Consider the following 142,682-nt stretch of genomic DNA (forward strand, 5'->3'; position numbering starts at 1 on the left):
GGGGTAACTTTAACTAATAAACTGTACTAATTGGCCCAACCAAAAATTCTAGAAAAAAATTAGTAGATAGGTATATGAGTCTAGATTCAGGGAAAATTTACGGATCTTTATTTCGAGTTTTGTAACTCGAGATATGATTTTTCTTGTGACTGTGACGCAAGTAGCTTAAAAGCTGTGAATGTAGAAACAATAATCCAAAGTTCTAAAAATGTTAAACTAAGCTTAGTAACACCTCATACTCGACTCCGGTGATGGTCTCGGGCGTGGGGGCGTTACAATATGACTCGTTCGACATCAAAGGTGCTCGTAGCTTGGAGGCAATGGTGCAAACTCATCTTGCTAGTGGAACACCATATATTGAGTTATATTTACAATTTGCATCGCCAAATGATACATTTGCGGCTGCTGGTCGAGAGGAATACACGACCACTGCCCGACACTCTTTTAGTGGGTTACATAACACGGAACCGCCAGTTTTTGGTAGCAGTATGGAATACACAACCCCTGCACAGCACTCTGTTAGTGGATGGGACATGCACCTAGGTGGGTCGATATTTGATGCTGGAAATACGTACTGGGGAACGGCATCAACTTATAGTGCTTGGCAATCTACATTCAATTGGGGACGTTATGAAACGCCCAGAAGAAGGGATGATGTACTCCCCATGGCGTCCACTGGTGAGGGGACCTCATACGTCGTAGATGATGGTGGGTTAGATGATGAGTCCGATGTGGATCCACCTCGAGAGCCCGGCCGCGATGGTACAGAAGTTGGATTGTTTTCTGAACCGGAGCCTATTCCAACTGAACCTGAAGATGTTGAAGAGGGCTCAGATAAAGAAGAAGATCCACGATTCAGGGCATACTCGCCTCCAACCCACATGCATAATGTTGATCTATCTGCAGATGATACATTGGAGTTTCCAGATCTACCACACAGAACACGTGATCATACAAGTACGTTATTGGATTTGAGTGAATTTGAAGTTGGTAAGGAGTTTTCCAATAAGGATAGTTTTCTTGGTGCATTGAAATAACATAGCATCAATAACGGTGTTAACTACCACGTGGTTAAATCTAAATCCGATAAGTTTGAGGCGAAGTGTGCAGTGCAAGACGGAAGTTGTTCATGGAAAATCTACGCCTCGTTGAGGAAAAGGACAGGGTTATAGGAGATAAAAAAAGTATAAAGGTCCACATACATGTGCTGCAGGTACAGTATTTAAGGTTTTTGAATAATACTGTTATTATGTAATATTACATTATTTAACGTACTTCGTTGACAAGTATTTCACAAGATCATCCCAAGATGGATTCAGCTATGTTAGTGTAACAGCCTAATTTTTAGTGGTGTCGGAACAGTGATTCAAGATCACTAAATTCGACAAATGAGTAGGAAATATTATTAATTTAATGAGTATAAGTTAAATGTGAAGTTAGGAAAAATTTTGAAATAGTGAAATGTACAAAATATATATATTAAAATAATTAGAATTGAAAACGAGGTATCGAGACCTCGAAAATTTTAAATCGAACGATAAATATTTTTATAAATATTTATGGAGTGTTAATACTCGTCAAGAAATTTTAAAGTACTGATAGCTAATTGAACAAAAATGTCTAAATTGTATCAAATGCAAAATTGTGAGAAATGATTAAATAGCTTAAATGATAAAAGAAAGAGGGTTTAAAAGGCAAATAGACCCAAGGTCTATTTGGGCTGGACGGCAAGAGCATAAAATCACTAAGAAAATAAGGGCAAAATTGGAAAATTGCAAAATTTACTTAATAAAGCTAGGACTAAAGTGGAATTATCTAGATTTCTCTTTATTTTTCTGCATTCTCATCAGCAAAAACACCATGGAAGAGTTCCCTTAAGCTGGTTTTTCATATTTTTACTGCAAGTAAGTTCAATTCTTGATTATTTCTTGAAATTTTTGTGTTTTTGTGACTTTTACAACTAGGTCCATTTGTTGAATTCATTAGTTCTTGATTCTATGAAAGAAATTGAAAGTTTCTATGAATATGTGATGGAAGTATATGATGATTTGATATAGAATTAGAGCTTTAAATTGTTTATGCTGATTTTATTGAAAGAATTTAATAGAAAGTGAATGTTTAGGACCTAAATTGTAAAAGTGGTTGAAGTTAGAGTTTTATGTGGAAATTCTAAATTTCAATAGTTATGAAATAACTTATAATGTCTAGGAAAAGTATTAATTGAAAAAATTAGTTTAATTGAAGGGTTAATTAAGTAAGGACTGAATTGTATGAACTGTGAAATTTGGGGCAAAATGAAAATCAACATTTTACACTAAAATAGTTTTGGACAGTAGCAATAGTCTAACTTTGAAAAATCTCCAAAAATTTTAGAAATATAATTAGAGGATGAATAAAATATGAAATTAAAGCTTATTGAGTCTAGTTTCTTATAGAAGAAAATGTGTAAGCAATGGAATTGTAAATCATGAGATATAATAAGTTTTGTGAGACAATGTCAGAATAATTTCGGGTTCCTCTGTACTGACTTTGGAAAATCATAAAAAATTGGAAAAAAATAATTAAGGGATTAAATTTATATTTTTAAAATCCTTAAAGAGTTTATTTTCAATAGAAATAAGCGGTAACACCATTCAAATCTCGTACGATGAGATAATTAATTCTTAATGAAGAAGGGTCGGAACTATCAGATAGCAGAATAGGGGCAACTTTAAAGAATAAACTGTACTTATTGGCTAAACCAAAAATTCTGAAAATTTTATGGTAATAATATAAGTAAGTCTAGTTTCAGGAAAAATTAGCGGATCTTAATTTCGAGTTCTGTAGCTTAAGATATAAATAATTTAGTGACTATAACGCAAATGGACAGTTTTGAATATACATAAGTAAATAGTGAAATGTTGTAAGCGACCGATTGCTCCGTGGATGCCAAGTATTTAAGCGTCTCTTCTGGAGCTTTAAGCAATGGCAAGACGCATTTGCATATTGTAAGCCATTGGTACAAATTGACGGTACCTTTATGTACAGTAGATATACCCATCGGCTATTGCTAGCAATCGCACAGGATGGTAGTGGAAGAATCTTTCCAATTGCGTTTGCAATAACACCGGGGGAGTCAGCTGATGACTGAGATTTCTTTCTTTCTAGGTTAAGGATGCATGTTTTCCCCCAACCTGATATATGCATTATATCGGATCGAGGCACCGGGATACTAGTTGCAATTGAGCGACAGGGAAGCCTATAGCATCGCACACACCATCGGTATTGCCTAAGGCACATTGCTTCCAACTACTACAGGCAATATCCATCTAAAGGTGAACGACGGCAAGTGGCCAACATGGGTATTAAACTTTATCTCTATTAATATAATTTCGTTTGAATATTGAATTTATTTTAAATGAAAAAGTGGTATGTAATTTTCGCTATCAACTTATATTGGCAGGGTATGAGATAAGCAAGGACCGTTTTTATGAGATATTGGCAGTTTTCCATTCAATTAACGAAGAGGGCCATGACTACCTATATACCTTTCGAACAGTGGACACAAGCATACGACGGCGGCTTACAATATGATCACATGACCTCAAACTTGGCCGAATGTATAAATTCCATTCTGAAAGGAACACGTCATTTACCGATAACATCAGTTGTGCGAAAGACATATTTTCATTTAGCGGCACTATTTCCGAAACGAGCAGCGAGTTATGTAGGCCAAATGCAGGGAGGCCATGTATGGTGCGCAAAGGTATTGCAAGAAATTAACAAGGCGAAGGCACGGGCGAACACTATGCACACAGTGTGTCACGATTGAGACAACTTATGGTTTCGTGTGACAGAGTTTGACAAACCGCACCAAGGTATTACTGGCGGGCAATATCGTGTACACTTAAGAAATAGGACTTGCGATTGTGGGAGGTTTGACGCACTTCGTTATCCATGCACTCATGTAATTGTAGCTTGTCAAAATCTTCGTCTGGATCCAATGAGCTATGTCGACGACGTGTACAAATTGGAATACATGTACAACGTGTGGAGACACATATTCCCACCGGTCCCAGATGAGCATAAGTGGCCCTCTGTATCGCTTGCTCCGTTTAAGCTGTTACCGGATAGAGAGTTACAGCGTAAACCAAAGGGTCGGCCTTGCTCGACTAGAATATGCAACAATATGGATATCCGAGAAACAACCAATCAACAGAAGTTATGTGGATGGTGTAGGAACCCAGGCCATACAAGTAGATCATGTCCAAATCGCAATAGTTGATAGTTGTTGTAATTGTCAATATGTTGTATTATTTATATTTTATTACATGAAATAATATAAAAATATTTAAAATGTTGCTTTATTTAAAATAATTTTCATTTTATTAAAAATATAAAAATAAATTATAATTACTTTATTTAAAACAACCTTTTATCTAATTACATGAAATAATATAAAAATATTCAAAATGTTGCCTTATTTAAAATAATTTTCATTTTATTAAAAATATAAAAGTAAATTACAATTACTTTATTTAAAACAACATTTTATCTAATTACATGAAATAATATAAAAAGATTCAAAATGCTTGTACAAATATATTAAAATAAAAATCAATGTCCGTGCCGGTGGGATTTAGTGTCACGTGGAGGTCGTCGACGGTTACGCGTTGGATTCCTCCTTTGTCCAGTTTCTGACGAGGGTTGTGCTTGCTCCGGCGAGGACTCTGGTTGTGGGTGTTGGGAGGATGACCCGCATTGATAGAATAGTAACTGTGGAGGTGTTTGCATCATTAATGGTGGATGAGTTTGAAACCCATAAGGTGATGGGGATTGGTAAAAAAGAATAGCTCCCCGACGGCCCCTCTTGTGAACCCTCGTGCGACGGCTGCCTATAGATCAACGGTCCACTCGGAGTAATCGGAAATGGAGATGAACCGGGCCATGCATTCCAACCTGCCATAGGACTAAAAAAAGGAAACATATAAGGGCTAGGATACATAAAAGGGCTAGGATACGTACCTGACATCATTTGAAGAGGCTGTGTTGTGGGTGTCGACGGTTGAACTGTTGGGCTCGGTGACTGTGTAGGTCCTGTTGCTGGGCCGAGTGATTGTGTGGGCACTGTTGATGGGCCTGCGTCGTCGTCTCTTCTTCTAGGATTTAAAGGGCCACGTCGTTCCCTTTGGACACGCAATTGCCGCTGCCTCTCCTCTTCTGACAGTAAATATGGCTTGTAATGGGTCCTAAACCATGGCATGTATTCCGGCACGCACGCCAACTCTGGAACGATGATCGGTTCCCGAGTAGGTATATAATCATACCGATCTTCCCACGTTTGGATATAGTGTGACCAGAATCTCGGCCAATCTGTATGCAATTGCCGTAAGTCGATTTTGTGATGATCATCCAACACCTCAGGTGCCACAGGAATTGATTGTCGGAATCCAAATTGTCGTAATACTCTGTTTGATTGGTGCATCTCCACAATAGCAAAGTTGACCAATGGGACCTTCACGTGCCAAGCGTTCGGATTTTGCAAGTATTCATCCGGAATTACTGCCCGAATTGCCGGATCCTTATATGGTGTCCATTGAAACTATATAAAAATGATGGAAATATTAGTTAAATAAAAAATACTAAATACTAAATACGAATCCACTATTTTATTATGTATGTATATATATATTTTTAATACTTACTTGTGCTTCCGATCGTTGATCTAATAGAAGCCGTATATCTTCAAGACAGGTAGGTAATCGAGCATAACTTGCCGAATGGTTCCATCTAATTAAATAAATTTTTAGCATACGATTATATTTTAAATCTACGTAATAATTGTAAAATCTAATATAAAATTTACCTCGTTATGAGTGGGAATGTATATGGGTGGTCCACTTGAGGACGTAAAAATGGAAAGCGAAACCGTGCCCATGATTGCAGTAGTGATAGACAACCTCCGATTTTCGTTTTATTCGGTCGCGTAGCCCCGCACATCTCCCGGTACAGTGTTGCCAACACGGCAGACCCCCAAGTAAATTCACCAGCTGCTCTAAAATCAACGAGTTTCAGCAGCCATCTCAGATGTACAATGTTTCGTGACAAGTCCAGCATCAGATAACCTCCAATTATTTGAAGAATGTATGCTCGAACATATTGAATTTTTTCTAGTTCGGTAGAATCATCATCCAGCTCCGGAAATGTGTCTCGTAACCAGCCCATCTCGATCCGACCTCTGTTAATATTGTCCAGAATAGCACCTAAAAGCTCGTAGCATACTGCTCCCCAATCAGCAGAATGAACAGACCCAGTGACTGCGTCCCCGTCCACCGGCAACCCTAATTGCAAATGCACGTCTTCCAAAGTGATAGTGCACTCTCCACATGGAAGATGAAATGTGTGCGTCTAGGGTCTCCACCTTTCTATCAACGCACTAATAAGTTTCGGGTCCAACTTGCACCCCCGGCCTATCATCACCACGTGCCAAAAACCCGCTTCCCGTAGGTAATCCTCTATCAACGGTGATGGAGGACCAGTCATGTTACGGATATAGCATTGCAATATCCGATTTACAGACTTTTATAAGAAATAATAAAATAAAAATTATTTAAATTTGCATAAATGACAGAAATCTTAAATAATATTTAAATATTAAATTTAACACTTACCATTTGCATTTGTTCAACGGATATATGTTTATCATTGAAGCGAATTAGTTCTCCGACCATCAACGGATATATGTTTATCATTGAAGCGAATTAGTTCTCCGACCATTGCTAACATGATCAAATTTTTTTATTTTAAAAAATAAATCTAGAAAAAATAAAATTAGAGCTTTTTTGGAAAAAATTAACGAGAGTTTTGAGAGGAATTTAAGAGAAATTTGAGAGATTTGAGAGGAATTTGAGAGAATATTGAAAGATTGAAGATTGAAAGGATTTAAGTGTGAAAAAAATTAAAGAGGTGGGGGGGTTTTATAGTTTTTTTTTGGACCGTTGGGGGGTTACCAACGGTCAAAAAAGTAGCCGTTGCTACTGTTCAAACACGGGGAAAGCGCTTCCTTAAGGAAGTGTTTTCCTGCTTTTTCCCCTGACAACGCACTGACATGGACGCGTTTTGTAAAAACTGGCCCATTCCGGTTAATAATTTCTGACATGGCCCATTTCGGTAAATTTAAAAAAAAAACGGGGCTTTTATTAGTAATTTGCCCATGAGTTTCGCTTTTATTTCACTCTTGCTAACTTCCCGCGAAGGTAAAAATATTAAATATGTTAATACTTACGTTATATTTGAAATTGATCTTTTCGGTTAAAAAAAATATTTATTTGTATAATTAAAAATTAACGTAATTGACCAAATAATTAGTCAATTACATGTAGCGTGCCATATTTGTCCCACACTGATGTAATAGACCAGTTTTTAACAACAGAAATAGATGAAATTTGTAACAGAATAATTAATTTATTCTTTGATCTAATATAAATAGATTAATTTATTCATATTTTTAGTAGATAAGACAAAATATAATTTTAACTCTTAATAAAAAAGCTTATGATATTTTTACTACTAAAAGCAATAGTGGATTTAGGGGATTTGTATGTGCTTTACCCTTTAAAATAAAAACTTTTTTATTAGGCTTTTTATAATTTATAAAATTTTAAATTAATAATAATAAAATTATATTTAAACCCTAAAAATTATCAAAAATTAATTTAATTATTTAAAATTTTAAAAATAAAGACTATTAAAATAATAAAATTAACATTTTATTACTATAAAAATATATAATTTAATTTAGACTCTTAATTTTTTTTTTAACCTCGCTAAAAGTAAATTTTTTTTATTAAATTTAAAATGTACAAAAACTGAAAGGACTTAAGAGTATTTTTCAGCCATTAGAAAAATGTGAGGGGACAGGACATTTTTTTATTTAATCGTATAACCAAAAATAAGTTGTTGTTTTTCTCTTTAATTGTTGAATTAGGTGAAAGGGATATGGATATTCCAAATGCTTTGGAATTATACCAAGTGTCATAAATCAATGTGATTCCAGTCGTCCACTTCGGCTCGGCTTTGTGGCTGTGCTTTTGAAGCTATTTTGGAAGGCTTCCTTTATCTTTTCTTTTCGCTAAAAAAGTATTTTTAAAAGAATAGATTAGATTTGTTGTATATTTTAAGAAAAACAATAATAAAAAGAAATCGATACCTTCAGCTTTCTTTATAATAACTTATTCATTTAAAATTTACCTGTTATAGAGGAGTAGTTATTATATAGGAGGATAATTGCTGTACAATTACTATAAGATCTATATTATATTGTGAACTTTCGTTAAATAAAAAATAAGAATTATATTCAAGAAAAAAAAAGTAGAATCAAATCAATAAAATTAAAAAATATATGAAAGTGCATGTATTATTACATTCATGCATCTTTTATTTTACATGATTTTGCATGATTAATTGTAAAATTAATAAATCTAACAAGTTTAATTAATCAATAATTTATCAAATTAAATTAATTAACCATTCTTAACTAGTGAAGTAAAAAGAGGAAGAAGACGATGATTGAACGGGGAAAAAATGAGTGAAGGTTGGTGAATAGTTTCAATTTTGAAGATAGTTAGGAATCTAAAAGGAGAAATGTGTACATGAGTCAATATGGATTGTTTGCATAGCCCTTTTATGGTAGAGAACAAGTTTAGCCACGTGTCTTGAGGTTATCAACATGAATGTTTGATTTTATATCATTGGCAGTAAAAGTAATGTTACGTTTTATCCTAAGACGTTTTAGAATGACTAGTAATTGATGCTCCTTTCTAAAGTTCACCGAATTGATGTTCGCAAACTAACCCCAGTTTTGCAGTGAGAGATACGTGTTTAGCTCTCTATAAATACGCTTTGAGGTTCTTGAAGAATACTGTAAGGTCCGCAAGACTCACTACACAAGGTATAACAACCATAAGTTACTAAATTCAAGTAATCAATTTATAAGTTTACGATGTTTTAAATTCATAGTAGAATTTAATTAGGGAACTTAATATTTTATTGGTTTGATATATTTAACTACCACTCATTGATTATTTTCTTTTCATAAATTATGATTAATAGTTTTCTTCAAATGAATTTTTAATAATTTTGTCGAAATAATATTTTAATTAATAAATGATAATTAATAAGTTTACTTCTATGAAATATTATTTAAAATTTTAAAATATTAAAGGTGTTGAAGATTAAAAAATTGTTTAAAAAATGGTTAAATTGAATATTAGACAATTGGGGAGTGATTAAAACTCAAAAATATTCCATTTAGGTTTAACAATGGGGCAAGGCATTATTTTTAAAATTTAGAGATTTCATTTAATATAAAAGTGTTTATGGGTTAGGTTGAGTTTGGTTTGAGTAGAGTTACTCTATGGTTTAATAAATTATGTTTGTTTAAGTTCAACTCAACTTGAAATATAAAATTTAAATTTTGCTCAAGTATACTTAAATTTGTAAATGGTTAATTTAAGCTCATTTTAAGTTTATCCATATTCTAAAAATATGTTATGATATTTTTAGTTTGATATGTAATAATTTTTTATATTTTTATTTCATTAAAGTTTTAAACATAGATAAATTAACATATTTTTTAATGCTTACATTGTAATGGAAAATATTATTTTAAAATTAAATTTTATTTGTTATAAATTATATAATATATAAAAATACAATAAAATAAAATATTTTAATACTAAAAACGGGTTGGGTTGGAATCAACTCAGACAATAATTTTTTTTATCAAACTCAAAAATTAAATTTAATATTATTGTCCTAATAATATAGAGAAAATTGATTGTATGATAAATTGGAATGGTCAAACATTGTGATTCATTAAACAATGTAATTCCACTTTCGCCAGAAACCTTTATTCAGCCGCTTTTTACTTATAAAATTTTGATTTAAATTGAGACAACCATGGATATAAAAATAGAATACTTAAATTTATTAATTTAGTTGTTTTGGCCATCAAACGGAATGGTTAAATTTATTTGATAATTCATTTAATTAGTAAAAAAATGAATTTAATCCTTATTACTCGATTATTTACCTCTGAAATAAATAAAAACTCTCAGTGTTAATTAAATAAAAAAATTATATGAAATCTTAGAAAGAAAATTACAAATTACATCTATCGAAACTTATATTAAAATTTCAAAATGAATTCAAAACCTTAATAAGCTGTGTGTCTCGTTTTCACCGTCGCACAAATTCTAGCTCCTGTGAGTTCCAATTTCGAAGTGCCAACCTTAGGCTTTACGCGGCTTCGGCTTATAGCGGCAACTAAAAGCCGAAAACTCACACAGGAAAAAGGCCAGGTGTCAGTACTTCACTCGTTTATAGAATTAAATAATCCGAAAGAATACTGAGAAAATATTTAAAGAAAGTAAAAAAGTAACCTCTCTTCTCTTCCGAAAGGAATATATAAAACCCAAAATATTTATTAAATAGAAAAAGAAACCGACGGATATTCTCACCACTTCCCTCCGAATATTCTTCATTTTCAGTTATATTTACCCTTCTTCTCCCTCCCCCACCCCCTTCCTCCCGTTATCAGTCTCACCCTCGTTTCGTTCTCTCATTTTTCTCACTTACCGAGCACAGAGTTTTTTTCCATGAAATTCGGGAAGAGCCTTAGTAGCCAGATCGAGGAGACGTTGCCTGAATGGCGGGACAAGTTCCTTTCATATAAGGAGCTTAAGAAAAAAGTTAAGCTCATTCAACGTAACTCCGGTGAGAGACCGAATAAACGGCTTAGGCTGGATCAAAATTCTGGAGACGTTGTCTATGCTGGAGATAATGTCGGCGACGGAGATGGTATGTCGAGAGAGGAGACCGATTTTCTTAATCTGTTGGAAGATGAGCTCGAGAAATTCAACACGTTTTTCATTGAGAAAGAGGAAGAATACATCATTAGATTGAAGGTAATTTCAACTCTGATTTGATTTCCATCTGTTTGATTGATTTGTAAGAAAATTTCTCTTCTTTTCTTTCTCCTTTCCCGGTTCACAAGTAGGGATGTAAGATTTATTAACAGAGCCAAGACAAAACGACGTTTTGTTTAAATAATAGCAGATTTTCTTTCTTTTCTTTTGAAATTCTTTTTCCTTTGTCCGTAACGAGTCCGTTAAACTGTGTAAAACTTTTCTTGCTTGTCAAACTTGCGTGATAATTTCTTCCACAACCATTGCACATATATTACAGAATTGTTGAAAGTCATTTTTCTTGTAATGTATACTTGAAATGTAATTTAATTATAATTATTTACTTGCTTGGAATTCGTTGGCTTACTGGAATAGAATATTTGAGGGATTAAGATTAGAAAGAATACTGTAAAACTTATTTGATTTAGTGAAGATTTGGTTACTTCGATTGCGATGTAAAGATTCCAAAGTTCCAGACGCAATGCTTTTTAATTTTATTCGTTGTGTAAAGTTTGTGCTTATTTGATGAGTCATTTCGGTTGGAGATGCAGGACTTACAAGACAACGTGGCAAAAGCAAAGGATTCTGATGAAACGATGATAAAGATAAGGAAGGATATAGTGGACTTCCATGGCGAGATGGTTTTATTAGAAAATTATAGCGCCCTTAATTACACAGGTACTTATGCTTTTCTTATTCCCTACCTCTCTACTTTATTTAATCAAATAAATATTTGCCACTTGCCTTGTTTCAATGATTTACATAATTGATAGAACACCATTTTAGCCGGCCGAATGAGTTGTTTAGGAAAATTATTATTACGTATTATAGCAACTTGCAAGCTCCTGTTCTAGGGAAAATGACTTTATTCCATGATCAAAAAGGAAAAAAGAATTATTTTATCCTCCATGCTTTTCCTTTTGACATCAATATATTCTGCCAGACTACTTATCCACATCCATTCTTCAATTAAACATTAAATGTTCACCATTTCTTTAAATGGCCCCGTTTCAGTGTAGTGGGAGCATTTGCTACAGCATGTGCTGCCACTATTATAGATTTATGCCAGTCTAGTTCTGAATTTCATTTCTCCCAACGTTTATATGGGAAAACCTTTGGTGATGGTTTGTAATTCGCAAAAGGAGTTATGCTGATCATATTTGTTCTATTTGACACAATACTTAAAATTTCTCATAGTTTCTTTTTAATTCATAAATAGAAGAATAATATGATTCAGCGTACTTAAACCTATGTTCTCTTGCATTGATAATATTGCCCATATCAATCGAGCTATGACTAAATCGACCACCCTAGTTAAAATTTGAAATTTAGTTTTCTTATTTATTCTATTTTTAAAATTTAAAAATGTAAGTTCAATTGTTAATCATATTAAAATTCTTTTATTAAATTTACATTCGTTATTATAATTTTTTTGTTATATGGTTACAAAGTGATTTTTTTTAAAAATTTAATAGAAAATTTTTAACGGTTTTAACTATTAGATTTGAATTTTGTTATATGAAGAATATAGATATTAAATTTATGAAAATAAAAATGGAGTAAATTTTAAATGTATAGGATTATAAAAGAACTTGAAGCATATATTAACTATAAGTTTGTAATTTTGTAAAGGAACAAGACTATAATCGAAATAAACTAGTTATTTATTGGCAACATTTGAATTATTTCTTAATGTATCAAGGGATAAATCATTAACACATTATGCAATGAACAGGATTGGCGAAAATACTCAAGAAGTACGACAAAAGAACTGGTGCATTGATCCGCTCGCCTTTCATTCAAAGGGTGTTGCAACAACCCTTCTACGCCACGGACTTGCTTTACAAGCTGGTGAAAGAGTGCGAGGCGATGCTGGAACACGTCTTCCCCAAGAAAGAAAAACCGGATTCAATTGAAGCAAAGAATGTGGAGAGCTTATACATGAAAAGCACAATATCAGCATTGCGGGCATTGAAGGAAATCCGTAGTGGAAGCTCAACTGTTAGCGTTTTCTCATTGCCTCCACTGCAAAGTAACGGATTGGAGGAGACATGGAAAATGATTCCCGTTCTCGAACAAGCAGCCAAGTAGGTGAATTTGTGGTTAAAAATTATAACCTTATATTTTTGGGTCTTTACTTTTTAACTTCTCTAAATTTTCACACGCTTTTATAATGCAAGTCTTAGATACTAGTACTAACAAATGTAAATCCTATATTAATTGAAGGCACGGTTTGGTATAATCATCAATTATTGTTGAAATGTTTATACACTAGTGAGACGCTTATTCTTACGAGAGCTACATTAGGAACTTGTTATTTCTTTATCATTTTAAGTTCCAATTGGATGGAAAATATTAACAACTCGGTTAAGATCGACAAAATGTGATCAAACATTTCGATAAAAAAAGTTATGCCATATTCGAAGGAAAAATATTTGAGAAATCAAAAATTGATTTGAATTGAAGTAATTAGACGTTTTATGAAATATATAATAAAATATTGCTATTATTTATATTGAACTTAATTGTTTTTTTATTTAATTTGTAATTTAATATAATTTTTATTTGTACAGTGAATATTATTTTAAAGGTTATTATTCTATCCACTGGTACAGGAGTTTTTAACTCTATAATTTAATATAATTTTTATATGTACAATGAATAAATATAACGTGTTTGTTTTAATATGATTTTATTTTTTTAATATTTGTTTAGTACAAATTACAGTATTTTTAACTCCAATAATTTTCTAAAAAATAACTTAAATTTTTATATAAAAAGTATTTTTTAAATATTATATAAAATTTATTAATTATTTTTTATTTACTCGAAGTTATTATTAAAAATCGAAAATTAAATTGATTCAAAATTTTCTATTAAACCCAACTCATCCTTACAAGGAACAAAAGGGAATCGATTCGATTTAAAGTCAAACCTAAATCCTACCCAATTTACAAACTCAATTACAAAATCAGACCCAAAACTAAGCCCAAATAATAAAAACCCTAGCCCAATACAACTAAACTTATTTAAAAAAAAAAACAGACAAAACCCTAACCACCTTGCCTCCCACTTGCACCTATTCCACCACCTTGCCTCTCATTTACACCTACACTATCAAATGGAGAAGAGACATAGAATGATAAGAAATGTATGTAAGATGGCTATAAAAGCAAAACCAAAAGTCCATTGTAAGAAAAAAAAAAGAGGAGGAAAGAATTGTATTTTTGAAAGGGTTTTTTTTGATAAAAAAAAAGAGAAGAATGTAAAAACAAAAGGTTTGCAAGCAAATCTGAAATAAAAAAAGCGAGTATTGAAGAAGAAAAGATTCAAACGCGTTAAGGTTTTTATTTCTTTTTTCCTTTTATTTTCACTTTTTTTGTACATATAAACATTTTTCTTTTTTTTTCTTTCAAAATAGTATACATATATTTAGATATAAAAATAAAAAAGAAAACAAAAAATAATACATTTTTTAAATTCCGGTGGCCGGCAATGGCGGCAAAGACGGCGGACGGCGCCGGTCCGGCGCCTGGGTACTGATCGGACCATGGCCGGAATGGGGAAAGAGGAAAAGAGTTGAGAGCTTTGTTTTATTTTTTTGTTTTTACTATTATTTATATTATTATTATTTCTCATGTATATATTATTATTTATATTATTATTATATTATATATACCCTCTCCATATTTATTTATATTATTACTATCATTATTGTTACTTCTATTGTTTTTTATTTCAGACCACTATTATTATATATATGTATTATTGTTTGTATTATTATTATTATCACCCCTATTGTTATTACTTTACTTTTGTATTCTAATATGTTATTAATATTACTCATATTTTCATTATTTTTACTATTACTATTATTATATATTAGTGTATATTTTTATGTATATATATATTTATATATAGTATTGTTTTTTTATTACTTTAATTTAATATTTTTATTATATTTGCTTTTTATATTTCTATATTTATTATTATTATATAGTAGTGTGTATTTTTATTATATACATATATATTTTTATATATAGTATTATTATTTACTTTACTTTAATATCATTATTATTATCATTATATCCAACCCAATAATAATTCTTTCGTAAAAGTAATATTCCGTATTTGGTAATTCGAGACAATCGTGCCCTAACTTATTGAGTTTCGATTTTTCTCCTTTAACCTAAATAACGGAATACTCTTTTAAATCGCGACATGAGTTTTGAAAAATGCTTATTATCGGAGATACGAGGTGTTGTGTCCTAACTTACAGGGTATGACATTTTGTTACCTCGAAATAAGATTTTTGCAAGTAAAGACAATATTCGGTGTTCAGAAATTCGAGGAAACGTGCCCTAACTTACTAGGTTTCGATTTTCCTCGTTCACATTAACTAACTGAATAACCTTTTGAAATACACGAATTTTTTATATAAAAGGCAAGCTCACTCTCGAAAATTCAAGATGCCGTGTCCTAATTTACTGGATGTGACATTTTATATTGTGAGACGAGAAGGTCTTTAACATTTGAGCATTTTCTTTACAAAGAGGGATCTTATTTTAAATTCTTTCAAGTTTTCAAATTTTCGACACTAAGACACTAATTAATCAACTAGGTACAAATTTTGGGCGTATCGAGGGTGCTAATCCTTCCTCGTGCATAACCGACTCCCGAACTCATTTTCTGATTTTTGTAGACTAAAAATTATCATTTTAGTAAATCTTAACTTTTATTAAAATGATTAATTTAAGGTGATCCGATCACATTTTATCAAAAAAGATTGGTGGCGACTCCTCTATTCGTTTTCATTTCTAAAAATCTAAGTCGATTTCCGTTTTTTTAAAAAAAAATGGTTTATAACAAAATCCTTAACTAAAATTCAAACACAGGCAACACATTTGAGATTTGTACAATCAAACAAATCTTTTATAAATTAAAAATTGTCCAACAATTCATCTTAGAGGGGTATTTGGGAGGGTAACCCTCTTTCGCCGTATCTATTTATTCTTTGTGCTGAGGGATTTAGTTTTCTGCTTTGGCAAGCAGAGGCTCGGGGAACTGTGCATTGTTTTGCAGTGTGTGGGCCATCAGTTTCTCATCTTTGACTTGTCGACGACAGTTTCTTCTTTTTTAGGGACCCTCAGGAGGAAAGTCGGGCGGTGCGTCATATTCTTTAAACTTACGAGCAGGCTTCAGGGCAGGCTATCAATTATAAAAAAATCTGGACTTATGTTTAGTACTAATACTTCGGTGGCGGATGAGCAGTGTGTTCATTTTGAGCTAGGGATGGACTCCCTTCTTTTATATGGGTCGTATCTAGGTTTTCCGTCACTAATTGGTAAGAATAAAAAATAGATTTTTAGCTTTTTGAAGTAGCGTCTCGGTAAACGAATTCATTCTTGGAAGAACCAACTCCTTCCGCGGCCAGGCAAGGAAGTGGTTTTTAAAACCGTTGCCTAGGCACTTCTTGTTTATTGCATCAGTGTCTTTACACTTCCTGTTGGCATGTGTCATTAACTGCAAAGAATGATGAACTCTTTTTGGTAGGGGTCGGGGTCTTCGAATGGGCAAGGTGTGCTTGAGCCTCTTGGGATTGTCTATTTTTCCAGGGAAGTTTGGTGGTTTGGAACCTCCACTGCTTTAATATGGCCATGTTGGGGAAACAAGGTTGGCGGCTTTTGTCGAATTTGGATACTCTTCTATATCATGCATTCAAAGCTAAATATTTTCCTGATTGTGGTTTGCTTGAAACCGTAGAAGGTGGTAACCCTTTGTTTATTTGGAGGAGTGTTTATCATGCTAAGCAATTACTACTACAAGGGACTCGATGGCGGCTTGGGATGAGGTGTAATATTAAAGTTTTTAAGAATCCTTGGATTCCGAATGACAGAAATTTCTTTGTAGATTTTGCTCCTTTACTGGGTATGAAAGATTTGTGTTAAGGACCTTTTTTCAACTAGTGGTGATAGTTGGGATGAGGGCTTGGTTAAGAGTTTGTTGGCCCTTCGGATGTTCGGTAAGTTTTGGCCATTCCAATTGCCCATGTTAGTCTGGATGATTGTCTTATTTGGCATTTTAGTCGCAAGGGTATATAAGAGTTAAAGTCGGGTTATTTTGTTGTGACTAATACTTTGTCTTCCATCATGAATGAAGTGCTTTTGAAGTGGGTGACAATTGGGTGGTTCTGGCTCGAGGGTCGTTGAAGTGCAATATCGATGCTGCTATGTCCTCACCACATGGTCTTGTCCGTTTGCTATTGTTTTGTGCGATGGCTTGGGCTAGTTTACTCGAGGGTGTTTGGGTGGTTATGGACTAAGGGGGAGTCGCATATGGCCGAGTTGCTGGCTGTGCGTGAGGCCCTTTCTTGGTTGCGTGAAGAAGGCTACGATAATGTTGAACCTGAAGCCGATTGTAAGGAGGTGTTTGTGGCACTTTGTTCTTCATTATCATCACATCTTTCGGAATTTGGTGTTATAATTCAAGATTGTCAATATTTTTGCGAGTTTTTCATCGCTTGTTCTTCAAATGGGCATATCCTAATAATTATTACAATAGTAAGGATATCAACTAAACTTAATTGATGAAATTTAAAAAACAGAAAGGTCAAATTCTTATAAATAAAAATAAAAATATAATTGTAACGGTACCAACTAAACTTAATTGATGAAATTTAAAAAATAAAGAGATCAAATTCTTATAAATAAAAATAAAAAGAAAAATATAGAGGCTAAACTTCAAATTTGTGAAGCTACAGGGTCTTATGACATAATAAACCCAAAAATTATTCCGTTGCCGGGACTTGAACCCGGGTCTCTCGGGTGAGAGCCGAGTATCCTAACCACCTAGACTACAACGGATTTATGACAAATCCTACTTTTAATTTTATATATTTATTTTTGAACGAAAATGAACCTCTGCTCTTAGAAATTAGTATGTCAACCATTTATTACAGGCAGTGGCCCTGTTTATGTTTTCTCAAAAAACAAATATGCAAATGTAAGAACATCAACATCCATGTAATAGATAATTTTTAGCGAAGTTTAATAATTAATTTTTTCACTTAATTAAATCATTATTCATCGGATTCTGTAATGTTTAATCCATTTTAAAGTTTCATAATAATATATCACTAAATTCTACAATAAACTATTAAAACCACTAATTAAACTGATATCATATACCAAGTGTAATCATGTCCATCCACACATATAAATCACTCATTATATAATACCAAATTATTATTTTATCTAAAAAACGACAAATATGGCTTCTATATCACAAAATGTACATTAATTTTCATTTACCAAGAATATTTTGCAAAGTATATATTAGTCATTTTTTCTTTTACTCGCTCATCATTAAACAAAATAATGAATTGCGTACACAATGATACATAATCCTAAATTCTAATATTAAACTTTATGAATCATATCAGTGTGAATGTGAAGAAAAACATAAACAATTCAAAAAGACAGGAACATATACTTAATCCCTCAATTTTCAACTTGAACAAGAAAAACGCGTTGAGGAATAAAGGGTAAAAGCACCCAAGGATAAGAAATGCCTCTTACGTTATCATTTGCCATTTCTTGTAGCATAATTAATATGTACTTATATCCACGTATTATCGCATTAATCATTTCAATGCACTACTATTATAAACGGTCCTACACATTCCACTACAAAGATGGTGAAGAGTAGCCCATATTTGGACGAAAAGACAGGCCAATAATGCAATATAAGCAAAACCCATTATCCATATGTATTTATAAATGCTGGTGCTCTGAACCTGGTTGGCTAATTATGATTTGGTTCTTTGTTTAGGAGCAGTTGTGAAAATGGGAGCTTTTTGGTTGGTTTTTATGGTAAACATAGTGATGGTTTCGTTAGTTCAGGGCCAGGGATCAGGTTTGCAGAATGGGTTTTATTCATCTTCGTGTCCAAAGGCTGAAGCTGTTGTAAGGTCTACTGTTGAATCACACTTCAACAAAGATCCTACTATTGCTGCTGCCTTGCTTAGGCTTCATTTCCATGATTGCTTCGTTCAGGTTGCTCTGCTCTTCTCATTGAATTCTTGTATTGGAACTGATTAAATGGTGGATCAGATGATTTTTCATGCAGGGTTGCGATGGCTCGGTGCTGATCTCCGGCTCTTCTGCCGAGAGAAGCGCGTTGCCGAACCTTGGATTACGAGGATTCGAAGTCATTGATGATGCAAAAGCACAACTGGAATCTTTATGCCCTGGAATCGTCTCGTGTGCTGATTTATTAGCACTGGCAGCTCGGGATACCGTCGACTTGGTAACATTCCTGCGCCCGCACACGTACACACATAGACATGACTTTAATTCAAAATACAGTGATCTCATTAATATGTTTCCATGTCAGAGTGATGGTCCAAGTTGGACTGTTCCAACCGGAAGAAGGGATGGCAGGGTATCTTCGTCATCTCAAACCTCGAGTTACCGTCTCCACTAGAGTCCATTGCTGTTCAAAGGCAAAAATTTGCTGCAAAAGGCCTCAACGATCATGATCTTGTAACCTTAGTAGGTATACATATATATGTATATACATGTATATATAAATAATACACCATCGCCCTCTAAAATTCCAATGGTTCAATTACATGTTATGTTTACATGGCAGGGGCACATACCATAGGACAAACGGATTGCTTGTTCTTCCGGTACCGCCTATACAACTTCACAACAACCGGAAGTGCTGATCCGACGATTAACCAATCTTTCTTAACACCACTACAATCTCTTTGTCCGAGAAATAGTGACGGCTCAAAAAAGGTTGGACTAGATATAGGTAGCGAGACGAAGTTTGATGTGAGCTTCTTCAAAAACGTCCGTGACGGGAAAGGAGTGTTGGAATCGGACCAGAGGCTTTGGGGAGATGATGGCACGCGTAGGGTAGTGGAAAACTATGCAGGGAACGTAAGAGGATTGTTGGGGTTAAGGTTTGATTATGAGTTCCGTAAAGCGATGATAAAGATGAGTAGCATTGAGGTGAAAACTGGTTCCGATGGAGAGATTAGGAAGACATGTTCAAAGATCAATACGTGAATGTAGATAAATTGGTTAGCAGTAACAGAACGTAGTATTAGAATCTGAAACAAAAAATAACCGTCGCCTGAGAGATTCGAACTCTCGCGGGATGAACCCAGGTACTTAGCAGGCACACGCCTTAACCACTCGGCCAAAGCGACTTGGATGTCAAAATCTGTCCTTCCAATTTAACTATTGGTAATGCAGGAAGTGGATTTGCCATGGAATGTTTCATGTTTGTTTAAGATATTCATAGTAGAAGTGTTTGTCTGTTCGCCTTACAGCAAAAAAACTTGGTTTAAGGTTGTCTTTAACTCAGACTTGTTTATTTAGAATTGGATGTATAGATTATGTCCTTTTTTTTTGGAGAAAAAAATAACGCTAAATTAATTACATAATAATATTTAAGTAAAAGAAACACCTATATTAATAAAGGTGAGAGCCATCAAGAGAGGGACATCAAGGGTTTGTAAGTTGTCTTTTTTTATCAAGGCTTGCTTAGCTAAGCAATACGTAACTTGATTTTGTTCCCTCAGTATATAATGTAGAAACCATTGATTTTCCTGAGATAAAATATTATGAATTTGCCTAATCAAAGCTGAATTTGAAGCAGTAGAAGAGTTTTCAAGGATAGTTTTAACAACTTTCAAACTGTCAGATTGAATGATGACTTGATCGTAACCACTTTGTTGAACAAGTTTGAGACCCTAAAAAATACCTCAGAGTTCCTCATCAAAGGCCGAACATTTACGAAGAAACCGGTGATATCCAACAATCCAATTTCCATCCTTATCACGAACAATGCCCCAGTTACAGTAAATCCAAAATCCAATTATACTGCCCCATCTATGCTAAGATAGACCCGTTCCCTAGTGATATGTGCTTCGAAAGAGCGTTCAAGGCAGCCAATAAGAACTTCTCAAGACGAAGAGAAAAAACAAATCGCCAAAAAAATAACATTATTTTTAAGTTTTTGAATTGGTATATTATTCTTTTAATAATATTATTTGCATTTCACAAAAAAAAAAGACCACTTCAATCATTTGTTTTACTATTTATTATTTACTAGTAAATTGATATACATTTTTTTATGAAAAATGAAATGATGAACATAAATCTATTTATAACATTATAAAAATTAAATATCAAATTATATTAAATTAAAATATAAAAAAATTAATTCTAACCTTTTAAGTTGTACTTAAACCAGATAAGTTTCATACTTCTTATTTATTAATATTGAAAGAGATGAAATTTTTTAAGGGTTTGAGAATAGTGAAAATCCGAACTTGAATAAAAAATTAGGTAATTATTTAAAAATAAATTAGGTAATTTTTTAAAAATAAATAGTTCTTGTTAGGGGATGTCTAAGATTTGAATCTAAGATTAAGAATCAACTAACAATTTGAATTAAGACAAATCTTTTATCACTATATTAGAAAAAATATTTGGTACATTATTAAGGGAGTTTTTAAACTTCAAAGTCAGGGGTTGACAAGTGTTCTACAAAATATAATAAATTATTAAAAATATATATTTAAAAAACATATGTCAATTTTTAAGATTACTCATGAATAAAAGAAGGTACACTGTTAATGTACCAAACACATGTCGATTTTGAGAATTGTTTGGTAGAAAAAAATGAAAATGAAAGAATATGTAATGACTTATTTAGTCCTCTAACTTTACAAAAAATTCATTTTAGCTTTTTATTTATTGTTTTACCTTTTTTAGTTATTAAACTTACTTTTTTATTATCAAATCATGCCAAAATGGATGGTAAAATTAAGGGATAAATACTGAAATTATACATAAACTATGGTTTAATGTGCAATTGTATACGTGAACTTTGATTTTGTGCAATTTTATATATTAAATTTTGATTTGATCAAATTCTTGTAAATTGTTAACACAATTATTGATATAGCATCATTTTATGTTTATATATTGCATGCCTAAATAATTATATTTATCCAAAATAAAAAAGTAAAAGTATTTATTTCTTTAAATATGCATGATTAAATCAAAAATAATGTTTTAAGTATACATTTAAACCACAATTAGAGTTTCACGTGTATAATTACGCTAAAATAAAGTTCATGTATACAATTGCACATTAAATTAGAGTTCATGTATAATTTTGAGATTTATCCCCAAAATTAATGTTTTTTAACTTTGTTGATATGACATACACTTAGATTGCCATGTAAATGACACGTCAGTATTTAGTTAACTTTTTAAAATTTTAAAATTTCAAAAACTATATAAATTTTATTTTTAAAAATTAAAATTATTAAAAAGTATAAAATTATAAAAAATCATTTTTTAAATTAAAAAATTAATTAAATGTTAACATGTTATCCACGTGTATGCCACGTCAATAAAGTTAACAAATGTTAAAAATATTAGTAATTCTTCAAAAAATAACATAACGGTACAAAATTCACCCTCCACCATTTAGATTGTATTTTTGCACCAGAAAATACTAGTGTCGCTCATCTCTCTCCCTCCACCCTTAAAAAATATTTTTTTATACTGGTATCGCCCATCTCTCCCCCTCCACCTTTAAAAAACTATTTAAAAAAAACACATAATTTGTAATGATGTTTCAATTATTGTGTCAGAAAAAATCATAGTGTCGCTCATCTCTCTCCCTCCACCCTTTGAAACTGTTTCAAACACTTTATTTTGGTAAATAATGGTACTGGCATACCATTTCAATATTTAAATTTTTAATTTGTATTATACAGGTAAAAAAGCCTAATTTGGTCAATGAACTATTTAAAAATTTTTATTCAAGTCATTGGGTTGTTAAAGTTTTTTTAAAAGTTTCGCCGGTGAGCTCTAACAGATGATTTGACGATTGATATGGTGGATCAATACCCATCAATGAGTAGAATAAGATATCTTAAATCCACATCGATTTGAAGGTCAGTGTTGGAATTTGAAGAAAAAAGTTGTTTGAATTTTGGCTCACAGTTTGATGATGTCCAAAATTGTTTCAAAAAAAAAAAACTAAACTGTAGAATTGAAATGAAATCTTTCTATTGGTGAAGGGAATGGGAACATAAAAAAACCAAGTAGTATTAATTTTAACAGTCTAGTGACTTAAATGAAAACTTATGAATAGTTCAGTGATCAAATTGTAATTTTTTTAAAGTTAAGTGACCAAAATAAAAATTAACCCATGATTTAGTGTCTAATGGTGTAGTTTACTCTTAATAAAATATGATTAATAGATTTTTTATGTAAAATTTAAACATTTTATTAAAATAGTATCTTAACTATAACTTATAATTTTAGGGATTAATATCCAAAATTACCACTATACTTTAAATGGAAATTAAAAATTACTACTATACTTTACTTTGATTGATATTTGTCACCGTTCTTATGGATTAGAGAGGAATTTACCATTAAACTTTAACTTTATATTAAATTTTGTGGATTTACTTTTATTTGATTGAAATTTACTACTAAAGTTAATTTTTTTATTAATTATTTAATTTTAAATTAAAATATTTTAAAATAAAAAATTTAATAAAAATATTATTTTCATATTTTACTTCAATATTTAACAATAATAAATTAACTAATATAATATAATATTAAAATTAAATAAAAATGATTATTTTATAAAATAAACTTATTTTTTCTTTTATATTATATGTATTTTTATTTTTCAAGTTTTTATTTCATTAAATAAAAAATATAATTTAGTTTAATAATTTTTAATATATATGTTAAATTATTATTAATTATTAAAATAAAATATTTAAAAGAATTTAATTAAAAAAATCAAAGTTAGTGGAAAATTTTAATAAAATTTAAAGTTTAGTGATAAAATTCAATCACATAGAGTTAAATGATAGATTTACTTATAATTTCAAAATATAATGGAAAATATCAATGAAAACAAATTATAGTGATAAATTTCAATATTCACTTATAATATGATGACAAATTTAAAGTTTAACCTTAATTTTTATAACTAATTCTACTAAAATTTGTAAGAATAAATTGTTATTAAAAAGTATTTTAAAAAATATTTTAAAATTTATTAAAAAAATATTTGATGCATCGTGGAGGTATAAAGTTAATACTCCATCAATAAATAATAAGATGACACGTTATCACTAGTATAAAACAAAAAAAATTAAAGGGCTTAAAAATAAATATAAATAATTTTATAATTATTAAACATAAATAAACATAAAAGTTTCGAAACTCTAAACTTAGAAATCAAAATTACAAACTTAAAAAGAAAAATAAAATAATGATAATTAATATTTAATAAAATTATTTATATTTATTTTTAATTCCTTAATATTTTTATTTTACATGCATAATTATGCATAAAATATATTAATATATATTTTAGCTTTTTCTGTAGGCAATAGCAGCATGGTCCAATGAGATAGCATTGGCCGACTGAAGTCCCAATGGTCGGGAAACAACCCATACCCTTGCGGTCACCCTCATCGACTCTCTATATATAGTCTAGAACAATCGCTTTAGCTTCAAGGCAAGTACTTGAACTGTCGATAACTCTAGCCTTTTTAATCTTTTATGTACTACTGAAAACTCTCTCCTTTTCTTCTTTTTCCATACAAGCGAGTGATCTCTCTTTCAATGGAGTCTCTGACCCTAATTTCACAATCCCGCTCTCTTTCTATAAACCCAAACCTTAGGATCCTTTCATCTCCCAATATCTCCTCCACTTTTATCCCCAAGGATGTCCCATATTTCAAAACTCAGTTTCTTAAACTTCCCGGCATTGCTACTAGGAACGTTATCGTATCGGCCGCGACGACTGAGAAGCCCTGGAGGAGGTACACTGGAGGAGAGGCTAAAGGGTTTGTGGATGAGTTGAGGTTGGCGGCTATGAAACTGCACACGAGACAACAGGCACAGGAAGGAGAAATGGAAGCCAAGGCCCCCGAAGAACAGCGTGTAGAGGAATGGGAACCTACTCTTGATGGCTACTTGAAGTTCCTTGTGGATATCAAAGTGGTTTATGATACGCTTGAACAGATTATTGAAAAGCCTTCTTTTCCTAGCTGTAAGTAAAGTTTGCTATTTGACCCATTTTAGGCCTCATTTGAAACTTTGATGTATATGTATGTATATGTGACAGTGTTAAGTGATATTGAATGCATGGGGTGTGGTGCAGATGGTGAATTCAGAAACACTGGATTGGAGAGGTCTGAAAAGTTGGCGAAGGATTTAAAGTGGTTCGAAGAGAAAGGGTATGGAATTCCAAAGGCATCATCTCCTGGTGTTGCTTATGCCAAATATCTTGAACAATTATCTGAGAAGGACCCTCAGGCATTTATATGCCATTTCTACAACATTTATTTTGCCAACACAGCCGGTGGTAGGATCATTGCCAAGAAGGTATAAACTAAAAGTTATATAGCTACAAATGGGTACAAACTATAATGCCAGCACGTGCTTTTTTATCTTCTGCCTCTTTCATTTCCAATTTGGTCGGCTCATAGATGATAGATCTAAAAAGTTCACATTTCCGATTCAATCACCTGTTCACCTATAATTTATATTTTATAGGAATAAGATCTTAAAAATATTCCTTACACGTCATATAAGAATATGATCTCTGTATCAGGTAGCTGAGAAGATTCTCGACAGCAGGGAATTGGAGTTCTATAAATGGGATGGTGAACTTTCGCAACTATTACAAAATGTAAGGGATAAGCTGAATAAAGTTGCTGAGGTAAAATTTTCAGTTTTTCCCCTTGTATTTTCTTCCCAATTTTTAACAGTAAATCTTATGCCTAACACCTTTTATGTCCATCTATGATGATTCAGAACTGGAGTAGAGAAGACAAGAACCGTTGTTTGGGAGAAACTGAGATATCTTTCAAGTTTTATAGAGAGATCGTTCGACTCATGTTGTCCTAGAGCTGGGTAGCTAGGGTTGGTTCCTAACTGCCTGCTTGTTGTCGTGCTATTGTGTTAGTCCAAGCCGCAACCCTAAGGATCTCATGTTTACTGAATAAGACCGTGTCCTTCAAAAACACAAGTCGACACGTTACGATTGGAATAAATTTACTAGGATGGAATTTCTTACTTGATTGTTTCGGTTTCCTTGGAAGTTTTGATTATTCAATTCATGATCACATTATATGCTACGTCACGAGTGAAGCAAAGATACTATTCATCTATCCAAGAAACAAAACAAAGTTACTAAAGAAGCAATTTTCAGTTTTTACATCAGTCATGAATTGTGTTCATAAATCCACAGCTCATATGACTAGGGAATTTTGTTTAGAAGGCATAAAATTTTTAACTAAATACTTAAAATGTTTAAAATAGCAAATTCTGGAAGGGGGACAAAGGCCCGTGGTTACGCCCCTGAATCTCGCTTTTGCCTCATGCAATGCAACAAAACATACAACAATCGTATCAAAGGGTGATTGTTAACCCAAAGCCGGCTCCCTTCAACTCTTCTGCTTTGTTTCCCTCTTGAAATTGATTTTGTCTTCTTCTCGAAAGTCAATTTTTCTTTTTCAATTCACTAGTAGTGGTTTTTTTAAAGAATTTTCCACACATGTTTGGAAAAAAGGTTTTTTGAAAAATTTTGGAGATCATTTCTTATAAAAAGATATCAAATTTTATAGTAAATTGCATGCGCATGTTAGTGATTCGTATTTAACAATTTTTAATCTTTTACTCCATGTATTTTTGGTATTGGTTTGTGTTCCCATATATCTCTTTCGTTAGAAAACAACCCAACTTTCTTCATCTTTTGATAGATGGTAAGACAACCCAGCTACTTTTTAAATTTGTTTTTCTGCTCGTTTTCTTTACCAAATTGGTACAGGTGGAAGGTTTTTATTTTTTGATCAAAAGGTGAAAGTGAAACCAACAGTTTATATCAACAGTTTATATCGAATTTATTTTAGCCAAGCAAATTCACTTGAAAAGTGAGAGGATTTGAAGAAAAATATAAATTTAAAAAATGGGTTAGGAAAAAAAAATCCATTTAGAAAAGAGCCGAGCCTCAGGTAAGGTTTTTTGGCTCGAGCCCGGCCCAAATTTATAGAAAAAAATCGGTTGTTTTGCTATTATTTAATTATTATATTACTATCATTTAACTCTTATTTTATTATTAATTTTATTACTATTTTAGAGACATTTACTTATTAAGTTGCACATGTTTTAATGTTATTTAAGAATAAAGTCTTTTTTAAATTTATTTTTAATTTGATGAGAAACATTTATTTTAATATTTTTAGTATTTTTTGATGTATTATGTTTTTAAAAAGAATTTATATAAAAATACTATATTTTTTTAATACGGGCGGCGGAATTGGACCCGAGTTTTAAGATTTTTATTCGAGCCGGGTTTAGGAAAAATTTTAGGCCTATTTTTTAGTCGAGCCGAGCCAAGCCCAGGCCTCTCAAACAAACCAAAAATTTTATTAGAGCCCGACCCAACCTATAGATACGTCTAATTTGTTCAGATAAGAAAAATATTTTCCAATTATATATTATATTATTTTTTTACTAGCATGAAAACATTTTAAACTAATTTTTTTTAATTTAATAAAATTTCACATCATCATTTTTTACATGATTTAACAAAAAATAATGTCATCTAGATAACATTATTAGTAACACATGAAAATTGAATCGAAATTAAAATTTTATGTATATAATTATACTTAACTAAAGTTTGTATATAAGATTTTATATTTATCTCTATTTATAAATTTTATTTTATCATTTACAATGCTTCACATGAGCATAATTTTTTCAGTAATTTGATAAAAGACATTATGTTTAATAATTAAATTAAGGAAAATATTTAATACGTTATCAGTGAAATTTAAAAATTTTACCATCAAGGTTGGGGTAATAACAAGTGTAGATAAAATATGGTAAATTTATTTATATATATATATATAAGAAATGAAATATATGACAAATTTATAATTTTACTTGTGAAGTTAAAAAAAGTGAATTATACCAAATAATCACTTATTAAATTAACGGTTTTAGTAATGAAATGATAAATAAATTTAGAATAAAATAAAAAAATCTGAAAAATGTTTCTAATTTAAAATTAGTATCATAATTTGAGGAGTTTGGTAAAATTAACCTTCAGTAAAAAGTATCAAGTATAAAAATCGAATTTAAAATTTAAACTAAATACTTTGTAATTTTACATTATTTTTTTATTCAGTCAAAAAGTTCGAATGAATATGATATTCTTTTAATTTCATCTATAAATTAAAAAAAGCCTTCCAGTAAGTAATCATAATTTCATGAAAAAAAAGGAGTGAGTTTTTATAATAAAAATAATAAGAATTAAAATATTATCAACCCTTAGATTAAAATGAATATTCTTAAACCATAGATTTATTACTTATCCTATCTCAATAAAATAAAACATGATTTTTTTTATAGAAAATGACAACATTAAGCGATTAGATTAGATAAAACTATAATCAAGAGGAAATAGACATATTGCGATCTCTTCCCAATAAGTTCATGACCGAAGCCAGTGGGGATATAAATAAATGTATCAAAGAACTACTTGTATCGGCAGATTTTGTCATGTGATCAGCAATACTATTAAGAATTCTCGGGATATGTTAGATACAAATCTCTCATTTCAAATGCAAAGCTTGAAGTAACAACTGCAGTTCGAAACCCCTTATTCCAAATTAAGAATAATTCTTCTAACATTGCTCTTGTTTTAACTTTAAAAACTCACTTGTTATCAAAACCATAAAAATTATCCATTTTCAATAAAATAAAATATGAATGTTCTTAAACCATAGATTTATCACTTACCCTATCTCAATAAAATAAAATATGAATATTTTTAAAGCATAGACTTATCACATATCCTATCTCAATAAAATAAAATATGAATATTTGTAAACCATAGATTTATCACTTATTCTATCTCAATAAAATAAAATAAAATAAATAATGATATAAAATTTTGGAATAACTCAATATCTATTTTTTTTTCTTTACAGATCTGAAAAAGAAAACGTTTATGTGACTGTTTTAGTTTTTATTTTTTATTTTTAATTTTTCTACTTTTGGGATTAATAATATAAATCTATAATTTAAAAATATTCATGGATTAATAATTATAAAAATTTTGGCTAAAAGTAAAAAAAATTGGCCAAGACAATTATAGCTCGTTAACTCCAATCTTACATTTGTTTAATAATTTTGAATCCATTAAAGATGATATGAACGTAAAGAAACAAGTGAATTTAGGACGGCACCAGGCGTTCAGATTTGTCAGAATTCAGACAAAGAATCTTTAATTTTACTGGGAGCATTACAGTTCCCATTTTGATTTTTGGCCCTTTCCTTGCTTAGTATCCATCGAGAGAAGCTGTTTTTCTCCTTATCGGCTCAAATATAATATTCTGCGGTTCTATTTAATTCGAAAAATGGGTCCCGAACTTTTTTGTATTGGTACACTTCTAAACAAATGTTGGTGTCCGCAAATATTTAACTAATGGTAGCTGCCATATCCATTTTCACTTGATTCCATCATAGAGTTCCAAAAAAACTCTAGGCTCCGGCATGGATGTCGTTAACAGGTACATTACAATCAACAACCACATCAATATTGCGCCACAAGATTCTGATTTCGAGCTCAAGGCTTCTCCTCTTTCTCTGTCGCTAGACCCTGCCTCCAATGTAGTCATTGTTAAAAATCTCTACGTTTCAATCGACCCTTACCAGTTAAACCGCATGAAAAGCTTTAGCGCTTCCCAAAAGACTTCAGATTTCGCAGTTGCCATCGTTCCCGGTGAGGTAATTCGTCAAACATGTTCCTTCAGCTAAAAGACTTTGTGTAATCTATATATCTATGACAGAGTTTGAAGACTGCGGACTCTTACACAGGCTATTGATACTTATGGTGTGGGCAAGGTTGTGGCTTCTACGAACCCTGAATTTGATAAGGGTGACATTGTTGTTGGCCTCCTTAACTGGGGAGAGTTCACCGTTATCAAAGCCGGTGGCATGTTGAACAAGCTCAACCCCATGGGCTTTCCTTTGTCTTACCATGTTGGAATTTTGGGTAAACCACAAATTCATTTTTCTCATGATTGGTGTAGAGAGATGCATAAAGGCTGAACATTTTCATACACTTGTTACAGGATTCAGTGGACTGACAGCTTATGCTGGGTTGTTCGAGATATGTAAGCCCAAGAAAGGGGAGAAAGTGTTTGTTTCTGCTGCTTTGGGATCAGTAGGGAACTTGGTTGGTCAATTTGCAAAATTGTCTGGCTGCTATGTGGTTGGATGTGCTGGCAGTAAAGAAAAGGTCAGCTTAACTAATATATATATATGTCCATCATTCGTAGTTTAATTGTTGGTTTGAAAAGAATCTTAACATAATTTAACATGTTTATACCAAATCTTGTCAGGTAGCGTTGCTTAAAGAAAAGCTTGGCTTTGATGATGCTTTCAACTACAGGGAAGAAACTGATTTGAACTCAACTCTCAAAAGGTATTAAAATATATGTCCATTTGGAAAGCTAAGCTATTATATAATTAACGGCACTTGCATTCAATTCTATAGGTATTTTCCTAATGGGATTGACATATATTTTGACAATGTGGGGGGAGAGATGCAAGAAGTAGCAGTGAGTAACATGAACATCAATGGTAGGATAGCTGTTTGTGGGGTGATTTCGGAGTATTTGGATTCCGAAAAACGAGCTGCACCGAGTATGATCGAGGTTATATACAAGAGAATCAAGATCCAGGGGTTTCTGGCTGGTGATTACTTGAATATTTTTGGAGATTTCCTTTCAACAACTTGTGATCGCCTTCGCACTGGGAAAATTCAGCCATTGGAAGACATCTCGGATGGGGTTGAAAGCATCCCCTCTGCTTTTATCAGTCTCTATAGAGGCCAAAACATTGGGAAGAAAATTGTTAAAATCGCAGAAGAGTGAATGGGAGGAAGACTACTTCTAGTTTGGCTGCTATATTCCTCTCTATTACATTTTTAGCGAACTGTATCCTTATTTTTCCATGAAATTAGCATGCATGTGGGTAGCGAAGCAATAAACTAACCTTGGTCTCACCAATTGGCCTATGAGCTGAGATAGGTCATTACTGGTCTAGGTTTCCATTTTATTCATTTATCTTTTGCTATAGTGATAACTGGGGCAAGACAAAAAATTTTACTTTGATGGGCCGAGATAAAATTAAAAAAGTTAAATGGGTTAAAGCTAATTTTTGCTAATTTTTTTGTGCTAATATGACTTAAATTAAATTACTAATTTATCAAAGGGGACCAAAAATATAAATTATCCACTTAATTAAAAAGCTAAAAGATATTAAATTCAAGAGGGCCTTAAAAGCTAATTATGCTATTCAATTAAGGGGAACCAAGGCTTCTGCGTGTCCCCAACTATGCCTCTTAAGTGATAAAGTAGATTGTGCTCTTAAATATAACAATGGTAAACTCCACATGAAAAATTTACTTAATTCCAGAAAAAAAGATCATAACTTGAAAACCAAATTAAAAAAACCTGAAACAAATATGTATTTTTTTTTATTTTTGTAGAAGTTAAGTTTTGAATGAAATTATGTTTAATTATAGTTTTTTCGCAATTCAATTTTTTATATCACTTTTTTTATAATAACTATTATGATTCTATTGGGTTAAATATTTGTCTGTATCAAATTATAGAGCAAAAATCTTAAGTTTAAAATATGTTTTAACCTCCTGTACACTTTGAAATTTAATTTTCCTACTTTTATTTTTAAGAATTTATTCCCTCAAATTTTCAAATTTAAAAATTTAAATCTAGTTGTTACCACCGTTTAAATTCTTCTATTAAATTCTTTGCGTCACATTTTAAAATTAAAAAAATAAATTTGGTAGTCATGTATAATAAAAATAATGCTAAAACTACTAATTAGAATTTTTTTTTCTTGAAAACATCCATTCAAATTTGTCATTATAAAATAATTTTTTTGTTGAAATAGGGTTCATAAGAAAAGTTGGCGTAAGCATTTTTTATTAAATAATTAAAATAGTAGCTATTTAGACTAACTAATGACTTAAAAAAAATAGAGGAGCCAATTTATGTTAAAATTTAAAGAATATGGATTAAATTACAAATTTCAGCACAATTCAGGTGTCAAAATTGAAATTTGACCATTGTTGTAACACCCCTACCCGTATCCATTGCCGGAATAGGTACGAGGCGTTACCGGAGTTTATTGAACATTTTCAAATAATTCTGAGTCATTTATTATTCATATTTTGAAAATAATCATAACATCTCTCTATTGGGCCCTTGAAGCCCCAAACATACATTAAAAACCAACTGGAATTAAATCGGGATCATAAAAAATTTCGCAAAATCTTAAATATTTTCATCTAAGTACTTATCATTTCAATGTTTCTTATAATTAAACATGTTACCATTCAATCAATAGCTTGACACTTGCCTAAGCGTCAAACAACATCATTGTTAGTATACTTGCACATATTTCATATAAATTCAACATTGATATACTTATTTTCTCGTCATGCTTGAGTTTAATAATTGTCTTTACTTACATAATTTCCTTGTATCAACATATCAAAGATAATCATATATGTACATGTTATGAAACATATCATTCTCTTATCGTTTCTTCATAAGTATATATCAATCATTTCATTATATCAATATTTCATGCTCCATCATTTCCATTTATTTTATGTATATTTGTTCCGGTAAAGTTTATATCAAACTTAACATAAATTATATTCCATGTACTTATTCTTATTTCGTTTATCTATCTTCATAATTATTTCATACAACTATTTTGTACATACATTTCCATATGACCAATTCTTGTAAACATTTCACACAACCATTTCATAAAACCATTCGTCATCTGATACATATTACCTGAATATCAATTGTTTAATAGATGTCATCGCGTCTCCCATCCACGGTCTTATTTATCTTTGACATGATGCCATAGTGTCTTTCAACCATGGTCTTGTTCATTTCATGTTACATTGCCATGGTATCTTTCAACCATGGTCTTACACATTTTATATCCTGTTGCCATGGTATCTTTCAACCATGGTCTTACACATTTCATATCATGTTGCCATGGTATCTTTCAACCATGGTCTTACACATTTCATATCCTGTTGCCATGGTATCTTTCAACCATGGTCTTACACATTTTATATCATGTTGCCATGGTGTCTTTCAACCATGGTCTTACACATTTCATTTCAGAAAGCACAACCATGGTCTTACACATTTCATTTCAGAAAGCACACTCCCGCGAACCTCATCCTTACAGCGGGATTACCAGTCCAGACTAAATCCCCTGTAATATAAACTCATAGAATATTTTCGGGATTACTAGTCCAGGCTAAATCCCCTGCAACGACAATTACTCTAATGAGCTTGGATCTGAATTACCAGTCCAGGCTAAATTCAGACCCTAATTTGGATTACCCATCCGGGCTAAATCCATTTTACACGTATTCTTCGGGAGGGCTATATCAGAATAGGATCACCCGTCCGGGCTAGATCCTTTTTACCGTCAATTCCTTTTCCAATGATCCATCGAATTCCATTCCATTCAACCGGGATTTATTTTCAATTTATATCGAGTATTATCAATATTTCATCAATTATCATGAATTGAACATTCAAATCATATTTTCATCACAAAACCACATATTTCAAGTATTTAAAATACAATTCAAATGACACAAACTTACCTCATTGCTTGTTTGTGTTTATAATTTCATTAATCCGATATCTTTTCTTTTCCACGATCAAGTCTCGTATTTCAGTCGTCCGGATCTTTATAAATAAATTTGATCATCATTTTCGTTCATTTCATATTCTAATGCATTTAATTAATGCTCTAGGAAAAATTACCATTTTGCCCCTAAACTTTTAATTAATGACGATTTCATCCTTAGGGTCAGGAAAATAAAATTCTTGCAATTTAATCCTTATTTCCAGCTATCATTCTCATACATATTGATAACAGTCCATGAATTCTATAAAATATCAGAATTTTCCATAATTTCAACTCTTTTCAATTTAATCCCTAAAACATGTTTTCCCCCGATCTTGAACTAAATTAATAATTTCATTCAATTTTATAATTTAAATAAATAAAATAATCCATTTCATGCAATTTGGTCATTTTTGATATTTTTACAAAATTGCCTATAAAGTTTTACTTTTATTCAATTTAGTCCCTAAGCCTAAAATATGCAAATTAGCCATACTAGATGAATATTCATACATATTTTTCCTCATCCTCCTCTCCACTCCACATCCTTAATGTATATACACACTTGTAAGTAACATTATCTATAATTTTTATTATTTACTTTTATAAATATTCAAGCTGTTTATTTGCGCCATAATCACTAAATTATTTATATCTGGAGATATAGAACTTCAAATTAAGATCCGCTAATTTTCCCTGAAACTAGACTCATATATATTGTTTCCATAAAATTTTCAGAATTTTTGGTTTAGCCAATAAGTACAGTTTATTCTTTAAAGTCACCCTTATTCTGATGTCTGACAGTTGTGACCCTTATTCACTAAAAATTAATTATCTCCTCATACAGAATTCAAATGATGTTCCCGTTTGTTTCTATTGAAAATAGACTCATTCAGGATTATAAATATACAAATTTAAGTCCATAATTATTTTTATCCAATTTTTTATGATTTTACAAAGTCAGAATAGGGGAACCCGAAATCATTCTGACCTTGTCTCACAAAATTCATCATATCTCATGATTTACAATTCCATTGCTTACAACATTTCTCTACAAGAAACTAGAATTAATAATATTTAATTTCATATTTTATTCATCCTATAATTAGATTTATAAAATTTTTATGATTTTTCAAAATTAAACTACTGCTGCTGTCCAAAACTATTTTAGTGCAAGATATTAATTACCATGTTATAACACCCTTATTTTCTTTTTCTACACCATTTCTCATCACTTTCTCTTATTTTCTCTTCACTAACATATCAAGAATATAGGACCTTATGTAAGAAAACTCTACTATTACATTATTTCCATACTTTGTCAATAATAACAAACTTAAAAACATATTGAAATCTTGATGTACTTACCTTGTTCTATTGATACTAATCTTTAACTTGATTTTCTCTCTCCTCCAGCTTCTATTTCTTGAATCCAACTTGATATTCTAACTCCTCATGGTCTCCTTAACATTTTTCTCTCTTAGTAGCTATGGAAATTCTTTTGATTTCTAGGTGAAAATGGTAAATTTTTGGTGAAAGGACCAAATTGTAAAGAAAGAAAACTTCTTTTCTACTTCGTCTCTCTCACGTTGGTTTGCATGGGAAAGAAAAGATGATGATTCTTCATCTTTCTTTCCTTATATATACTAAATAAAATAATAATAAAATAATAAAATATCATTTAAAAATCAATTTAAAATATTAATAAACTAATATTTATTTAATTTATCTAAAATATCTCCAACATCATCATTGTCTCTAGATTTCTCTCTCTTTCAATTGATCATTTTGCCCTTAGTGATCTTTAAAAATTCCATTCTTGAGTCATCACTTAATTTGGTAAAATTACAATTTAGTCCCTCATAATTCTTCACCTATTTAATTTGGTCCTAATTCATCAATTTTCCTTGGTTTCTAGATCATTCCACCCTTAAAATATTTGCACTATTAGTCCTTCAACTTTTCATATTTACATTTTAATCCTTCAAATTTTGAGTATTTACTCTTGGGCCACAAAACTTTTCTCACTTTTACAATTTAGTCTTTTCTTAAATCAGTATATCATAATATACTTCCCAGTGACATAACTCAATTTTTCCTCTTCTTGTCACTTTATTTCCTTATTTTACTATATTAAAGATAATATCTTCCTGTAGAAATTTTCAGGGTGTTACAATTGTCTTATAAAATAAAATAAAAAGCAAATATACCACGTGTCAATCTATAAGATCTTTGTGCATTCAAATTATATATAAAAAAGTTTATGATATTAACTATTTAGATTAACTGATAAAATTATAAAAATCTAAGGATCAAATTATATTAGAAATTAAAGTATAGAGAATTAGAGATTAAAATCTTAAATTTAAGCATAATAGAGAGATCAAAATTAAAATTTAATCATTTTTATAAAAAAAAAAAGGGAAAGGTGATGAACAACAATACGGAGGTAAAAGTAGTATAGAGGCTTTTGTACTTAGAGTTATATTGCATTTTGTTTGTTCTACTCAAATTAGTCTCTATACATTAGATTAAAGAGCAAATTGTTTTTGTTTAATAAAAATTTCATCAATTCGTACTATTAAAAACTGGTGAGGTTAATAAAATAACTAAACAATGACACTTGTCATGCCACGTATATCTTATGCTGACATATAGTGACCAATTTTGAACAATAGAAATTGATGAAATTTTTAACAGAAGAACCAATTTGCTCTTTAATTTAATGTACATAGACTAATTTACTAATTTTTTAAGTACAGAGGACAAAATACAATCTAACTCCTAATACAATAACTTCTTTAATACTTTTACCCAATATAAAAATTATTTTATATATAAGTATATAGATATAAAATATTTGTTTAAGTTTTTTAAAGTCACATTTTCCTCATTTTACCAAAAAAGAAAAATCACATTTTCTCAAACACTTCTTTTTTATGGATACAAACTTCCTTTGAAGGAACCTTATTGTATCAAATGAAGACAGCAATAAGCCTGCGTTGAGATGAAACCGTCATATAAAGTAAGGCACACTAATAACCCCACCACCATACATAAATATAACTCAAATCATGCAGGGTAAACGTGATACGATAAGAAGGTCTCTAGAATTTTTAAGATTTCAGTCTAAATTGTAGTTATTTTAGTAGTATTGGATGTAATTGTAATTTTTTTTTATATTTTAGTTGTTGGAATAATTTGAAAAAAAATATGACAAAAAGAAAATATTTATAAATAATTCAACTTCATCAATTAAAACATAGTTTTTCCACAATTTTACTTAATTAAACAACAATGGTAGCTATAACTTCAAACCAAAAAGAATAAAGATATATATGCATTTATCTTCACGCCACCATCTGTCACTGCCTTAATGGTATCTATGCTGACCTTTACAAATTTGAGAGATACTTTATAACATATTGTTATGGGTCAATTTTCCTCAAAAGTTCTTCTATTATATGGATTTAATCAAATTAGTCCTGTAATATTAAAAAGAATTGAATAATGTCAATTTGGGATAGAGTTAGCATTTATTATTTTAAAAATATAAATTATTATTTCACAGAGTTAATATTTTTAAAGTTTTATGGTTTTGTAAATGAAAATTTTTGTTTAGAATTAAACTGCAATTGAAAAAGATAAATTTCAACATGTTTTTTTTTTATAGTAAATGTTAATTCTATTGGAATTTGGACTTATTTGATTTTTTAATGGTACAAAGTTCAAATTGATCCATTTAATAAAAAATGGACTAATTTGATCTAGTCTCTATAATAAAGGAAACTCCCAATATTAGTATTTAAGATCATCAATCAATAAATAAAGAAATAAAGTTATATTTTGGCATTCAACGTTTACATCTTTTATCAATTTTATCCTTTTTTTTCTTTAAATTAAATTTAATTCTTAACTTTTTAAAAAGAGTAAAATTTGATCATCAACGTTCCAGAAATAGTCGAATTATTTTTTTCAAAAAAAAATACGAACTAAAACGTTAAATGTTTAAACATTATAGCCCGCATAACAATTCACATATACTCCAATCTATTTTTAAAATTTTGAATTTATTTTATTTTTTAAATTATTTATTAGTATAGAATATAAGACAAATAATATAAACATTATTAAAAAAATAATTGTATTCAAAAAATCAATTTAAAATTAAAAATAAAGATTAAATTAAGAAAATAAATATAAAGGTTTAACAAGAAACCGAAAAAAAATACCAAGATATCATGAAATGGAGAGGAGAAAGGAATGAGATGTGTGAGTGGCATGGAAAAAGAAAATACAGCCCGTTTAACACTTTTGTCGCCGCGATAGTTGTGTTTGCAACTGCGTTTCCTTCACTATACCTTTCGACTTTTTCTTATTTGTTGCAGTCCAAAAGTGAGGGTGATGGTTGAAGACTCAACGTGGCGTTCTTACAATGCATTTTAGCCTCCCAACGATTGCGGGGTTCAGACTCCACCAGGAGCCAAACATGGTTTGAAGATGTAGACATTGACCCAAATGTGGTGAATCTTAAGTTACTTTCTTTGTGCCGTGGGAAAGTTTTGCTTGAAAAACAACAGACCCGGGCAGGTTGCTACCACTATTTCACACCCTTCCCTTTGAAACAATAAACCTTAGCGACTTTTCCTAAATACACTTTCCATTTCTTTCTTTTTATTTTTCATACTACTAAATATACTTAAATTAATTCCTTTTTATGATAGCAATTAACAACTTAACAAGAAACTGGCCACAGGAAAAAAAATTACTCATAAAATTATGTTAATTATCTTATATATTTCGGTGAATTTCTACAAATATCATAAATATATTATTTAAAATTTAATTAAAACAATGCATAATATATATATAAAATGTTAAATAAATGATATGTGTTTTTTGAGTATTAGTTAAAGACACGTGACAATATATATGATCAAAGTTGTATTACAAGACTAGCATAGTTAAATAACTAGTTTATTATCTCGTGCAATATATGACTTCAGCATTATGTATTACTTAAAATATATTTTATTTATTTATTTAAAATTATTATAAAAATTGTAACTTTTTGACAAAGTAAAATAATATAATTCTTTATTTTAGATTTGAAAAGTAAAAATAATATAAATATATCACATATAGAACATTTTCTTTTGATTAAAAGGTTACATTTAACGAGATTAAAAGAAATTTATATATTAATTGAGGTGGATTATATTCTTACTTTGAGTCATTAGTGTAATTTTTTGAATTTTTCGTTTTAAGCTATTTTTTTCTACCAAAATAAAAAAGAAATTCACACATTAAATGTTGATGTCATATAAATATAGTGTTACTTGTCAAACATTAAAAATATTTACATTTAAAATAATTACTTACCATTTTTAATATATTTTAATTTAAATAAAATACTAGAAAATTATGTCCTTAATTGCACAAAATGAAATTTAAAATTATTATTACCAAAATATGAAAATATAATACTAATAATAATCCAATGTGCTATATAATCATGAATAGTTGAATACACCAAACCTTATTGAAAACAAACCTAAACTCGAAGTTCCCTAATTAACGCCTTAAAACCCCCCCATATTCCCATATTTAAAGCCGATCAAAATCACCACCCTTGCAACACCAACAAAATTCTCTTCCCTTAACCCCATATTTCCGGCGCCAAAAATCCACAAGCAACCACCATGGGAGCCGCCACCGACGCCCCCACAACCTCCGCATCATCCACCACCACCCTCTCCCCTTCCATTATCAAAAAAATCGTCCTCTCTTACACATATGTAGCCATATGGATTTTCCTTTCTTTCACCGTCATAGTTTACAACAAATACATCCTCGATCAAAAGCTTTACAATTGGCCATACCCCATCTCTCTAACTCTCATCCATATGGGCTTTTGTTCCTCCATAGCTGCTCTCCTTGTCCGTGTCTTCCATGTTGTCGACCTCCCTACTTCCATGTCACCCCGTCTTTACCTCTCCTCTGTTGTTCCCATCGGAGCCCTTTATTCACTTTCCCTTTGGCTGTCCAACTCGGCCTATATCTATCTCTCTGTTTCCTTCATCCAAATGCTCAAAGCCCTTATGCCGGTTGCTGTTTACTCCATTGGTGTTCTCTTTCGTAAAGATTCTTTTAAATCTTCAACCATGGGTAACATGCTCGCTATTTCATTTGGGGTTGCCATTGCCGCTTACGGAGAAGCCAAATTCGATACTTGGGGTGTTTTGTTACAGCTTGGGGCTGTTGCCTTTGAAGCTACGAGGTTGGTTTTAATCCAAATCCTTCTTACTTCAAAAGGAATCAGCCTTAACCCGATTACTTCGCTTTATTACGTTGCTCCTTGTTGTTTCGTTTTCTTGCTTATTCCCTGGATTACAGTGGAACTGCCTATACTTAAAGAAAACTCAACTTTCCATTTCGATTACTTCATCTTTGGGACCAACTCTTTTTGCGCTTTCGCTTTGAACCTGGCGGTGTTTTTGTTGGTCGGGAAGACCTCGGCGCTGACGATGAACGTTGCGGGTGTCGTCAAAGACTGGTTGCTGATAGCTTTTTCGTGGTCGGTGATTAAAGATACGGTGACTCTAGTTAATTTGTTTGGTTATGGGCTAGCGTTTTTGGGGGTTGCTTATTATAATCATTCAAAGTTGAAAGCGCTTAGAGAGAAGGAAGCAGCAGAGAGGAAAGATGAAGAGGGTGATGATGAAGAAAGTGGCAGATTGTTGGATCAAAGAGAAGAGGATGTGATTACGAGAAGAAATGAATCAGAGGGATAATTTTGATTTGCTATTTTAACCTTTAGATGATGATACGATTAAACTAGAAAGAGATTATAGAGGTATTTTAGTTTCTTTTCTCTGCTTGCTCTGTTTATGGTTATTATTGTGAATGGCGCCGACTGCCATCACATGTTGTAGATCATAATTTAGATAAAAACGAATTATTCTAGTATCTCACTAATTTTACTTATCGTCGTGGATCTATAGACTTTATTTCCATTTATTGGATTGAATAAACTATGTTCAGCGCCAGTCTTCTATTTTGTGCTCAAATGTTATGTTCAGATCAATAACATATCACTTTCAAATTCTTGGCGAAAATATTGCTGGAAAATTGTTGATTGCTGGTTTACTTGTGCAAAACAAGGCATTAACAAACAGCACTTATCGTCAGCAGAATTGCCATTAACAATGGTTTCCATATCTGTAGGGTAGATTTTGGTTTCCTTGGCTTGTACCAAACATCACAAACAAGATACAGTACAAAGTTTATCTAAACTACTGGCAAAGAAATCAAGCGACAGTGTTGTGAGGAAGAGAGCAGAGCACATGGCTTTCATTCCTTTGGGAAGCTAATGCATGGCACGGAATTGATAGTGGAGCAGAGGCACCAGAAGCATTACAAGTTTCTGGGGGACCGTAAGAGCATTTTGTTTCAATACAACTTTGAATGTCATACTGACCTAGCCCATGACTTTGATCAATAGTAGGGCAATAACAGTTACTGGCGGTGGTTGCTGGACCAAATGGCATTCTCATTATAGCACTGACCCAGTAGATGTTTTCAGCTCAAATCTTTAAATGGTTTTAAGGTTTGAAATTTTGGCATATTAACAGCTTGGTCATATTCATATGATGAAGTGACGTTCTCATAATAACAGCTTGGTCCAATTTGATAGTAATGCCCAAGGCATCACTTTGCCAAATAACCAATCAAATTGCATCGCTATGTGCATTCTTATCGTTTTCTTCTACGCTTTTTTTGTTGAGCTCGTAGAGTAATTCCAATGGCTCAAACAGGATCCTCTTCAGCATATTCTGCCGGTTAGTTTAGTTTCGAGGTATTTTCTTCTCTCATAGTTCACTGACAGCGGCAGATCCAGTTGTCATTAAATTACAAAGCTGGCGGTTTCAACTCCATTAGATAATAGGTTAACACATCACAGTAACTGACGTTTTTTATACCCCACAAGGCTACCTAAATAAACAACAAAAAACTTGGTTGAGCGTTGTTGGAATATCAAAAGGAATCTATAACCCGTATACCCAAATTGAAATTACAAAATACCCTGTTGCTGAATACCAAAAAATCTAGTTCCTGGACACTGGCTCAAGGATCTAGAGCCTATACAAAAAAGATATCTTTGTGGGCTTATCAGACAACAGCATTTACAAATGGATACATGTACATGAAGGGAACAAGTTGTTAGCATCAAGAGTTACCTTTTCGCAAGTTGTTGCATCATGTCTCTGGCCTCACTTAGCTGATCCACATGGCAAACTTCTAAGGCTCGTAAGTTTGCCATGGGAGGCATTGGCATCTGCATTTCAGCCAGGTGTTCTCTTAACGAGTTGACTGCATTAGAATCCATCACTTTAGCAACCACAGTCTGCCAAGTGACAAAAACCTCATTCAACCAAGTCTTTCAACATAAACTAGAGAATATCTTTTACCCACGACACTGAAGCCATGTAAATATACTATGTTAGACCAATAAACTCACCCACGATGTATTGACGCATGCATTGAAGATTATGGATACCAGGACGTCAAAATCTTCATCCAAGCCAGTTAGTGCCCTTCCTGAACCGACAGTAACAGTGAAATCTTGATCAAAAGGATCAGAAGTTGATCTAGTGCTTTTCACAGTTATCCTTTCATGCTCCTCTACAATTCTTTGAAGATGATACATGGTAGAGGTCCTGGCAGTGTTCTGCAGCCTCAGCAATGTTGCCGCTCTTTCAGCATTAGCCCAGCAACACCAAGAAGATGACCCATCATCTACACGAGCAAGCAGGAAGATTATTAGTTAAGTATATCTTAAGGAGGCACAAAATCAAGTAAAAACCTACTAACAGGTATCTGGTCACTGCCAACCACTGATTTTGGCAGCTGATGCATAGAACTTAAAATATTCTTTTCACATTATTGAACAGTTAAGGAGAAGAGGAGGCAGAAGCAAGTACCTTAAGAGAACAATCATCCAAAAAACAGTTTTGGTTGAACAAAAACATGCTTTCAGATATATAGCTTAACTCATGCACTGCATATCTATCCTGGTATTAGCAAATCTCAAAACACGCAATAATGAAATTTAATAGAAGCTAGTAAAACTTGAAATGCACACAAGGGAGCCACAAGAAAGATTAAATTCTAGGAGAAAGAAAGGACTGAGCACATTGGACATGCTGTTCTTACCACCAAGTTTGATCTTTAGGAACCTCTAACACAAAGCTTAACCTAGTAAAGTTTGAAGTAGCAATGCTAGCTAAAATAATATATAACATGAACAAAATAGCAATTAAGATATTGTGTAGGCTATAGGAAGGCTAAAAAATATACAAATCCATCACATTCCATCAATAATCTCTTAAACAATGAGTAACTCACCCAATATAAAGCAAGCAAGTGGAATGTCAACACTATGAGGTCTGGTGTAAGTATTTGATTTTATGTTATCACATTTCCGGTTGCTCTTCTCTAGAACCAGGACATGAACAGCAACAACCTGTCAAAATGTTGAACAAATAGAGCGTTATGAGCATTGACTACCGTATTTATGACCAATGACCAACAATAAGTTAAAAAACTAGGAGGCACATTTAACAGGCTTTAAAAGGAAACTTGAAACCTACTCTGCAGCGGAACTGATTTAGATTGCAATCTGAGCTGTGTGCTTCATTGACAGCCCTGATTGAATTTATCTCCACGCTAGATTCGGATGTTAACATGAATTCACTTGGGACCCTGGACACCCAAGACATACCAATTACATCACTTCATGTCAAATAAAGAATGATTCAAGAGTATGAATAATCAAAAGATCAGAAAAACCACATTGATGGCAATATTCAGCTAGCCATATTTTGAAACTACATTCATATAAACTGAATAAATTCCAAAAATAGCCCTTTTTATCATCCTATAGAGCATAGTCTATTCTGAAGAATCAAATGCATGTTCTCAGTTCAGTGGATGCTTCCCCCTCTAATGTTTATGACAAATTCAATATAAAATTTCTATAATCAGAGAGCACTTACACATAAATCAAACCAAAATAATAGTAGTAACCTTTATCATAACTCATTAACATCTGCCAGTTAATTACATTCACATAATACCATATTTATCCTCAAGAACATTTTTATCAATAAAGAACATAAATATGGCAACAAATTAAAGGATCAATTTGATTGTTGGAAGAGTTGAGTATGTTTATTGATCATCAAAAATCAACAGGCAAATTTGAACGTTAAGAAAAGAGGGAATAAGGACCAAAGAAAACAGGAAAGAACCAAATGGACTTCAGTCTCCAAATTTAAGTAACATGTGAAAGACAGACATCACAAAGAGATCCTAGAACAGTGTAGGATTGAAGCAGAAGCAACAAAGTAGTTGGAGTTTAAAGTTCATACTGAAGTTCAAGAATTCGATGGAAAGTTGCATTTATGCCAGACCCAAACCCAGTAGGGAACTGATGTTGGTCAACAGATCCAAAAATCTTCACCTAAAACAATAATATTTTGAAATAAGGTAACTCATAAATTCTCCAGGTAATGAAGAAAAAGAGAGGAACAGGAATTCTAATAGGCATTTACGGTTTGATTAGCCACTGAAACATGAACGCAACAATTTTTTGTTCTATCACAAAACCCATATCGATAAAGATCACCATAGTCTTCACGACTTGAACACATGTCAGAAGAACCTTGGTCAAAACCGTGGACAGCTATTATATCTCCACGCAGAGAGGAAAAATTTCCGGCAGGAAAGAGGAAACTAGAATCAAGCAAACCAGAATTCTCATCTGGGTTTGCATCCATTGTGGTCTCAATGCCCGATGAAAGACTAGAGTTCTCTAGATTTGCACCTGGTGCATTATGGCCATTTCCAAGTTCCTTTGCATCCATCTCCAAAACACCTGTTAAACTTGAAGGGACATGAAGATGAACATCTGAAACTGAACAATCACTGGCAATGTCCAGCACTTGATCCTTTGTAAAGACTTCATTACATAGAGAAGAATCATGCAATGATTTATCACTAGCAAGAACCTTAGAGGAGAATGAAAGTCTTCGCAAATATGTTCCAGAAGTCATAGGTACTTTAACACCAATTACATCAGCATCCTCAATATTACAGAGAGAATCTTCAATATGGTGCTTCATTAAGTAAAAACAATCAATCTGCAACAACTGAAATTGAATGAAAATGAACAAAACAAATCCATTTTCTATGCGCAAAATTCATGTTCAAAACATCCATCATTTATGCATTGTGTGAATAACAGAAAAAGGGGGAAAGTAGGAAATTAAGAATACCTGATACTTCAAATCACTTTCAGATGTGAACTCCAGGAAAATCTTCTTCGCACTACCTTTACAAGCTTTAACCCTTGCATTGGCCTTCATTCTACACATGGTCCCTGCACTTGTATAGATGAAATTATTAACACCTCGTATGGTAGCCAAGCATGGACTTTCATGAGAAAAACTTGTTCTCAGACAACTAGGATCCCCACAAGTTTCCCTTAAAGACGAAGTGCCTTTTTCCAAACATGCACTGCAAAAATTGTCCTCGAATCCTGGACTCAACTGACTAGATCCACTATCAGTCTTCTGCCTCTTACCAGAAGAATGATCTGTGTGGTTACCAACAGTACAACCTCTCAAAACATTTCCCTGATGCACACTTCCATCTTTTCCAGCTAGAAACAAATACCAGGGTAAGACTCCGGCCTCAGCAAACACAGATCTTACTAATTTCTTTGAATGACATGGCGGATGGAATTTGCGTCTGATGCGGATAAGATGGAATTTTCCACTACTGATTTCATTCAGTTCATCCCTGGAATCTACAGATGGATAAATGAGACGATTTCTGCATGTTGCATTACATAAATGAAAGTAGACAAATATTTTTAGGTTTGGTTTTCTTGCCAACGGGAAAGCCCGGAAGAGACTTCCAGGCAATAATGGGTCAATAGTTGATAACCCTGAATGGACCGACTCAGGCATGCCATCCACAATTACACAATAATCAATCACCTGAAAATTTAAAAAGAATGGAGTGACTGGTGGTGCATAAACCCTCTTACACAGCATTATGCAGCTCAAGACAAGATGATAAAGAGAATGCCAAAGTATAATCAATAAATATGACCTCAAATATACTATTAGGATCCCAAAATGATGGAAGGTCTGGTATAACAACATCAATGCTATCAGTCATGTCAACCAATTGCAATCTTCCAGAAGACAGAGATATCTGTAGAGTTGAGATAGAACCATGATCAGATAATGATAGCTAATATCCCACAAAAAAAAAAACAAGACTTAAGAGCACATATAAATCCCTAGTTTCAATAGCAAAAAGAGGAGAGATATAAAAGGAAAATATTTACCATTCATAATTCTTTGTTAACTAGCCTAAAATTCTTCCCAGAAGTTGTAAATTTGGAGAAATAAAATTAACCGTTCTAGTTTTCTTTTTCTTTTTAATTTCCAAAAAGAGTCCCTTAGCATCATATATAGAACACAAATAAAAGATCACGCTGTAATTAGTTGCAGTAATTCCATCCTAATTACTTGGTTATGATTAACAAATGAAGCAAGATTTAATTGAACTTTAAACCAATTGTCATTTGCCACCTTTTCCCTTTACTTTATTTGCAACTTAAATTGGTAAATGCATGTTGCAAGAAAATACTAAAAATGGCAAATACTCAAACATGCGTACTATAGCTTTACCACCACATCAAAAATCAAAATCCTAGTTAACTTTTTTTTTTTTTTAATCTTGTAAGATAATTTTTTAATAAAACAGCTACTGCATTTGGTTCTCCTTTCCTCCTCTATGAAGAACTAGAACCTTCATAGCAACTTAATTTGTATCACACCATTCGTACCTTCAGTATTCACTTAGAACTAAATGGCCTCACTTGCCTGCATATGTACATACAAGCTAAATTACTAACCTTTAAAGTTCCTACTAAAATGATACCCAAATCTTCACTCTGAAAAGCCTTCCTTATTGATTGTTGATAATATCTGCCCCCACATGACACAGGAAGGATATTATCTGATGGTAGTAGTTCCTTTATCCAAAAATTCTCACAATGATGGATGAAATTAGAGATTGGTACCACCTAAAAATAAGCACAAGACATTAAAAGTGATGGCTAACAAGAAAACCAAACTAGCAAAAGTATTAATCAATTAGACACTTGAAAAGTTTAAGTATGCTAATTCACATGTATTCCAACAAAAAGCAGGGCCAGGACTTACCAACTTCAGATTGCCATGATATGGTTCAGTAGTAGAGCAACATGATTCATTTTTATTGAATTCCATTACCACACTATGCTGCCAACACAAATTCATGACAAGATCATAATGGACTGACCAACATAGAAATTTAAGCACAATATCAATAGGAATTTACTGATTTACCTGTGCTTGAATCACTGATGAAGGCAAATGTGAATTAGCAAACATTTGAACCAGTCCTTTCTAAAAATACCTCAAAAATATCCAAGGTTAGATCCGCAGAAACAAATATTTTGATTGCTGGAAGAAAAAAGTAGACTTTTCATAAAACTAGAACTCCATGCCAATCAAAAAAATCTCACAAGAAGGAAAGCAAGTTAATTACATGTGTTGATCCCAAAATCTTCTTTGTGGATAAGATCCCGGAAAACTTTCTTTGGAAACATGAAACAAGAAGTAGGACCCTGAAATCCAAAAACTATATTAAGCAAATAATATAGAGAATTATGCACCTTGAACCAATCAAACCATGAATATCTCTAGAAAGCTTTCCATACCATAGTCTTGTAGAAAAAGCTAACGTCTCAATGAAGTTCCCCAACTGGCTTTTTGACTGCGACATTATAAGACACCTGCAGCATATAGTTGAATTACATTTCACGCATGTCAGTCATTCTTTCAGGCCCTAAGCACGTCAATTACCTTCATGAAACCATCCATTGTTGAACTGGTAGAGCCAACATATAAATGAGTCCACCAATTACTAATATGACATGGAATTCAAATTCAGTTTCCATAGAAATTCCAAAAAGAAATAAAACTGTAATTATATAGCATTGCTAAAAGTGAATAAAGGCAATATCGAATAATAAGTTTTGGAATGAGCTATACCTTGTCTTTAATGGTGAGAATGATTTTACTATGATGCTGGTCCTGGAGCAAGCCCCAAGAACGAGAAACTTTGCCCAAGAAAATTTTGGAACCACAAAGTGCACATTTTTAATCAAAATCTGCTCATAACAAACATACAAATGGTTAAAAATAAACACTCAACAAGCAGAAGATTATGTAATAAAACAATAAATGAAAAAAATGAATGTCTTACTCACATCAGCACCAATCCTAAGACCATGAGGTGGCATGAGTGACTGATTTGTTAGTAAAAGCCATGCTTCGTTGTCCAGTTCAACAACCATTCCTTGCATATAAACATTTTTTACAGTGCCTTTATAAGAACCACATACATCCTTTCTCTTTACTTTCTTCAATAATTGAGGCAGATGGAGAACAGAGTTCTCTGCAGTAACAAACATCAATTCAGACCCTCCTTTCCCCATGAAAACCAACTTCATCCTCAAACCAGAAATAGTAACAACGTTCCCGATGAGCTTCGTCAGCACGGGATGCCAACACCAAGAAGGCCCACAAAAATACACAAAAACCGGTTCAGTAAAAGAATGACGAGCTGATTTTCCATATAAAACCCCGACAGCCTCTGTAGAACGACACAATTGGCATTCACAAGTGATAATCCTCACATGAAAACCTCGAAGATTCATTGATTTACTAGAGCTTGAGTCGTTAACTGAACAGGGAACAACAAAAACAGGACTAACTGCTCCTATTATCCCGTGAATCTGATAGGACTTAGACTTGCTAGTGCTAGGTACAGATTCGATTAAATTAGAAACTAACGGGAATGAATCTATCATCAAGCTTGAACATCGACTGAGCCCGCAACTCGAATCCGGTAAGTCCCATTTAACAATTTCCAACAATCCACCGGAAAGATGATCAGAAATAATGAAATTCCAGGTAAGAACGTCGATTTTCTTACCAATTATGCGAACATCAAGCCCGGTGAAATCGCAACAAACGGCCACTGAATCGTCTGAAAATTCAAGGCAGTTGTTGTGCGGACATTTTATTGTAAGGGTAGGAAGTCTTAGGGTTCCGACGATAACAGCCGGGTAATCGAACTGAGGCAGAGGTTTAAGGACCCGGTAAGGGTCTGAAGTGGAAGGGCCAGGTGGCGATTGAGGGTTTTGATCGGAGATGATCGAAGGGCCGGGAGTTGAAGACCCAGTGTGGGGACAACCGTAGCGGAGTAGATCGGAGACAGTTATCGTCTTCACGTTTTCCATTTGGATAAGATTTTCATATGAATGCTTGAAGACGATTTCGGACAGTGAACAAAACAGCAACTCAGAGTTTATGTTCTACTATTTTTAAAGGAATCACCAAAGCAAATGAGCGGTAAAGAGCCTTTTCCCGCCAAGTCAGTTTTCAACAAAACAGCAACTCAGAGTTTATGTTCTGCTGTTTCGACCCGATTCCTCGTGAAAATGGGTTGGAGTATTAGCAGGCAAGTCTCGAAAGGGAGCGAAAGAGAAGGTTGATTTTTTCTTTTAACAATGAGAAGCGAAGGGTTGATAGTCGCAGACTCAGAAATTTTCTTTTGAGCAACCACAGGATAATAGTAAAATTGTAATTTTATTACTTTAATAATTTATATTTTTATAATTTTATCCTATTAATGTAGTAAATTAAGCTAAAGTTTTTAAGTAAAGAAATAAAATATGTAATGGTTTTCTTTAAGCTACATTAAAGTGTTAGAGTAAGGAATTAAAATATGAAATATTATTGTAATTTTAATGAAATGATATTAGATTATCTTTAATCAAATTATCTATATAATATTTATCTAACACATCCATGCCATAACTAATGGGAAATTAGCAAAAGAAGACCAAACGAGTTCATATTTTATTGTATTTAAGGATAATTTTTTGTTAGATTCAAATGCTTGTCACGTCTTTATCTTGAGACATTATCTCACAAAATACTTTAATTCTTAATTTTGTTCAAAACAAAATATTCCGTAAAAAAAATGTATACAAAAAATGTATACAAATCAATACATATATCGCAATGTGTTCAAAGGCAAAACCAGTTGATGGCATTGCCCCAGCTCCCTAAAATGTAAATTTATTCTTTTAGTTCTTAAAATTTTTAAAAATTTTAAATTAATAAAAGTAAAATTGTACTTTAACCCCTTAAAATTATAAAAATTTAATTTAATCCTTTATAAATTATAAAGATATAAACTATAAAAAATTAAAATTTTATCCGGCTCCTCCTAATAATTTATTCTAACTTCGCCCCTGAATGTGTTGTGAATATATATATATTGCCTTTCGAAAAAATTAATATTTATTTCCATGCCAATTCACAAAACTATGTGTAACTCAGCTCATGGATGAAAACAGAATAAAGAAACTATAACATTTTTTGACTATGGGATTATTTCAATTCACTTTTACCTCTCGAAAGAGATTCATCTGCACGAAAGTTCTTCCATCTCTAACTTAAATAGAAATAGAAATGGGCCCATCAGATATACCCAGCCAAGGGAATATATTAATCAGTTACTATTGTCAAATTTGATTCACAAAAAGGGCAAACAAAATGAAAACGTGAGCGGCAGGATTCGAACCTGCGCGGGCAGAGCCCACATGATTTCTAATCATGCCCGATAACCACTCCGGCACGCCCACTGAGATGTTAGGTTTCAGCTTAGTTTATTTATTTATTCATACCTCACAATAAACACTAATCGAAGTGAACAACTTTAAATCAAATTATAAATTACAATAGATCATGAGACAATGTCAAGTATAGAACATGAATCCGATTTTACCACTAGCAATATATGTTTAATTTCCTGATGAAGGCTACACTTACAACTCCTCACCTTTGCATCAACAAACTGCTTGATTCTGTGATGGAATTATAAATGTTTATTGCCGGGAACATTAAATAAGGCTTTTTGGCTTCTGTATGAGAGCTTCGAAGTCAAAACCTTAATTCCACTCTAAATATACTATGAATCAGTCGTTCTTCACATGAACATAGAACATTACAGAGTAAGCCTTAAAACTTAAAGGAAGACCAAAATGAAAACAAGCGTTAACTTCCCAGAAATGAAAATACATATATAGCCTAAACATTTCATGTGTCTGTCACTAGGCCCTGGGAGGATACTCGAATGAAAGGGAAAAAGGTACCTTGGCAGAGGCTTATCTGGTTTCCACTTCATGTGCCTAAACACTCACTTATAGCATGGATGGCTATTTTGAACAGGCAACCGACAAGAGACAGGTTAGTTGCTTGTGGTCTTAACATTGATAGTAGTTGCCTTCTATGTTCCTCCGCTACTGAAACAAGAGACCACATCTGTTTTGATCGTGAGTTCTCCCGAAGGCTTTGGGGACTGACTTTGGTTCTATTTGGTATTAGAAGATCTATTGGGACTTGGGTCCAAGAGTTGAATTGGGCTATGGCTTACTTGAAATGTAACTCGCTCATAGTTCGCATTCTCAAACTTGTATGGACTGCACTTATACATATCATTTGGTGTGAGCGAAACGGCAGACTCTTCGGCAAACCTTCTAATCCGGTGGAGGTCTTGCTTTCAAGAATTCAAGAAGTGGTGAGAATCCGGCTGAATGGTAAACAGATTAATAGGATGGACACCATTAACCAACAGTTTTGCTTGAATCGGGGCTTATCCAGTATAGGAATTTATAGTTTTGTTTTCTTTTATAGGCTTTGTATAATTTCTTGTTGATTGATGTTCATGTAGCAGGTTCTGTTTATTGGGTAATAAATTCTTTACTTATCCAAAAAACGAAGTCCTGAAAAAAAACAGATCCACTGAGTTTGAGTTAATCAACGTTTATCCAAATTGTGTTACATTTTGCTGGATTGATCCATGCCATAACCAATTGGAAATTAGTGAAAGAAGGCCGAATGGTTCATGCGTGTTGTTTAAAAGGTAACATTTTGTCAGAACCAATTGTTAGCTACAACCTTACCACCGTGTAAGCTAATTTTGAGTTGACACGAGACTATTAAGATTTTTGAGGAACTCGAATTCAGAGTCGAACGCTTTAGTTTCAGGCTATTTTCAAAATGGGATGGACATTTTGATCAGCAGTTAAGGAATATAATCCAGAACGGTGCACATATAAGAGTGTGTTGATCGCAATCGGCTCTGGTGAACATACATCTCTTAAAGCCATTGGGGAATTCGGAAGTAACCATTAGAAAACCTTAATCCAGTTTTGAAATCTTAAAACGGCGAATTAATCAGTATTTTTGGAGTAATTATCCAAGTATGCAAGCAACTTCAAACAACACATACCCCAAAAAAAAGATGTTAAAGAGTTACCAAAAAAGCAAAAGGCAAATTTAACCAACGAAATCATAAAGCTTCCAACTGTTTTCTATCAATTAACATGAACATTTGCTGAGAAAGCAAAACGTACAAATGATGAAAAGCTTAGATCTCCAGCTTTAGACGCTACCCAGCCGAAAATCAAACTCTAAGCTCTCTCTCCTCTAATCCTCCTAGCAAGTTGAATATCCTTGGGCATGATTGTAACCCTCTTAGCGTGAATTGCACAGAGATTGGTATCCTCGAACAGTCCAACAAGATAAGCCTCGGCAGCTTCTTGAAGAGCGGCAACAGCGCTACTCTGGAACCTCAAATCAGTCTTGAAATCTTGAGCGATTTCTCTCACCAACCTTTGGAATGGAAGTTTCCTGATCAAAAGCTCGGTGCTCTTCTGGTACTTCCTGATTTCTCTCAGAGCAACAGTTCCGGGCCTAAAACGATGAGGCTTCTTCACTCCTCCGGTTGCCGGAGCCGACTTCCGAGCCGCCTTCGTGGCCAGTTGCTTACGTGGAGCTTTACCACCGGTTGATTTCCTTGCTGTTTGCTTGGTACGAGCCATTGGGTTGATTGACGGTGAACAGATAGAATTCGGATTGAAAGAACGCGAAGGAAATTCGTAGAGTTCTTTGACGAGGTGACGGTGAAACATTGGAGGGGATATATATAGAAGGTACTTTGGAAGGAGAGGGAATGAATGTTACTAAATATTTTAAAATAGAAGGGAAATGTGGACGGTGGATCGGATGGCTTATCAACGATGGATAATTTGTTAAAGTTGTGATCCATGTGCGGAGCAAAATGACCAATAGAATTCGTTCATTTAAGCGCCAATTTTTCCAAGTTTGGGTTCTTTTCAAATTTTTTTTGGCATTTTGAGAGAAGATCTAGACCGTTTATGGATTAGATTATCAACGGATCAAATGTAATGAAACCAGCGAGGATTTGATAGCTATCCGTGGGATATGCAAGCAGCCGATGGCATTTAACTTATCACAGTTCACTGAATTTAGCGGCACTTTTGCTCCACCAAAATAGAATAAGGTTGGAATGTAACAGCTATTTGATAGTAATAGAGTACGTTGTTTGGTATTATTTGGTTGGTTGAAATAATAGTCTTATTCTTTAATTATAAATTATTATTTTATACATTTAAATTAATTATATTTAATACAAATATATAAATTAAATGAATAAAAATTATATAGAGAATTTGATGATAATTAAAATATATTAATATTGGATTTTTTTTTCTTAAATGTAATTGAAAATATTATTTGTAAGGTATTAAAAACAATATTGGTTGAAATATGATTTCTTTAATTTAACTAAATCTTCTTTTTTCAAAAGCAATCGTGAGTCTCAATTCTCTCTTTTCTCATTCAAACTCAAAAATATAAATTATTTGCAATTATTTTCACTACTACACTATTATCAATTACTCCAAAACAATACTAAATTAACCCATAAATTTCACTCAAACCTAGTTTTTTATTGTCTCGATTAAATTTTCTAAAAACATGAGAAAAATATAAATCTACAAAGTCAACTCACAACAATCTCTTATATTTTTCTCCATCCTCAAAGGCACCAAACACCTCTCTTTTATATATGTTCATCTCTCCTTGTTCTTTTCATTGCAGTCAAATTTGGAGTTTGAAATCTCACTTAAAACTCAAATTTTGAAGAGATAAAAAGTTTATCTCATTCATTTTTCTGTTTTTGATAAGTTTCTTCTGCCCATATGCTATGAAAATTTGGTTTAGGTTTTTTTTTAGATAATTGATTTGTTTATGGATAATTTGGGGGAAAAGAACACTTATTTCAAGTTGTCATTGCATAGTTATTCAAAGGTAGCCGTGAAAAATAACCGTGGAATGACAGTATTGCTTAGTCTCATAATAATCATTCGGCTGAATCATTGCTAAACTAACCAAACACTAGCACATCTATAGTGGGTTGAATAGTTAAGTCATTTTGTTGAACTAAAATGGCATAAAATATGTTTAATCTGGACTAAAACTGGTCGGTATACCAATTCAAAAAATGTGATTAAATTAGGTGGATCAAGAATCTCTATAGATCAATTGAATGAACTAAAAATTTGATTGAACCGATTTTTTTATATTTTTAAATTTTTAATAATTTTTTAATTGAACTGATCAAACTATTCAGATTAACATACCAATAAAATGATTAGTTCAACCACTAATCTAATTCTAAAAACATTGTTTGATTTACTAGCCTATTTTTATTTTTTTTGTGTATTAAAAGAAGAGGGCCAACCCAAATAGTAACGTAACTAGTGTGATTCAAACCCAAACCACACCTGGGGCAATAAACACTCTGACCATTAGGTCAACACACAGGATATTCTCTAAAAAAAACTAATTTGTAAATATACAAATTTAGTATTTTAAATAAAGTAGATATCAAAGTCTATTTAATCGAGGAATTAGCAAAACTTTCTAATATTTATATTTTTATTGAAACTTTAACCACGATTGACAAATAATTTAATAAGAAAAAAAAACGCCATGGTAGGATGAGTTTGATTGCATTTTGCTTTTATTAAAAATAGACAAATTAATTATTATAAATTATATCAAAGAGTAAATTGATTATCTTATTAAAAAATTCACCCATTAAACGAGAGTTACATACAAGTATATTTAGACAATTGTCTTCTTATTAAGTGTCGGTAGGATGAGTTATAGATTTTTGTAGATGTATATGCTAATATGTACTTCTTAAATAATATGTTTTCTTGTTACGTCTGTTCAATTGATATAAACACGTACACATAGTACGTTAAGTCAAAATTAAATTTTTATTTATAATTAAAATGAGTTGGACACTTGATGATAGAATACGGAGGTGCGGAATTTGATGAGTTTTGAAATAATATAAGATAAAATTGAAACAAATTTCGCCATGTTATGAGTATTTGTCCATTATGGGTCATCGTTGCATACATAGCATAGCAAGCAGAGAGCACAATGTGAAAGGCGTGGTCATTGTCTCTGCTACCAGCATCTATCACCAATGAGGGAAGTCTCAAAGAAATTGCTCCATCACCATAAGCATAGCATAGAAAAATAGAACGGAGCCACTAGAGCTGAGCTAAATCATTGTAGATAAAAGTAACTAATTATGCACTTCAGTTAAACACATTGCAGTAGGCGTTTCAAAAGGGAAAACTTTTTCTTCGACTCACCTTGTCATACATATTCAATAAATTTTGTTTATCATTTAATTATTATATAATTAACAAATATTATTATTTGTGGATGTCAACAATTTTTAGTTTAGTCGTAAGAAAATTTCACAAGTAATTTTATCTTTCACCTCCAATTGTCTAAAAAAATATTATACCAAAAAAGAAAAATTCAGAGCATAGGTTTTCAATATATGCAATTTATATCATATGGACAAACATCCTAAACAGAAATTAGAGGAACATCGAAATGACCTCAATGGAAGCCATTTAAGCACCCATCTGAAACTTCTGCAACAAATCAGAGGATTAATTTTTTTATATTAAAAATAAAGTGATCAAAGTTAAAAAATCTGAAAAATATAGGAATTCTTCTCATAAATTAAATCCTAGCCATCCATTACATGTTTAATAAATAAGAAAAACAACAAAACAACAAGATATAGCATTAACAAAAAATGCTCCTGCGAGACAATGTTGAATCCAGTAGAGCCCTTATCCCCCTTTCCATGCTCAAAGTTAAAACTTTGAAACTGAGTCGTTGCTTCGAATTCGGCATCATAAAAACCATTATAAAACCCATTGCCTCCTCCGCCACTATATGCGAAAGCTGATCTCTCTTCATAAACAGGTTCATATGATCGAACAAGATCATAAGTTTTCCTTCTTTCTTCATTGCTTAGGCACTGAAACGCTTCGGAAATAATCATAAACGCTTCCTCAGCCCCAGGAGCTTTGTTCTTATCAGGGTGAACTTTCAAAGACAGTTTTCGGTATGCTTTTCGAACATCTTCAACGCTACATGTTTTCTCTAACCCCAGGATTTCATAATAATCTTTTTTCTCCTTGACTTGTTTGACGAGCATGATTTGCTCATCGGTGTAGGCAGGCACTGATAAGAAACTGTCGATGGGTAGTGTTGGGTCGAGGCGACGGGCTTTTCTTAGGAAGCTGAGCGCACGGGCTCGGTCTCTGGCGTTCAACGCTTCTTTCCCGAGTTTCAAGCTTTTCAACGCTTCAGCTTTGTTTGCATCCATAATTATTTATTTATTTATCAGCAAGAGTGAATTTGAAGGTGAAACAATATTGGTCAAAAAATCTTGACCCAGAAGAAGTGGAGAGTGAAAAAAGAGAAACGAAAAATGTTTTGGAAAGGAATTTTAAGCTACCATAAATCTTCCTTACTTTATGCAAATTAAGGTAATAAAAAGTTATGTCATTTAATAATATTTAAAAAGTAAATAAAATTTATGATTTGGTTTCACTAAAAAAAATGAAGAAGGAAAATATACGGAGGCTTCTGAAAATTAGACTATTAGCTTGTAGGATGGGGCATGCATTGCTATCAATAATTCAAGTGATGCTAAAATCTCTAATATGGTCGTGTCTTATAATCCACGATGTCAAAAATGGCTTGTATTGACTGGCTTCAACATGGTACGCAGTTGACAGACAATGTGAGGCTTTTTTTATAGTCTTGTTATGACAACTTTTGTTTTTTTGTAGAAAAGACTGAGTCAACGTACTTGAAGAAGACTAAAGAAAACTACAGGGGAACCACTTCTGAAATGTCGTGATTTAAGATACTCCATACGGCATATAGAGACATAGAGATAGGCGGCTTATGATCAAAATTTTATATCCTTGTTAAGCTTTGCCTTATGGTGAGCAGCCTAATTATAAAGCTGATTAACGTCAACCAGATCAGCCTCTTAATGCAGCCGCAACAAATCCGAGATATGCTTCACCAGGCTTAGGCCTCCTCCAACTTCATTAGCGTTGGTATGTAGCCGGACCACCACCTCACTGTCCCATTCCAAGCGCACTCTTCTGAACCCCATGTCCCATGTCAGTCGGAGCCCATCTCAAATGCTCCAAATCTATGCCCGGATCACGAGCATATCCGTTATCGACCTTCCCAGAACAAAGCTAACTTGCGATGGAGAAATAATCTGGGCTTAATTTTCTTTATTCTATTCACGGTGGCCTTAGTAACAACTTTATTAAGAACAGAGCAAAAGTTAATATTTTTTTAATTTATAATTTAATAAGTTAGAGTATTTCAACATGTTGGTTTACATTATGTACTGAGGGTGTCTAATAATGTTATTAAATTTAAATTTTTTACACAATTATGATAGATCTAATCCTAATTTTTTAAGTATAACAAATATCGTTTAGCAAAATAAAAACACTAATAAAATATATTTTATATTAAGATCTACTTTTTATACTTGAAAGTAATTTAATTTTAATTAAACAAATTAACAATAAATTATTTCTAATTCATAAATCATAGTAAAAAAAACCATTACATATTTTATTTTGCTTATCTTTAACAAAAACTATTTTAGGGAGGAAAAAGTAGTGACAATGGGCTCTATATTGGGCTAGAGCCGATGAAGTGGATGGTTCGGTTTCCAATTGAAGTTGTTTGCTACGCGCTATTCTCAACTGGTTCTGCTTTGCCCTTTCGCCGTTAGGTTTTAATTTTTGAAAAGCGAAACCAAAACGAAGCTTAGAACTTGGAACCACACAACAAATGGAGATGGAGACGGAGTTTACCCAGAAACCTTTTCAAGTAGACATGGGAAATCTTTTGGCTTTTAACCCTTTTCATAACTTTCCTTCTCTCCCCACTTCCAGGTTCACCCTTTTTGTCTTTTATAATTATAGTTTTGTATTAAGTTGCTTCAAAGATGTGAAATTTATGATGCAATGGAGATTGTAATTTGATTATAAAATTTCAATTAACTGGGTATACTTTAGAATTTGGACACTTGGTTTAGTTAGTCGTTTCAAAGCATAAATTGTCCTCTGTACATTCCTTGTTCTTTATGAAAAATTTATGTTCTTTTTTCTTTATCTTATGTCTACTGGCCAATATGTTTAGGGATGAGCTAGTTAAGGAATGTATACAGGAGGGCACCAAGTTAGTTCAAGCAATTGCAGATAGTGTTTTTAACTTACCTTCAACTGAAGATGCGGATGGACCGCTTGTTAAGCTGCCTACCCCAACAACAAAACTTCCTAGGGAGAAGCATGTAAGCTTAGCCTCTTATTTAATATATCCTAGCAATGAATTTGTATTTTATTTAGTTGTTCATTTGCATACAAAGGTATAGTTTGGAAGATGCCTTGAAACCTGAAAGGCTGTATTGTGCTTGTGTTTTCAGCTTCCGAAGCCTAAACCTCCCACAAAATGGGAAGAGTTTGCCAAAAAGAAAGGTAATTCGTTTCATCTATCATCTGAAGTTTTCATGGCTATTTTAGAATTTTGAGTTAAATCTCATTTTCCATTGTCCGAAGATTCGCTGTTTTTGCTTCTTCTCATTTGAAACATCTTGTAGGTATAACGAAACGTAAAAAGGACAAAGTTTTATGGGATGAACAGACTGGTACATGGAAACGCCGTTTTGGTTATGATCGTGTCAATGATGATAAAGATATACCCATCATCGAGGCCAAGATGACTGATGGTGAGGATTTAATGGGTTGTTTCCTTGGAAGAAATATAATTGACTTTTAAACCGTAATTGCTATTAAAATTCAATGTAAATGGTATTTTTAGATAATAAAATAGAAATAGTTTACAAGTAGCAATGGGACATAGTTGAATAATTTGATTTCGTTGACCCTGATTGTTGCTTTTTGCAGAGCCAGGAGTGGATCCTTTTGCTAAAAGGCAAGATGACAAGAAGAAACGAGTTGAGAAACAAGAGAAGAATCGCCTCCAAAACTTGAAACAAGCTGCAAAAATTGGTGCCTTGCCAAGGTTTTGCCTATCCATTGTAGTTTTCTTTACGTAGAATCGCCACTGTTATCTTCAATAAGAATCAACTTAATCATATTTGAGACAGTATTGGCATCAATAAGTCTCATTTTAGCTTAATCTTCTTCTGACATTGTTATCCTGCTTTAACCTCTATTGTCCTATTCTTTGATACCATTCCATTATAACCTAACAATTACGTCATTAGTAGTTTAGGTGTTAGACCATGACTTCAGATTATGCGTATAGGAATTTCTTATAAACATCAATGAATTTGAAGTCAACTTTTATTATTTTCCATAACCATCATTTCTCATCCAAACTGCTCTAGTTCCTGATGGGAAAGTTCCGATATTTACTTTAGCTTGCATTAAACAACTAGATCTTTGGTTCAGTTTAATTTCAATGCTCTTCATTTATTTATTTTTGCTGGTTTGACTTTAAATGGTTTGCTGCAGCCATGTTCAACTTGCTGCTACAGCCCTGCCCATAACGGGAACCCAAGCTCCACCGAAGAAAGTTACTAAAGATGAATTAGGAAATGTAGCTGGGATGGCCGCGACTTCTACAGCCAGTGGTGGGAAATTTGATAGGAAGTTGCCAGGAGAAAAGCCTGCTAAAAAGCAAGGAAAGCATCGCAAGGTTTTCATTCTTGGTCTTCACCTTAGTGTAAATATTTCTCATGAATTATAATGGCATGTTGTAATATGGTCTTTTCTACTTTTGTTAGTTCTTACCCGTTGTTGAAGGATCAGGGATAGGCTCACGAGAGAAGGAACAAACTGAGAATGTTCTAAATAAGCTAATATCTAAGCATTCCCATGAGATACTCAATGTTGACAAGGTAATTGAGCTATAAATTGTTGGGTTCCAAATGGAAATTCTTTGTTCATCTGAGATGACCTTTTTTTTGGTTTAAAAAAACTCAGGCAGTTACAATGTATAATGTGAAGAAAGAGAAGAAAGCTAGGAATAAAAGAAATCGAGAAGGGAAGTTGTCATCGGCCAGAAACAAGTTGAAACCGAAAAAGCAACTACATAAGAAGAATGGAAAGAAAGGACCAGGATCTTCAAAGAAAGGGAAGGCAAAATGAACTTATCAATCGGTCAACGTTTCGGTAGGCTTGTAGAGATTTGGGTTAATACAACCATAATTTTGTGTGCTTTGAGCAAGAGAGTTTTATTTACCAAATCTTCTATTTCTTAAGTCAGGTTTAAATTTTTGCAGTATTTTGCCGGCCCTGACAATATGTCAAAGTGAAAGCTTGGGATGACTTTTTGGAAACCATAGTGATATAATCTTAAATTTTATATCATGTACCATTATTAATGGTTATAATTACAAAAAGCTACTAGTCCTTTCGTTTACAAAAACAGGGGACCTATTAGAAGCCTTTCACTCTTGTATTTTGTTTCTTTTTCAGTAGCAAAAGAAACAACAGGCAACAGCTTGTTTTTCAATTTTGGTTTTTTTTTTCATTCAATGAAAATCTGAAAAGAAAATATTTCCTTTGATCCAAAACATATTCTATCTGTACTTTTATTATAAAAAAACTATTAGAAACCAAAATCGAATATTGAAAAGAAAAGAGCTTTTCCTGGCATACTAAAACACCTACAATGTGTAAAAAGATTCAGTGTTTTCACCAAAATATAAAGGGCATTAGAAACTGATCACAAAAGAAACTAACGAAGCAAAACTTGTCTCATGTTTCAACTCTGATATTCTCCTTCCACAGCCTCTCTTTCCTCAGCTGCAGCCGCCATTAATTCATCGAAATTTTCTGTCTTCCCCAATAATATCTCGATCTGAGAATCAACATACAAGCACACCTATCAATCTTAAAGCTTAGAGGATCAAGGAAAGTCGGCATTGTCAAAGACTATAATAAGGGCATCAGCAGGCCATGTCGAATATACAAACAATTGACTGCATTTCAGATTGAATCTTTTTATTTTTGGCATAAACGTGGTTTATCTAAATGGAAGCATGAAGAAACTATTAAGTTTATTTACCTTGGCTTTTTGCACAGGCCGCCCTCGAGACTCCTCCTTCATGTCAACTGTTGCGGTAGTGATCTCTGAAGAAATGAAGGTTGATTCCCATTATTATCAGAACTCAATATTAACATTAACACATCATATATATATATATGAGAGAAATGGAAGACATCTTACTCTTCTCAACAGCCAAACCATTGTTTTTCAGAATTTCCGCAATTGTGACCACCGTCGCAATAGCTGCATGTATGACATGACCCAGAGAAAATATTTACTGCAATTCTCAAAAAAAAGAAAGTAGCATACATATTTGATTATGCTAGGAAAAGCTGTTTTCATCGATGAACAAAAGCTGTATAGTATCTTCACAGCATAATTACCCCGCAGAAACGATACATTAAAAAGTCCATTGCCTTTTGGATAAGCATAATTTGAATAAAAAATGCAGACCCATAGAGTTCTACCGTGTATATTGCAATAATATAAAAATAGAACAGCTAATGCAAGTAACTATGAATTCCCAGCTATTTCTCTAGAGCATAATCAATTGAAGCATAAGGTATAATGATAAGACGATAACTGAGAACAATTCATAATTAATATTCAGATCCAAAGAAAGAAAAAGGTTAATATGAAATTAAATTATCAAAGATAGAGAGCTTAAAAAGTAAACATTACCCATTCCAAGTGCAGACAGCTCCACCTCATTGTGCTGCTGCATATACCTCTGCAAATAAAAAAAAAACGTAATGTATTAACAAAGAATTTAATCGTCTCAAAGGAGGAAAAACAACTAGAACCCATCAAAATTCTTAACAATGTTAATCAAATTCAGCACTTTATTTTGTATAGCACATGATGCAAAATTCAAAAAAGAAAAAAAAAAGTGAAAGATTTGGAGAAGAAAAGAGGGGGGAAGGAGAAACCTTAGCGAGATTAACGTAGAAAAACAAGGGCTTTTTGCTATTGGAAACTTGAATCCTGTTCTTCTTGTGGGAATCAGTTGCCATGTTGATATTGTTGATTCCTTGAGTGATTGCTTCCATTATGAGACACTTCTGCTTCTCGAACCCTAATACCAAGTGCCGAATCTTGTACTTCTGACCCTACGAAGTGTATAAATGGGAGGAGAAGTGAAACAAATTAATGGCAGGTTTTCTTCAGAGCTCAGTGGTGGCTACGCTAGGGTTTTGAATAAAAAGTACTTTTAGAATTCTATTTATTAATTAATGATAAAAACCATGTGGTAGTGTATAATTGGAGTTTTTTTGTTAATACGGGTTTAAAAATTTTATTATATACCAGAATAGGTTGTCAGATAGATTATTTACGAAAATAGGTTGTTGTTTTTAGTCGCGCCTATCAGAGAGGCGCGACATAATATTTTAATAATAATTTTTTTAATATTAATATTAATATTATTATATTTTAAAAAAATCGAGTAAAAACCAGGTTGCGCCTGACCCGTAGGCGCCACATGTGGCGCATGTTGCAGGGGCGCCACACCCTACAGCCTTACCATGCACTGTCATTAGCCCTTAACCCTCCCCAGTGTATTATCATGTCAATATGGGAAGGGATGAAAGTAATTTGTATAGGACAAAAATTGAGGAAGAAGAAGAAAAAAAGGTTAGTAATTTTTTATAATTATTTTAAAATTAAATTGGTAGTAATTTAGAATTATTTGATAAATTTTTGTGTTTGTAATTATTTTAAAATTAATTTATTAGTAATTTAAGATTATATATTCTAAATTATTTTGTTTAGTTTAATAATGTTAAATTTATTTTGTTAAATATTTTGTTATAAATAATCTATTTTCGTAAATAATGTATCTGGCAATCTATTTTCGTAAATAATGTATCTGATAATCTATTTTCATATATAATAATTTTTTAAACCCATATTAGTAAAAAAAACCTGAATTTAGCAAAGAAAAAGAATTTTTTTAAAAAAAATTCTAATGAGATGATTATTGACTAACAGTAGAGATTGATTTTGAAGGAAAAAAACACGGGTTTTTTACCTATTTGGTATAAAAGAATTTATTATATACAGATACATTATTTACGAAAATAGTTGTGCAATAAAATTATTTTTTAGTAGTGTATTAATGTATTGTGATTTTTTTTATAATGTATTTTAAAAAAATGATTAGGTTATATAAATTGTTAGTGTTTAGTGATTTTACTGTATTATGATTTTTTAGAAATGTATTTTTTTTAAGAAAATAATTTTATAGTTATTTTGTGTTAGTAATTAATGATTATAAGTTGTTAGTGTTTATAGTTTAGTGTTTTATGAATTTTTAATGTAATTTTTATATAATGTAAATTTATATTATTATTTATTTATTTGATAATTTTTATTGATTGATTAAAATTTTGATTAAATTTGTTGTTATATAATTTTATAGGTTGTGTGAAAGAAACTACTTCGGTATGTTTCAATTTCAATTATTTTTAATTCATATGTTTTTTAATCTTTAGATAATTTATATTTATTTTTTATTGTATGTAAATGATGGGGAATTATGAGATATTTATCGTATTTTGTTTCTAAAATTTTGAAATAATTTATTGAAAATTTTGAAATAAATTAAATAAATTTAATTTTTTTAATTGCAGATTTGCGACAAATGGATTCATTGATCGATAATAATAATCACATATCAAGTAACATTAATGATATGGTAATGAAATTTTTATTTGATAGTCACATTATTTGTTGAATGAAATTATATTGTATTAACTATTTCGTTAATATAATAATGTCAGGTCGAGTACTGCGTATTGAAGGGCCGTATTCATAGTGTAGGGTTTCAGCCGGATGAACGCCTAATACCGTTCTTAGAGTTAGCCGGGTTTGGATCAGCAGCATTGATCCGGACTTTTAATCTATGACATGACTTGATTTCTGCCTTAGTAGAGCGATGGCGTCCAGAGACCCACACATTTCATTTGCCGTGCGGGGAGTGCACCATCACGCTAGAGGACGTTGCATTACAGCTGGGGCTCCCCATCGATGGGAACGCCGTCACGAGCGTAAGTTTGATCTCCAGGCCGACTCCCCTTTGCTATGACTTACTTGGACGCTCGCCAAGTGAGGGAAAATTTGCCACTTTGCGGTTTTCATGGCTAAAGGCTAATTTTGAGCATTTGCCGAGTACTGGCACTGAATTAGAGGTTATGTAGGCCGCTCGAGCTTATATTATGCACCTTATAGGAGGTGTACTCATGACGGATACACACGGCAGTGACATCCACTTGATGTACTTACCGCTACTATCCGATTTGCATAACACGCGTTTATACAGTTATGGGTCCGCAGTGTTAGCCATTTTGTACAGCGAACTTTGTCGGACGACAGATCCCTCTACGGTAGACATAGGTGAATGTCTCATACTGCTGCAGTCGTGGACGCTTTATCGGATGCCATTCTTGGCATCCATTAGTCACCAATCATATACATTTCTACTCGTTAATAGGTGATGAATCTTTACTCGTTACAGCAATTAATTGTCTCTTTTTTCAGATTATATTGTTCTACTTTTTTCAGATTATGTTGTTCTAACAATTTGTTTTCATAAATGGAGCACGAATCCAGGTATCGAGAGGTCATACACGGTTCCGATATACCGTCTGATGATTGAGAATCATTCTGGAGAGGGAGTAAGTTTTTTTAATATTAATTTTATTTTATTATTTTATCTCACTTGACCCATGTTAATATAAAAATGTTATGAACTGTGCAGTTCATTTGGATGCCATATTCTGTTTCTGAATTACAGCTGTTATTCCATCGTATGCTCAGGTCCACTCACACTTATGGTGCATTAGCGCACCCCTTATCTATTTTTAAACGGTGGAGTGGTATCATGGCGATTGGGTACTCCGACTGTTCGGTTGTATACAATATATCCTGACACAGCCAGTACGATTGGACGCACAGCTACATGGCATGACTAGGAGGGGGAGGCATGGAACTGATTGGGGAGATGAGCATAAACAATATATTACGATGTGGAACAACCGGTTTAGTAGGGTACCTCAGATAGATCGTTGTTTGGATCTACAGCCATCGCCACAGTACCTACAGTGGTATTATGAGAAGGGGAAACCATTTTTATTTGGTGGGCGGTCGATGGTAGTCCCCCCGCATACGACACGAATTGGGCAGCATTTACCACATCCGCATCATGCACTAGAGCCGGAGCCGGAGTCGAAGTTAGAGCCGGAACTACACTCCGGGAATAGTTTTTATCATCTAGATTTGGAAGGCGATAACTATTTCCCGGGCTCTTCATCCCACGGATATCATTCAGAGTTTGATATCTTCAGCCCACCATCGTACTCCGTTCCTTCCGGCTCGTATCCATTACAGTACTTTGCTCCTTCCAGCTCCTATCCACCACCATACTCCGCTTCTTCTAGCTAGTATCCACCACCGTACTCCGCTCCTTCTGGCTCGTATCCATCGACATTCTCTACTCGTCCCGGCTTGTATCCACCACCATACTCTACTCCTCCAGAGTCGTATTTACCGTTGTTCTCTACTCCCCCAAACTCGAGTTCATCGATTGCATTTGATATGGATGAAGAGAACGTTGATTGTCGTAATCGTCACAACGTGAACGTCGAGCTCCACAAAGATATACCCCTAGAACGACACCATCAAACCATCAATTTTAAGGGGTTTTGTAATATAAATAACTTCATATTTATGTAAGGAATTTTATTTGGCATTTTATTTATGGATTTGAGGGTGAATTTTGGAATTACTTGGTTAAAGTATATAATGAGAAAAAAAAGAGTAGTATTAAAAAGTAATCAATTTTAAAATACTTAAAAATTAAAGAGACAAGACTTTTTCTTTCATTATGCAATGAACAACTTGTAATGAACAATATCTCAATTTCTATCCGATCGCGATGATTGTCTAGTGTGGTAGTTTCGGAGCGGGCATTTACTCCGATTATGACCGGCTACTCTGCATAATCCACACAGCTTCTCGTTAGATTTCTCTCTAATGTCCATTTCGTTATTGATTCTAAATGATTGCGGACGACCTTTCGGGTTCCTACGCAACCCTTTGTTTTGGATAAGCTCAAAGTTCATTCGAGGAACCTCCCAAGTAGATAAGTCAGGAAGCACGGGTAATTCATTATTCCATACACGCAACGTGCGTTCAAGGGTGTACACTTCATCGATAAATTGATCTACATTAAGCAAGACTTTAGCACAAGCTTCCACGACATGTGCACAAGGATAATGAAGTGTTTGGAACCTCCTGCAATCGCAGCGTCTATTTCGGATATCAACTCCGTAGGACCTAGGTGGTATACCGGGTCGACGGCCGATGGTCTCTATAACGCGAAACGTTTCATTACGTCATGAATATACTTCTACATTCATCGACCTCGCCATCAGACGGTTTGCAACCATTGCATCCCTAACATGTTCGACAAAAACGTGTCCTGCCTCTACCTGGTTGACTTGTTGCTGACCCATTATTGGCATCAAGGTAGCCAACCTGTAGAATGTAGCTACGAATACAGATGAAATTGGAAGATGTCGCGTTTTGAACAACACAACGTTGATCCCCTCAACCAAGTTTGTGGTCATTTGACCGTAACGAAAGCCCTCGTCAAAACTTTGAGCCCATTGCCATGGCTTTATGCTACCCAACCATTGTCGGAAAGATGTGTTTGTCTGACCTTCTATGTCACTATCAAGTCGAGTCATCCTCTGCCGAAAAATGTGTGGTTCTAGCTCGTAAGCTGTAACACCCCTCGCCCGCATCCGAAGTCGGGACGGGGTTCGAGGTGCTACCTGACTTTTACTAACACTTCTATACTAAACAAGGCCATGAAATCTCAAATAATTAAAAACTTTTCTTTTCACATACAATTTGTCCCATATATGGGCTTACGAGGCCCAAAACATACATCTGGAGTGGTTCGGGACCCAACCGAGAACTCATGAAAAACTTAGAAAATCTCTTGCATCAAGGCTTCATACGCCCGTGTGGGTATAGAGCACACGCCCGTGTCCCGAACCCATGTCCAAAAACCTAGACAAATACAAGGCTATTTTCCAAGCCATTTTGTCACACTTACAACAGATGCACGCATACTTATACAATAACATACAACATGGCAAAATTAGGTACTTAAACATTCCTAACATGTCATGATTATGGCAATTTCACATGCAATAGATATCATAGATTTTACTCACATCTTTACCACATTCATGCTATAATTATTATAAACTCATCACATAATACCATAGCACATGCATGCATAATTAAAATGGATTTACATCCCCATAATCAAAATAGGCCAACACATATGGCTAAAGCCATATCACATACTCTAATATTTAAACTCCTATACATGCCATAGGCTCAAAGTACTTGAAATCACTACACCAATAACGTTAGCTTGACAGTGTGATAATATCTCCGACGAACTCCAACCCGAGCTAACCTGGCATGTAACACCCCTAACCCGAATCCGTCACTGGAATAGAGTTACGGAGCATTACCGGAGTTATCGATTCATTTATCAGATATTTCATTAATCCGATATCTTTTCTTTTCCACGTTCAAGTCTCGTATTCAAGTCATCCGGATCTTTATAAAGAAATTTTGATCGTCGTTTTCATTTATTTCATGTTATAATACATTCAACTAATGCTCTAAACAAAATTATCATTTTACCCCTAAACTTTTAATTAATGACGATTTCATCCTTAGGTTAAAATAAAATAAAATTATTACAATTTAATCCTTATTTCCGGCCGTTATTTTCACACAAATTGATAACAACCTATGAATTCTATAAAATGTCAAAATTTTCCATAATTTCAACACTTTTCAATTTAATCCTTAAAACATGTTTTCCCCTGATCTTGAGCTAAATTAATAATTTCATTCAATTTTGTAATTTAAATAATAAAATAATCCATTTCATGCAAATTGGTCATATCTAACCTTTTTTTACAAAATTGCCCATAAAATTTTACTTTTATTCAATTTAGTCCATGAGCCTAAAACATGCAAATTAGCCATGCTAGATGAATTTCATACATATTTTCCTCCTCCTCCTCTCCATCCCACATCCTAAATTTATATAACATGCAACAAGTAACATTATCAATAATTTCACTATTTACTTATGTATATTTAAAACTGTCCATTTGCGTCATAGTCACTAAATTATTTATATCTTAAGCTACAGAACTCGAAATTAAGATCCGCTAATTTTCCCTGAAACTAGACTTACTTGTCTTATTACCATAAAATTTTCAGAATTTTTGGTTTAGCCAATAAGTACAGTTTATTCTTTAAATTTGCCCCTATTCTGCTGTCTGACAGTTCCGACCCTTCTTCACTAAGAATTAATTATCTCATCTTACGAGATTCGGATGATGTTCCCGCTTATTTATATTGAAAATAGACTCTTTAAGGATTTTAAACATATAAATTTAATCCCTTAATTATTTTTCTCCAATTTTTGATGATTTTCCAAAGTCAGAATAGGGGAGCCCAAAATCATTCTGACATTGTCTCACAAAACTTATTATATCTCATGATTTACAATTCCATTGCTTAACCGTTTCTTCTATAAGAAACTAGACTCAATAAGCTTTAATTTCATATTTTATTCATCCTCTAATTAGATTTCTAAAATTTTTGGAGATTTTTCAAAGTTAGACTATTGCTACTGTCCAAAACTGTTTTAGTGCAAAATGTTGATTTTCATTTTGCCCCAAATTTCACAGTTCATACAATTCAGTCCTTACTTAATTAACCCCTCAATTAAACTAATTTTCTCAATTAATACTTTTCCTAGACATTATAAGTTATTTCATAACTATTGAAATTCAGAATTTCCACATAAAACTCTAACTTCAAACTCTTTTACAATCTAGGTCCCAAACATTCGCTTTCTATTCAATTCTTTCAATAAAATCAGCATATAAACAATTTAAAGCTCTAATTCTATATCAAATCATCATATACTTCCAGCACATATTCATATAAACTTTCAATTTCTTTCATAGAATCAAGAACTAATGAATTCAACAAATGGACCTAGTTGTAAAAGTCAAAAAAACACAAAAATTTCAAGAAATAATCAAGAATTGAACTTACTTGCAGTAAAACTATGAAAAACCAGCTTAAGAGAACTCTTCCATGGTGTTTTTGCTGATGAGAATGCAGAAAAATAAAGAGAAATCTAGATAATTCCACTTTAGTCCTAGCTTTATTAAGTAAATTTTGCAATTTTCTAATTTTGCCCTTATTTTCTTGGTGATTTCATGCTCTTGCCGTCCAGCTCAAATAGACCTTGGGTCTATTTGCCTTTCAAACCCTCTTTCTTTTATCATTTAAGCTATTTAATCATTTCCCACAATTTTGCATTTGATACAATTTAGTCCTTTTTGTTCAATTAGCTATCAGTACTTTAAAATTTCTTGACGAAACTTCAATACTAACTTATTAACACTCCATAAATATTTATAAAAATATTTATGGCTCAATTTAAAATTCCCAAGGTCTCGATACCTCGTTTTCAATTCTAATTATTTTAATATATATATTTTTTGTACATTTCACTATTTCAAAATTTTTCCTAACTTCACATTTAACTTATACTCACTAAATTAATAATATTTCCTACTCATTTGTCGAATTTAGTGATCTCGAATTACTGTTCCGACACCACTGAAAATTAGGCTGTTACAACTCTCCCCCCCTTTAGAGATTTTTGTCCCCGAAAATCTTACCAGAAGAAGTTGCTTTCAACACTCATAAAACACCTTTACTAACTTCTCAGAATCACAAATTGATTTAACCTGAATATCTTTTTCCATTCACCTTTGAACTCTAGAACACAATGTTGGAACATATTGTCAAAATTCTAAATTACCCTCGCAGGGATACATATACTCAGCTGATCTGTCAAATGAAAACTCTGTACCTACTGAAATGATCATACAGATCTTTCTTTATCAAATGAACAACCATAAACTAAATAACATTTTCCTTTCCGATGTTAATGACAATCCCAATTCGAAATCTATAGTCATTCTATCTCATAACACACTAGTATTATCATTGACTGCAATAATCCTAAATGTTCTTAATGTTCGGCTTACTTTCTAATAAATAGACATCTGAACATAAACTCAAAGATATTATGTAACGCTCGTGCAATCACTAGTACATCTAACTCACAAGAAGATAATAAAGATCTTGATAATTTCTCAAAGAAAGCCAGAAGAAAAACACTGCTTACCGACTTTGGATTTCCATCATAACAAAGATAATATATTTCCCGCATGTATAAAACAAAATCATAATCAGTAGAAACATAAGAATAGTCTCACATAAATTTTTACCATTAACTTCATTTCTAACATATTAAAATATAATTCCAAGGAGATGAAGAAATGACGATCATAAACTGTAATGACCCAAAATTCACGGGCACCGGAAAAGTGAGTTATAGGGCCTCCGTCTTAGTGAAATAAGTTCGAAAATAATTATTAAAAATATTTATGAGCCTAGTGGTGTGTCTGATTAGGATTTAATTAGGTGAAATTATCTTAATTTAGAATAATTAGTAAAAAGAACTAAATTGAAAAAGGGATAAAAGTTTAATTCTAAAGTAATAGAAAATAAAAAGGATCAAAATGGCAATTAAGCCATTTACATAAATTGAGGCGGCAAATGGAAGAAAAATCAAGATTTTTATTGAATGTATGTATTATATATATTAAAATTATTATTATGGTTTTATAATTATTATGATTATTTAATGAATATTATATTTTAAATAAATTAAATAGCTGATAAAAATATGGTAGTAAAATATACATGTGTAAAAAAAATTATATTGGTACATTTGTAATTTAAATACTAAATTACTTATAATTTAAGTAAAAAGATATTTGTTAATTAAATAATTAATTTATTAATTTATGAAATTTTTGTTTGACAAACAAATTGAATAATGACAATTGTAATAAAAATATTGGTACATTTGTAATAAATAGATACATGTACACTTGTAATAAAATAATTAAGTTACTTAATATTAAAGTAAAAGATATTTGTTAATTAAATAATTAAATTATTAAATAATTGTGTGAAAAATAAAATAAAATAAAATAAATGGTGACAAATGTATGGTATTGATGGTGTACACTTGTGTGTATATAATTAAATGCTTAATAGATATTTAAAATAAATATATTATAATATATGTTAATTAAAAAAATAAAGTAAATAAAAGAATAAAAAGAATGAAATAAAAAAAAAACAAAAAGAATAAGAAACAGAGAGCATTCGAAAAACAGGGAAGAAAAGGAAAGAAAAGAAAAGGGGAAAATTGGAGTTTGAAGCTTCAAACTTATTTGGTAAGCTAAATTTAGTCCTTTTCTCTTAAATTTGATGTTTTAGAAGTCTTAAAACAAGGTTTTGATGAAATTAATTTGATAGTTTGAAAGTTTAAAAGCTTTTAAACAAAGTTCATGTTGAAGAAATAGAAGAATTAGGGATTTAATTGAATGAATTTTAAGTTAGAAATTGAAAAAGGGATTAAATTGTAAAAGAAGCTATAAGTTTTGTGTTTTAGGAAATTAATTTGAAATAAAATTTAAATTAGGGTTTTATTATGAACATTAGATTGTTAGGGTGAACATGGAAGGAAATTGAGTAGAAATGAAGTATAAATTAAGTTAAACAAATAAAAGAGTTAATTAGGATTAAATGAGAATTAGGGAATAAATTGAATAAAAATTCAATTAATTATTAAATTAATGCTGTAATTAATAATGTAAATTGTTATTATTATTTTTTTCGTAGCTAACGAGGAAAATGAGGTATCAGCATCCAAAAGAAAAGAAAAGATCGTTGAGGAGTAAACTCGTGTTTCGGGTTTGTATTACTATAACTCAAACTATTTATTAAATGTATATTGAATTTATAGTTATGGAATAATTAAGATAAAGTAAGTATTATATTTAAATTTAAATATAAGTATGTGTGAAAATTAATTTGTATATGAATTAAGATAATAGATATTTGAATTGATTGAGTATTGAAAATTTTTGTGTAAATGAAATTGAAATTAGAAAAAGTAAAATAATACCCTATTAACTTGTCGGACTAGATTTGATACAAATGGCATGCCATTGGATTTGTAATGTGATGAGGAGATTGTAGTTCGGCCAAGAAGATGTTTCTGTTATTATATACTTCGGTTTATCCGAAGAGGCACTTAATGCCTTACTGGTGTGTTATGGAGGATTTATAATTTTCTGGGTGTGTTTGGGTTGGACATTCTGGTGTGTTTGGGTGGAATCCGCGTATCTGTCAGAGTCCGAGCCTTGTTAATAGGGTAAATAATTGAAATGAAATTTTGAAAATAAGATTATTTGTTTTGGCACTATTGAAAAGTATGAGAAAGAATGTATGAACTAAAATATGAATTGAGTTGGTATGAGAAAAATTAATTATGAATTTAAGATTTATGAAGTAAAATAATTATATATAAATTAGTTTAAATAATTATAAAATTTATGGTTGATGTTTGTAATTTATTAATGTTAAATAGTCTTGATTTATAGTAATACCACTGAGTATGAAATACTCAGCGTACGGTTGTTTCCGTGCGCAGGTTATTAGAGTTTCGGATCCGGTCTAGCATCCAAAACAAACCCGACTCCAACAAAAAGATTTTGGTGATGTATTTCTTCCTTTGGTTAAGTGGCATGTACTAGGTAGTTACATATAAATTATATGTATACATTAAGTTAAAAAAATTATGTTAATGATATAAATATTAGTTATATGAATGTGAAATATTGCTGTTGGTTGTTTTGGTTTGAATTTGCAGGGGGTTTTAGGTAAAAATAAGCAGAGATGCTGCTGAAATTTTTATAAAAAAAATAAATTTTTCGGAACACTCGAACAAGTCCCGTTTTACTTTTAATACGTGTTTGAACTTCGAGAGTCCAATATAGGGACTTAATTATTATATTATACCATGAAAGTTATATTAATTGTAAATTATTCGTAAGTTGTCTGATATATCCGGTAATGCCTCATAACCTCGTTCCGGCGACGGTTTGGGGTTAGGGGGTGTTACATAAACCGACCAAACCAATAGGGCTTTCGTCTAACATCATAATTAACTAGCATTCTCAAAACATCAGAACTCCACCAAAGACTGAACAACCACACACACATATCTCTGAGGATAAAATAATATATAGAATACCCAGAAAAGATGATCATATTCGTTTCAACTGTAACTATCACACACAGACATCTTTACTACTCAATTATCATTTTTTTTACTAATTATGTCATCATGAACCCCGCATCATTCCATTCACTAACGAAAACCAATTCGGGAAAAATTTCAGCAAACACATACTTCAGACATTGTATCTGAATAAGTCGACTAGCCGAGGTTAACTTTTTCTTTAACCGTGACATTACGTAATCTGAATGATCTTTAGAATAATCTGATATATATATATTTTTAAACTGTATTCACTTGTCAAACTATTTTCAACTCCGTCTGCATTATTAATTATTCCATTACTGTACTCATTAGTTTCACATTTGTGAACTTATTCAACATTTTTTTTGTAAATTTTCATTATAAAATACTACATTGGTAAGAGGGTGAGGTCGTAAAGCCTCTAACTGAGTTCTCATAAATACACACATATAACTTAACGTTTATCATCAACATCGTATCATCACAATTACTTAATTCACTTCAAACAAATTAACATACATGATTATGTTACACGAACTTTTCAATTATCCATTTCAAACTAGTGTACTTAAACATACATTTCATGAATTTTGAGTAAATTTACTCGTAGCATTTACTTAACCAAACAAGTCAGACACATAATATCATATGAATGCCACACAAACATAGATAAGTTTATCATAATATAAACTTTCATTTCATTCACGTTTCATCATTTCTCAACTTTTGATTATTTCATTTCGTACATTGTCACATACATATCATGAACTTCTATTCTTACATTTCTAAGTTCCTTCTCATCATAAACACATTTCAAATATCTCAATATCACTAACTCATACTTCTCTTACCATATACATAATTTAACATTTAACATATAATAATAAATAATTTGAATTATAGTAATATAATCGTACGTTGAGTATGTTTGTACTCAGTGGTATTACCATAATTCAAATTATAAATCCTATAATAAATAATAGACATCAAACATGTAACAATATAAGTCATATGTGTTAATTATGCTTTAATTTCATATCTCGGCAATAGTCTTTCATCAAATGGCATCATATATCATCTATATTATCTTTAATCAATTCATGAACCTTTGGTGCCAACTTTCAATCTCATATCTCTATTTCAATTCACAATTCACATTTCTTTTCATAATTCCACTTTTTCACACTTTCTATAGTTTAATCAATCAAATTCATTCGATTTTCTCATTTCATTTACTCAACCCTATTAACATAACTCGGACTCAGACGGATACACGGGTCCAACCAAACACACCAGTAAGGCACATTGTGCCTAAAACGGTACATAGTACCTGATCAGAATACGACACATAAGTGCCTGAAATACGACACATAAAGTGTCTGATCAGTAAAGCCGACAAATCCCGTACACTTCCAGTTCCTATGGCATGCCAATTATATCCGACTAGTCCGACAAGTTAATAGGGAATTCAATTCTCATTTCAATTTCACTTAATATTCATATTTACCCCTATTAACAAGACTCGGACTTTGGCGGATACACGGATTCCATCCAAACACACCAAAATGTCCAACCAAAACACACCAGTATAATCCTCCAAAACACACCAGTATCATATAATCCTCCCAAACACACCAAAATAATATAATCCATCCAAAACACACCAGAATAGCACAAAGTGCCTCTTCGGATAAATCCGAAGGATATAAACATCAGCATAATCCAAATCTCATCTCCAAATCCCTTTTCAAAATCCTATGGCATGCCAACTATATCCGACTCAGTCCGGTACAGTTAATAGGGTATTCAATTCACTTTCCAGTTTCCAATCAATACACATTTCAATTAATCACATATTTATATCAATTTCATCACATTCCCAATCAATAAAATTTTCAAATATAACATATATCCAAAATTCTATTTCCACATCAATCACATATATCCATACAAATTTAATTCAATATTGATACTTACCATAAAATTTTACTTACTATACACATAAATTTAAATATAACATTTATTCATACCTTTATGAGTTCCGACTCATCATAATCTACTTTTGCTCACATATTTGAGTATCGTTTTCAACATTATCGTAATTAGCTCGGTTGGGAAAGTATCTCTATCTTTAAGTAAAATAAATCTCATCAGAACTGGAAGATATTAAATTATCTTATCACAAGTTATATAATGACATGTATTTCTAGACTTCACATATGCTACGTTCGGTCCGAGAATCGACTAAACCTTAGCTCTGATACCAATAAATGTAACGCCCCTAACCCGAATCCGTCACCGGAATAGAGTTACAGAGCATTACCGGAGTTACCGATTCATTTATCAGTATTTCATTAATCCGATATCTTTTCTTTTCCACGTTCAAGTCTCGTATTCAAGTCATCTGGATCTTTATAAAGAAATTTGATCGTCGTTTTCATTTATTTCATGTTATAATACATTCAACTAATGCTCTAAACAAAATTATCATTTTACCCCTAAACTTTTAATTAATGACAATTTCATCCTTAGGTTAAAATAAAATAAAATTATTGCAATTTAATCCTTATTTCCAGCCGTTATTCTCACACAAATTGATAACAACCTATGAATTCTATAAAATGTCAAAATTTTCCATAATTTCAACACTTTTCAATTTAATCCTTAAAACATGTTTTTCCCTGATCTTGGAGCTAAATTAATAATTTCATTCAATTTTGTAATTTAAATAATAAAATAATCCATTTCATGCAAATTATTCATTTCTAACATTTTTTACAAAATTGCCCATAAAATTTTACTTTTATTCAATTTAGTCCATAAGCCTAAAACATACAAATTAGCCATGCTAGCTGAATATTCATACATATTTTTCCTCCTCCTCATCCTCTTCATTCCACATCCTTAATTTATATAACATGCAACAAGTAACATTATCAATAATTTCACTATTTACTTATGTATATACAAAACTGTCCGTTTGCGTCATAGTCACTAAATTATTTATATCTTAAGCTACAGAACTTGAAATTAAGATCCGCTAATTTTCCCTGAAACTAGACTTACTTATCTTATTACCATAAAATTTTCAAAATTTTTGGTTTAGCCAATAAGTACAGTTTATTCTTTAAAGTTGCCCCTATTTTGCTGTCTGACAGTTCCGACCCTTCTTCACTAAGAATTAATTATCTCATCGTACGAGAATTGGATGATGTTACCGCTTATTTCTATTGAAAATAGACTCTTTAAGATTTTCAAAATATAAATTTAATCCCTTAATTATTTTTTTCCAAATTCAGAACAGGGGAACCCAAATTATTCTGACATTGTCTCACAAAACTTTACAATTCCATTGCTTACACAGTTTCTTCTATAAGAAACTAGACTCAATAAGCTTTAATTTCATATTTTATTCATCCTCTAATTATATTTCTACAATTTTTGGAGATTTTTCAAAGTTAGACTATTGCTACTGTCCAAAACTGTTTTAGTGCAAAATGTTGATTTTCATTTTGCCCCAAATTTCACAGTTCATACAATTCAGTCCTTACTTAATTAACCCTTCAATTAAACTAATTTTCTCAATTAATACTTTTCCTAGACATTATAAGTTATTTCATAACTATTGAAATTCAGAATTTCCACATAAAACTCTAACTTCAAACTCATTTACAATTTAGGTCCCAAACATTCACTTTCTATTAAATTCTTTCAATAAAATCAGCATATAAACAATTTAAAGCTCTAATTCTATATCAAATCATCATATAATTCCATCACATATTCATAGAAACTTTCAATTTCTTTCATAGAATCAAGAACTAATGAATTCAACAAATGGACCTAGTTGTAAAAGTCAAAAAAACACAAAAAATTCAAGAAATAATCAAGAATTGAACTTACTTGCAGTAAAAATATGAAACACCAGCTTAAGGGAACTCTTTCATGGTGTTTTTGCTGATAAGAATGCAGAAAAATAAAGAGAAATCTAGATAATTCCACTTTAGTCCTAGCTTTATTAAGTAAATTTTGCCCTTATTTTCTTGGTGATTTCATGCTCTTTCCGTCCAGCCCAAATAGACCTTTGGTCTATTTGCCTTTTAAACCCTCTTTCTTTTATCATTTAAGCTATTTAATCATTTCCCACAATTTTGCATTTGATACAATTTAGTCCTTTTTGTTCAATTAGCTATCAGTACTTTAAAATTTCTTGACGAAACTTTAATACTAACTTATTTAATCATTTCCCACAATTTTGCATTTGATACAATTTAATCATTTCCCACAATTTTGCATTTGATAAAATATTTATGGCTCGATTTAAAATTCCCGAGGTCTCGATACCTCGTTTTCAATTCTAATTATTTTAATATATATATTTTTTGTACATTTCACTATTTCAAAATTTTTCCTAACTTCACATTTAACTTATACTCACTAAATTAATAATATTTCCTACTCATTTGTCGGATTTAGTGATCTCGAATCACTGTTCCGACACCACTGAAAATTAGGCTGTTACATGGCAACCCTAGGAAACATGGGAAAGAAGGGGGGTAAGCTTTCGCTTAGTAAATTCATATGAAAACAATAAGCAACTCATTAACTTGTTTTATCAATGTTTACAACATATTCTCAAGTTCACTACAAGCTGTCTTTCTGAGCAATAGTCACTAAATTATTTATATCTGGAGCTACGAAACTCCGAATTAAGTTCCGTTAAATTTCCATGAAACTAGACTTATTTTCCTTTCTTCCATAAAATTTGCAGAATTTTTGGTTAAGCCAAATAGTACAGTTTATTCCTCAAAGTTACCCCTGATTCACTGTCTGATAGTTTCGACCCTTCTGTACTAAAGTTTAATTATCTCATAGTACAAGACTCGAATAATGTTCTCGTCTATTTCTCTTGAAACTAGACTCATATTTCTACTTACTAATTTTTTTCTAGAATTTTTGGTTTGGCCAATTAGTACAATTTATTAGTTAAAGTCTCCCCTGTTTCAGGGTATGACCACTCTGACCCCTGTGCACTACGAACCGAATTTCTCCCTGTACAGAATTCTTATTTCCCCTAAAAATAGACTCAATAAGGAATCCATGCATGTAAGGTATGACTCTTAATAATTTTTGTACAATTTTTGGTGAATTTCTAAAGTCAGAACAGAGGATCTCGAATTCATTCAGACCCTGTTTCACAAGAATTCAAATATCACAAAATATGGAATTCTTTTTCTTCCCCTATTTCTTTCATATGAAAATAGACTCATCAAGCTTTAATCCCATATTTTATTCTGCCTCTAACTCATTTTCTACTATTTTTAGTGTATTTTCAAAGTTACACTACTGCAGTAACTCAAATCTGTCAAGGCTAAATTACTCATTCATGATCATTGTTCACAAAATTAATACAACATCATTTGTATAATCATCACCGAGACATTCATATCACATTTTCATTTACCATCTTACCATTTTATTGTTATGTCGAGTTTTCAACCCGAGGGTTAAGTACATACCTGTTCAAAGTATTCATTTCACAACATTTATCAATACGTCCCTTTCATCTCGAGTATTCCTCCATTTGAGTAGAATTTTATCCATTGAACACATTGGAATATAATTCGGATACATGGAAAGTTTGCACATAAGTGCCACATATGTAGCCAAGCTACCATGTAACCAGCCCATAAGTGAACTCGGACTCAACTCAACGAGCTCGGGCGTTCGCATCCATAAGTGAACTCGGACTCAACTCAACGAGCTTAGATGCCTAGTTACATCTCACGAACTCGGACTCAACTCAATGAGTTCGAACATTCGCATCCATAAGTGAACTCGGACTCAACTCAACGAGCTCGGATGCCCAAATATTCCAGTGACATGTCACTTGTATTCTAATCTATTCCTAAGGTTCAACGGGACCTTTTTCTCAATCATGTGTCTCAACCATCTTCTACGGAATGCCGATACCAATACTCGGTAATATTTCACATTTTCCAAGTATATCATATAATTTGACATATTATCAAACAATTATCACAAGTATAATATCTCATAATAATTATCATATCATTTAAATAACATCAAAACATTTTGTAACCGTTTAATTTTCAGTGGTGTCGGAACAGTGATTCGAGATTACTAAATCCGACAAATGAGTAGGAAATATTATTAATTTAGTGAGTATAAGTTAAATGTGAAGTTAGGAAAAATTTTGAAATAGTGAAATGTACAAATATATATATTAAAATAATTAGAATTGAAAACGAGGTATCGAGACCTCGAGAATTTTAAATCGAGCCATAAATATTTTTATAAATATTTATGGAGTGTTAATAAGTTAGTATTAAAGTTTCGTCAAGAAATTTTAAAGTACTGATAGTTAATTGAACAAAAAGGACTAAATTGTATCAAATACAAAATTGTGGGAAATGATTAAATAGCTTAAATGATAAAAGAAAGAGGGTTTAAAAGGAAAATATACCCAAGGTCTATTTGGGCTGGACGGAAAGAGCATGAAATCACCAAGAAAATAAGGGCAAAATTGGAAAATTGCAAAATTTACTTAATAAAGCTAGGACTAAAGTGGAATTATCTAGATTTCTCTTTATTTTTCTGCATTCTCATCAGCAAAAACACTATGGAAGAGTTCCCTTAAGCTGGTTTTTCATATTTTTACTGCAAGTAAGTTCAATTCTTGATTATTTCTTGAAATTTTTGTGTTTTTGTAACTTTTACAACTAGGTCCATTTGTTGAATTCATTAGTTCTTGATTCTATGAAAGAAATTGAAAGTTTCTATGAATATGTGCTGGAAGTATATGATGATTTGATATAGAATTAGAGCTTTAAATTGTTTATATGCTGATTTTATTGAAAGAATTTAATAGAAAGTGAATGTTTGGGACCTAAATTGTAAAAGAGTTTGAAGTTAGAGTTTTATGTGGAAATTCTGAATTTAAATAGTTATGAAATAACTTATAATGTCTAGGAAAAGTATTAATTGAGAAAATTAGTTTAATTGATGGGTTAATTAAGTAAGGACTGAATTGTATGAACTGTGAAATTTGGGGAAAAATGAAAATCGACATTTTGCACTAAAACAGTTTTAGACAGCAGCAATAGTCTAACTTTAAAAAATCTCCAAAAATTGTATAAATCTAATTAGAGGATGAATAAAATATGAAATTAAAGCTTATTGAGTCTAGTTTCTTATAGAAGAAACGGTGTAAGCAATGGAATTGTAAATCATGAGATATAATAAGTTTTGTGAGACAATGTTAGAATGATTTCGGGTTCCCCTGTTCTGACTTTGTAAAATCATAAAAAATTGGATAAAAATAATTAAGGGATTAAATTTATATTTTTAAAATCCTTAAAGAGTCTATTTTCAATAGAAATAAGCGGGAACATCATCCGAATCTCGTACGATGAGATAATTAATTCTTAGTGAAGAAGGGTCGGAACCGTCAGACAGCAGAACAGGGGAAAATTTAAAGAATTAACTGTACTTATTGGATAAACCAAAAATTCTGAAAATTTTATGGTAGTAAGATAAGTAAGTATAGTTTCAGGTAAAATTAGCGGATCTTAATTTCGAGTTCTTTAGCTTAAGATATAAATAAATTAGTGACTATGACGCAAATGGACAATTTTGAATATACATAAGTAAATAGTAAAATTATTGATAATGTTACTTGTTGCATGTTATATAAATTAAGGATGTGGAATGGAGAGGAGGAGGAGGAGGAAAAATATGTATGAATATTCATCTAGCATGACTAATTTGCATGTTTTAGGCTCAGGGACTAAATTGAATAAAAGTAAAACTTCATGGGTAATTTTGTAAAAATGTCAGAAATGACGTATTGCATGAAATGGATTATTTTATTATTTAAATTACAAAATTGAATGAAATTATTAATTTAGCTCAAGATCAGGGAAAACATGTTTTAAGGATTAAATTGAAAAGTGTTGAAATTATGGAAAATTCTGACATTTTATAGAATTCATAGGTTGTTATCAATTTGTGTGAGAATAACGGCTGGAAATAAAGATTAAATTGCAATAAGTTTATTTTATTTTAACCTAAGGATGAAATCGTCATTAATTAAAAGTTTAGGGGCAAAATGATGATTTTATTTAGAGCATTAGTTGAATGTATTATAACATGAAATAAATGAAAACGACGATCAAATTTCTTTATAAAGATCCGGATGACTTGAATACGAGACTTGAACGTGGTAAAGAAAAGATATCGGATTAATGAAATATCTGATAAATGAATCGGTAACTCCGGTAATGCTCCGTAACTCTATTCCGGTGACGGATTCGGGTTAGGGGCGTTACACATTTAAAATAATAACTATGTTACCAACATTTACATATGAACTTACGTCGATACCACAAAGGTAAAAAAAAAGACGTAATTATCCCTTAATCAATTTCTTTCCGTTCTAGGTCCAAATCTCGATTTTCATCATCTAAAATATCACATTCAACTTATTAAAACAATGTACTGATCAAATTAGTCCATTGACACACTTGAGCAATTTTTACAATTTTGCCTCTATATTTTGCCAAAATTACCAAATTACCCCTAGGCTCGTAAAATAATTTTTATCACATTTCTTTACTCCTTGAATCTAGATGAACCATTTTCATAACTATAGCAACTCATAATTTCAACTATTTCACACATTTACAACTCATTTTACAACTTAGCAATCTAGCCCTTTTTAAGGTGTTTTCATGTAATCTCTTTCACAAAAGTTGTTTATTAGACAACTAGGACTCATAATCTTCAATAAAAACACAGCAAACAACACATTTATTCTAATGGAAAAACCCTAGACTCTTTATCATTTTGCAAAATAGACCCCTCATATGAAAGCTCATGCTTTAGGGGTTCTAAAAATGTAAAAATCATCAAGAAAGACATTAAAAATCACTTACTAGCAAGGGATGTAAGTGGTTGATATTTCAGAGCTTCAAAACCCCTTTCTTTTCTGCCATTTTCGGTGGAGGAGAAGAGAAAAATGATAGCTTTTTCTTTTTAATTTGTTAATAATAAAACTAGTCAAAATTGGTGACCAACTTTACCTAATTTTGACTTTTCAACATTTTTTTTGTCTCCCATGGCCGGCCATCAAAATTTCAATGGCCTAATTTCACTTTAAAGACCCCAAATTTAAGATACAAGGAAATTTAACACCTTTAGGTATTAAAACACAACTTTTACCTTTTACGCGATTTAGTCCTTTTTCGAAATTGGACTAGAAATTGCTAAAATTAACTTACCAAAATTTACATGCACTTATAAAATTATATTATAACACATAAAATAATACTAAAATAATTTTCTCTGGCCTCGGAATAGTGGTCCCGAAACCATTGTTCCGACTAGGCCCAAAATCGAGCTGTTACATAAGCTGTGTATGTATTAAGAAGATATAAGTTAAGTTACAGTCTCGCCAAAAAAAAATGTATGTTATATATTGAAATGATAAGGTTATTATTTACCCATTTTCACAAATTGTCTCTTCCAATCTGCATTCTTATAATCTCGATGAAAGTTAGCCGCATTGTGCCGTATGCAGTAAACTGATCTCCATGGCGCATCAGAACGCTAATGGCGGCAATTAATCCTTTCCCTCTATTGGAGATGATGCAAATATTATCATTACTAATTACATACCTCCGCAGATTTGTAAGAAAGAATTCCTACGACTCCATGTTTTCTTTATCTACAATGGCAAATGCAATCGGTAGCACGTTTCTGTTCCCGTATTGAGCAATCGCAATAAGTAAGATTTGTGTATATTTACCGTATAGCCATGTCCCATCTACTTGCACAAATGGCTTACAGTGGGGAAATGCACGCACACATGGATCAAATGTCCAAAACATCCGTTGGAATATTATTTTACCAGATTGTCGTTGCTCATCTGGGCCATAATAAGGTCGTGTCTGCAACTCAATGATAGTCCCCAATACGTACTCCCTCATTGCTGCAATCCATCCCTGTAACTCATTGTACGATGCATTAAAATTTCTGTACAATTGCTCCATTGTCATCTGTTTAGTTATCCATGCATTTCGGTATGATACTCGATATTGGAATCGTACCTGCATTTCGGCAATTAATACCGAAACTTTAATGGTCGGCATGTCTTCAACCATTGGCATGATGTATGTACAGATAGTTTTCGAATCAAGTTTTCGATGATCTTCTGTCATTCGTGTTGAAGTACATGTGTGAGGCCCAACAAATTTTCGTATCTCCCACATCTGAGATTTCTGGATAAATGCAGCTCGTATCCTCCAATTGCAGCCTTTTGCCGACTTTCAACACTTTCTAATATATAATGTCAGTTTAGACTCGACGACTTTGTAGTCCACTGATATATTCATACTATACCGCTTAATGGCAAATACGCACTTTTCCTTACTTTCGAATCTCTGGCCCACAAACAACTCCTCAGGATCAGAATATATGGCCATCTGGTAAGCAGGTAGTATCTCAAGGTACTCCGGGAACTCGGCTGCATGTGTCGCATTGGGGTCTATTAGAGACATGTGTGCCCCAGGATTATTGTGTATCACAATACTACGGATCTGGTTCCCGACTAAAGACGCATTAATGTTTCCATCCTCGTTCACGCCTTCATCGTCAATATCATCTGGGACATCATCCACGTCGGGATCACTATCAATATCGACTTCATAATCAGAAGGATCACTACTTTGGTATACATCATCACCACCCACATCAATCTCGGGTGTAGCATTAAGATCAATGTCGATCCCATGTGTAGTTGATTGACTACCAACGTATGATATCGAAACCATCATACACGGCTCTTGAGGTCTATCTTCTTCACCTAATGGAGTTGGATCTTCTGTTGACTCCACAACAGCTAACTCAGCAAATAAGTAAATCAGTGCATTTTGGTTGCTATGGCAGTAAAGAGCGACCATTGTCTCCACATCTTCATCGTCTACAAGTTCCATTTCGGTGAATTTTATGGGATCCATCGAAACTGGAAACTTGTAGAAAATTTTCGAGATCCTTCTCCCACAACGTCTATAAAATTTTTCACTAATTTTTTCCTTCATATCATCAAACGAGATATTTCTATTAAATCTCATTGCAACTTGTTTGCGTCATTCAAAAATACATCCGACGCTTGTTGTCAAAATTTCTCCATCAAAATAAACGCATACGAAAAATTTGTTCTCCATCTTCAATACTAGATCTGTTAAAAAAAGTTCAAAATTCTCAAAATTTTTAAAATTTTTGATGCAAAATTTTTCATCCAGAACCTAACAAACAAAATTATTTATCCAACAAAATAATATTAAATAATAAAAATTTTAACAAGTTTCTACATTCAATTTAAAAATAAATAAATTAAAATACCTTATTTTTCTTCTTCTTCTTTTCCTTTCTTCCCTTATTCTTTCTCTCTTTTTCCTTCTGCTAATTTTTTATTTGTTTTTTTGCTCATGGTTTCCAGGGAGGGGGTATATTTAGGGAAATGGGTTGCGCCTAACGAGGAGGCACCACATGTTGCCCCTACCTGACAGGTGCGACATGTTGAGCCTGTCAGGTAGGCGCGACATGTCGTGCCTACTCAGGAGGCTCAACCCGTATTTTATCGTATTTTCGTATATAATAAAATTTTTTATACGAAATAGGTGAAATACCCGTAAAACCACTAAACACTAACAATTTATATAACCAAATCATAAATTACTAATAAAATAGGTATAAAAATATTTTTTTAAAATACATTATCAAAAAATCACAATACACTAATACATTACTAAAAAATAAATTTATTGCACAACCATTTTAGAAATAAATTTTATTGCACCAACATTTACAAATTTTATTGCCCTCAAACTCTAATACTATATAAACCTTTAACCATATCATCTTTTTCCATTCAATTTCGTCCGTCTTTTCTAATTTTTATTCTCAATCTCTTTTACTTTCGATTTTCTAGTCTCTAGACTTCTAAAAATTTCTAAATTATTTTCTTTACAGTTGCAAATTATTTATAACAAAATATTTAACAAAATAAATTTAACATTATTAAACTAAACAAAATAATTTAGAATATATAATCTTAAATTACTAATAAATTAATTTTAAAATAATTACAAACACAAAAATTTATCAAATAATTTTAAATTACTAACAATTTAATTTTAAAATAATTATAAAAAATTACTAATTTTTTCTTCTTCTTTTTTCTTTTTCTCTCTTTGCTACTGGAGTGTGATGAGACTGCAGGGTGTGGCGCCCCTACAGCAGGCGCCACATATGGGGCCTACGGGTCAAGCACAACCCGTTTTTTACCCGAATTTTTTTAAATATTATAATAATAATAATATTAAAAAAAATTATTATTAAAATATTATGTCGCGCCTCTCTGACAGGTGCGACTAAAAAAAACAACCTATTTTCGTAAATAATCTATCTCACAACCTATTTTGGTATATAATAAAATTTTTAAACCCATATTAATAAAAAACCCGTATAATTGTTATTATACTACAATTTTATTTATATGACAGTAGGTAAATTGGATCAGGAATTATATGTGTTAAATAAAACATTTTTTATTTTTAAATAAATAATTTATTTATTTTAAATTTTAAAAAATTAATGATAAATAAATATATATATAACTCATTTTACAACTTACTGTCACCAAATAATTAAATCACATTAAACAAAAGTTACAATTAATTCCCATCAATTTATTTTAGATTTTGGTATCTAAAAATAATTGTACGATATATCCATTATTATTTATTTCAAGATATTATATATATTCAACTAAATGATACCTTAAATTACTATTATTTTAAAAAACAATTACTTACGTTAATTCACAATTTATCTATTATTATTGCATAAAAAAAGTTATATACTATTATTATTTTTGAATTAAACTTTGTAATCACAGTTGTTAAGTATCATTAAACCTTCTGAAAATATACATACATATATATATGTTTGAAGTTACAAGTATGATTACAGACACACAATTACAATAACAAATATTAAACATTCAAATAACTATTATATCAGAATTAATTATTATAAAGTAAGATCAAATTGATAAATGGAATATTTTCTATCCCAAGTTCACACATAATATAATTGTTTTAAATTATGCAAATTCATAACTGAACTGATCAATTTAACTAACTTTATTTATTATATCTAATTATTTTTAAATATATATATCTAAAGTAGTTGTCGTATAAAAAGTAGCTTTTCCCCCTATTTCACGAGTACATAATCAATGAACGTTAATGAAAGGCAGTTCATAAAAACTATCCCTCACAGAATGACACTACAGAAAGGAATAATACATGATTCCTTAAAAAAAAAAAAAACTGTTGCAATAAAGCTTGAATATGCAGTCCTCCACAATCGCGCTCATGCAATAAGCCAAATCTAAAGGTCAAACCTGCAATTGAAAAAGGATGAAATTATACCATGAATATTACTTCCTTTTAAACTTACATGTATACTGCAAACACCCATCCCTCTTTTGTTACTCATTTGGCCTCAACCTCATCTGCTCATATTATAATACCGCCATGTTCGATTGTGGAACACCATCTGTGGAGTTACTTTCACTCAACAGTCGCTCCACCTCCTCGAGTCTTTGCAACCATTTTAGTCCAAGATCACATCCAGCTGTTGCTGCTATTCGAAATTGTTCTTTTGCCATTTCAACAGGGTTCCCTGCTGGGTGGTCCACATTCTTCTTTGTTCTTTTGGCAGCAGAACCCCTCTTTGAACTAAATTTTGTTAGGCATTCTGGGACTTGAGCACCTAAGAAGTGACAGCAAGAATAGTACTTTTTAACAATTCAATCAGCATATGTCAACAAAAGTAAAATGTAAATCAAGCTAGTTGTCATTTTTATTGCAATATGTTCCATTTTTACCTTCAATCCGAGTTACACCAGCTAATACATGTTAATATGATAACTTCCTAAAAACTCACTAGCTATGGTGTCAAAGGCAAATCATGAGAAGGTGCATGTGTATATTTAACCTCTAAGTAGCAGAGATCCATATGCTATTGCTGCTCCAGCATGTCCCTGCATATATTTACAAGGATAGAAGGTAAATTTGTATACTATAGAAATAAAGTGGCCAAAAATAATGCAAAGATTATACCTTTTTAGTTTTATACTACAGCAGTTGCTTAAAATAATGAGGGATAACCAGACGTCTACTTCATAATTTAGATCATTGATTTTCAAGTTTAACTATATGGTTTTGTTCAATTTAGCTCATGAGGTCAATTAACAAGGTTCACAATTCCCAGTTCCCACAGCATCAGCACTCAGTTATAATGTTCAATCTGAAAAAGTCCTCCATAAACATTACTGACTAACAATTTGACAATCAAGCAATAACCATAGAGATTCACATGCAATAAACAAAACCACAAATTATAAGAACAAAGAGAAACCTTACTTTCTCTGATGCCCGGTGGAAACACCATAATGCTGAAGAAATGTCTTTCTTCACACAGTCCCCCGTCAAGTATACAGCACCTAGAAGGTAAAGAGCACCTGGATGAAGCTACAATATAAGGAGTTCTAGTAAGGTTTCGAGAGATATCATGAAAGCAGAACATACAAGTGGCTTCTAAAGACTTGTACCTGGTCTACAGCTTTCTCCAAATAATAGAAAGCTTGTTGATCTGATTGGACATAGTCATTCTGTCCAACATAATGACCATGATGTTAGAAAGCTAAAGATGTCATTTGCAGAAAGACTTAACAGCTCACTGAGGTGTACTCCTTAAAAGAGTTCCTCAACAAAATTATTAAAGAAACATTTTAAGAAAAATGATCCGAACCTCGACTCTTAGGCGACAACCCAATTCATATTGGGCGTCTTTATCGCCCATATCTGCAGCTTCTACTAACAAAGCAGCACCTCTATCATAATAAGGCCATTAGTTTTCCATTAGATTATTTAATCTAACATCTAATACAAACAGGATGAGATTACAACCAAAAAAACATTAACATGGAAATAAAACATAAGAAATCATATACATAATAGAAGGATGCTAACAATCATTGAAAATTTTCACATGCATCAACTTAAGACACTAACATAATTTCAATCAATGTAGCTAACAATGGTGAGAACAGAACATGCAAAATCTGAATTTTGTGCTCTCATAATTCAATAAAATAACTATTCAAGTTAATAACCAGACTTACACGGCTTTACATGCCCCAGGAACATGGTACTTCAAATGCAATTTGGACAGCCAATACCTAGCATGTGTATTGGAATTATCAGCTTCCAATGCCAACTCAAAATTCTCCTTTGCTGCCTAACAAAAAACATTAAAAATTAGGGAAATTAACCCTAAACAGAAAAAAGAATTGTTTATAATATTAGTAAAACGATAAAGAGAAGAGTTTCCACTTATTGTGAAATACCCTTAGGAGAGGGATGAGGCGTTTATCATTGAGCTCGCAGTAATCAATAACTCTGTCAACTTCTTTCAAAGCACTCCACCCTTTTGCTATTAACTCCATTGCTTTCTTGTTTCTGCTATGCATCTCCCTCTTTAACAAAAAAAATACAAACCCACAATTGTCAACGTATTGGGAAAGTGAGAAATTTGAAAGAGAAAAACAGAGAAATATGACCGACGTGTGGATTAAACTGAATAAAACTGAAAGTGGCATATTTGGCTGTTGATTTTGCGAAGAGCTGTCTCAGCATCGTCTCCCTAAGTGACTGAGTTTGTGAAGAAATGGCTTTTCTGTACTCTGTTTTGATGTTGTTGTTGAAGGTGCTCGAATGCAGTTGCAGCATTCCCCGTTTAGGCTTAACTTTTATTGGGCCAGGCTACAACTGATGGATAGTCCATTTCCAAGTGAAACCCATTATTTTGATATTTAAACAGTGAAAACTGGCCTTATTTTAGGGGTTTTTTGTTAATTAAGTTAAAAATTAATATATCTATACTTCAATACTATACTTTAAACATCTGATTAAGTCAATATCACAAGTTAATCGAATATAAATACAGTTAAAAAATAATTAAATGGTAATTTTTTTACAAAACAGATTTTATTATGAAGAGGGTGTTTTTATTTTTTTTATTATACTTTTATATAAAATCAATGATGTTATGATTTTTAAATATTCAACTTCATAACTTCGACCTCTTTCTCTCTTTTGTTTTTTGTTTTTAAATAAAGCTTATTTAAAAACTATCTAGTACATCTAATTATTGGGATAAACAAAAATTGCGATATCTTTTAATATAATTGAATAAATTTATCGTTAATTTATCATAATTTAATTTAAATGAACATCTCTGTCAATGTTAAACTTTTTACATGTCACGAGTCAACCAAGCATCAACTCAATTGAATAATAATGAAAATACTCTTACTTTTATAAAGTAAATTGTGTTATTTTAATGGTGTTTTTGTCATTTTATATCTTTTATGAACAAAAATAAAAGTATAAATGCACATAATAGAATTTGAATCGAAACTTTTATAATTTTTAACATTTGTATTTTAAGATTCAACCAAAACATCATTTATTAATCGTATCAATTTTTTTATAATTATATTTTCTACATAATTGTATTTTTTTCCATGCCATAATCCAAAATTTATCACTCCTAATTTTCAATTAAAATGCAATATCTTTAGCAAGTGGCTTCAAAAGGGTAAATTTTCATTTTTAATTATTTAAAAAATTTAAAATTATAAGTTAACACGATGTTAAAATTGTATCTTAATTCTTTAAAATGGTAAAATTTTAATTTAATATAAATGATAAAATTATACTTTTACCCTTAAATAGAAAAATAAACACACTTATATCACATTAACAACAGTACTAATATCAATCTATTAAAATTCAATGAAGTCAAAGATTTAGTTATTAAACATTGAAAGCCAATTTCTTTTTATTATTTAAAGTTAAACCCATCAATTATTTGAATATTGTTTTTTCTAACGTAACAATACACTTGACCTTGGAATAAATCAAACATGGATCACATTTTTTTTTATTTACATTGATTAAAACTTCCAACTAATTTTATTATGATTTGTAGTCAATAATTCAAGAAAATGTGTTCACAAAAAGACTGCCATGTTAGACTTAGCCAAAGCCTTGGCACCTTATTTTAATTAGTTTGAATTATTCAAATGCTTACTATCTAATTCAATCATTTAATAATCCATTCATTACACGGAAGTGTAAATTTAAATCAAGAGTTTAATAATAAAAATACCATTACCAAAATTTTATTTTAACGTTTAATTCAACAACAGATAAATTATTGAGCTCCTTTTAAGTTATTTTTTGACCGATCTAAGTACTTAAATTTTAAATTTCTTACGGAAATAAGTATCTGCCTTAAAAAAAATCCAGCCAACGGGATTGTGCCATGTCATTTGAAAAAGAATAAATAAACTATAAAATACCTCAAATACCCAATTTTAATGCTTCTGGTTAATTAAGCCTTGTTTTAAAGCAGGTATTTCAAATTATAGACCATGAACTATAAAATAATTTCCCAGTCGAAATCTTTGAATCAATGCTTTAAAAGATTGCAAAAATTGAAGGTACGTATAATAAAGTAAAAAAAAAAATTCCCAAAATCCCATTATTTTATATAACATTTGTTGGTTAAATTCCATACTTGTCATTTTCCTTTCTCCTACTCTCTCATATACTTACAACACCACATTGAAAAAGTCGTATTTCATCACGCATCTTTGGACTCAACGTCCCTCCACCTTGTTCCAATAAAAACCCTCTAACAACTCCCCCCCACCCCCACAAAATTCCAGAACAAGAAGGGAGGAGGAGGAGAAGAAGAAGAAAATGGATGGTTTGCAGAGGTCTACGACGTCGTTTAGGAGACAAGGGTCGTCGGGGTTGGTATGGGATGATAAGTATTTATCGGGAGATTTGAACCAAATGAGGGCTAACGGCAGTCACCAAGAAAATAAAGAAAACCGAGGGTCGTCCCACGGTATGATGAGACGAAGCCGATCCGACGGAGGTAGCGGAAGTATGTACCGCACGACGAAAGCAGCATCGCCTAACGTTGACCCTCCTTCTCCGAAGGTATCCGGGTGTGGTTTTTGTGGTGTTTTTGGCAAACCGGAGGCCGCCAAGAAAAGGAGATCAAACAAACGTAAGTCATGATGAATATCATAATACATATAGCTTAATTTTTGTATATGTTTTTTGAATGTGATATATACGGCTTATGGGATTCCCTTTTCCAATTACGTGTGTGCTGTGCTTAGAAAACATGTAGAAATTCCATGTGAAAATCATTTCGTTAAATTGAAGGACACAAACCTCAAACTTATGTCTTTTGGTTTGTTTTTCAACAGCTTATGTTTGGTTATCGAGTTGCTTTCTTTTGTGAGCTTTGGGTTGATTTTTTTTAATTCCTTTGTATAAATTTGTTCGTAACGTTTTTATGCATTCAATGTTTCAATGTATACCAAAAGAAAGTTATAATTTATTAATCTATCACAAACCCCCCATTAGGAACTATTATTTTTCTTGTAGTTGGTAATTGATAAGGTAGCCGACTTTTAATTTGTTTGTTACCCAATAGTCTCTGCAGTTTAATTGATTAGCTGCCGCTCACCGATCCTATCATCTATCACCTAAAATGCCTCCACATATGATTTTGCCACCTGCCCTTCCCTCTTGTTTTTTTTAATGAAGAACAAATTTAAGTATGATTAGATGGGATTTTCTACATCTCTCTTCATCTTTTCCCTTCCTTATCTTCACTTTGACATAAAATAAAAACCAACAAGTTTAGATGAGACACAAAATATGGTATAATTCTAGAAAATGAATTTTCCCATGGTTTTTTATTAATAATACCCATTAGCTTAGACGAATTTAAAATTTTCCCAAAATTCGATCCAATTTTTATTTTTTTTGGAAAATAAAAAAATCACTGATTTTTGTACTTTATTTAATTTTAAATTGGATGATAATGACAATAATCATTGTTGGATCGTAAATTTTGGATGAAATTATACTCTTCATACATATGGTTGTTAACCAAGTGATAACCAAGAGAATTTTTTTTAAAATTTTACAATAAAATTAAAATTATTGTTTATTAGGGTTTGGCTTAATGGTTTATGTGCGGACTTGATATTTATATTAGAATTGTTAGATATATGATATGTTATTTTAATAACTAAATTTAATTATTCAGTGATATATAAATACAATAATTGATTACGATTCACACTAACCTTATATTAAAATATGATATTTAAATTTAAATTAGTTATTTAAGCACCTCCGGTTGTGGTGAGTTAAGCTAGTACTAGTCATGTCCAACACTTTTAAGCTTCAAAATCTAAAACCGATTATTAGAGGACCTAAAAGCATACAACAACATTAATGAACTAAATTTCAAACTAAATAATATAAATATAATTTTCTAACATAAAATCTAAAATTTATATCAATTATAATATCTCTTAATTCATTCACTATTATTGGGTTAGTCAACGTACATATTTCATCATCGGTGGCTCCCTCTTTGTAAGGAAAGATTAATAATAAATTAAGATTACCCCATGCCCAACGACAGCTACTCGATTGAATAAGACCAAGAGAAAGACCCAAATTCAGACCCTCGCAGCTCTTCATAATTAAAGTTACGTTAAATGAACAATCCGATCCCTCCACCCATCAATACTCAATCTATCAGCAGCCACAGATGGGCCAAAATGGTCAAAGTCTGGCTCCAAAACATGCTTGCTACAAATGCATGTTTGCGGCCGATTTGTGATGAACTTTTTTTAACAAATTTTCTGATTATATCTCTTCCTTTTTTACATAATTACCACAGACTCTCTTTATTTCATAACTAGAATATAATGTGTTTCAGTATACTCAATTTTATGTCTTTCTATATTGATAATAATGCATTTTCTAATATTTTCTTGAATAGATTCATTTTCAGAAAAAAAAAAGTCAGTAAAACAACGAAAAACTATAACCTCTCACTATTTGTATGAAAACTGATGTAAATCTAGTAGTTAGTCAAATCTTTCCCATCTAAAATACTATTATTTAGTATTAAATTGTTATTAGGTATGCAAATTGTCTTATCCTTTGAATTATTAATGGTTGAATCTATTAGATTATGAGTCATCATTAAAATAAAAATAATTTGTGTAGGAATTTATAATAATCTTTCACAGTTATACTAATACAGTAATTTGTTTAAAAATTTACAAACATCATGCTGACAAAAAAAACATACAAAATTTTAAGAAAAAGAGAGTTTTTGATTAATAGCCTTCAATTTTCTATTTAACTCTTAATTTTCAACCCTCCTAACTTTTGTTTTAAATATTAAAATGTACAACTTCTCCATTGAGAAATAAAGAAAGCAACCTGTTGAATGTGTGACAAATGAGCCGAAATTTGAGCCCACAATACAATGCCAGGCCGGTCCATAAACTTTATCAAATTCCTACATTAGAGAAAAAGAAAAGAAAAAGTAGTAACCATGAGACATACATATTAGGAGAAAAAGAAGGTAATCAAAATGATTAAGAGCTCATGAGACAGATTGGACATAATTTGACATTATAGTCGTTCTACACATGCAAATGACTCAAAGAAGGTAAATAAAAAAAAAAGAAGATTATTTGATTATTAGAATATGATGCTGTTTGTATTTGATAATTGATATGAGTTTTTGAGGTTCCTCTTGCTGGTTTTTACACATGGGCTGCTGGATCATGATCTGATCTTATTATGGTTTCCCATACTCGAGGTTTCAAAGCTGAAACTCTTTTATTCTACTGTATATACGTGTGTGTGTAATTGACTGAAATCTATTTCAATATTTGCAAGCATAGTTAATGTGAAAAATCCCCAAATTTGTTAGTGTTGGAAATATTATACAGGCTTTTATATTAAGTATTATTGTATTTTGTTTTTATTACATTAAAAAATGATCTTTATACATCAATATGAGGTGCATGCTACACGTTATGTGTCACTATTTAGTTATTCTATCAATCACACTAAATTTTAACAATATAAATAGATGAATTTTTTAATAAAAAATTAAATTATTTTTTCATACAAAGATTAATTAATATATTTTTAAATAGAAAAAATAAAACCTTTACACTAATCTTACGGCAACACAGTAAACACAACCGCTTTGAGCCAACAGATCAGTAAGTTAATGTTTTGTTTATAATTTTCATGATTTAACTTTTTGAAAGGAATGGCAAAAAAAAGAACACCTAGTCAATGGTTCCATGTGCCTCTTAACACCTAGATTCTGCTGAAAGAAACAGATCAGAAAGAAAGTCATATAATATCTTTTTCTTGCAGAGTTATTGTCTCCTTCTTGTGACTTATGAGGTTCCATGAATAATCCTCTCAATCATTCAAACTCAGGCAATTCCAAAAAGAAACACCAATAGCATATATATTCACAAACAACTTCGATTTCCAAATGTGAAAAGAATTGTTAAAATTGAGACATACCTTCTTGATGTTATAAGCGACGTGCCTTGAGCTAAACTTCTCTAAGCTATCGTAAGTTCTTCTGGCACAGCGGAAGGCATGCACTTGCATGAACCCTGGCATGTCGGCAACCAAAACTTTCACCTGAAGAAACGAAATCGCTGATGATAAATTCGTTTCAATGTGGGATACTGACTTTCTTCCTTCAACAACTACCACCTTTCCTCCGCCGCCTTCCTCTCCTTCGGTACCTTCTTTTTCGATTCCTCTCCGGCCAGCTTTCTCTATAGCATGACCATTTTCCAGTTTATTCAACAATAAACTACGTGAAACCGGCTTGTTGTTATTTACCAGTACAGCAGGCTCTGATTTCGGCTTCTGACTTTTAGCATTGGACCTATAGAAAGTGCTCAAGAAATCTCCTAATTTCTTATGCTTTTTCTCTTTGGAAGCCATTAATCTTTCTCACTCTCTCTGTGTCTGGTTGTAATAATGTTGTTTTGGTCTATGAAGTCAAGCCACGAAGGTGCATGAATATATATAATGTGAGCAGGGGTGGTGTTGGGAATCATTAGGCAAAAAGAATACCCATATACATAAAATAATAATGATTAGAAAGTGGGTGGGATTAATTATATAGGCAAACCATGTGTTATTGCCTGTAATGAATTAGGATAAATATTTGATGGGTTTTTTTCAATCAAAATTAACTGTCTATGTGGCAGTGGCATATTTGTCTCCAATGAGATTGTTTACTCAAGAACCAGCACCCATATGGACTCACCTTATACTGCACCGTCTCTTTCCATAAGCTACCTAACGAAACTGTCGCTTTCAGACTATTATTAGAGATATATTGCAATTAGAATCTAACCAAAGAAGTTTATAATTAGACCAAAATCTATGATAAAATTGGATTAAACTACAACTAAAATGATGGGTATACTTCTGGTAATAAAAGACAGAAAGCCCAAGATCAACTCCTGGTTGATGAGTTTGCAATCTGTTAAAGAGATTGTGGTTCTATCTAATATATATAATTCCACAAAGGTATAGCCACCTGTTCTTAGTCTGGCTCTAAACTTGTTTGCTTACAATTATTTCACCCTTTGTGATTTAATTTGTATAATGTTTTCATCAACAAAATATTATTTCCACATATTTATGTAACTGGGTTTAAACATAAAGGGTAAAATATATCATTTGCATACGTCTTACCATATGTAGGGGGGCATATAAATTTTTTTAATAAGACAAGTCAAACTCATTATCATTGAATACAATAAACATTGAAATAAACTGAATCATTTAAATTTTAGAATAATTATTCTATATACACATTATAAAAATTGGATGAGTCACGTAGATGGGGTGGCATTTGAGGATGGACCACATAAATTCAATTTAATCATTCTATTTATTAACATGTCAGTAGTCGGCTATTAAAAAAACATCACTTCAACCAATTAAAGGTGAAAAGGCTACAATTATTTTAGTTTCATCCTATGCCATAGTAGCACGCTTCACACTGCAACGTTCTCTCGATTTCAGTGAAATCGACTTCGAAACATGGGCACAGCATGTGCATTTCTTAATAGTTGATTTTCACTTTCATCAAATGTTTTATAGTAATAATATAATTGTTCAAATTTCAAATACACATAACACTGTAATGATTAATTGTAATTTAATCATCAATTTGAATCTCACGAAAAGCGAATAAAGAAAATTTCAGAATTTATTAATTAATGAAAAAGGATGGGGATAATATTTTTTCAGTATGTAATGATTTTGAGGCTATGATATGGTGTACAACAATGGCCCCTCACATATTGATCTTTGGAGACAAGCGAAGCCAGAGACCTTAAAATTATGCAATCATATATTTATATGTTCTTTTCTTTCAAAAGTGTACCTAAAATAAAATGGCATGACATGAATATTGATTGAAATTTTTGGATTCTGGTTGTTTATCCTTAGAATAATACTAATCATTTTTAGTTTATGTTTCATGTAGGGCTTGAGCTTACAAAACTGAGAATGGCCCCCTTATTAATTGTTGCCTAAAAGCACGACACATTTAACCATTTTATTTGGATGGTCGTTGATTAGGAAAAAAAATGGATACAATTATCATAAACATTTTGTATTAAGAGTTAAATTATTATTCAAAAAATAAATAAATTAATTAATTTTTATATATTAGATCAAAGAGTAAATTAGCGTTTTCTGTTAAAAAAATTATTCATTTTTATTATTAAAAACTAATGTAATTAACAAAATAACTAAATAATTTTTATCTCAAGACAAGGACAAATTAAAGTTAAATTAGTTTTTGTCTTGTTCTAGGTCTTGAGACAAGAACCTTTTGTCTTGAGACATTCAAACATCGAAGTTAAAATAAGAAAACAATGGAGGTTTGTCTTGAGACTAATTTCAAGACTTGAGGACCTTTTTCTAAAGGCATAGGCTCCAAGGTCTTGAGACATGATTTCCTTAAGACATGATTTCTTCGAATCAAAAATACCAAAAATAAATTAAGATCTATCTCGAGATATGGAGATCCCTATTTTGAGATATCATGCTAAAATTTGATATAAAAAGTTGAATTTGAATCTTAACTTCGTTTTTAACCCCGTACAACCCCTGAATATACAAAATGTGATCAACTGGTACTCGTATACTTGATTTGTGAGTGTATACTGAGTATGAATGGATATTTACTTGTTTGAATATTTCGATACTTGTTAAATGATATTGAATCAGTTAAATGATAAGGTTGGGTGTCGCATTTAGTAGTTCGTGTACATCATTATGATATACAGAGACCAGTTGTATGATATTTTAACAGAAAGACCAATTTACTCTTTGATCTTACATATAAATACTAATTTATCATTTTCTTTAATAGAGAGTTTAAAATATAATCTCTCTTAATGTAAGAATTTTCATTTATGAAAAGAATCTTATTTTACTTTGATGATAAATTGATGTTATATATTTCTATCATTCAAATATAGATTTTTATTTATTTACTTCATTTTATGTGAGTGTAGCATCACGATTCCTAATAAATTTTTTTGATATAATTACTAGAACTACCCACAGTCCCTCCTTAATTTTTATATAAAAGAATAATACACTTCAATGTAATCAAACCTACATTCTCCTACACTATCAACAATACCTATACTAGTATTATTCAAATATAGATAACACATTCAATTCATTAACTATATAATTAAAAATTCAACATACCTATAATTTAGTGGTTATTATGCTACACAATCTCCTTGGCAAGTATTTTTCTTGAAACATCTGTATTTAGTGTACTTGTAACTTATTTTCAAAAATAATATAAAGATATCTAAATACATGAAAACTTTTTTTAGAAAATGAATATATTAATATCAATTAAAAAATCAACATCTTTATATGCAAAAAAAACAACAACAACATCTTTTTCTTGGGTACAGTTTCATTCATAAACAGCACAACGGCCTGACAGGTTAAAACGAAAGATGTTGTCAGGTTGGTCAATTAACCAATCTTAATTAACTAGTTTAGTCGGACTACCCCATTAATTTCTCCAAAGAATATACGAATGCCATAAACTAGATTTCTACTGCATGCTCAATCTTCTGCACCTGCAATTGTACTTGCTGTTCTTGTTGCCTTTGTCGTCGAACGTTGCGGTTGGTCAGCGAGCATGATGACTGGATAGAATCGACCGGCAATGGGGTTACAGGGAGGATATCGCAATTGCATAGCTCAATCATGTAGCCATTGGGGTCGTGGAAGAAGAGTTGATCCACGCGGATTCCACCTTCTTCCACACCACTCGTCACGTATTCTATGTTCAACTCTTTCAATTTCTTCTCCAATGGCGCCATGCTCTCGCACTGCATGCCAACGAAAAATTTACTTTCAGAACATAATAATATACATTGATTTCAACTACTTATAATCAAGCCAACCCGTACTCAAAAACCTCAGGCTCAATTGAATCTCACTTTTAATCTCGCTTAGCATGCAATATATATTTTTTAGGAAGCCAATTCGATTTTTATTAGCATGCACTATATATGTATTACACACACACACACATATATATATATATAACGTACCTGGAAAGAAATATGATTGTTCTTGGGATTTATACCGCCAATCTTAGGCATGCTATCAGGGTTGTCAGATTGAAGAAGATGGATGCCAATGCCATAATTGAACAGCCTATCCAAAATCAAAACACCATTAATTAATATTTTTAACAAAGAAAAGAAAAACATGGACAAGAGACTAAGATTCAAAGTACAATTACCATGCACCAGAGAAATCAAAGGAACCAGGTCTCTTTACGGGAAAGAACCCTAAAATATTTTGATAGAAATCTACAGATTTTTCAACTGATCTGCACACAAGTGAAATGTGATTCAAGCACTTCAACTGTAGAGGATTCTCCATCTGTCTTTTTTTCTTCGGCTCAACCAAAAAAAAGGAGAAGAGATTAAGAAAATAAGTGTTGTTAATTCTTTTATATATGCAACGGAGGTTGAGAAATGGAAGCTAAAGAACCGCAGGAAAACGAATGAGTAAATAAATTAAAGAAGCTTTGATGAAGAAGATGATGAGATTGGACACCGCTCTACCTTGCACCTATTTATAATGACCAAATTTGTGTGGAATTTCATTTTCCCTCTTTCTTCTAAGTTTGGTTAAACCCCATATTTATCCGTATCTTATCATTAGTGCTCTCACACGTAGATGCCACGTTTATAATTAGAGAAAACAGCGACCTAATAGTAAATCTTGATAATTAATGCAGACATGTAATATTTTCCTTAATTGTATTTAGAATATTATATATCAGCTACGAGGGTTCCGGATTTAGTGCGACAATTATCTTTGACCACCGAAAACGATAGACTTACAAAGCTATATAGCTTTCTCGGACAGTTGGTTGTGATGAGACAAAATGCTTTAATATTCAAGAAAAAACGAAGTTGGCTTTCCTTTACTTCCTTCAAGATTACAATCCAAATTGGTAGAAATTTACAATATTCACTGTTTCAATTTGTGCTAGGAATTTTCTTCTTCTTCTTCCTTGATTCTTATCCCCAAAACACAAGCTTTTGATCCTTTCAAAGTATAATATCTTTAAGTGATCGCGGGCACTACACTATCTATTTTACCCATGCTTCCAAGCCTTATCCTGATCTTAAGGTTTATAAACCTCTGACTTTTTTTTTATTTTTATTTTTCTTTGATACCTTATATTATACATCAAACATTAAAAAACAATTATATACCTAGTATTTGTATTTAACAATTGTTTGACGTTGGTTTTGGTTAGTTCAGCCTATTTGACGTAATTAGGCATAAAAAGAAATAGTGGTCATATGCACGTAACGCGTCTATTCAGCTGCTGGATTGCCTCATAAGGTATTGAATCAATGGATGTGAGTAGTTTGATAAGATTCCAAAGGGTAGAAATTACTAATTTAATGAAGAAAATTTCCTGAGACAGACGAAGAGCCTAATAAACGGGTGAAGAGAGTTGCCTTTGATCTACTTTTTGGCCAACAAATTATATTTAAGTTTATTGTTAAAAGAAATTGATTAGTAATTAAAAACTGGATTAACTGTGGTAATAAATTCAACGATTATTTTGTGTGTGGTGGGGGGGGGTAGGTAATGTATATGAAAAAATTTCAGAGTCGGCTAGTAAAAGTCTACTAGAGAAACAGGGGACAGAAGAAGAGTAGTGTTTGCCCACTCCATTGAATGATTGAAATGCAGCTATCCGGGAGAGTTTGAGTGATGAAGGTCTCAACTGTAAAGCTGTTCAAAGTCTGCTACAAGCCTACAACCAAAATCTTTTTGGGCTTCTATCAGTGCGGTCCTTTAAATTGTAATGCTAAATATCTTTGTATCCTGATGGAGGCCATAACTAGACAGGTTGTAGATCATTTTTAAGCTTCTTGTAATCTCATTGGTCACTTTTAGTCAATGTTTGAAATGATCCTCATAACTCACGATTTCAATGCCGTTTACCAATGGAACTGCCGTACTTGCAACTTGCCAGACTCTCTTTTTTTAGTGAGTCGAAAATTCATTTAACATAAAAGCAAGGACATGGGTCAAACCCAAAGACTTGACCCGTAAAACCACTTAGAAACCATAGTGACCTAAACACCTCCGCTGTTACTTTGGAGGACGGGAGAGAGGACCAAAGTTCGGCAAAGCGGCAGTTGTACTGGCCGAAGAAACGCGCCTCCAAATGAGGCCAATGATCGGAACGCACAGAAAACATCGGAGTCCCCACAGTACCGAAGAGATCTCCAAGCAACGAATGAGCAAAGGTTGAGTCACACCCTTGATGGACCAACCATGATAGCCACCAGGCAATGCCTGATGTAATTACACCGATCGCTGTAGGACACCATCACCATTGGATGTTCGTAGACAATGTCAACATCCTAACAGTAAGAGCAAGGGCCTCGAAAAATGAGCGGGAAGGAGATGAAAAGAAAAAGAAAAAAACAACAAATGGTGGATCAACGGCTACTGATGAAAGAGAAATAGGGGAACCCCTTGAAAACGTGGCACCACCTCTCGCAAAGGAAAACAAGCTAGCACTTCGAACGAGCGGCAAGGTGCTCATTAGTGTGGCTATTACCCCTCGTGTTTTATCACACGCTAGGGACATGGTGTTTGGATTGTTTGGGCCGAAAGGTATTGGTCTTTGTTCTTCTATTAATCATGGGTTTAATTGGGTCCAAGATGTTGACATGTTATTTGGAAATTTACATTTTGGTGGTAAGGCAGACGGGAAAAACAATATTTCACTTCTGATACTAGCAAGAACCTTGATGTAGATGAAATGCCTGAGGCTGAGGTACAAATGTTTGACGTGAATAATATGACTAAAACAAGAAAAGTTAAGTCTTTATATGAGATCGAAAAACAAAGAATTACAAAACTTGAAATCGCAAATGAGTCTCTATCTGACTTTGATTTAGAAAATCGCAAGAAAACTTTTTTGGAGTGAAGTTATAGATGTAACAGCTATGTTTTGTCTTTGAGCTAGGTACAATGATGAATCGGGTCAGTAAATAGTGGTGAATTTTAAAATTTGACTAAATAGAAATTTTGAGTATTAAATTAGGAAATACTTAGACTTAATAGGAAAATTAGAAAATATATCCGAGATAAGAAAATTTAAGTAGAAGTGTTAGACTAAATTGAAAGAGTATAAAAATTGTTGTGGTTGAAGTAGGAATTTGGAAAGCTATGAGAATTTATGTAAGTAGTGTAAAAACAAGGAAGAACTAATAGGAAATTTTGCCAAATTAAAATATGATTCAACATGGGATTGCGAAGATGATTAAGGGTAAAATAGTAATAGTAAAATAAGATATCTATAGGTGTAATCATTAGTGTCAAAGTGTAAAGATGATGGGCCAAAGGACTAGTTCAATTTAATGTTGATTTGGTATATACATATAAACATGTGTTTATTTTTGAAGCTTTATTATGGCATGTTAAATTGATGTTTAAGTATTCATAGACTAGGCAAAATGGATTAAATTAAGTATGTTTATAAATTGGACTTGAATAATGCTTTGATGCTTTGATGATATGTTTTGATGATATAAATGTGATACCAATGAGGGTACATTGGTTAGACATCTAGGATGATTGTTTTGATATGATTTGAATATGTTTGATTGGTTTTTGACATGGATATTATATAATACGAAATGTTTGAAATTTATGTCTATTAGATCGGTAAACTCAGATAATATTCCGTAACCCGGTTTCGGAGAGGGATACGGGTTGGGGGTGTTACAAAGCAGTTTTAGAATCAATATTGAAGCCTAGTTAACAATATCTAGGCCTAAGGTATTGATACTTTCATCAAAATTTTGAAAACTTAGAGTTTCAGAATACTATTTTGGTATTGATACTCATCAAAGAGTATAAATACTTTCATATAGGTATCAATACCTCATGTTTTAGTATCGATACTTGTCCCTTTTATTGATTGAAGATCATATTTAAATCATTTTTAAACATACTCGGTTAATCAGTAAAGCCCTTAAACTTTTAATATAATGTTATTAGATTGTTTAAATGAAAACATCATTATTAAATGTTCAAAATACCTAATGATTAGCCAATATCGTTTTGGCACAAAATGTAATATTCTTATATATGGTTTTAAGGGTCAAATCGGGTGTAGGGGTGTTACAATGAAAATAGTGGAGTTTGGTAAAAAGTTGGGATTACGTGTTTAGCTTAGGGATGTTATCTTTTGCTTGAGCATTGTCGTGTTTATTACTTATGTGCTAAGTGTAGGTAGGTGTCACGGTTCGCCAAAGAGTAGCACACCCCATGGTGCAAAAAGAGGCCATCATGGTGCAGAGCAAGCCACTCGAGGAGCAACAAGCTCGGAAGGGCGTAGAATTGAGACGGAAGAGCCTAAAATGTCCTGGAACATGGTGGAAACTTCTAGTATGCGTTGGAGAAGTCTAAAAGGCCTAAAAGATTCCGAAAGGTTATGGAAAGGGCTAGACCCTTTTGGAATAGGGTAGAAGGTTCTAGAAGGTCTAGATACATCCACTTGTATAGATGGAAATGTTTTAGACACGCAATATAGGTCGTCAGATCGAATAGATCTTAGCAATTGGTTTTGGAGGCCTATAAATAGGAAGGTTCCGTCCTCAGTTGTACATATTTGGCTTTAATAATGAGAATCCTCCTAGCATTTCTCCCAACTATTGTGTGCTTGAGTGTTTGAGTGTAGAAGCTCTCTTGGTGGCTTGTTGTAGACTAAAGGCAAAACTAGCCTCAAGGCAAAACTAGCCTCTTTCAGTAAAGATCGAAGGTTGTACTTAAGCTCATTGTCATAGGAACCGAGCCTAAGGCCACATGTTGACAGAGCTAATATCTCAACACGTGACATATGCTTGATGTGGGTCGTATTTTGTTTTAGGTTTCATTAAAGTCTTGCTTAGTCCCTTGTTTTGGGATTTTAATAATCGATTGAGAAAAAAATTAATGTTAATCACTGTCAAAGTTATTAATTATTATTACCAACTATCATAATAATCTAGTTTTTGGAATCGAAATCAAGTCCTTAAATAATAAACAACGTAATGTGATTATTTTCATCTTCTAGTTTAATGGAAGCAAGACTTGGTCAACAATCAACCCACCTTTACATTTAGTACAATGAAGTAAGCAGTGCACACTATTTTATATTATCATATATAAAATAAACAAGATACTTTATATATAAAATATATAAGATCATTTCAAAAAATAAAAAATAAAAAATAAAATATTATAGATAAGTCATCAAACTTTTAAATAAATAAGTTAACAATTTCAAATAAACAAATTTAAAATACATAACATAATTTTACAAAATAAAAAACGATAAATATTCACTTTAACTAAAACCACCAGAAACATATTATGAAATCAAAAGCTATAAATACACATATTTCCCATTATTTTCTCTTCGCTTCTACTGTTCCCCCACATTTTCCACATTTTTTTTTCATTTCCATTAAATATGTGCTTCCTCACAATTTTTTCCACATTTTCGTTTCTAAGCTAAAAAAGTTGTTGCAAACATTACAATGCAATTATGAAATTAAATAAATATTTGTAGAGCCAAATCAAATGAACATTTTGTGTACCATTGAGATTGATACTTGGGAATAAATCTTTTTATATAATTTTAACTATGTAATATTTTTTTAATTTAATAATTTTGAGTTTTTTTTATAATTTATAGTGTTAAAAAATATTTTTAATTTATTTTAATAATTATTATTTTTGGTTGCCTAATTAATTTTTAATAATTATTAATTTTTTTTATAGTTTTGCAATAATCCGAAATGATTTGGATAAACTTTTATTCAAAATAATTTTAGATGTTCATGTTATTAATTTTTACATTTTTTATAAATTATTAATATTTTTTATTTTTTATTTTTTTAAAATTTTAAAATTATATATTTTTATTATTTTTTAATAAATTTATAAGTTATTTTTTTATAAATTTGCATTCATTTAGAATGAATTTAGACAAATAATTATCTATTTTTTTTTATAAATAATAATTTATTAATTTTTTATTTAACATGTCACATTAACACGGTTAACGATAAAATTGGTGAATAAAAAAAGATAAAAATATAATATTTAATTTAAAATTGAGTTAATATTAAATTTAAAATTTTTATAATATTAAAAAATACTACGATTCCTTAATTGGTTGAAGAAAATTTTAAATAAAGATAATAATAAAAACTTATAATAATTACAAAATTATATATTAACTATATGATTGGTCGGCGGTGAATTGAATCAAGGCTTAAAATTAAGGCTTAACTAGAAAAATCTTGAGCCCAAAAAGTGGGTCCAGCGAAACCAATACTATTACAGCTTGTTTGGTTGGGTGTATTGGCATAGCCAATACACCTCTAATCAGTGGGTCCCACTTAATACCCCTTTAATACTTTGTTTGGTTGAGGGTATTCTTATTACAGGTCTAATCCAATACTGACCTAATCCTCAAAATTCACGGATTTGTAATCCCACCCTTTTGCTCAGTTTAGCTGCTGTTTCAGATTACCCTCCCTGTTTTACCCCCGATTGGCTTCCCCTTTTCTTTTGTTTCTTCCTTCTGTTTCAGTTTAGCTACTTCACAACTTAGCCGTTCCTTCTATTTCTTCTTTCTGTTTCAGTTTAGCTGTTTCTTCTGTTTCTTCCTTCTGTTTCAGTTTAGCTGCTTCACAACCTTTTCTTTTCTTTTTCTTTACAACACAATTTACAACGGTGGTAAAGAGTGCGTTGCAGGCGATCCGTGAGAGGGGTCTCCGCAGTTTCTTAAGGGAGCTCAAGGATGATGGCTTCACGTTCGTAGTTCCACTCTCTTCCTTTCTTTTGTTATTTCGATTTCTTATAATTTCTATTGTTTCTTCGATTCAAAAAATGGATAACCCACCTTATTTACTGATTTTTTTCCCTTTCCTTTCCTTCAGGAAATGCTTCTTCGATGGAAACCTTCTGTAAGTCTAATTCTGTCTCTTATTAATAATTTCCAGCTCCTTTTTTCTTAAATGGAAATTTATCATTTCTTTACAAAATGGAATTAGGAGGTTACTGAAATTGAAATTTTAATAAATTTTAATTAGAATCAATAGAATCCGACTGGAATATCTATTGGATTTAGCAGTATGATTATTTTTATTTTACTTTATTTTCATGAGATTTGGATAAATAGAAAAAGAGAAACTTTAACTATCCTTTAAATTTAAGCTTACCAAGAAGAATTAGAGACTTGAATGTAAATCCGCTTGATTTGGGGAGAAATAATGGAAGCTAGGAAGATTATCCAGCTTCAGTGAGATGTTTCTGATTTAAAGATTCTAAATTACAGCTTGCATAGATGCAGTGGCTGCTGGGAAAGGAAAAGGGGGAACTGATTTTATAATTAGAAACTGATTCACCGATAAACCATGTGAATACTTTAGCTCCTAAACCATGTGAATACTTTAGCAATGCCTTTTTGCTTCTAGCTCTAACAGCTCCTTCACTCTTCATTTTCACATCATTTACAAATTTTGAACACCACCACAACTTTGCAGCACCCGCAATATACATTACGGCCATGACCACATTGTCGTCGTCTTAGTTAGTGTACACAACCTTGAAATATCGCTCCATACTGAACAAGAAAATTTTGAGTTCTTTGTCATCCCTTGCTCCTTTATAGTTTCACAGTTCTGGCACCTTGGCGCGCTTACCTTTGTCTATTGTACAATAACTCGTTCGTCTCACAGCCATTTGAAGCACATTCACTTGAGCCTCAAGCTCCTCAAGTCCCTATTTAGTGACGCTTATAACATCCTTTGCCTCATCACATAGGTTGCTTATCACTTCCCCAGTCCTATGTTTAATGATGCCAATGCCATTCCTTTTCTCATCACCCAAGCTATTCACAGCATTAGATAGCTATTTTTAGGCTATCTCAATTTCCCTCATCTAGTCAGTCATGACCATATGTGCTTTTAAAGCAACCACTGCAGCCTCAAGCTCTTCAATTCTAGTGTGGTCCTCTGACTCACCACCTTAAGTAGCAACCATCACTGTCAACCTTTTATTGTCCTTTCCCACAACTCCCATAATATCTCCTCTCTCTCTCTCGCTGTTCTATATATTATTCATTTTCTAATGTAGAGTAATTAATGCTACTGCTAATATTCTTGAAATTATGGCAAAGTCAAGGGGTGAAAAATGGTTAGATATAAACAGTAGTGTGATTGAGGAAGACTAGTAGAGGATTTGAAGAGTGAGTGGTCATTTAAGGTATAATCTATATTTGTAGCATGTAGAGTTCAATAAAAAGTAGAGCCCTGTCTTTATTAGACATATTAAATAATGTGAGAAAATTTAAAAGAAAAAGTCACTGACTATAATACATTATACAGTATAAGCTCCCTTATAAATTCCTTATCAGTAATCTAATCTGTTCTATTTTTTTACTGAATTTTGCAGTTTTTTTCCTTCCATTTTCTTTAAATTATTTATTCTATTTTTAGAATTTGCTGCTTTTGTAAGTTTAATTTTTTTTATCTTCGTTTCCATGGGTAGGTTGGGGGGGTTAGTGGAATAATTATATACTGAACCTCAATCCATACAAAATCAAACATTAGAACACAATGTAACATAGTTTACCAAATGAAATGCAAAGCTAACAAGCTTTTAATCCAATTTTGCAATTAAAATTAGCATCTAACAGGGCTCTGTTTGTAAAATAATAATAATAATGAAATTTGGTGGCTGGTTGTTGAAGTAGTAATGAATACTTCTCTAACCATTTCAGGACCTTTTCTCACCAAACTTTTTACCATAAATCCTTCATTATTTGCTACTTTCAACTAATTTCTGAATATTTTTTTTTGTTTATAATAAAGGCTATGTTTTCTGAACTTAGGAGTGATTTCGAATGTGTTTGATACGAATTTATTCAATATTTTCTTTTATGTTTTTCCATAACTTCTTTTGCTGAAGATTACCATTTTTTTTGACAGGGAGCTTTATAGTAATAACATATCTGGTATAATCCCAGAGGATCTTGGAATACTTTAACCGGGCACATTCCATCTACTCTAGGCAAGCTTCAAAAGCTTCGATTCCTGTAAGAGTACATTTTTTGAGGTTAATTTACTTAATTTCTTTGCCCTCTTGCTTTCTAGTCATGTGTATATTGCTAGCTGAACTGGATAAGTAAATTGTGTCTAAGAACATAAGAACAATTAATATCCCGAAATGCTTTTCCTAAATATGCAGCTTACTTTTCCTAAAGATTTCAGATTTCAGATATGAACATAGATGTTATTCTCTCAAGTTCCAATTTCGATGCTTATATAATTGTCATTAAATTAATAATATTCAAATTCCTTATTTAATTCAAATTGATTATAATATTATTTTAAATAAATTATCAAATTATAAAATGACACTCAATTGACATAATTATTCATAAAGAGTTTGTTCCTTTTTCAAATGCGCTTAATGTTAATTACTCATGTTTTTGTTGCATCAACGGGGAAAATGTTCTAAAAATTAAAATTGATAAAATCTTACTGAAGATTAACAACATCTCAACAAAAATTTAATGAATTATCTATTTTATTAATTGAAAAAGATATCTTATACGATATTTATTTTAAAAAATTTGCTACTCTAAAGTGTGAGGGGATTGATACTGAGTTCTAATTTTAATATGGTGCAGTAATGGCCCGTCTGCCTTTAATTGCACTACGTGAGAGGCGTAGAAGAATTGGTATTGCATTGACACTATGGTTGGAAATCTGTAGAATTGCGATTTGGTTCTTATTTAGAATGGGTGCCAGCCTTAGCCTACAGACTTATAGACCAAGGATTAGGTCTTATACCTTAGATTTTTATGCAAAACGGGATTATGTGAAAAGGCTTGTATATGCTAGTGATGAGACTTGTATTGAACAAGTTAGGATGAATAGAACTGCCTTTTTTAAACTATGTGAGATGTTAGAATCGATAGGGGGATTGAAGTCGTCAAGAAACATGCTTGTTGATGAGCAAGTAGCAATGTTTTTACATATCATATCCCATCACCTGAAAAATCGAGTTATCAAGCATCACTTTAGAAGGTCCGGGGAAACTGTAAGCAGAGCTTTTCATAGTGTTTTAAATGCTGTCATACGCTTACAAGATGTCTTATTTAAAAAGCCGGAGCCAATTACAGCCGATTCTTCTGACACAAGGTGGAAATGGTTTAAGGTATTAGACTGAGTTTTATATATAGCTTGTACGACATTTAGTTGACTAAAAATGACATAATTATTCTAACTCAAGGTTTTATATCATGTGATATAGAATTGCTTAGGTGCTCTTGATGGAACCCACATCAAGATTAGGGTGCCAACAGTTGATAAACCTAGATATCGAACCCGAAAAGGTGACATAGCAACAAATATGCTAGGTGTTTGTACACCTGAGATGCAATTTGTTTATGTTCTTCCTGGTTGGGAAGGTTCAGTTGCCGATGGACGGGTGCTTTGAGATGCCATTAGTAGAAGATATGGACTAAAAGTTCCTCGTGGTACAGTGTATAGTTAGAGGAATTTGAATTATTCATTGAGATCAAACTTTGTTTGCTGAATTAATCATTTTTTAAAAAAATTATTTTATAGGTTGTTATTATCTAGTTGATGCTGGATACACAAATTGTGAGGGATTTCTTGCACCATTTAGAGGACAGCGATATCATTTGAACGAGTGGCGTCAGGGTTATCAGCCAAGTTCTCCGCAAGAGTTTTTTAATATGAAACATGCCTCAGCACGTAATGTCATTGAAAGATGCTTTGGCTTATTAAAACTTAGATGGGGAATACTTAGGAGTCCATCGTTTTATCCTGTAAGGGTGCACAATAGAATTATTATTGCATGTTTTTTGCTCCATAATTTTATTCGAACCCATATGAGTATTGATCCCATTGAAGCGGAGGTGGGAGAAGGATTACCTACTAATGTGGTGGATGAGGATGAACCGAATATCACAAATATTCATCCATCGGATGCTTGGGCAACTTGGAGGATGGAACTAGCCAACCAAATGTTCGATGAATGGCAAACATCTAGAAATTAGTTAGGTTTAGGGACAAATTGAGTTTGAATTGATTTGTTGATGTTATTTTATGTATCTAGTTTATGAAACTTTGGTGGTCTTTGATTAAAATTCTGTATTGTACTAAACTTTGTTGAATTATAATTTAATTATCTTTTCATTCAGCATGTGTTATAAATTTAAAATTAGTATTGAACTACCGATATAATATTATAAATTGTTCACCTTTTGATTCATGATATTCAAAATAGTAAATAATGTTAATTTGTTTTTTTTTCTTAAGAACAATATGTCAGGTGTTCCACCAACGGGTGCTTCTTCTCAAGCTTCTCGAGGAAGCAAGAGAAAATGGGTTCCAGAAGAGGATGCAGCCTTGGTTTCTTGCATGGTGGATTTGCACAATGTAGGAACATTTAATGCTGATACCGGATTCAAAGCCGGTTATTTGAACGAGCTAGAGAAAATGCTAGAAAAGGCTTTACCAGGAGCAATGTTGAAGGCGAGACCAAATATTGAATCTCGGATTAGGTGCTTAAAAAGGGAATGGTCAGTCGTCTACGACATGCTTAATGGTCAAAACAACAGCGGTTTTGGTTGGGACGAGCATAGGCAGCTCGTTGTTGCTGAAGATGCAGTTTGGGAATCCTATGTTAAGGTAAAATGTATTTCAAGTATTTATTTGCTTTTTTACAAAACTTATAACTAATATGATTTCCTCGTTTTTTTCAGAGTCACAAAGAAGCCTCTCAGTTCAGACATCGTTCTTTCCCTTACTACAACCAGCTTACTGCCATATACGCAAGAGATCGGGCGACTGGGAAAGACGCTCAAACAGCTGCTGATGTTCTTGAAGAAATACATGCTGAGGATGATCGTACTACAGATATGAATGAAGAGAGAAACACATTCTATGACTGCGAAGCTGACGTCTCTTTAGACGACATGGATGTTTCCGGTATGGATCCGCAAGGAGATAGAGATCAAGGGGGTTCCTCATCTTCAAACAAGAGAAAAAAGAAATATGATGCTCGTGATAATGTGTATGCTTCATTTGAGGAGGCTGCCACCTTGTTGGGGGAAAAAATCCAGGCCGTTGGCGATAGAATCAGTATGAGTATTGCCTCCGAGGTGGTAGTTCAGCAGAAGTCTGAAGAAAAGATGGAAGAGAAAGCTTCAAATTTATATTCAGCCTTATGGTCAATTGAAGGTTTAACCGACGATCAGCGGTATGATGCTTTGAGTAAAATTCCCGATCATCCAACTCAAATGATCGTTTTCTTCAGTTTACCTTCTGTTGCCCGATTGGAATGGGTCAGAAGATTTCTTTCTCACCATTAAATATCAATGTTCAAACTTTTTGATGTTGTAAAACTTTTGAACATATTGATTATGATGTACAATTTCATTTTCATCTAACTTTTTCTTAGTATAAGTTAATTATGTTTATGCAGAATATAATTTTCAAGTTATATATTTAATAATAATTATGTTAATTTATATTTTACAGTATCATATATTATGATTTGAGTAAATTAATATAAGAATATTAATTATTAAGAATTTTATTAAATTATATAGTTTAATTAAAATATATTTAATAATAATTATGTTAATTTATATTTTACAGTATCATATATTATGATTTGAGTAAATTAATATAAGAATATTAATTATTAAGAATTTTATTAAATTATATAGTTTAATTAAATATATTTAATAATAATTATGTTAATTTATATTTTACAGTATCATATATTATGATTTGAGTAAATTAATATAAGAATATTAATTATTAAGAATTTCATTAAATTATATATTTTAATTAAAATATATTTAATAATAATTATGTTAATTTATATTTTACAGTATCATATATTATGATTTGAGTAAATTAATATAAGAATATTAATTATTAAGAATTTTATTAAATTATATAGTTTAATTAAAATATATTTAATAATAATTATGTTAATTTATATTTTACAGTATCATATATTATGATTTGAGTAAATTAATATAAGAATATTAATTATTAAGAATTTTATTAAATTATATAGTTTAATTAAAATATATTTAATAATAATTATGTTAATTTATATTTTACAGTATCATATATTATGATTTGAGTAAATTAATATAAGAATATTAATTATTAAGAATTTTATTAAATTATATAGTTTAATTAAAATATATTTAATAATAATTATGTTAATTTATATTTTACAGTATCATATATTATGATTTGAGTAAATTAATATAAGAATATTAATTATTAAGAATTTCATTAAATTATATATTTTAATTAAAATATATTTAATAATAATTATGTTAATTTATATTTTACAGTATCATATATTATGATTTGAGTAAATTAATATAAGAATATTAATTATTAAGAATTTTATTAAATTATATAGTTTAATTAAAATATATTTAATAATAATTATGTTAATTTATATTTTACAGTATCATATATTATGATTTGAGTAAATTAATATAAGAATATTAATTATTAAGAATTTCATTAAATTATATATTTTAATTAAAATATATTTAATAATAATTATGTTAATTTATATTTTACAGTATCATATATTATGATTTGAGTAAATTAATATAAGAATATTAATTATTAAGAATTTTATTAAATTATATAGTTTAATTAAAATATATTTAATAATAATTATGTTATTTATATTTTACAGTATGATATATTATGATTTGAGTAAATTAATATAAGAATATTAATTATTAAGAATTTCATTAAATTATATATTTTAATTAAAATATATTTAATAATAATTATGTTAATTTATATTTTACAGTATCATATATTATGATTTGAGTAAATTAATATAAGAATATTAATTATTAAGAATTTTATTAAATTATATATTTTAATTAAAATATATTTAATAATAATTATGTTAATTTATATTTTACAGTATCATATATTATGATTTGAGTAAATTAATATAAGAATATTAATTATTAAGAATTTTATTAAATTATATATTTTAATTAAAATATATTTAATAATAATTATGTTTAAATATGATTAAATTATTTATTATTGATAATAATAATCTTATTATAATTTAAATAACAATAACAATAATCATTTACCAAAATAAATTTATGCTAAGGGTATTATAGTCATTTTAGTTTTTTCCATTATGCTATTACACCTCTATTCCATTCAACCAAATACAAGATTACTATTACGCCTCTATTCCATTACATTCAACCAAACAGTGGATTAGCTATTACACCTCTAATCCAATACACCTCTAATCCCAATACATCTCTAATCCAATACACCTCTAATCCAATACAGCGAACTAAACGTGCCCTTAATTTGTGGTTTTGGATGGTTAAAAATTAAACACGCTCCCTTAAAGAATGTCCATAAATAAACATGCTGTGTGGCCCCCAACATAAGCATTAATTTGGATCACATCTCATCTCCCTTGCATGAATGATGTCACCACTGAACTCACCTATACGATTCTACCACAGTTCCTATCCTATGTTTTGATTCGATTTAATAGGAGTTTTTAAAAAGAAAAAAAGAAAATTGAATGCAAAGGCTAGACATAATAAGACTCTTAATTAAAATTTCCGAAATTAGGTCGAAATGGAGTTTTGATTAAATTTGTTCCGCTTGGTTCCATCTTGAAAATTTTAGTAAAATATTTTTCTATTAAGTTCATAAATAATTTTAATTAAAATGTTTTTAACATTTATAAAATTTTATATGATTTAACTATTTTGTATATATTTTAAGATTTTTTATAAAAATATAAAAGACATTGCATACAATTATAGACTGTGACATACAAATTATGAGAATCAACGACATGAACAAGAGCATATATATGTGTATATATATAAAAATTTTATATATATACATACAAAATTTATATTGCATGAGGCTCTGCCATGTATGAAATAAAAAAAAAAGGCTTATGATGTAAATATAAATATTAGGACCCTCAAAGTGTATATATACACGTGTAGGCCTAGCCCATATATATGTGTCCGTAAACATAAGCAGCAAATATGCTTCCTTCTAACACACACCAATAAGGTAACAATGATGAAATTCATTAATGAATTATAAGATGTGTGGTAGCGATGCTAAAGCATCTTTTAATCTTTGTTGAAAAAGCCACGTCTTTTGTCATTCTCAATTGCCAAACACAGAGACACACTCAATTCCTTTAAATACTCCATTAGTAGTACCCACAGCACTCACAATTTCAGTTTTATATCTTCTTTCGCATTTGGCTTTGGCCATGCCTCCAACTTTTCTTCAATGGCTTAGTCTAGTTGCGATGATTTTGCTTCAATCCATAAATGGAACTAACTCAAATTTCCCAGCTTACTCATCCCAACTCAAGCATGTCCTCTCTATGTCACAAATTCAGCTCAATAACCTTGCCTTTGCCTCTGATGCCGGTAAGTTGCTCGGGTGGCTTTCAGGCATAGCTGCCAATTACTTGCCCATGTGGCTGGTCCTTATCCTTGGTTCATCTCTCGGGCTGGTTGGTTATGGAGTGCAATATCTCTTCCTCATAGGCCGTGTCTCCAACTTGCCATATGGTGCCGTTTTCTTCCTCGCTATGCTAGCAGGAAATAGCATTTGTTGGATCAACACCGTTTGCTACCTCGTTGCTATTAGAAACTTCCCCCTCGACGGCCAACTCGTCATAGGATTGACAGGTAGCTACCAGGGACTAAGTGCAAAAATCTATACAGATATTGTGGATGTCATCTACCCTTCTTCAGACGGGAAGAGAGCCAGAGCCTATCTTTTACTTAGCTCTATCTTACCCCTCATAGTTAGTGTCATAACTGCACCGTTAGTTAGAGTTATTAAAGTTATGAAGACAAAGAGGGCCAAAGATGCATTTATATTCATTCTTGTCATAACAATAGCCACAGGAGCCTTTGCTGTCATGGGCAGTATAGGATCAACATCAAGCTTGTTATCACCATTTGCTAGTGCAGTTGGAATGCTAACGTTGCTATTAGCCCCACTTTTAATCCCCTTAGGTTTGGGACTAAGACATCAAATTAAGCAACTTGCAGAGGAAAAAGTTCATATAGAGGAGATTAATAATGTTTCTATGGACAAAATGGAGAGTGGGGTGAAATTAGATATCAGTGAAATCGTAAGTGAGAGCCCAAGTGAAAGTTTCGAGTTAAGTTTTAGTTCTACCAGTGAAGAATTTAATGGAGAGATAAGAGAAAGCAATAATGGAGATGATAGGATAAGTGACACAAACGAGGTAATTAGTGTGATAGAGGAGATCGGTGTGAAGGTGATGCTAAGGAGATTGAACTTTTGGTTATATTTCTTTGTTTATCTTTTCGGTGTTACACTGGCCTTGGTTTTCTTCAACAACTTAGGACAAATAGCTGAATCTCGAGGGCGTTCAGCTTCTTCTCTTGTTTCATTATCGTCTTCGTTTGGTTTCTTTGGTCGTCTCGTACCATCAATCGTGGAATACTTTGTCTCAAGGTAACGTAATCCAAGCTCTTAACTCTTTTTATTTTTGGCAAAGTTATCTATCTAATATCTTCAGTACAGCAATATAATTTAAACCAATGAGAATCAGTTGAAGGTTGATGAATGCATTGAAGTAGCATATTTAATTATATTACAAATGGTGGAATTTCAGGAGAAAATACATGATATCGAGACCAGCATTTGTGGTGGCATTAATGGCACCAACAGGAGCAGCCTTCTTCTTATTACTTGCCAACGACACCAGCGTACTATGGCTTTATATTAGCACCGCCATTATAGGAGTGTGTTCGGGGGCAATTACTACCATATCTGTATCTTTAACGACGGAGCTATTCGGGACCAAAAATTTTGGCGTCAACCATAATGTTTTGGTGGTCAATATTCCCATCGGATCCTTACTCTTTGGTTACCTAGCAGCTGTTGTTTATCACAAAGAAGGAAATGCAGAGGGGAAATGCTTTGGCATGGAATGCTACAGAAAGACCTTTAGTTTGTGGGGTACGCTTTGTTTTATTGGAACCTTCCTCGCTTTAATCCTTTACGCTCGTACCCGAAAGTTTTACAACTCGCAAAGATCATAGGGTAATAGAAACTAATTATATTTTATTATTGGGTTAGATTTAACTTGCTAATTATTTTTGTATTTGGGTTTAACTTTTAAAAAAAAATTAAATTATGAATTTTATATTTGTTCTCGTATTGGTGTTTAAATTTCGCATTATTTTTATATTAAAGTTTAAATTTTAAAATTTAAAAAAAATATTGAAAATTAACTTAAAATATATATATTTAAGTTTTAATATAATAATAATTAATAAATTAATTTAAACTCTAATACAAATATAATTATCAAATTCAAGACTTAAAAAAATATTATTGAAAATAGTTTAAAAGTTAAAAAAAAATTTAACCCTTATTTATTATACATACACAAAATATACATAAATGAAAAGCGATGCAGCCTAGTAAAAGTTTTTTAGCGGTAATATTGATTAAACAGCAACAGCAGACTTGATTGCTTTGATTGAAAATAGTTTTGCACGCCACTTGTTCTATAATTTATTTTAGGTTTGCTTCACATCAAATACATTGAAATGACGTTCTTTCACTCGTTATATTCGATGCTGGTATCTATAGTCTGGTTTTCTAATTTTTACATTTTATTTTGATATTATAAAATACTAACGTCTCCTCTCTTATTACACTATAAACCCTTATAAATTAAAACATAATATGAAAATTTATACTTAAATTGATATAAAATTAATATATGAAAACACCCTTAAATTATTTAAAACGCTCCATTTCTTCTTTAATTTCCTAGACTCGTGTTCTTCTTTGATTGAACAATTAATATTGACATCTACCAAATGTTAGGCGCAAATGCAAATTAATTGCCAAACAAACAATTCTATATATGTTATATTTTGTATATATCATTATATGATATGTAGGTAGTTATTATACTCTATATATACATATAGTGTTTTATACTTAAAAGTTTGGTATATATATATTTTGTTGTTGAGATTTTTATCTTCGAGTATAAATATATAAATCAAAATTCTCAATCTAAGCTCTCAGAGTTTCAACACTATTTTAATAAATTTGATTCTTCAAAGTTTTGGTATGTGATATTACATCTTAACAAATTTAAATACAAAATTTCAAACACCATTCTACAAAATTATTTATCAAATATACTCCTTTGCATGTATGGCTTTGGATTGTCAGAATAATTTCTTGAAGTGGATATTAAAGTAACCAAATTATCTATTTCACTTTTTCATTATTTATTTTTTTCTAGTAAAAATATTAATTAATGCATTTAGGTGAGAAAACAAAATATCCAATAATTTTAAGCATTATATGTTGAAAACTCTATCATAACATATGCGTCTGATTTAGACTAAAGATTGGTGTTAAAAAAAACATATAATAAATAATAAAATGTATAATTTTAAATTAATTAATAATAATAAATTAGATTAAATTGTAAGTAAAACGAAATTTAAACATATGGATACATCATATTAATTAAGATTTCTAAATGAATTATTTATCGTTATGTTGTCTTCAATCCTAAGTTTGGATCAAGTTAATTTGTGACATTATCTCAATCAACGACATTATTAATACTAGAAATTATATTATACACGAATTTGTGTGGAAACCACAAATTTAAAACACAAATGTGTGTTTAAAGATAATATACAATAAATAAATAAACATATGGTTTGAAATTATTTAATAATAACACATTAAATATGATGATATTAAAATAAAAAATATTAAATTAAATTGTTTATCATGTGTCAATATTGAGTAAGTGTCGGGTCAATTTGCGATACTAAGTCAATAACATTATTAATATACATAAATATATAACAAATAAATTTATTAAAGTTTCATATAAAATAAAATAAAAATACTTTAGCTCAAATGGTAAATGAAAATGTTCATATGCATAATGGCCTTAATTCAAATCTTATTATAAATAATTATTTTATTGATTTATAAAATATAAAAAGATAAAAACACTCACATAATCATATAACTTGAAAAATAAAATATTTTTTATTAATAATTTTTAATTAAATTGAGATCAGATTAATACGTGACACTAGTTAAATAAAAACTTTTACCAACTTAGATAATGTTAGCTACGAGCCAATAATATTTTGCGTACCAAATTTCCTCTATTTTAATAAATATACTTAGATAATCCATTATTCCTTTTAAATTTTTTACCTTCCATTATAATTTTTGTAATTTATATAGTACGAGATTTATTATTCATGCTTCGACTCATATTCTCCAAAAAAAATTGTATCCTTTGTAATAATCGTAAAATTAAATTTAACTACAAATACTTTTCACCATTTTTATGTATTAGGAGATTTCATTAAAAAACGAAAACACTCCATTACCAATTATGGCCACCGTTGTAGATTTTAATGCACAAACCTTGTAAAACTTATCAGTGAGACCATATTGATACAACACAAAAAGTAACGAAGAATCAATTAGGCGCTTGATCAATATATTTAGTTTGTTGCATCTTATCTTATATTTGAAGCTGCATCTCTATACATATATTTGGCAATAAGCCGCATGTCCAATTAAATGTCAATAAATTTTAGTGAATCTGTAACGTGATTGATAAATATACCGCATTATAGATTAATGTATCATGTCATTGATATATTTTTTTTAATGCGGTTAACTTATAGTTAATAAAATACTAACCAACAAAATTAATGAAAAAATAGGCATGGAGAGAAAACTTTTTATTATTGTGGATATAAAAATAATAATGCCTATAATCTAACCTTACATGTACTGTTATAATTTCATGTTTATATTTTAATAAATATGATAAAATATTAAAAACAAAAATATTATTCATAACTTACCTTAAAAAAATTAAAGTAAAAGAAAGAATAGCTAGCTTAATTAACTAAACGTATATGTTTATGTGACCACAAATCCAGTTGAAACATATACGAATTAACCTCTAAATCCTGTACTTTGCCTCGTTAAAATATCGTATAGATCAATGCATCTGGTCATAAATTGCAATATCTCCTTCATACACTTTCATTTTCATCTTTTAATTCACGATTCTTGAAAGTAAAACCTGTGCTTAATTTTCAGTGCCATGATGCACAACTGACGACCTATATCTATAGGCGCTTAATTAGCTTATTAAAATGAATGCAGTTGCAGGCCCCGGAAGAAAGGCAGGGAACAATTGCAGGCCACGTGATCTGCTGTAATCAAACCAAACAAGCAATCTAAACAGGGACCACCACCTGATTCATAGATATCCCCATAAGTTTGTGTGACTGAAAGCAGCGCCACATTATTACTTTTTTTATTGTCGAATTATTCAGTAAAGGAGTTCAATTCCTTGTCTATTTTACTTTCTGCTCTCGAATTGCATACACACGAGGGCACAGACGTGTGCAGAAGTGGTTAACGTTTGGCTAAGTTGTTATGAGTTATGACATCTTAAATCTTTCTTTTTCATTTGATGCATGATGGCTTTTTCACTAAAATAATATAAAAATAATTTTTTACCCAAATGACAGAAGAGCAATATCATTAATGTAAATAGCATGAAATCTATCGTGATTTTGGGAGGGACGTACGGCCTGGCACCATTAGTGGTGATTTGGGCAGGGCACAAAACTTTGAGTCCCAAATCGTTGCCAATAATTTCGATTTGAGGTATGAAAAATTGAAAATTTCTTTTACAGGAAAATTTTTGTTGATTTATCTAAGTTAACATAATTGGTGATTTTATCCGACAAAACTCTACATGATCCCTTTTCTACCTAACACTAATCTCTCATTACAAAAACTCAACATAAAACACAAAAAAAATTCCAAAAAACCACTCCCAAATTTCTCACCAAAAAAATCATGTCGGTTCAAAAAGATTCACTAAAAAGTTTTAAACCCTAAATCACTTATATTTTCAAATCCTAAACCACTTTTTTTTATTTAAAAAAAAGCAAATTTTATTGGTTAGCATTCTAAGACCGGGTTAGTAAGGTAAATAATATTTTGCATTTTATTATGAACCAATTTTTAGATTAGTGTAATTAATATTATTACAACATTAATAATGTTATAATGTTAGTTGAATTAATACTATGTTATAATTGAAATAGTTGAAAATGTTATAATCTTATTTAAAAATATTATGTTATAATAATGTTAGTTATAAATTAATTAGATTAGTGTAATTAATTATTCTTGTTATCTTGGGTGATAAAAGTTGGAATATTAAAGCAAGTTTATCACACACTATTTTTTAAATATTTATACGAGTTTCTAATTATGTTTGATATTTAAATATGTTTTTTAATAAGTATGTGAATGTATATTATCGATGATTATGGTGAAACATTTAGTTGTAGTAAATTATAATGAAATAAATGACAAATGTAAACGATAATTGTAATAGTAACTTCGAATAAACTTATGGAGTTTTCGAATTTTAAGATAAAATAGGAATCCAGATCAAAGAGAAATAATGACTAGTTTTCATTCATTAGTATCATGTAAACGATAATCATTACATATTTATTCATAAAAAAAAAACTCTATTATTAACATATAATAAAATCATTTGTCCTAGATAAATGACTTGTGACCATATTTTTTTTCATTAATCATGTAATACCGGTGAGAAGATACATTTCATCCTTTATTGGGTTATAAATTTTGTTGTTGTAAGTAGAACTATATTGTATTTAAGTCATATACCTAACATACTAATTTTCAAATCTATTGCCAATTGAGTTCCGATTTTTAATATATTAAAGTGTACGAGTTACATACACACAGTTAGTTACTCAATATTGAGGTAAGTCACACTGTGAACGTTACAAGTGAATAAATTTATAAATGGATCTAGGATAAATTCACCTTGGGTTCTATCAAATATAATGTCAGCCCAGACGATCACACCTATATTTTTATCTTTTTGAGAGTCATTCGCTTTAATACCTAAGACAATGTATCTCCTTAATTAGACTTTATAGATGACATAATAGTCTATTGAATCAAATTGCTCAATATTAATTATTTAGACCATGGACGGTTAAGATTACCTATTAATATAAGTTGTTTTATTGCATCATGATCCGTCCATATAATGCAACTTGATATTAGTTAGATAACCATTGAACCAATATTTATCTATTCACTAAGGACAAAAGAAAATATAATAATTTAAATAATAAAATTTTATTTAAAAAATACAAATATTAATAAATAAATAACTACACTAAAAATACTAAATCGCAACACTCTCTCACTTACCCTAAGCGAATCATATTTTATATACCCATACCCTCTTTATACTAGTCATCAAAATTTTAGTAATCGAATCCGCAAAATGATACTGAGGACTTTGACTGCATCGACTATTCTTTATTTATATTTTAAAATCTCATATAATGAAATACATGAAACTGTAACATATTTCCAGATGTTGGATGATTGGGATTGGGCTAAAAGAACGAAACAAACCCAAGGCTAGCAGAACCTAATCAAGCCTTGGTTTCTACTGGTCCTTCCCTTTTTGCCATCAAGACCTATTCATTTGTCAACACTGAAACTCCATGGGCGAAACAGACTTTTCGCTTTTAAATCTCACAAACACTCATGTCTGATCTCTCAAACTGAAACCTGCGCTTTCTTCGAGGGCTCAATTCAGATTTTCCGGGCAAAAGAGATGGACGGGAACCTAGAAATCTCCTTGGATAAGCTTCCCGTTAAACGCCTCGACGCCATCGAGGAAAACGGCCTCGAGCGATACCCTCCGTAAGCGTCTCTTTCCGATCAAGCTCCGTTATATCCTAACTGATTACATTTGCTAATTTTGACTCTCTTTTTTTTTTTTGGTTTTATTTTTAAATTATTGTATTACATAGCGAGTCTAGCTACGACGAGAAGCGAGTGTCGCTTATACGGCGAATAGACTTCGCGTGGGCGGTGGAGGAAGACGAAGAGAAGGAGAGAAAGAAGAAGCAAAAGAAGAATAGTTCTAAAGATGCCTCCGCCACGTGGCAGTGGCAGAGCATGGTGGAGAATCTCCAATTGGCTCATCAGGAGCTTTCCGTCATCATCGACCTTATCAACACTGTGAGTTCCCTAGCTTTTTGATGCTTTACTTAGGTATCGTTTTTGTGCTGTTGCGTATTTATATTTGATTAAAAATTAATAACTGTTTTATTCAGCACAAAAGTAAAACTAAAACCAATTATATTATGTATGAATACTTGAATTTTTGTTGATTGAATTTAATGCCATATTTGTATCAATATTGAATTGTTCTGTTTCTTTCCCCTTTAAGTAAAAAACTTGGTTTCCTGTACATCATTGTCTTTATCTTAGAATGAATGAGTGCTGAATGTAACAGAGTCTTAATAAACATTACCTTTTGGTTAGGTGAGTTCAAAAGCTATATCTGAAGTTTCCATTAGCTTCTGTCTGGTTGCATTTCCATTTTCCTTGACATAGTAAGTTCAAAATGTGGAGAGTTCTGCTTTTTTTAATGGTAAATGGGAAGTCATTTAAATATGATTTTTATTTTTATTTTCTGGAAAGGTGGAAGCTAATGATGCTGTAACGGTGGCTGGCATGACCAGGCCTAAGCCATTACCTAATGAGCTTATGTCTGGTCTTGCTGTATCTGCTGCAACCAAGCTACAATGTTACTGGGTATTCTTCTTTTTTTTTTTCTGGGGAATTAAAGTGATGCTCTCAACTCCTCTTGAGCTTAAGTTTGAGTTGTGTAAGATGTGTAACTACCACTCTCATTGAAAACATGCCTATTTGGCTTGGTATCAGAGAAATTTTACGAACTTCCTATTGAGGTTTATTTCTATTGCAGCATCTGGGAAAATACTTCAAACAGTCTGCCAATGCTTTGGAACAGCAGATTGCTAGGGAAGCAAGATTTTATGGTGCTCTAATCAGGTATCCCTCTGCATTGGTTTAAAAGAATCTGAAATTTTGCTGCTACCATGTTTCGTATTCTTTACTTATTATTCTTTAAGCTTATTATGTGATTTGTTTTGTGGAGGCCTTGTACTTTTACCTGCTCCATTTCTCTTATTCCTTAACAAGTGTATAGATTGCAGCAAAATTGGAAAGTTAAACGACAGCGAGTGGCAGGTCCAGGCCCAGCTTCTAGCAATGAAGGCTTCACTATTGATCTTTTTGATAATTCATTATATAGTTCAACACTAATGTCTCGCCCGTCTTCTTTATCTTCTATATGTGTTGAACATGATTCAGCTGGAATGTTGTCTATCAACTTACCTCCAAATTCATGCCACTCTCTTCATTTTGGTTTTCTTGATGTGCATTCTGCTGATATCCCAAAAGAATTTAATAAAATCAGGACCCATGGCTCGGTTGGGCAGCACACAAGAAACACTGAGAAAGAATCAATGAGTGATGATGAGTATGTCAAAGAAACACATTTGCTCCTTCGCGATGTTCATCAATCAATCTTCAATGATCAGGTAGACTTTGCTTTTTTAAGCTATTTTGTGACTCTAATATGCTTTCTTACTAGTATTATGTTGCTTTGATTCAGGTATTTGATATGTTGAATTGCGAAGCATTCAACCAATCTGTTGGAGTCAATGTAACTGGAATGAGAGAAAATTATCTACAATTGAGCATAGGTCAAGGAACCTCTCTATTCATATCACTTGTGCCATCTAGTGAGAGTAACAATCAGGCTGTTGACACTGCCAATACGCAGAATGTAGATTCTGCAATTGTAGCTTTGGACTCGTTTGATGAAGTGAAATTTGGAGAACGAGAACATGATACTCCTACAATGAAAAAGAAATGGGGTTTCCCTCATCGTATCAGTTGTGAAATTTATCTGCAGCAAATTGTTCATGAACATGCATTTCTAAAAGCAAAGGATAAACCAAATTTATCTGGTACTCCAGTATCTGGCCAATCAGGAAAGGATGGACCTGGTCTTCTGGGTCATTTCTGTCTGTCTCTGGCTCATAGAATCTTTTCGAGCAGAGTTCTTATAGAGCTGGAAAATGTGGTATTTTCCTCATTAACCATTTGACTAGCATTACTACAAGTTTTCTTTAGATTTTAATTTTCCTATTTCATAAAATATTTTTTCATGATATCTGTAGGTATGCAGGGTTCCATATCTCCATTTAATGACCCACCCAACTTGGCATTCACGGACATCATCTTGGACAATCTTTATGAAAGTTCCTCAGTCCATTCTTCATGCAGAGTCCCAATCCCCAAGATCAGACTTCCAGAACATTAAGGATGTTATAAAATCACAATTTCATACCAAGGTGGTGCTGAGTGATGACCGTATAAATGTTGAAGGGGAAGGTGCTCCTAATGTTGCTGGCCTGTTCAAAAGAAGCTCTGAGGACATATGTTCTGTAAACAAATATGACTGCGACTTGGTTGATCTTCCTGTTATATTACTTCAGCAGGTAGGTTGCTTGAGTGAACTTCATGGAATTACGTCACTGAGTATTATTTAGATCTGTCCAATGGCCATGGACAAGTCTAGTATTGTTATGTGACCACTGTTTTTAAGGTTTAAATTGACTGTTAATGCTGACATTATCTACATGTCATTCGGTATCTGCATACAATTAATATAATGAGGCTGACCAACAACCTAACATCGGCATGAGAAGATTAAATTGTTTGTTACTTAGTTATCGGAAGTAGATTAGAGTACTATCATTTAGCAGATGTCTGAATGTAATCTATCTGCTTTCCCAAAGCATAAATCTTTATCCCTCCCTATGCTGAGAGGCTGACACTAATTATTAGTAATACTTAGTTGGCTGAATTACTTGCTAGACAGTATCTATTGCAACTTTAATAGATTCAGAATACGGTATGGAAGCTATACCTTGATGGAAACAACTGTCTACTAACTTTTGGTGGTTTAGATACTTTAACTTATTGTTTGTGCAAAACTAACGATTTCATATTATCATAATCAAAATGAGGATAGCATAATTTATTCCTAGAAAGTTAATTAGGGTAGTGCGAATTCCTTGCTGTGCTTGGTTGTGTGGGCACAAATCATGTGATTAGTGATTACCCTGTGAGTGTTAACGTAGATGAGGTGATTAGACAATAATGTGGTGGAGGAGGTTCCTTTGGTTAAAGGGGAAGAGTTGGCTGATATAGAAGCATGAGGAGAAAGTGATGTGTGAAAGTAAAAGAATGGTTAATTTTTTTCTTAGTGTGAGAAAGATGGCCCCATTTTTCATTTTTGCTGTTTTCTGGCGTGATCTATTTGTTGTAATGAAATAGGTTTTTCTTGCATAATCATGAATCAACTGTGAATTTGATTATTTTAACTTTTGTTATTTGGTGGGTTTAATGTATACTACATGCTGTTTGTTTTCTTTACTTGCATTTGTCTGGAAGTGTGATTAGAACATGCATGCTTGATGCATGTTCATGACTAAATATTTTGCTGATATGGCATTGACTCTGGCTACAGGTTGCAAGCCAAGTTATTCGTTGGCTTCATGAGGAAGCTCTTATGGTGGGAATAAAAACAAACCGAGATTTTCTGAGTTTGACTTTTGATCTAGAACAGGGGGAGAGTGTTAGCCTGGTGGCCCATGTGGATCCAGAAGACATACAAGGCGGCATCTCTTGGTGGTTAGTAATGGAATATGGGTTTGCAGAGGATTGGAAACTTCAAATGGAAATGTATGATGGTACACCTGAGTATAGAAAATTTTTGGGTCATTTAAATTTGGATGTATTATACTCAACAATGATGGACTTGGTTACCTTGTGCGACGGAGGTGGAAACCAGTGATTCTGTTAAAGTTTCATCAACATTCCTTCACATTCAAGCTCCTTTTCTATACTCAAATTAGCGATACATTTAAATTAGTTGCTGTATTATCGTGCAAGTAATTTCGGTCGATAGTTCTCTACTCTATTGTCCACATTTTCTCGCCAGCTTACTGGAATAGAGTATTAGTTTTATTGACTTGTTACAGGTTACAGCAGCTTAGAGTTGATTTTAAGTTTGCAGGTCCCTCAAGGAAAGCCCCAACCAGGACTGGCAGACATCAAAATTTCCAGGTTAGGGTCACTTTCATTTCCTTATTTCACCAAAAATAAATAAATGCAGGGCTTATAGACAAGAATTGGAGGAGAAATAAATCAGCCAATCATGTTTTCGACTAATTAATATTTATTCCCTACTTCTTGGTGGCCTACTCAAAGATGAAAACACCGTCTTGCCTCCTCTTTTCTCTTCCCTTAAGCAAAGTCAAAGCTATAGAAACAAAACCTTTGACGTTCAACATCTTCACCAATCAATAGTCAAATATCATGTCATTGAGCCTTGATGCATTGTTATTGCATCTTACGATTGGAGTATTATTATTCATCTGATGAAAACCATGTCTATGTTTATGGCGTTCCCTTGTTCTGCAGTGTGTAACGACCCGGAACGGAGAAAATGTAATGAAATGGAGTGTTGTTTTCATATTACGATCAGAAAATTTTAGTTTTTCTTCTTATTATATTGTTAAAATCACCCATCTCTACCTTCACTCTGTTGTTTAGCTACAACTTGCCCATGATTTTATTATAAAGGGCCGAGTCCATGAAGGAGGCTCCTGCACGAATGAATCAATAAGTTTTAATCAATGGTTGATTCTCATATTTCTGGATTGCATAGTGTTTTCACTTAATAATAAAAAATGGAAAGTGAAGTTGCGTCATTACTAATCAATCATCAGGATAAGTGGAGAACACTCGTTAATGGCTAGTTTTTTCTGGGGAAAAAGGAAATTCACTGTTAATAACCGTGATAAACAATGTTTCCTTTGAAAATATTCATTACGAGTAATAACCTTGATAAACAAAATGCAATTGAAAATACATCCACAACTTAATTTTAATCTTGATTTCAAGTTTTGATAAATGGAAAGTCACTGGTAGAGGAAGATGACGATGACTGAATTCCAGAAAATAAAATTCCATAAATGGCAGGATTTTGTCTTGTGAAACACAACCTTTCATCTCCAGAGGCAAAACTCTGCTGCACGGAAGATTTTTTTTTGGCTGTAGATACTTCACTTTCTTTGATGAGATGGCTTACAATGATTAATTAGAAGCTTGTGCGGATTTTATGTCGTGAGTCAATTGCAGATCTGATATTACCTGCCGCATAAGTATATACGATATTCAGCAGAGGGATTATGGGACATAAGACTCTAATGTTAGAGGCCAAACCAAAATGAAAATACAATGATTAACTAGCCATCATTTTTCTGTAAGAAAATTACTATATCAATTAGAAGCACTTAAAGAGAACCAAACCGCATATTAACACCGGAAATGATTACAAACAATCTGATCTCCAATGATTTTTCAATAACATTTTTATTCTATGGAATATAAATACACTCTTACTTAATACAAAGAAAAATATCATAATCAAATTAGACCCAGTGTCCAATAGCTGTAAGCCTAGAATCCTTCATATTCATGAAGTAAGTGGAGATTGTTTTTAGGCTGGAACTTTGTGTCTGCCTGACATGATTCTATTGGATCAGCAATCATGTCTCTCACCCTGCTTGTCCAAGTAAGACAAAAAGCTCTTTGACATGCGCCGTTTCTTGATTGTTCATCCATCAATTAACCAATTTGTCTTTGTCAATTATGTTCCTTAAAGAAATTAATATCCACATCATTATCTTGCAGCAAAACCCATCACCATATTCAAAAGGGTTAAAAAAAAAACGTAAACTACTTAGTTGGTCACCCAATTTTTAGGGCGATTTCATTTTGGTCATTTAAAATTAAATCATTGCAATTTGGTCACTCAACTTTTAGAGTGTTTTCATTTTAGTCACCCAAACGTTAAATATTTGATGGCAGTTAACTTGACATGCTACATCATGTTTACACTCTCATTTTAGTCACCTAACTTTTAAATTGCTTTCATTTTGGTTACTTAAAAAATATCTTTTTCAAGTATTGATTGGGGTAAAAAAGTAAATCAATGATTAAAGTGAAAAAGTGATAGAAACTAATATAACAAATTTTTTTATCAATTTGTACTTGTTTATCCTATTGTCTAAAATTCTAGATTAAGGTTTTGAAGTATAAAATTTTTAAATATTAAGATTCAAAGTTATAGTAGCAAATAGATTCACATTATCAATGGATAAAAAAATTTCAACAATTTATTTTGATGTTTTGAAATTATTTTCAAAAACTATGAATGAAAATTATATTTATTAGTTGTCTACAAAACCCAAATTTCTTTTGATTATGTGATCTTAAATCTTACATGCTAAGCTAAAAGCAAACAAAAATCCTTACAATTAATTAAATTAATTAATTTTATCTTCTATTCCAAGCAAAATTCATAATTTTTTCACTTCTTTACCCAAACGAAGAATAAACAATTAATTTAGAGTTTTGGCAATGGAATAAACAAGAATAATTTAACAATTTTTGTGTATTATTTTAATTTTTTTCTACTTTTTCACTTTAATCCTTGATTTTTTATCCCAATTAATACTTAAAAGAATATTTTTTGGGTGACTAAAATGAAAACGATCTAAAAGTTAAATGACCAAAATAAAAGTATAAACATGATGCGGTGTGTATAATTAACCGCTGTTAGACATATAACACTTGGGTTACTAAAATGAAAGCAACTTAAAAGTTGGATGATAAAATTGCAAATATTTTATTTTAGGTAACCACAATAAAATCGTCTTAAAAGTTGGGTGACCATCTTGAGAGTTTACCCTAAAATAGATTAAGTCCATAGTAGTTGTTGCTTCACAAGCAGACGATTACAGCAGTAATTTTGCTGAGCACCCCATAGTTAAGGACTTCCCTTCTGACAGCTGAGCGTGACAATTTGCTGTAAACAATGTCACATTTTCAGTTTTCAGGAAAAGGGTAAAAAATAATTTAGGCCAAAGGTGGTGTCTGTCTGTCTTTATTTGGAATTTGTTAAATAATTCCTTGAATTATTAATTTATCATATATGCTTTCAACGGTGGGAAATTGATGCAATGGCAGAAGCTAAGACGGTGACAAGTATGGAGATTCCTTTCCCTATTTATATGACTGTTCATTCATTGTCATAGATGCAGATATAAATATACCCTTTGCAGAGTTAAGTATCATCGTCTCCATGTGCCCCTTCTTTGCCTTTTTACCTTTTCTACAATCAATAAGATAAAATATCTAGGAACCAGCAAATTAGAGTCACCCCCCCCCCCGAAGATACTTTTATCAGTGAACTCTGAAAAGTGAGAGGCATGAACATAATCTACACATTTCATTGGTGAACTGTTTCATCTGTTAGGGATGTTTGATGGAGGGTTGACTATGTCTTTCCATAAAGTAAACTGTCCACCAGTTGTAGGTAATCTAAGTAAAATCAGAAGCCAGTTTAGAACAAGACCAAACCCATGTTTTGCAGTACAAATGTCTTCAACTCTGGTACAAACAGATGAAAATGGAGATTTTTATGAATCCAAAAAGATATCAGGTTCAAGTTCAACCGAACTAAAAAGTCAGCCCCAGAATTCCCTGCTGAGCCAAGCCAATACAGTGGGTATAATTGGAGGGGTTTCTGTTTTGTCCACTCTTATATTCCTTGAGAAACTTGTGTGGTGGAGCTCTAGGAATGGGGAGGAATGTGTTCCTTTCGTTGTCTGCAGTGAACCGGCCCTAGACGGCGGCCGCCGTCCGGTTCATTCATCGGAAGTAAATGGTGAACATATTATCATCCAGAATCTGAGGCAGAAAAGAATATTTCTCGAGAAATCTGGAGCTCGTTGCATTGTGATGCCATGCCATATCTCAAATGCATGGCATGATGAGATATCTGAGAGCTGCTTACTGCCCTTTTTTCACATCGGTGACTGTGTTGCCAGGGAGCTCAAGGAAGCGAAATTGAAGCCAATGGATGCTGGGAGCAGTGTTCGAATTGGGGTACTTTCCACATGTGAAACCATAGCTGTTGCTCCATATCAACAAAAATTACAGAATCAGGTATCTCAATGGTCTATTTGATTCTGGATTTGATTTTCTTTTTCTGGTATCATCATGTTTATATACATTGTACGATAATAGAAAGCTGAATTTGTGTCCTAAAAACTTTGGATCATAAAATCAACAATCAAACTGTCAGACTAAGCTCTTAGTCATGTTATCAGAGGAAACAGGGGAACTCTTCAAATTCAAGTTTATTAAGATTTTATTCACCATTGTTTGCAAAATCTGTTCCTTTATTTGGTTTGGTTGGAAAACATCATATGAAACAACTAATTTAAGACAAAAGATGCCACTAGGAAGAATCTTCACTACGTTCATCCAAAAGTACACATTTTTTGCAGGGTTTTGAAGTGGTTTTGCCAGACAAGGAAACGATGGAACATATTCTAATGCCAGCAGTTGAATCATGGAACCAAAGGGACATAGAAGGGGCTCGAAACTTGCTGAGAATTGCAATCCAGGTTCTTTTAATTAGAGCTGTGAATGTTGTCATCCTTGCTTCGGATGAACTACAGAACATTTTACCTCGAGAGGATCCTCTTCTTAAAAAATGTATGGATCCCATGGATGCTTTAGCCAGAACAACTATAAAATGGGCTAAATCTGCAAAGAAGGTACATAGGAAAACTTGAACTATACAAGCATGGAAACTCTTGCTGTCTTGTAACTTGTAAGGGTATATTTGCCTATCGAAAGTGCACAACATCTTGTTCATACTATGGTGTCAATAAAAAAAAATAGACAAGGCTTACACAGCAACAACAACAGTACCAAATAAGATAAGGCTGAACCGATAATGTTAGAAGCAAATTAAATGATCACTGTATGAATGTATACAAAGAAAAGACAGAAAAGGGACAGAGGCTTAATTTGCATTTGATGATATGAAATTTTTGTAAAGTAGATGTTCTTCATATTCAACACAATTCGTGTTGAAATATGTTTAAAAGATGCCATCTCAAGTCGCCATGTCGTTTTGTATTATTTCATTATTAAGAGAGTAATATATTATTTTAAGATTGTGAGATTATGATTTTAATATTGTATAGTAGGGTTTCATCATTTCAGCATTAAAACAACAGCCGGGCAGCTAAGAAGATTGAGGACAACAGAATCCATTCACTTTGATGCACGTTTTGAAAATAATAGATTTTTTATATTATCTGAATACAAAATATAGGAATTTATTATTAATAAATTTTATATTTACTCAATGATAAAAGATTTCCATTGATATCACGTCATTGGGTTAGTAACAAAACTTATGTTTCTAATTAATTGGCATGAAGTCTGAGATTTAATCCCATGTTTGTAAATTCTTTCTCCTGTCCCCTTGTAATATAATTGCTTGCTTGTAAAAAAAAAAAAAACAAATTCAGTATCTAAACAACCAGTAAAAAATATATATATATAAATGTAATCCTATAACCCATCAAAATCCTAAAGTGCCACTCAAGTGTTCCAATAATTTCTGAAAGGTCATTTGAAAGAATTAATTAAGAAACAAAAGAAAATGCATTGAATAGTATTGATTTGGTTTTGGGTGCTTTAAAAATGATTATCATAATCATTTTTGCATGTTTGTTTGAATATTCGGTTTGGTTTTAGACTTTTAGAAAGTTATATTTGTCGATGCCTTCATTGTAATGAAACAGAGTAACAAGAATCTTGATTTAGCACCATAGTTTTGCATGGATAGGTTCCAAAGTCCAAATTAATTAATTTATTAAGCAACATTATTGAAACTATTTTAGTGTAAAGTGAAAAAAAGAGAGCAGCATATAGCAATGTACCCTCTTACCTCTGTCTAGACTCTGGACCCCCCATGGATGTGCTGTTGCAGAACTGGTTCACTTAAAATTGGGGCACTTAAACATCTTAAAGAATAATATGAGCAACATAAAAGCAGCACTGCGCAATCCCAATTAGAATCTTGTGTAACAAAAGCTATATTACCGGGCAGTAGGAGGGAGACAACAAAGTATGTGTGTATATATATATGTGTAAAAGAAAATTACTTAAAGAAAAGGTTATGCAGACAAATACTTGTGCCAATAATAATGTGTGGGATTTGACTTTGCTTTGAACTTGGCAATGGGCATTGGCATCTATGCTTCTAAAGAAGGGAGCATCTGGTTCTTATCTTCATTATTATATTATATATATAGTTCCATAAAGGTTTTATGCTTAAAAGAATCATAAATTATTGCACTGAGACAAAACCCTGCCTTTTGATCCCTTGAATCTTTATTTCTAAATTTCAGCTATCTTAATTTTGAATTTAATTTTATTGCATTTGTTGAATGTTGAGACTGGTGGTCCTTTAATTAGTATTAGCCCAAAAATGTAGTAGTATTCAATTATGGGTTTCCCCCATTCATACATACACCCACAGGCTGAAACAAAGATATTATTTTCCATTAGAAAAATTAATCTCAAAGCTTCATGTTCATAAAGCCTGAAACCTCTTCTGCTGATCAGTGCAGTTTACATATGAGCTATTCTTGGTAAAAATGGCCTTCACCTTTGGTTATCTATCTATCTATCTATCTATCTATATGTTATTTGATTCCAAAACAGAAACTGATGATGGAAAATTTGCGACTTTTCATACCATGTTCTTCTTGAATTTCCTAAGCACCACCTGAAAATAGAAGGAAAAAAAAATGTCATTTTTCTATGCTATGATAAGATCAATGGTGCAATGGCTATACCAAGATTTTTCTTACCAAAATCCCTTGGTGTCTTGCATTTGAAGCATTCAAGCCTGCTAGCGTAATTGTGAACTCCACACCCATATCTGTCAATACAAAATTGCAGTCACATTCACTTGATAAATCAGGCATATCATCATCATCATCATTCAAATGAACACTGTGATGGGAATTTACTATCTGCTGAAACTTCCTATTATCATTGCTTGGAAAATGGAAAAGAATGCAGTATCAAGAATGTCACAAACAGAGACAATGCAGCTTATTTGTGGAATTTTATAACAAGGCAAACTCACCTGGTGCACATCCAGTCACCAGTTTTCCAACCAGGTGGGGCACTGCTTTCAGACCCCATCACAGTGTAACCACCATAGTCGGTTTTTATGGTACCACATCGATAGCAGTTTGGTCGGCTAGCGTAGTTGTGAGCTCCACAGTTCATGGCAACGCAATACCAGTCACCGGCCAAAGCTTCGGTCCTGTTGTACAAGTAAGTCGATACATCAGGGCCACCATACTTAGGATACCCGCAACGTTGGCACGCTTCTCTCTTTCTGAAATTCTGGTGTTGGCATGCTGCACAAATCCAATCTCCTCCTGTCCAGCTCATTTTTTATCCCTGATAAGCCATTTTACAAACCACAAAATAAGAAAAAGAAATCAAACCCCCGTTTTTTTTTTTCTGGTTTTCATAAGAAAATGAAAGCAAGCTTAGATTGAAGAAGCTTACCTCTTAGAAAATAAATGGCGTTGAGTGAAAGAAAAGTAGTAGCTAAATCAATAAGTTTGTTAGTGCAATTGGTGATTTAGGTGTTTGGGATGGTAGGGGCTATATATACTTGTTAAAGGGCTAGGTTTTTTTTGGGGGGGGGGTCTTCATGGGATTCTTAAAGCTGACATTTTTTTTTTCTTGGGTGTTCAGATAAAACCTAGCTAAGCTGGTCATAGTTCTGATACTTTACAGTATTCTTGGGAAGATAGGTTTAGCAGTACACTGCATGTCATATGATTGCATGTATTCATGCACGCATACTTTTTCAAAATTAAAATTCCATAACATGCAAGCATGCCTCTTTCTTTATGTGATTCCCTATCGTTATTGCTGGAAAACAATGTAAAAATATTATATTCTCTTTTCATCCATATTACTCACTAGCTATAGGTGTTATGAGGGGAAGCTCTTATTTGGATATGGAGTCTACTATTTCCCATCATAAATAGATAAACCATTAACTCTCTTTTCTTTCAAGTCTTGTAGATCTTTTTTCTTAATAAGGGAAAAAGGGGTTTAGGATTGTCTATAGACTTGAACTCAAGACTAGTTTCAATGGAAAATTTAGTCGACTTTAAGTATTGTAAAATTTGATACTGAAATCCATCTTTAACTCAATAATTATAACACTTCAGTTTCGTATATATACATCATTAGTCGAATTGATATTATTACTCAACCAAACTTAGCTAATAATTAACATACTATTGCCTTATTAAATAAATTATATTATTTTTATCTTTTTATGTAAAATATAAAAAATTATGAGTAAAAACACTGTAATTTTTACCTTATCAACATTACTATTTTAGTCAAACTGCGTTTAAATTTTATATATTTTTTTATTATGAATGTAGCATAATCTAATATATATATTATTTACTCCTTAAACAAGAGGATACCTTGTTAATAGTTTAAGCATGCATACATACATATATATATATATAAGTGTATGTGCTTACAAGATTTATTTAACCTTTGACTCTTTTTAATAGTACATGCGCTAAATAGATCTATTTAATAATAAAAAGATTAATTTGATTCAATTCCTATAATAAAGAAACATGTCAAGTATACCAAATATTTTCACTCATGCATATATATATGCATACTATTATTTAAATAATTTAATGAGTTGATGTCATTTTTAACCAAGTCACTAACTTATAAATAACATAAATACCTCTTCTTTTAAATTATAATTAATATTTTTATGACGACACTTTTATTTAAATGTAACAATCCAAAATCCGTGGGCATCAGAAAAGTGTGTTATCGGGCCTCCGTCTTAGTGAAATAAGTTCGAAAATAATTATTAAAAATATTTATGAGTCTAGTAGTGTGTTTAATTGGGTTTTAATTAAGTAAATTTAGCTTAATTTAGAGTAATTAGTAAAAAGGATTAAATTGAATAAGGGTAAAAGTTTAATTATAGATTAAAGAAAAATTAGAAGATTTTATTGATTAAAAAATATATATATTTATTTAATAATTAAGTATATTATATTATATTATATTATTATTATATATAAAAGAAACAAATAAGTTAAAAGAAACAGAATGAAAGCAAACGAAACAGAGAAAAACAGGGGAGAAAGAAAGGAAAGAAGAAAGAAAAGGGGAAATAAGGTTTATGAAGCTTGGAGTTAATTGGTAAGCTCAATCAAGTCCTTTTCTCATAATTTTGATATTTTAGAAGTCTTAAAACAAGTTTTTGATGAAATTAAGTTGTTAGTTTGGAAGTTCTTAGGTTTTTAAACAAAGTTCATATTGAATAAAATGATGAAATAGTGGTTTAATTGAATGAAATTCAAGTTAGAATAGATATAAGGATTGAATTGCAAAGTAAGCTATAAGTTTTGTGTTTTAGGGATTAAATTGAGGAAAATTCGGAATTAAGAAAATATGTTGAAAATTTAATAATTAAATTTGAGTTTAAATGAAATTTGAATAGGAATAAGGTGTGAATTGGTGTTATAAATTTGGTTATTAACATTTTACATCAAAACAGTTTTGGGAAGTAGTAATGGTCTGACTTTGAAAATTCACTAAAAATTTTATAAATTGAACTAGAGGATGAACAAAATATGGAATTAAAGCTTATTGAGTCTAGTTTCTTATAGTAGAAACAGTGTAAGCAATTAATTGATGAATCAAGAGATATTTGAAATTTTGTAATACTGGTTCGGGGTGATTTCGAGATGCCCTGTTTTAACTTTGGAAAATCATTAAAAATTGTAAAAAAATTATTATGGAGTGTAATTTATATATGTGAACTCCTTAATGAATCTAGTTTCAAAATAAATAAACAAGAACCTTATTCGAGTTCTGTACAATGAGATAATTTATTTTTAGTAAAGAGAGGTCAGAACTGTCAAATGAAATAACAGGGGAGTATTTAACGAATAAACTGTACTAAATGGCTAGACCAAAAATTCTGAAAATTTTATGGTTATAAGATATATGAGTCTAGTTTTAATGAAAATTTACGGATATTAATTTGGAGTTTCGTAACTCAAGATATAAATAATTTAGTAACAATGACTCAAGTAGACAGCTTAATGGTGAAATTATATATATACATTAAAAATGGTTAAATTTGCATGTTTAGGCTCATGAATTAAATTGAATCATGTTGTATTGATGATTATAAATTATTATTTTCGTAGCCAACAAAGAACCTGAAGCATCAGCATCGAAAGGAAAGGAGAAAGTCATCGAGGACTAAAACGGGAGAATTACGGTGTGTATTACTATAATTCGAATTTTAATTATTATTGATTGCTGAATTTTTTTTATTGTTATGTATGGTAAGTAAGACTTGAGGTAAGTATGTGAAATTGATATGAATATTGAGTGAAAATGAAAGTGATGCAAATTGAATCAAATTGAATTGAATAAGTGAATTATGGAATATGTAATTATTTGATAAGCGTATTGATTGAAAAATGTTTGGTGATTTGAATTGTGAATTGAAAGTGATATAGGATTGAGAAAGTGAATTGAATACCCTATTAACTAGTCGGGCTGAGTCGGATATAGTTGGCATGCCATAGGATTGGAAGTGTTCAGGGATACTTCGACCTCGAGTCGATGAGACACTGGGTGTCACTATATTTCTTCGGATAGATTCGATGAGGTACCGGGTACCAACTTTACTTCGGCTAGGCCGATGAGACACTGGGTGTCAACTATTACTTCGAACTATCCGATGAGGCACTGGGTGCCATATTGGTGTGTTTGGTTGGATCCGTGTATCCGCCAAAGTCCGAGTTACGTTAATAGGGTGAAAAATTGAAATGTGAATTTGAGGCATTGAAACAAGAAAAATAAATTGAATTACGAATTGAAATTGGAATTGTGATAATAAGAGAAAAGTATGAAATGTATATTCATAAGTGATATAAATTTAAGTTTGAGAAAATACATTGATTTATGAATTAGTACATATGACATTAATTGTTAGGTATTTTAATATTTATGTTTTTACTATTGTTGATATAATTTGAATTATGGTAATATCACTGAGTATATCCATACTCAGCATACGGTTGTTTCCGTGCGCAGATTAGTAGAAGTCAAGTGTCCCAGTTCAGCATCCAGAACATTCCCGACTCCAACACAAATTTGGTGATGTATATTTTTCTTTTGGGTAAAGGTGTCATGTACATATGTGTTATATAGTCACTTGAATATGCATATTACTTTGGGTAGTGAAGGTTGAATTGTAAGATTTAGATGGTTAAATGAAATGGTAAGAAAAGTATATGATAGTTATTAAGTTGAAATTATGTTAATGATATAAATATTAGTTATATGAATGTGAAAAATTGGTGTTGGTTGTTTTAGTTTGAACTTGTAGGAGGTTTTAGGTAAAAATAAGCAGAAATGCTGCCGAAATTTTTATAAAAAAATTCAGAATATTCGAACAAGTCCCGTTCTACTTTTAATACGTGCTTGAACTTTGAGAGTTCAAGATAGGGACTCAATTATTATATTATACTATGAAAATTTTTAATAATTGTAAATTATTAGTAAGTTGTCTGATATGTCCGGTAATGCCTCATAACCTCGTTCGGGTAACGGTTTGGGGTTAGGAGGTGTTACATTTTTATACTTTTATATTATTTTAAGTAAAATAATTACAAATCAAACACTTGTCCAATAATATTAAATTACGAATTTATTACTATTCAACCTATATTTATTATTGACTAAGTTTTAAAAAAATTCACATAAAATTTAATAGATATTAAGTTTTTGAATAAGTTATAGTTATGATACAATATATATTGGTCGGGCCATGTGAATCAAAGTGATTGCCGAGGTGGGTTGTCCACTTGTGCAGACACGTCACTCTGCACCCATAAAGTTGACGTGGATGAGCACGTCAAGTGCCCACTGAAGCTCATCCAACTAGAGTCAGATATGTAGCAGTGCCGGTTGCAGTTGGAATAGTAATATAAAAAGGTTAAGAAAACATTTGAGGAAATGTATATACACACATATAAGCATATTGCATTTGGAATTTATTCCTTATAATGCACATGCACTGCAAAATTCCTTTTTTTTTTTTTTTAATGTTTCGGTTCCGCTTTCGTGCAATAATTCAAAAGGTATTTGAAGATTCATATCAATTGGAGCTTCTGCACATACACAAAAATATCCCATGAATGATACACATTATTTTATTTATTATTCATAATGAAGTTACAGCAAATTTAAATATGAATTATTCAATCCTAATATTTAGATACATGTCTTCTTCTTTTTCACTCAAGTTTTTATATATTTTTAGATGATTTATAGGTTATATTTTAACGAAATATTTAATGAATTCAACATTAATTAGTGAAATATTTATTAATTAACCCGAATTGTGTGCGCTTAGAAATAGAGTTCAGTTAACAAAATCATTAAATCCCACTTATTTTAAAATTGAGGTTGATACCACCACTCTTATTTATCTTATGGTTAATAATAACTCATCCAATTTAATTAAATTCTCTCATCTTTTAGTTGATGACTGCAAATGCTCTGGTAATATTTGACTGCTAAATCTTTGTAATATTTCTTTCGAGAAGAGAATAAATGTACCGATGCACATGCACTTGCCCAATTAGGGAGTAACTTTCAATCTACCTCTTCTTTAGATGGTCTTTTGTTTCTACTTTTCTTAATACTTGTAATAATCTTGTTGTTTGAAACATTTATTTTTAGTTGATAAACAATGTTGTATTATGTATCGAATTTGACTTTATTGATACTGTTATGAATCTAGTTCCATTTTTAACAATAAAAGAATTAATACAATTTTAAAAATAATTTATAAATATTACAATGTTTTAGGTTATTGTATGTATGTATTTTTTAAAATTTTATATAAAAAGTATTTTTAAAATAATATATTTTTTAATAATTTAACTCGGTTTATAAAAAACATAAATTAAGCTAAACATTAGACTTATGTCTGTAGTTTCCCTCTAATCACACAAAAGTGAACCTAAAAAAAAAAAAAACAGTGGGAATGTTATGGATGAATATGGTTCGCGGCGGACCGACGCTGGTGGGCTATAAGTAATTATCGGATAATATTTTTAAAACTAAGGTTTGCACACTGGAGTTGGGCTCCATTGCACCTGAAAAATTCCATCCTTATTTTATTTTTAACATATGATGTGATGAGCTGCATTTGACCTTTCATAATAAAGGCATTGCCAAGATTCTTAGAACGTCCACGAAAATCGTGTCAAAAGTTGAGAGCTAACTAACCCGCACCAAATATTAAAAACAATCAAATATTAAAAAATGTGTGTTTGCAACGAAAATTTCAATTAAAAAGGCTACTAAGAGAATATACTTGTTGATATAAAAAATGGGTGTAAAATTAGAGTTCATTTTATCATTAAGAGCGAAAATGCATCATTTATAAGTAGCAGATTGAGAGAGAGAATAAGATAGAGATGTAAGTAATAGGAGAATTGAGGGAGAGAGTGAAGAAGGTCGTGTTGGTTCTAATCCATTTTTAAAGATGAAACTCTTGATAGGTTGATTAGTCCTTTCAAAAATCTTAACTAAGTTGATAATAAAGACTTTGTTCTTAATGTATGTAGGTGATTAATAATAACCGTCTTCTTAGTTTAATTAGCCTATTAAAAATAAGAGCTCGATAATGTGTAATTTGATAGAAATATCATATGTAATCATACTAGTAGGTGATGACTATGGTATATGGGTGTCACTCTCTCTTGCTTACATGGTAAACATGTTAGAACTCCAAATAGTCATAAAAGGTTGCTTGTTTGGCAATTACAAGTTTGATAAGGGAGAATCCTAATCACCATAATTTTATATTTTAAGTAGACATGATGAATATTCCCTCAAAAGGGAAAATACCTTAGAACAACAGCCACGGAGTCCAGCTTTATTCTCTACATGTCACTGTTTTAATTTTTGGGAAAAAAAGAGAAGAAAAGGGTCCATTTCCCTTCAATAATACTTGAGAGAATCCACCTTCATTAATAGCAGTAGGTTTTCAAATTTGTATATTCTCTTCCCCACCCTTTTGCTTCACCACATGACTTAAAAATATTTTCAATCCTTAAGTATACGCGTTGCGGTGGACATTTCACGTTCCATAAAAAATTGAAATATTTTTCACCCTATTTTCATAATAATCACACCATTTTAAAAAAGTGACAAAATGACTAGTAATCTCAGCATCTATCTCTCTCCTGATTTTGGCACCAATTATTGTACGAGATTAACTAGTGATTGTCAATCCACGTGTTGTTAAAAGATCTGAAATAAAGTTGGAATTTCTTAAGAGATTGGATTTGGATGGTTAAATCCTACTGTTCCATTAAATTATCTTCCATTAACCTCGTTTCAGCCAATGGCCTTTTTACATGCACCGTTCTTTTAAGCTGATTAGAGTATCAATTACCACACCAAATGTGGCTTATAAGATCCATGGATTTTAGCTCTCCGATAGAAATCTTTTGGGGATTTCAATGTCTTCCCATTCATTGATTAATAATAACAATACATTTTTTATTGTTATACATTTAATAAGTTGCATAATTTGTGAATTAAGTTTTTCTAATAATTTATTTTAACTTTTCATGAAATATGTGAAAAAATTAGAATGAAATAAGCCTAGAATTATTTTTGTCAAGTTTTGTTACTATTTCAATGTTTTGATTATATCTTAAACTCATACTATTCCATTGAAAAGAAAATTAAAAAGAGATTTACCTTGTTGATTAGAATTAATTAGAGGCATATAATTTTTGTTAGTTAAACTTTTTTTTTCCTAGAGATTTTTAAGTTTTTGATTTTTTAAGTTTGTGAGACTTGATTTATTTTGATTCTTTACTTATTTTTTTTATATTTACGTATCTTCTGTTTTAATATAAATATTTAAGTTTGTTGAATATAAGTTGTGTATTTCATAGCTTAAAATATTTACCTTGTTGATTAGAATATTTAAATATATAATTATTTAATTATTTTAATATTTTGACATATAGTATAATTAAATATATTTATGTATGCAATTCATGTTACGTGAATATATAATCTAAACTAATAAACCTTCCTTGTACATGTTTGTTGACTAGAATTGACTATCTTTAATTTTTAATGCTATTAAAAATTTAAATCCTAAATGTTTAATTCTAAATGCCATTAAGTCAGAGCTGTCAAGAATCTACTCAAATTTCCTTGGATGGTTAAGATTGAACATATCTTCAAAGAGGGTAATATGGTTGTTGATAGTTTGACTTCAATGGTGTTCTCAAGACCGTTGGATAGATATATTTTCATATAGCCGCCAGATGAAGTGCTCAAATTACTGCACTATTCTAAAATGACTTGACCTTACTTAGTGTAGTTATGGTTTACTCCTTCCTCTTGTACCAAAAAAAAAAATTGTTAGGTGCAATGTGCTGTAACTAAAATTAATTTATTAAAAAATATTATATTTATCTTTATATTCATGATTAAACCCATGAATTTGAAACTAGAAGCATTGATTTCTTAAACATTTCTTATGATAGTTTAAATTTAAAATTTAAAAGTCTTACATTTTTTTAGTTATTTTTTACTATTGAAATAAAAGACTAATTTACCATTAAATATAAAAAAAATATTTACGGGATAAGGTCAGTTAAATAAAAATTGATGGGAATGGGCCAATTTTTGAAAAACACTTCTAGTTAGAAATTTTTTTAGGTGATACGTAGAAAAGTGCTTCAGCTAGAAACTCTTTTGTCCTGATTTTTCTAGCATTTTTTAAGGGTTAATTTTTGTTTATTTAAAATAAGGTTTAGAGGTTTTTTTATATTTTTAATTAATTATTTTGTAATAATTTTTTGAGATGTTAAATAATAATTTAATTCAAAATTAAAAAAATGTCATATTTTTACACCAATCATATATTTGAATCCCAAAAAATTGAATTGGATTCATAATCGAAACTCCATCTACTTTGCAAGGATGAAATATTAGTTATTAATTTTTTTTGCCTTCTTAATATTAGAGTGGTGGTCAATTTTCTAGAAAATTATTTATTGATGAAAATGTGGTTCTTATCATGACAGATTACAGAATTTGCAATTGATAATTTTGAAAAAAATGAAGACTTTGTATTAGAAAAAATATTTTAAGAAAATG

The 142,682-nt window shown here is 31.6% G+C and overlaps 17 protein-coding genes, 3 non-coding genes and 1 pseudogene across 26 annotated transcripts; 10 read left to right on the forward strand and 11 right to left on the reverse strand.

Annotated features, from left to right (window-relative positions):
- Window positions 1-10,434: 10,434 nt before the first annotated feature.
- LOC107907278 (SPX domain-containing protein 1) lies at window positions 10,435-13,188 on the forward strand. The gene is made up of 3 exons (XM_016834580.2): window positions 10,435-10,946; window positions 11,498-11,624; window positions 12,682-13,188. Exons 1-3 carry the CDS (start codon window positions 10,638-10,640, stop codon window positions 13,035-13,037), a joined length of 792 nt encoding a protein of 263 aa, XP_016690069.2. The 5' UTR covers window positions 10,435-10,637; the 3' UTR covers window positions 13,038-13,188.
- Window positions 13,189-17,736: 4,548 nt separating this feature from the next.
- Window positions 17,737-17,809, reverse strand: TRNAE-CUC (transfer RNA glutamic acid (anticodon CUC)). The gene has a single exon. It is a non-coding gene; the product is annotated as a tRNA-Glu (tRNA).
- Window positions 17,810-18,624: 815 nt separating this feature from the next.
- On the forward strand, window positions 18,625-20,522 carry LOC107907277 (peroxidase 25-like; annotated as a pseudogene).
- TRNAS-GCU (transfer RNA serine (anticodon GCU)) lies at window positions 20,085-20,166 on the reverse strand. Its single transcript has one exon. It is a non-coding gene; the product is annotated as a tRNA-Ser (tRNA).
- A 3,990-nt stretch (window positions 20,523-24,512) lies between the features above and the next one.
- On the forward strand, window positions 24,513-26,212 carry LOC107903293 (heme oxygenase 1, chloroplastic). Its single transcript, XM_016829315.2, has 4 exons — window positions 24,513-25,067; window positions 25,179-25,402; window positions 25,632-25,739; window positions 25,835-26,212. The coding sequence occupies exons 1-4, from the start codon at window positions 24,638-24,640 to the stop codon at window positions 25,925-25,927; spliced, it is 855 nt and encodes a 284-aa protein (XP_016684804.1). The 5' UTR covers window positions 24,513-24,637; the 3' UTR covers window positions 25,928-26,212.
- A 3,137-nt stretch (window positions 26,213-29,349) lies between these two features.
- On the forward strand, window positions 29,350-31,100 carry LOC107907276 ((+)-pulegone reductase). Its single transcript, XM_016834579.2, has 5 exons — window positions 29,350-29,818; window positions 29,909-30,086; window positions 30,166-30,332; window positions 30,436-30,518; window positions 30,591-31,100. The coding sequence occupies exons 1-5, from the start codon at window positions 29,585-29,587 to the stop codon at window positions 30,967-30,969; spliced, it is 1,041 nt and encodes a 346-aa protein (XP_016690068.1). The 5' UTR covers window positions 29,350-29,584; the 3' UTR covers window positions 30,970-31,100.
- Window positions 31,101-39,330: 8,230 nt separating this feature from the next.
- On the forward strand, window positions 39,331-40,839 carry LOC107907275 (probable sugar phosphate/phosphate translocator At4g32390). The gene has a single exon (XM_016834578.2). The coding sequence runs from the start codon at window positions 39,493-39,495 to the stop codon at window positions 40,582-40,584; it is 1,092 nt and encodes a 363-aa protein (XP_016690067.1). The 5' UTR covers window positions 39,331-39,492; the 3' UTR covers window positions 40,585-40,839.
- Window positions 40,840-40,974: 135 nt separating this feature from the next.
- On the reverse strand, window positions 40,975-49,534 carry LOC107907274 (CST complex subunit CTC1). Of its 3 annotated transcripts, XM_016834576.2 has the most exons (16): window positions 48,186-49,533; window positions 47,968-48,086; window positions 47,634-47,708; window positions 47,462-47,540; window positions 47,260-47,319; window positions 47,095-47,172; window positions 46,785-46,955; window positions 45,971-46,075; window positions 45,130-45,855; window positions 44,407-45,003; window positions 44,224-44,315; window positions 43,444-43,555; window positions 43,199-43,316; window positions 42,312-42,589; window positions 42,031-42,197; window positions 40,975-41,785 (listed from the first exon to the last, which is right to left on the reverse strand). In XM_016834576.2, the coding sequence occupies exons 1-16, from the start codon at window positions 49,218-49,220 to the stop codon at window positions 41,782-41,784; spliced, it is 3,816 nt and encodes a 1,271-aa protein (XP_016690065.2). In that variant the 5' UTR covers window positions 49,221-49,533; the 3' UTR covers window positions 40,975-41,781. The 3 variants fall into 3 exon arrangements, with proteins under 3 accessions (XP_016690065.2, XP_016690066.2, XP_040968724.1); XM_016834577.2 differs by having other exon boundaries at window positions 40,975-42,197; window positions 44,407-44,994; window positions 48,186-49,534; XM_041112790.1 differs by lacking the exon at window positions 44,407-45,003 and having other exon boundaries at window positions 40,975-42,197.
- Window positions 49,535-50,551: 1,017 nt separating this feature from the next.
- On the reverse strand, window positions 50,552-50,633 carry TRNAS-AGA (transfer RNA serine (anticodon AGA)). The gene has a single exon. It is a non-coding gene; the product is annotated as a tRNA-Ser (tRNA).
- Window positions 50,634-52,328: 1,695 nt separating this feature from the next.
- Window positions 52,329-52,995, reverse strand: LOC107907273 (histone H3.2). The gene has a single exon (XM_016834575.2). It carries the CDS (start codon window positions 52,962-52,964, stop codon window positions 52,464-52,466), a length of 501 nt encoding a protein of 166 aa, XP_016690064.1. The 5' UTR covers window positions 52,965-52,995; the 3' UTR covers window positions 52,329-52,463.
- Window positions 52,996-55,918: 2,923 nt separating this feature from the next.
- On the reverse strand, window positions 55,919-56,566 carry LOC107902841 (chaperone protein dnaJ 49). The gene has a single exon (XM_016828954.2). The coding sequence runs from the start codon at window positions 56,564-56,566 to the stop codon at window positions 55,919-55,921; it is 648 nt and encodes a 215-aa protein (XP_016684443.1).
- A 1,321-nt stretch (window positions 56,567-57,887) lies between these two features.
- On the forward strand, window positions 57,888-60,762 carry LOC107907271 (ribosome biogenesis regulatory protein homolog). Its single transcript, XM_016834573.2, has 9 exons — window positions 57,888-58,175; window positions 58,423-58,573; window positions 58,706-58,757; window positions 58,880-59,008; window positions 59,187-59,304; window positions 59,760-59,943; window positions 60,032-60,145; window positions 60,231-60,419; window positions 60,530-60,762. Exons 1-8 carry the CDS (start codon window positions 58,072-58,074, stop codon window positions 60,393-60,395), a joined length of 1,017 nt encoding a protein of 338 aa, XP_016690062.2. The 5' UTR covers window positions 57,888-58,071; the 3' UTR covers window positions 60,396-60,419; window positions 60,530-60,762.
- Window positions 60,763-60,878: 116 nt separating this feature from the next.
- LOC107907272 (uncharacterized protein At2g34160) lies at window positions 60,879-62,525 on the reverse strand. Its single transcript, XM_016834574.2, has 5 exons — window positions 62,229-62,525; window positions 61,981-62,029; window positions 61,480-61,542; window positions 61,318-61,382; window positions 60,879-61,110 (listed from the first exon to the last, which is right to left on the reverse strand). Exons 1-5 carry the CDS (start codon window positions 62,346-62,348, stop codon window positions 61,015-61,017), a joined length of 393 nt encoding a protein of 130 aa, XP_016690063.1. The 5' UTR covers window positions 62,349-62,525; the 3' UTR covers window positions 60,879-61,014.
- Window positions 62,526-86,824: 24,299 nt separating this feature from the next.
- LOC107907270 (uncharacterized) lies at window positions 86,825-89,502 on the reverse strand. Its single transcript, XM_016834571.2, has 8 exons — window positions 89,326-89,502; window positions 89,109-89,237; window positions 88,884-88,999; window positions 88,511-88,592; window positions 88,311-88,370; window positions 88,123-88,230; window positions 87,695-87,740; window positions 86,825-87,469 (listed from the first exon to the last, which is right to left on the reverse strand). The coding sequence occupies exons 1-8, from the start codon at window positions 89,488-89,490 to the stop codon at window positions 87,219-87,221; spliced, it is 957 nt and encodes a 318-aa protein (XP_016690060.2). The 5' UTR covers window positions 89,491-89,502; the 3' UTR covers window positions 86,825-87,218.
- Window positions 89,503-91,530: 2,028 nt separating this feature from the next.
- LOC107902840 (uncharacterized protein At1g15400) lies at window positions 91,531-91,857 on the forward strand. The gene has a single exon (XM_016828953.1). The coding sequence runs from the start codon at window positions 91,531-91,533 to the stop codon at window positions 91,855-91,857; it is 327 nt and encodes a 108-aa protein (XP_016684442.1).
- Window positions 91,858-93,864: 2,007 nt separating this feature from the next.
- LOC107907269 (uncharacterized) lies at window positions 93,865-95,710 on the reverse strand. Its single transcript, XM_016834570.2, has 2 exons — window positions 95,212-95,710; window positions 93,865-94,177 (listed from the first exon to the last, which is right to left on the reverse strand). The coding sequence occupies exons 1-2, from the start codon at window positions 95,644-95,646 to the stop codon at window positions 94,022-94,024; spliced, it is 591 nt and encodes a 196-aa protein (XP_016690059.1). The 5' UTR covers window positions 95,647-95,710; the 3' UTR covers window positions 93,865-94,021.
- A 2,890-nt stretch (window positions 95,711-98,600) lies between these two features.
- Window positions 98,601-99,819, reverse strand: LOC107903292 (uncharacterized). Its single transcript, XM_016829313.2, has 3 exons — window positions 99,512-99,819; window positions 99,318-99,423; window positions 98,601-99,092 (listed from the first exon to the last, which is right to left on the reverse strand). The coding sequence occupies exons 1-3, from the start codon at window positions 99,652-99,654 to the stop codon at window positions 98,805-98,807; spliced, it is 537 nt and encodes a 178-aa protein (XP_016684802.2). The 5' UTR covers window positions 99,655-99,819; the 3' UTR covers window positions 98,601-98,804.
- A 14,658-nt stretch (window positions 99,820-114,477) lies between these two features.
- LOC107907268 (protein NUCLEAR FUSION DEFECTIVE 4) lies at window positions 114,478-116,614 on the forward strand. Its single transcript, XM_016834569.2, has 2 exons — window positions 114,478-115,910; window positions 116,071-116,614. Exons 1-2 carry the CDS (start codon window positions 114,682-114,684, stop codon window positions 116,498-116,500), a joined length of 1,659 nt encoding a protein of 552 aa, XP_016690058.2. The 5' UTR covers window positions 114,478-114,681; the 3' UTR covers window positions 116,501-116,614.
- Window positions 116,615-121,901: 5,287 nt separating this feature from the next.
- On the forward strand, window positions 121,902-126,471 carry LOC107907267 (mediator of RNA polymerase II transcription subunit 17). 5 transcript variants are annotated; one of them, XM_016834564.2, is made up of 8 exons: window positions 121,902-122,258; window positions 122,369-122,579; window positions 123,045-123,158; window positions 123,331-123,416; window positions 123,574-123,967; window positions 124,042-124,515; window positions 124,613-124,933; window positions 125,968-126,471. In XM_016834564.2, the coding sequence occupies exons 1-8, from the start codon at window positions 122,170-122,172 to the stop codon at window positions 126,292-126,294; spliced, it is 2,016 nt and encodes a 671-aa protein (XP_016690053.1). In that variant the 5' UTR covers window positions 121,902-122,169; the 3' UTR covers window positions 126,295-126,471. The 5 variants fall into 5 exon arrangements, with proteins under 5 accessions (XP_016690053.1, XP_016690055.1, XP_016690054.1 ...); XM_016834566.2 differs by having other exon boundaries at window positions 123,844-123,967; XM_016834567.2 differs by lacking the exon at window positions 121,902-122,258 and adding an exon at window positions 122,886-122,956 and having other exon boundaries at window positions 122,443-122,579.
- Window positions 126,472-129,528: 3,057 nt separating this feature from the next.
- Window positions 129,529-131,537, forward strand: LOC107907266 (uncharacterized). Its single transcript, XM_016834563.2, has 2 exons — window positions 129,529-130,517; window positions 130,862-131,537. Exons 1-2 carry the CDS (start codon window positions 129,828-129,830, stop codon window positions 131,150-131,152), a joined length of 981 nt encoding a protein of 326 aa, XP_016690052.2. The 5' UTR covers window positions 129,529-129,827; the 3' UTR covers window positions 131,153-131,537.
- A 1,380-nt stretch (window positions 131,538-132,917) lies between these two features.
- On the reverse strand, window positions 132,918-134,114 carry LOC107903290 (uncharacterized RNA-binding protein C17H9.04c). Its single transcript, XM_016829312.2, has 4 exons — window positions 133,965-134,114; window positions 133,531-133,853; window positions 133,250-133,320; window positions 132,918-133,164 (listed from the first exon to the last, which is right to left on the reverse strand). The coding sequence occupies exons 2-4, from the start codon at window positions 133,842-133,844 to the stop codon at window positions 133,154-133,156; spliced, it is 396 nt and encodes a 131-aa protein (XP_016684801.1). The 5' UTR covers window positions 133,845-133,853; window positions 133,965-134,114; the 3' UTR covers window positions 132,918-133,153.
- Window positions 134,115-142,682: the final 8,568 nt, after the last annotated feature.

Source organism: Gossypium hirsutum, chromosome A05 (genome assembly GCF_007990345.1).
Source record: "Gossypium hirsutum isolate 1008001.06 chromosome A05, Gossypium_hirsutum_v2.1, whole genome shotgun sequence".
NCBI classification, from domain to species: domain Eukaryota; kingdom Viridiplantae; phylum Streptophyta; class Magnoliopsida; order Malvales; family Malvaceae; genus Gossypium; species Gossypium hirsutum.

Bases quoted from the DNA above. Each gene is read 5' to 3' on its own strand.
- LOC107907278 (XM_016834580.2), top strand. From the start codon at position 10,638: ATGAAATTCGGGAAGAGCCTTAGTAGCCAGATCGAGGAGACGTTGCCT. The intron at 10,947-11,497 runs GTAATTTCAACT...TTGGAGATGCAG, and splicing joins AATACATCATTAGATTGAAG to GACTTACAAGACAACGTGGC. The intron at 11,625-12,681 runs GTACTTATGCTT...TGCAATGAACAG, and splicing joins TAGCGCCCTTAATTACACAG to GATTGGCGAAAATACTCAAG.
- LOC107903293 (XM_016829315.2), top strand. From the start codon at position 24,638: ATGGAGTCTCTGACCCTAATTTCACAATCCCGCTCTCTTTCTATAAAC. The intron at 25,068-25,178 runs GTAAGTAAAGTT...GGTGTGGTGCAG, and splicing joins AAAGCCTTCTTTTCCTAGCT to ATGGTGAATTCAGAAACACT. The intron at 25,403-25,631 runs GTATAAACTAAA...TCTCTGTATCAG, and splicing joins GTAGGATCATTGCCAAGAAG to GTAGCTGAGAAGATTCTCGA.
- LOC107907276 (XM_016834579.2), top strand. From the start codon at position 29,585: ATGGATGTCGTTAACAGGTACATTACAATCAACAACCACATCAATATT. The intron at 30,087-30,165 runs GTAAACCACAAA...CACTTGTTACAG, and splicing joins TTACCATGTTGGAATTTTGG to GATTCAGTGGACTGACAGCT. The intron at 30,333-30,435 runs GTCAGCTTAACT...AAATCTTGTCAG, and splicing joins GTGCTGGCAGTAAAGAAAAG to GTAGCGTTGCTTAAAGAAAA.
- LOC107907275 (XM_016834578.2), top strand. From the start codon at position 39,493: ATGGGAGCCGCCACCGACGCCCCCACAACCTCCGCATCATCCACCACC.
- LOC107907274 (XM_016834576.2), bottom strand. From the start codon at position 49,220: ATGGAAAACGTGAAGACGATAACTGTCTCCGATCTACTCCGCTACGGT. The intron at 46,076-46,784 runs GTTAGTAATTTA...TCAACTCTACAG, and splicing joins TTTTAGTAGGAACTTTAAAG to ATATCTCTGTCTTCTGGAAG. The intron at 43,556-44,223 runs GTATGAACTTTA...TTGGGTGTCCAG, and splicing joins CATCGAATTCTTGAACTTCA to GGTCCCAAGTGAATTCATGT.
- LOC107907273 (XM_016834575.2), bottom strand. From the start codon at position 52,964: ATGTTTCACCGTCACCTCGTCAAAGAACTCTACGAATTTCCTTCGCGT.
- LOC107902841 (XM_016828954.2), bottom strand. From the start codon at position 56,566: ATGGATGCAAACAAAGCTGAAGCGTTGAAAAGCTTGAAACTCGGGAAA.
- LOC107907271 (XM_016834573.2), top strand. From the start codon at position 58,072: ATGGAGATGGAGACGGAGTTTACCCAGAAACCTTTTCAAGTAGACATG. The intron at 58,176-58,422 runs GTTCACCCTTTT...CAATATGTTTAG, and splicing joins CCTTCTCTCCCCACTTCCAG to GGATGAGCTAGTTAAGGAAT. The intron at 59,305-59,759 runs GTTTTGCCTATC...GGTTTGCTGCAG, and splicing joins AAAATTGGTGCCTTGCCAAG to CCATGTTCAACTTGCTGCTA.
- LOC107907272 (XM_016834574.2), bottom strand. From the start codon at position 62,348: ATGGAAGCAATCACTCAAGGAATCAACAATATCAACATGGCAACTGAT. The intron at 61,543-61,980 runs GTAATGTTTACT...TCATACATGCAG, and splicing joins GCTGTCTGCACTTGGAATGG to CTATTGCGACGGTGGTCACA. The intron at 61,383-61,479 runs GTAAGATGTCTT...TCATTTCTTCAG, and splicing joins TGGTTTGGCTGTTGAGAAGA to AGATCACTACCGCAACAGTT.
- LOC107907270 (XM_016834571.2), bottom strand. From the start codon at position 89,490: ATGCTGCAACTGCATTCGAGCACCTTCAACAACAACATCAAAACAGAG. The intron at 89,238-89,325 runs GTCGGTCATATT...TTTTTGTTAAAG, and splicing joins TTATTCAGTTTAATCCACAC to AGGGAGATGCATAGCAGAAA. The intron at 89,000-89,108 runs GTATTTCACAAT...GTTTTTTGTTAG, and splicing joins GCCTCATCCCTCTCCTAAGG to GCAGCAAAGGAGAATTTTGA.
- LOC107902840 (XM_016828953.1), top strand. From the start codon at position 91,531: ATGGATGGTTTGCAGAGGTCTACGACGTCGTTTAGGAGACAAGGGTCG.
- LOC107907269 (XM_016834570.2), bottom strand. From the start codon at position 95,646: ATGGCTTCCAAAGAGAAAAAGCATAAGAAATTAGGAGATTTCTTGAGC. The intron at 94,178-95,211 runs GTATGTCTCAAT...TCTCTAATGTAG, and splicing joins TCGCTTATAACATCAAGAAG to GAATTTGATAAAGTTTATGG.
- LOC107903292 (XM_016829313.2), bottom strand. From the start codon at position 99,654: ATGGAGAATCCTCTACAGTTGAAGTGCTTGAATCACATTTCACTTGTG. The intron at 99,424-99,511 runs GTAATTGTACTT...GATTTTGGATAG, and splicing joins TTTGATTTCTCTGGTGCATG to GCTGTTCAATTATGGCATTG. The intron at 99,093-99,317 runs GTACGTTATATA...GTTGGCATGCAG, and splicing joins ACAATCATATTTCTTTCCAG to TGCGAGAGCATGGCGCCATT.
- LOC107907268 (XM_016834569.2), top strand. From the start codon at position 114,682: ATGCCTCCAACTTTTCTTCAATGGCTTAGTCTAGTTGCGATGATTTTG. The intron at 115,911-116,070 runs GTAACGTAATCC...GTGGAATTTCAG, and splicing joins GTGGAATACTTTGTCTCAAG to GAGAAAATACATGATATCGA.
- LOC107907267 (XM_016834564.2), top strand. From the start codon at position 122,170: ATGGACGGGAACCTAGAAATCTCCTTGGATAAGCTTCCCGTTAAACGC. The intron at 123,159-123,330 runs GTATTCTTCTTT...TTTCTATTGCAG, and splicing joins CCAAGCTACAATGTTACTGG to CATCTGGGAAAATACTTCAA. The intron at 123,968-124,041 runs GTAGACTTTGCT...GCTTTGATTCAG, and splicing joins AATCAATCTTCAATGATCAG to GTATTTGATATGTTGAATTG.
- LOC107907266 (XM_016834563.2), top strand. From the start codon at position 129,828: ATGTTTGATGGAGGGTTGACTATGTCTTTCCATAAAGTAAACTGTCCA. The intron at 130,518-130,861 runs GTATCTCAATGG...CATTTTTTGCAG, and splicing joins AACAAAAATTACAGAATCAG to GGTTTTGAAGTGGTTTTGCC.
- LOC107903290 (XM_016829312.2), bottom strand. From the start codon at position 133,844: ATGAGCTGGACAGGAGGAGATTGGATTTGTGCAGCATGCCAACACCAG. The intron at 133,321-133,530 runs GTGAGTTTGCCT...TTGTATTGACAG, and splicing joins GGTGACTGGATGTGCACCAG to ATATGGGTGTGGAGTTCACA.